At 40.6% G+C, this 144,179-nt stretch overlaps 2 protein-coding genes across 3 annotated transcripts; both read left to right on the plus strand.

The window, feature by feature from the left end:
- Window positions 1-13,810: 13,810 nt before the first annotated feature.
- Window positions 13,811-72,534, plus strand: ACSL3 (acyl-CoA synthetase long chain family member 3). The gene is made up of 16 exons (XM_032480342.1): window positions 13,811-14,090; window positions 31,565-31,622; window positions 48,009-48,425; window positions 53,640-53,817; window positions 54,527-54,636; window positions 55,472-55,610; window positions 57,438-57,588; window positions 58,514-58,637; window positions 58,882-58,953; window positions 60,186-60,325; window positions 60,558-60,730; window positions 62,341-62,415; window positions 63,264-63,455; window positions 64,799-64,913; window positions 66,298-66,455; window positions 70,420-72,534. Exons 3-16 carry the CDS (start codon window positions 48,048-48,050, stop codon window positions 70,575-70,577), a joined length of 2,163 nt encoding a protein of 720 aa, XP_032336233.1. The 5' UTR covers window positions 13,811-14,090; window positions 31,565-31,622; window positions 48,009-48,047; the 3' UTR covers window positions 70,578-72,534.
- A 62,104-nt stretch (window positions 72,535-134,638) lies between these two features.
- KCNE4 (potassium voltage-gated channel subfamily E regulatory subunit 4) lies at window positions 134,639-138,284 on the plus strand. Of its 2 annotated transcripts, none has more exons than XM_006186899.3 (2): window positions 134,639-135,177; window positions 135,747-138,284. In XM_006186899.3, exons 1-2 carry the CDS (start codon window positions 135,035-135,037, stop codon window positions 136,273-136,275), a joined length of 672 nt encoding a protein of 223 aa, XP_006186961.1. In that variant the 5' UTR covers window positions 134,639-135,034; the 3' UTR covers window positions 136,276-138,284. The 2 variants fall into 2 exon arrangements, with proteins under 2 accessions (XP_006186961.1, XP_014416484.1); XM_014560998.2 differs by having other exon boundaries at window positions 134,659-135,166; window positions 135,731-138,284.
- Window positions 138,285-144,179: the final 5,895 nt, after the last annotated feature.

Genomic DNA, 144,179 nt, shown 5'->3' on the forward strand with positions numbered 1-144,179 from the left:
GATCCTTTTTAATAGGGGCTGCAGCTACCATCCCAAATATTATTCCCATTGCTCTAACATGGACCCAACAGCAACCTGTTTGGGTGGAGCAATGGCCCCTTCCTAAAGAAAAACTACGAGCATTACAAAAATTGCTTTCAAAACAACTAAAGTTGGGTCATTTAAAACATTCTACTAGTCATTAAAACACACCCATTTTTGTAATCAAAAAAAAAAAAAAAATGGAGGTCATTGCAAGATTTGCGTGCTATAAATGCTGTAATGCAACCTATGAGACCCTTACAAAAGGGGCTACCCAATCCTTCACTTATTCTTGACTCTTGGCCCTTACTTGTTATTAACATAAAGGATTATTTTTTCTCATTACCTTTGCACAAAGCTAATAAAAAAAAATTTGCCTTTACTGTTCCTACCTATAACAATCAGGAGATTCCTAAACATTATCAATGGAAATTCCTTCCTCAGGGTATGAAAAATAGTCCCACTATATGTCAGCAATTAGTAAGAAAAATTTTAGAAACTATACGTCAACAATTTCCTCAGGCATATATTTTTCATTATATGGTTGACAGTTTACTGGCTATAAAAAATGAACCTAATCTACTGTTTCAAAAAACTCTTACAATTTTACAAACTAAGGGCCTTTTTGTTGCTCAAGATAAAGTACAAAAAATGCAACTTTGGGAATTTCTTGGGATAACTATTAACACACAAACTATCAGGCCACACAATATGAAATTAAATATCAAGACTTGTATGACATTAGTTCAATCACAACAACTGCTAGAACATATTAACTGGATCAGACCTTTTTTAGAAATACCTACAGTCCAATTACATCATTTATTTCAATTGTTGGAAGGAGATAGGAAAACCTGCCTCATTATGTACATTAACCCCTAAAGCTATCAAAAAATTTGAAAAGGTTATTGAAACTTTAAATTGTCAATTTTTACACCAGTTGCAACCTAAATTACCTATTATTCTTATTGTTTTAAATACACCTCAGACACCTACAGGGGTGCTTGCACAGAAAAGAGACACTTTATTCTTATTAGAGTGGGTTTATTTGTCTCACTCATTAACCTGGGCCTTAACCACTACTTTTCATGCCTATGCTGATATCATAAACAAAGCTCGACATCGCTGTTTACAATTAATGGGACAAAATCCTCAAAATATAAATTTACCATGTACTACCAGCTAATTCCAAAAATAATTTATGAGGAATAAAGATATCCAGGCCTCTTTAAAAAATTATCTAAAAAAAATTACATTTAAAAAATATTCACATCCCCTGTTACAATTTTGTACACAAGTGCCTCTAAAATTAATAACTATTATTTCTAAAAAACTCTTATTGCAGGCAGTTACATTGTTTACTAATGGTTCTGAAAAAACGTCCAAGGCTGCCATTACATGGTTTAATGGGAAACAGTGGTGTTCAAAATTTACTACAGGACATAAAAGTACTCAGATAGCTGAGATTGCTGCACTAGAGCTAGCCCTATTAGAGAAACCTAATAAACCTTTGAATATAATTACTGATTCTCAATATGCGGCAAATGCATTGCCGTTATTAACCACTGCTATATTGCCTCAAATATCCTCAAAAATATGTTTGCAACATTTTTTAAATATTAAAAACTTGCTACACAATAGACAATATCCCTGTTTTATTGCTTGTATGCGATCTCATACTAATTTACCAGGACCATTGTCAAAAAGCAACAATTATGTTAATAAAATAGTATCTAATTACGTTCAAACCCAACCTGCTATTAGTAAATTTATAAAGGCTAAACAACTTCATGCCTTATACCACTGCAATGTCCAGGCCTTAAGAGCTATTTATGATATAGCTAAAGACAAGCAAAAAAAAAAAAAAAAAAAAAAAATCATACAGGCATACTCACAATGTAATCAATTTACAATTGCTAAACCAAATTATAATTTAGAGGGTATTAATCCAAGAGGTAATGAGAGTAATCAAACTTGGCAAACAGACCCCACCTTGTTTCCCTCCTTCGGGCGTTTGATATATATCATGGTTTCTGTGGACACTTTAATTTTATATATACCAGGTTGCATACTACATGCAATGCCCACAACGTCATTCAACATTGGCTATCTGCTTTTAGTGTTTTAGGTAAACCCCGCAAGATTAAAACTAACAATAGTCCTGAGTTTTCTGCAAAAATTATTTCACAGTTTTGTCAAAATTCGGGAAATTGACCATACTACTGGCATTCCTTATAATTCCACTGGTCAAGCTATTGTTAAACAATGTCATCAAACACTAAAATCTTATTTACATAAATTAAAAGGGGGGGACTAATTATAGAATACAAGAAAGCCATAATATATTACACCATGCACTTTTTACACTTAATTTTTTAAATCGAGGACTAAATAGATTTACACCAGATGAAAAGTTTATAAGCCCACCTTTAGATGTAAAAGGAGTTAATGTATAAGTAAGAAAACCATTTGCTGATATTTGGGAAGGGCCTTTTGATATAAAATGTTGGGGGAGGGGGTCTTTATGTATTGATACAGGTGCTAGATTAAAGTGGGTGCCCCAGAAGAGTGTTAAGAAGTTCATTGAAAAGGGCAGCTGAAGATCGGTAAAGTATGGTTCTATATCTTTATACTTACTTCTTTCTTCTTTGCATGTTTGCATGCTAAGCTTAATCTATCTTATCGGGCTTATGTTCTAAACCCTCCTTTATTCACACCTTTAACTTGGTGGCATGCAGATCCCCCTCTTGCCTCTAATGATTCTGCTTGGACAGGTGGCACATGGTTACCTCCCGTGGCAATGCAAGAATATCTGTGCAGCAAATAAACATTGACACTATATTCTCAAAATCCACCTTTATGTGTTGTATATAATAAGTCACATACTGATTATATTAATCTACAGAAGCAATTGTACTCATATTGTCAACCTATAAAGGGAAAGCAAGAGCTAATGTAACTTTTATTACAGCTGTATCAACTACTACTTATGAAATTATGAATGTATCACAAGTACCACCTGCCCCCATGTGTAAACCGAAAATTGATTGGAGATGTAAGTCTTATTCTGTTCAATGGTCACCCTGCAGAATACAGTGTCCTCGTAATAGCTCCCTGTTCAATAAAACTTTCTTGGATTGGGGGCCCCATGGACATTTGTTAAGTAATAACATGTCTCTTCAGTTTGGACAAAATTATTCAGCACCAATTACTTGGCATGAACATGGACTTTCCAGACTCATTTTACAACTGTCTGATGGCAACAATATTTTTAGTCCTATGCATAAGACCATTCGGAGTTTCGGACTGCCTTTTATTGACAAAATGCTTTATCATGAAGGCTATGTTAATGGGTCAGGCAATTATTCTATGTCATTAATTACCAATGTTTCTGATTCTGTAATGATTTGCACTACACATTCTTATGTTTTAGTTTGGGATCCCTTCCCTCCTAATATTACTATTGACCATGTTTATATCACCAATTTATTTCCTCCTTCCTGGTATTCAGATTGTTTGACTCATAAAAATATTAGTGACTATAATGTACCTTATGTTATGCTACTAAAACGACAAGCTCATGTATGGCTACCAGTTACCCTAAACAGAACTTGGTCTAATGAGCAAAGTTTATATGTGCTATCAGAGTTTTTCAAAAAAAGTTAGGCCAAAAGATATATAGCTACACACAATGCTTTTATCGTATTGGCTATACTCATAATTGCCATGGCTGCAGCTGCTACAACAGCTCTAGTATCCTCTATTAATACTGCCCATACAGTTGAGAACGTTTTAACTAATGTAACTCAAGAGCTAGGAACACAGGTTGACATAGATCGTGGAATCATGGCTAGACTACAGGCTCTTGAGGCTGCCATAGAATGGATTGGAGAGCAACAAGAAATATTATCAAAAGGATTAAAATTAAAATGTGACTGACAATTCTCTATGCAATGTGTAACTCCTATTCAATATAATGAAACAGAGACACCTATGGTATAAGATTAGACAACATTTACAAGGAGCATTTAATGATTTTTTGGGAAAACATATTAACTCTTTATAAGATCAGTTGGAGACTCAATTACATAATATTCATGATGCTTTTGCACAAAATGTATTTGAACAAATTAAAAATGGATTGCATTGGCTTAATCCCTGAAAATTGGTTTAATGGGCTTAATTTACGCATTTTTATTAACGTTGGCATGCTTATATTGATCTGTATTGCCTTGTTATATCTTTTAAAATGAATATGTAAGTTACATAAGCAACAGGAAGCTCAACAACAAACTCTTGTTATGATGGGATTGCATGCTTCTGCACAACAGGATTGTTTCCTTGCTTCAAATGATAAAAAGGGGGGATATGTAGGCCCCTGTCTGAAGGCTCTAGAGAATAAGCCATGGGCTGAACTGATAAACAAGCTATGAGAAATGTCACATATCCAGGCTGGAGAAGAAATGGCCTACTTAATGTATGCAGTATGGACAGCTGGATAGCCAGTGATGGATAAGATCCTCAGAGGGGGACAACCTAAGACAGGCTCAGCTGGCTGGATGAGAGATGGCCTACTTAATGAAGTTTCGTGATGAACTTTCAAGCAATCTGTCCTTGATCATGTAACATCCTGTGTTTACAGCAGGAGCCTGGGAACCTGGAGCCTGGGAATCTAAATAGCTTAAGATTATTAACATTGTTATAACTTAGATGATATATGAGGCATCGTGCATGTCCTATATAAACCCTTTTCTAAGACTTAATAAACAGAGAACTGCTTCGCTTCTCTCCGCATGGTGTTCGTGTGTACATGATATCACGCCATCAGCATCAGCAAGAATAGACTAGCAAAATGCAAATAAACAATCTTCACAAGTGGTTTTTTAAAATTGCATGTTATGGCATGGTCTTACTTCGTTAAAATTTTATAGACTAAAAACTGTCTTTACTAAGAAAAATACAAATGATAAAGATTTTCAAGATCTGAAGGAGCAATGGAGAAAAACTAAAATGACTTCTCTGTCTTGACTTTGACCATAATTCTCAATTTTGTCCATCTGATGCTTCTACCTTTAAGAGTGTGGAAAGAAGAAAAGAAAGGGAGGGGAAATGGAGGGGAGAGAGAGACGAAGGTGGAGAGGGGGGATATTTCAGATTACTTTGTACCTTCTCAAAAGTAGGACAGTCAAATTAAGAAATACTGGTCCTGGAGTGGATGTGACTGTTTTGCACACCAGCTGGCTCTCCCCCAACTGAGGCACATTTACTTAAATTTCTTTCCCATTCTAAGCCTATGAACTCCCTACCATTGATGCCCCAACTCTCAGCTCTGGAGATGGACCCTGACTAATGTGGGCAGAATATCTTATCTCCCAAACCATAAGGGCTATTTTTGAGGTTGTGATGGCAGATGAATCCAATCATGGCCAACAACATGCAATGAGATGTTCCCAGGATTTCTGAAAAAGATAGCCATTCTTTCTTGGGCTTGATTTGGTGATTTGAGGAAGAGTAGTTTAGGGCTGGGGAAGCCATGGATGGTGAAGTCAACCCACGAAGGAAAACAGCTCCAGAAGCCAACACAACCTGTAGAGTTTCCATTACAGGACTGAATAAATGCCTTTGTTTATACAAATTAGCTTGAGTTGGGTTTTTGTTCCATTGAAAATGAAAATGACCTTAATTGGTATTCTTGGAAGCGCATGAATGTCATTCTTCTTCATGTCTCTTTCCCCACTGGGCCCAGCATGATGCTTTTGCATACAGTTAAGTGCTCACTAATGAATGAATATGGATATAGTGGAAGCCTCTCTGGGTTGGAAGTTGAGGTCTGATCATCTAATCTTGGTTCTTGTGATAAAGGATGTGTGACTATGCACAAACCATTCACCTGTTTGGACCCTCTCATTTCAGATATGAACGGACTGGACCGGTTCACAGCAGCCCTCTGTATCTGCAGATTTCACTTCCATGGATACAGCCAACTGCAGATAACTTGGTATCCAAGGGGCGACTGTTTTCATTGTGCTATGCCATTTTATATAAAGGACTTGAGCATCCTAGGATTTTGGTGTCCATGGGGGCTGGTAGAACCAATCCCCCTCGTATACTGAGTGACAACTATCTTCTAGGCTGATATTATGCCACTTCCCTGTAATGTGGCATTACTGATAGTTTACATACTGTATCAGTTTTGATTGGAAAGAGGACCTATTCTGTTTGGTCAGTACTTTTGCTGTGCTGTTTAAATATTTTAAATCTCCTCTCAAATTTGTTACTTTGACAAACATTTATTGAGTGCTTGCTACCCATCAGGCACTGTGTTAGGCACTAAGATACAGTGGAAAGCGAAACCACATAGTCTGTCATTTTCAGGCATCTTACAGTCCAGTGCTGTGCTGAGCAATACAGCAGCCACTAACCATATATGTCTATCGAGCACTTGAAAAGGTGATTAGTCCAAACTGTAAGCACAAAGTCAACACCAGGCTTAAAAGAGTACCCCCAAAAGTATATCATTAATAATTTTTATATTGATTACAAGTTGAAATGATAGTTGGGCTATATTGAGTTACATAAAATTTACTATTAAAATTCATGTAGCTTGTTTTCTCCGTATTTTTTAATGTGGCTACAAGAAAATTTTAAATTACATATATGTTGCCTATTACATCTTCAGCAGACGGTACAAGTCTAGAGCAAGAGACTTGTGATTCTCAAATTTTAATGTGTCTGGGCATCCTCTAAAACATCCTGTTAAAATACAGAGCAGTTCAAGTAGGTCTGGGGTGGGGCCTGAGATTCTGCATTTCTCACATGCTCCCCGGTGATGCTGATGCTGCTCTTCTGAGGAGCACACTTTGGCTAGAAGAGATTAGAAGACCTATGAAATGGTAAATTAAATGTGGATTGAAATACATGATTGAGGAAAAAAATATACAGGAATGAACTCATTGCAGAAAGAATGACTATTAAGATAAACTAGACATCATGGAAACAACAGCTGAAATAAATGAAGTGGGAGGACAGTCAGTCAAGCTTTTAAAAAACAGTTTGATGCCTTGTGGGAGATTCAGATGTCCTGTAAACACCATCACTGGTACATGTAACCCTCTGAGCTTACGCATGTGTATACAGTAGTCACTAGCTGAATTCAGCAAATGTTTATTGAGCTGACTTGGCACAGGTATTGCATCTATCAGTATGTTGGATATATCTTAGGGAATAAAAAGATGAAGATGTGTTTCTTCTTCTCAAACAGCTCATCATGGAGTAAGAGGAAGAGAGAAACATAACTGACTTAATACAGCACGAGAAGCGCTAAGTTCCTGGAGTGCAACCTGGTGTTTCTGTTACCTTTCACCTTTCTACTAGTAACACACTCCAATTTCCCTGTGGGACATCTACACCCACCTCCTAACAGTGCTTCTGAGGTGTAGATTGCTTAACTCCACCCTAGGATGCCAGAGTGGAACAAATGAGTCAGATCTGGAGGGACAGAGCATACTGCTGTGGACACACAAATTGGGCAAGGAGGGACATATAATACCTCAAGAGGAAATGAGATTTCTGGGAAAAGACTGAATTTCCAGGGTGGTAGAAGTCTGCCAGGGCCTCCCACCACCTCACTGCCATGGGGGTAGGGGGCTCAGCATGAAGAAAACACTGACACCAAGGAAGCATACCTGAGGAATGGACAGAGTTAAGACGAATTTTTCTGATCCTCCTAAGGCAGATATGCTCCCTTTAATTTAAATAAGTTAAATAAATTCCATTTGCTTAAGCAAGTTTAATTTGCATTTTCTATTCCTGGTAACCCAGAGGCCTAACTGATAACCCAGTAGCGTGAGGAAGCACAGAGAACGGGACAAGTAATTTTGCTTGGGAGTGTCACAGAGCGCTTGACATTTGCGTTAAATGCTTCAAAATGACCAAGCAAGATCTAAAGGACATTTGGATGATTGGACTGTGTTCCTTGTTGTAATATTTATGAATTCTGCAGAGTGGGCAGGATTTGTAAAAATGCCAGGACAAGTCCACGTGATACAAGAATGAGTTTGAATATGTTCCTAGTCTCTGGGAGAGGCTCTCTAGAGTTGGAAGATGATTTTCCTGCCAAAAATATCAGCCAGTTCCTCATAAGGGCTTAAATGTCACCTCTCAGAGTTGTTTTCCCTGACCTCTCTATCCAAAGTTGTCTTTGTTCCTCCTTTCTCTCAGTTATCCTGTTTAAATGTCCAAAGAGCACTTTTGACTCTGTAACTAACTTGTTTACTGTTTTATTTATTTATTATAATGATTTTATCTTAGAGTATAGGGTCCCTGAAGGTCAGAATGATTTCTGTCTCAATGAGTGCTATATTTGCAGCATCTAGCACAATACCTGTCATCTGCTGGCACTTAAATATTGTTGAATTAATGTTCAATTAATTAGACATTGAATCCAGGTTTGGCTTCCAAATATTTTATAAGAATGTAGAGAAATTTTTTAAAATTTAATTTTATTTTTGAGGAGGAGGTAATTAGATTTATTTATTTATTTAAATAGAGGCACTGAGGATTGAACCCAGGACCTGATGCATGCTAGGCAGGCACTCTACCACTGAGCTATACCCTCCCCCTACCTTTTTTTTTTTTTTTTTTTAAGTTTATAGGATGTAGAGAAATTACAGTAGGTCCAGAGAAAAGAAAAAAAAAAAAAAGGATGAAAAGAATGAGAAGTAAGTTCAGTAAGGAACTCTAAAAGGAATTAAGACACATAGTTCTTGAGAAGGGAAGGCTTAGGGATTTTTTACTTATTTCACAATTGTATGAAGGCTCTTTATCAGAAAAATGTAGAACAGTTGCTCTCTATTGCCACACACTCTTTCTCTAAACTGCCTTTTACATTCTTCTTTTCTTCCTTCTTGATGCCTGGAATGTGGATGTGATGGCTGGAGCTCTAGCAGTTATTTTATGACATGGAATATGGAAGTCACATATGAAGAAGCTACACACTGAGAATGGCAGAACAGGAAAAAGCATCTTGTGTCCCTGATGACTTTATGGTATTGCTATACTAGCCCTGGACTACTTAGTTCCATACTTGTTTTATGTGGAATAAAAATCTTTGTATGTTTTAGCCACTATTAATTTGCATTCTCAGTTATAGAAAGACAAACTTAATTCTGATACTCTATATTATCTCTTTTTAATCAAATATATTGAGTCTCTATTCTAGAATGTCTTTAAAAAATAATAAAAACCCAACTATTCTGGAGAGTTTAATATAATGCCTCAATGCAGAGTTCTTTTCAGATATAAGATGGAAAGGAGAGTCATGTGAATGGATAAATTACAGATGTTTAATAAAAATAACGTAAAAGGCTGAATATTCGGAGATTCATACATAGAACAGCAAACAAGCTCAACAATGGATTTGAAGAGACTTTTAGACATACAAGAATGTGTAGCTAATAAACATACACTGCTTTAACTGGAAATTTTCATTAATCAAAATGAACCAGGAATGAAAAAGTATATGTGGTTACTTTAAAAAGCTAATTAATTTTAGGCTATTTTACTGGCATTCTGGTAGGTAAGGTCTGGGAAGGGACTCTTTCGATATATTTTACAACTGTCAGGCCCTTGTTAAAGTTTAAATATTTTGTTTTGTTCTCAATGATGAAGAAGGGAGAAGAACAATACAAATCACTGAATAAATAGAAGATAGGTCATTTGGAAAAAAGCTTAAAGAAAAAAAGATAGCCTAGCCTGGAAAAGAAAGAGAGGAATTTAAAGTATTTCATGAATATGAAGGGTTATTAAAAGGAAGATGGTAGGTTCTTAATCACTAAAGTGGAACAAAATTAAATTACTTTAAATTGAAGAATGAACACATTGCTTGAGTGTTTATGGAATCCAGTGTCATTAAAGACACTGAGTTGAGAATCTCAATTCCTAGAGATCTTTATAAAGGCTACTACTGTGATGTCTCAGCCCATGATCAACCATGTGCATCCCTTCTGAAGCTGGTGCCTGTGTTGAAAAGGACTTCCTAGAAAGGACTTCCCAGGACGCAGGATTTGGGTACACAGGATCTCTTAGAATTCTCCTGATTCTTTCCTTGAAATTCAGTAATTGGAAAATGTCTTGAAATATATTCTAGTTTATTTTTTCTTTAACAAAAGGTTAAATGGCAGACACTGTTGATTGTGTATCTTAGTGGTGGTGCCCTGAACATACCCCCTTGGCATCCACATGTCCAGTGAATGCTGATGGCACCTGTGAATCTCCACCTCAGGGCTTTCTTTCTACCAGAGTATAAGGCAGTAATTTGTCCCTACTGGGGCTGATACTTAACCTGGGTATAGGTCTGCCAATCCTGCCTACTGAGTCTTGCCAGCACCACAACCTGAGGGCTCAAAGACTATCTCATTTGCCATCATGGAATCCTGCATAACACTGATCTGCAAACAAGAGATCCACTTTCTGGCAGAGTAGCAGCAATGGGCATGTGACTATAGGATCCATGGGGACTACCATATACATGCTGCCTGATAGACTCCTTCAAGGTCTCTTAAAGGCCCAGCTAAGGAGTCAGCTTGAGGATGATGCTCATTTGGGGTGGGGCCCTGCCTTTCAAAATGGGGCATATACTTTGAACCAAAGGTCAAATGATGCTGTGTCTCCAGTTGCTAGAACTCCGTCTGCTAGCCCTAGTGGATGATCTATGATTAAGCTAAACTTATCAGGGAAATTTCATTTGCTAGTGATTGGTTTAGGGAAAGTGGGCTGAATACATCTTGGGAAGATGTAGTTCCCCAGTAAACACACATTGACATGTATAGGAGAAGCCAACTTTTCCCTACTGGCTTTGGATGTAGTATTGTGTAAAAATAATGCTTGGAGCAGTTGCAGCCATTTTGTAACCATGAAGAGAGAGAACATGAACACTGAGAATGGTAGAGTGAAGAGATAGAAGGAGCTAGGTCCTGATGACACCAGTGAGCCCTTTGAAGAAACCTTGGAATTGCCTTCCTCTGGACACTTTAAGTGAGATAACAGATGGTTTTATTGTTTAAGCCATTTTAATCAGAGACAGGTAATTTCTGGTGATAACCATGGCGAACAATGCTGATGAGGCCTCTCCACATTTATTCCTTCCTGTGACTGCTTCTGTGGTGACAATGCCCACCTTCCACTAGAGAGGCCCCAAATGGCAACATTTCCTGGCCCCTCTTGCAGTTGGCTATGATCATGTGACACAATTCTGGTCGGTGAGACTTGAGGAACAGCCAGTGGTTAGCCTTCTGAGAAAGGGTTTCTTCCTTAATAAGAAGCGGTATTTAGGAAACATGCCCCTATTCTTTGGCCAGATGCTGCTGTGTCCTCATGTGACACTTGAAGCTCTGGCTGCCATCTATGACTATGACGGTCTAAGGATGAAGTCCATGTGCTGAAACTGACAGAGCAAAAGATGTAAACGCTCAGGTCCTCAATGACGTGGCAGAGTCACTGGACCCATCTTCGACTTGCCTTGCCTCTGGAGTTATCTCTAAGTGAGGAAAATAAATGTCATAGTTTAAGTTGGTTTTTGTTGGATGTTCTGTTCCTTGAAGCCAGAGCCACCTTAACTCAAACATATAGTACAGTGTGCCACTTCAAGTACTGCCCCCACCCCCAATCCACCAGAAATGAAAGAACAAAAAAGTTTTTGTTAAACTTTCAAACATCAGCTGGTCCTGGTTTTACGTTATAAGGATCGTGGAAAATGCGAGCACCATGTAGTTTGTTATACAGTCAGAGACTCTGTGACCCTTCACATGAGACAGATCATTAGGCATTCATGAAAATTACAAAGACATCTCCTCTCAAAACCCTTGTAATTCGGAGAAATAACAAAACTATAAAAGGAACTGCTGGATGTTCTCATTCAGTTGGCCACTACAGTTTCTGCAATGAATTTTTCTAAAAAAAAGGAAAATGCAAACAAATTCCACAATTCTCTCAAAAGGTCTAAATAAAAATATAAATATACTGAAACCCTGTGTAAAAGAAAAGCAACTGTGCACTTATTATTTTATTAAAAAGATGAAACATCTTAGAAACTGGAAGTATTACATTTCTGTTTACCTTGAGCAAACAAGATGAGAATTTAGCATTTTAATTCCAAGGGATATTTTCTTCTAAGATACATATCATTCTCTCTCTCTCTCTCTCTCTCTCTCTCTCTCTCTCTCTCTCACACACATACACACACACACACACACACACACACGCAGTGTAGAAAGAAATAATGAAGAAATGTGTTAAGATGTTGCTGGAATTCTACTAGTCTGCTTATTAATGGAAAAAAAGGTTCCTCCTCTAGAAATTACATATTTTGCTAGAGGATTTTCCTGGTCCTGGAACTACCACTTCTAAGGTACCACTTCCCTCTGCATGCAGAGTGGTGGAGGTATTTTCAGAAGAGAAATCCTGCATTCCGTTTATCTTCAGGGCGTGTCCTTTTGACAGCATTTCAGCGGATTAGCGAGCAAACTATCCCTCTCGTAGAACAGGTTACGGGAGTCAGTTATCCTTTCCTTTAGGTAGTTTACTCACCTGGGGCCCAAGTTTAGGCGGCTTCGCTAATTTTGAGATTCTCTCGGGAAGTGAGCTTGAGCCTGAGGCTGGCTCATGAACGTCACCTTTCACCTACTTAAAGACAACGTTTGCATCCTTGCAAGATCCATTCAAGTAGCTATTTCTAGCTCCTTCACTACTTCAAAACAAAACAAAATCCTCCAAATGTTGTATTTCCTGTGGTATCAAATCTGACTTAATGATACAACTTTGTTCACAGATCAACTAAATAATATGTCGGATTTAAGAAAAATAAAAAGCTCAACTTCACTACTGCTCGGGTAATGAAAGCCATCTTTCAGTGTATTGTAGTTGTGGTTTTAGTCACTTGTGTTTTGCTTTGTTTGCTTGTGGGAAGGCAGCCTACCTGATTCCATGTCTTCTTTCCTTCTGTTGTATCTAAAGTGAGGTATTACGGCAAACTCTTTAAAATACAGAAACACTTTTAGCTTCACAAGAACGTCCAAAAACAGTAATTTTAGGGGTAAACTTTATCCTTTGAAAACAAGTATCAATCTTGTATGAATAGTGAGTGCACTGAGTGGAGATGGGTTATTTATTGGGTTCGGTGAAGCCAGAACAAGAGAACTAATAAACATGCTTCGAATTTTTGAACCCCTCTATCTTCAACATTCCCCAAAATGATTTAAAAAAATTTTGACAAATTTGTGCAAGAACAAAACAACTAATCAGGTTAAGAATTAAAATAATACACATATTTTTCCTAATCTATATGAAGATTTATATATTACAGCAATAACTGCATTTGCAGTTTTTTTTTTTTTTTCCGGAGGGGACGCTGGTCTTAGCCCGCTCGCCTCGGCCCCCCTGCGCCCCCAGCCCCCAGCACCGGCACTCCTGCAGACGCTGCCGGACCCGCCCCTCCAACGCCCACGTCGCGGCCGCACTGCCCGGCTCCCCTCCCCCAGCCGCCGCGGTTCCCCCCCAGCTCCCCCCGCCGTCGGGTCCCCGCCCCGCGCTGGCTGCGGCTGGGTCCCGTCCGCCGCGGCTTCAAGAATGACCCGTAGTAACCCCACCCCGCCCCCGGCCGCCCGCTCCGCGCCGCCCCGCGCTCCGGGCCGGAATTCGATAGGCCCAGCCCCGCACGCGCCACCGTCCGCGGGCCAATGGGAGGCGGCCTCTCTGCATATGCAACGAGCGCCGGCTTGGGGTGCGCATCCCGGGCGGTTCGGCTCAACAGACGCTGGTGTGCCGGCGCCTCAGAGCGACGCTGCGGTAGTCCTCGCGGCCGGGGCTGGGACGAGGCGGCGGCGGCGGCGGCGGCGGCGGCGGCTGCAGACCGGGCAGGAGACGGCCGCCCCCTCGCAGTGCGACCGCGGCGGGCTGCGTCCGGGTCCCCAGGAGGCGGCCCGGGCGTGAATGCTCTGGGGGCACAGCCAGGCCTGCGTGGGCCCAAGGCCGGAGGAACCGGGCCCCCGGGGCCCCGGCGTCCCGGCGTCGCGGTAAGTGCGGCGCCCGCTGTGGGAGCGGCGGGGCCGGGTTGGCGGCGTGGCCTTCGCGTGCGGCCGGGCTGGGCCCGAGGACGCTCGGGCCTGGGGAAGGGAAGCGGCTGGCCTGGAGGCCCTGGGTCTCCGGCGTGGCCGCCCAGCCCGGCACCGGCGCGTACACGCAGGCGGTGCGGGCTCCCGGGCCGGCCCGGCCCGCGGCGTGGGGAAAAGCAGCCCGGCTGGGTGGGAGGCGCCGCCGTGGGACTCGGGAAGCGGGTGTGGTGGGGCCGAAGGGTCCTCGCGAGCGGGGGGAACCGCAGACCGCACAACCGCGGCGTCCGGGGGAGGAAGGATGCGCGGGGTCTCTCCGGGCGCGTTGGGGGAGGTGGTTGGCTACTCTCACTAGCTCGGCTCTGACGCGGTCCCCGGGAGGAAACAGCCCTGCGATTTCGGAAAACCACACTGGAGGGCCGGACGGGGGTGTGTTGATGCGGGGTGTGAGGTGGGTGCGTCTTGGTGTTCGTTCTGGCCACGGTCGGTGGTGGTGGGGCTGGGAAGAATACTGCTGTTCTGGGGTTGGGAGTTGAAGGCTTACTTTTCCCCAGGTGCATTTAAATTAGACACCAGGGGTGGAATGTGTAATACCGAGGGAGTGCTTCTTACCAGCAGTCCGCTGGGGTAGGGATGGTAAGACCCGTTTCACAGATGAGGAACCCGAGGCCCAGAGACACAGAACTAGTTTGTCCAGGCTGGATTTAGAAAGTATGCTCTAAGCTAATGTGTGTATGACCCTTCAAAAATAGATGGGGGGCAGAACAGCATCTTTAAAATTATGTGGCGGCTGGAGAGAGAATAGGCCTCGTGAAAGTGATTATAAAGCTGAATAAAATGACAAACAGCCGATGAGCCTTTACAACATTCCAGGCATGGTGCTAAGAACTTCACGTATAGTATCTCTACACTGTTAACAGCCCTCCTGGGTGGTGGTTATTCCCATTTTACAGCTGGAGAAACTGCAGTTTGGACGCAGTCCGCTTGCCTCCAGATCCCAGCAAGCACGAGGAGAAGCTGGGATTCTGGCCTGCCTATCTAAAAATCCAGAGCTCCCACATCTAACCACTCTTTATATTATACTGCCTCTCCTTGGTGACTGGCTGAATAGTTGTCGGTCTGATGAGACCTTCTTTCAGGATCACCTCAACCTTTTTTGCTTCCTTGCATTAGTTCCGAGAGTTGAAGGATGCCGCTGAGTTGCTCCTTAAAGTACTAGAGGGTTATTACAGGGGAAGAGGTGTTGTGACATGGGAGTCTGTTGCACACAATTTATTCGTTTCTTTTGTGTTCTGGCATTTTCCTGCGCAATTCTCACCCTTAAGGATGAGTAGGGCTTCTTTAGTCACTCTGGCATTTTCTCCTTAGACCCCTGGTTTCTCTCTCCCTCTAAAAAGAGTTGATTCTGTAGGATGGCAGTGTTGGGTGTAGATCAGAGATCCATCCACTGGATGTTAAGGGTCACGGTGACAAGGCACCTAGTGTCTCTGACTCTTGGTTACTGGGTTTTTAAGACATTTGCACTGGATGATTTAAGCTGAAATATTCTGTGAGTCATGTCCTCCTTGAAAGAAAGGAAGGAAAAAAGGATGGACAAATTATAAGGGGAAAATCAATCCCTGTCTGGTTTGAGGGGGTCAGGTATTAAAGCTTCAGGATTTTTCTCATTGCTTATGTGATGTGCTCCTCTGCTGTCTGGTTCTGCTTAAAAGACTAGTTCATTCCTCATTCAATTAATGACTCACTTATAGCCTTTAACTCTTATTCTATGCCATGCATCATGTAAGATGCTCGGAATAGGACAGTGAACAGAATTGATGTGATCCTTGCCCTCATGGAGGAAACAGACATAAAGCAAATCATCACACAAATAGTATATAATTACAAATTACTGTATGTTCAGTGAAGGAAAGATAGTGTGTGAATGATTATACTGAGGGTTGTGTTTTAGATGAAAATCTGATCTAGGAAGTTTTTTCTTTTTCTTTTAATGGCGGGTGACCAACAGTGCTTATTGACTCAGATACTAATTTTTTTTAAGCTTCTTATTTTGAGATGATTTTAGATTCACAGCAAAGTTGCAAATGTAGAACATTCCTGCATACCAGTTCTCCTGCTGTAATATTAACATGTCACATAACCTTGGTTCATTTGTCAAAATAAGAAATTAATATTGATACTATACTACTAACGAAACTACAGAGTTTATTCAGATATCACCAATTTTTCCACTAATGCCCCTTTTTCTGTTCTAGGGTTGAATCCATGATACAAGGTGGCATTTTGTTTTCATGTTATTTTAGGTCTCCCTAATATTAAATACTTACCTTAAAATTTACCTTTTATGATTTTACTTTTAATAATTATTTGTAATAGTAAATGGTACAGAACACTAAGAAAATAAATATGTGAATATGTAAAATAAACGACATCATTTTCCAGTGATTCCAATTTTGTTTAAATTAAGATTGCCTAGTGTCAGTATGGTAGAAAGAAAATTTTATCAGATTTAAGTTTCAAGATCTGGCAAGTAAACATTTTCCCTGGCATCTCTTGACCTTTTAGATTCCCTTTATTTAATTTTACTTATTTATTTCTTTTTTTTGGACAGACTATATTCCATTATAGGTTATTACAAGATATTGAATGTAGTTCCCTGTGCTATACAGTAAATCCTTGTTGCTTATCTATTTTATATATAGTTTGTTAATCCCATACTTCAAATTTATCCCCCCTTTCCCTTTGGTAACCATAAATTTGTTTTCTTTGTGAGTTTGTGTCCGTTTTGTATGTAGACCCATTTGTATTATTTTTTAGATTCCACATACAAATTTTACCAAGTAATACTTGTCTTTCTTTCTCTGACTTCCCTTAGTATGACATTCTCTAGGCCTATCCATGTTGCTGCAAATGGCAATACTGCATTCTTTTTTATGACTGTGTAATATCTCACTGTGTAAGTGTATATATATATTTTATGTATTGTGTGTTTGTGTGTGTGTGTGTGTGTATACCACATCTTAAACCAGTCATCTGTTGATGGGTACTTGGGTTGTTTCCATGTCTTGGCTGTTGTAAATAGTGCTGCTGTGAACATTGGGGTGCATGTATCTTTTCAAATTAGTTTTCTGGTTATGTGCCCAGGAGTGGAATTGCTGGATCATATGGCAACTCTATTTTTAGTTTTTAAAGAAGCTCCGTACTGTTTTCCATAGTGGCTGCACCAGTTTACATTCCCACCAACAGTGTAGGAGAGTTCCCTTTTCTGCACACCTCTTTAGCATTTATTATTTGTGGACTTTTTAATAGCCATTCTGACAGGTGTGAGGTGATACTTCATTGTGGTTTTGATTTGCATTCCTCTCATAATGAATGATGTTGAGCATCTCTTTGTGTGCCTGTTGGCCATCTGTCTTCTTTGGAGAAATGTCTAGGTCTTCTGCCCATTTTTTGATTGGGTTGTTTGTTTTTTTCATATTGAGTTTTATGAGCTGTTTGTATGTTTTGAATATTAACCCCTTGTCGGTTGCATCATTTGCAAATATTTTCTCTCCTAGGTTGTCTTTTCGTTTTGTTGATGGTTTCCTTTGCTATGCAAAAGCTTTTAAGGTTGATTAGATCCCGTTTATTTTTACTTTTATTTCATTTGCATTGGAAAATTGGTCTAAGAAAATATTGCTATGATTTAGGTCAAAGACTGTTTTGCCTATGTTCACTTCTAGGAGTTTTATGGTGTCCTGTCTTATCTTTAAACCATTTTGAGTTTATTTTTGTGTACAGTGTGAGAGAATGTTCAGATTTCATTGTTTTACACGTAGCTGTCCAGCTTTTCCAACACCACTTGGTGTAGAGACTGTCTTTTTTCCTAGGGAGTGTTTTGAATTGATAAGGTGAGGTAATGCTAGATGACATCTTACATTCAGAGGCTGTAACTAAATGTACATAAAGCAAGAGTTTGAGAACTCTTGAGCAACAATATTCTTTTCATTGCAATGTCTGTTCCTACCAAGAATGTCACTCCAGCTCGTTGCAATGTATGAAATTGAGAGAGGGAATTTTTCCAAGCAGGCATGAAATTGAGAGAGGGAATTTTTCCAAGCAGTCATTTTGCCTGCCTTCAGGGTACTTAAAACTTAAATATACCTGTAGCACTTAAACTATCCCCTTTCACATGATCAGTTGGGAAGCAAGAGTCTTTATATTAGATTGGAACTTGAGGATGGGATCTGGATGTTTTGAGGAAAGCCACGCTAAGAAAAAGGTGACAAATTTTTCTAACTTTAGATAATTAACAGTGTAAGTATTAAAATTGTCCAGCATAGTTTACATTTTATAGAGCGATTTAACTTAAAATTCTCAACTTCTTAGGAGACAAATGGTGACATGGTTTGGGAAATAAAAGCTGTTAAATGTGTGAATATTTCAGTTGAACATATATTAAGCCAATACGGATAATTCATTGCAGTACACTTACTGAATGCAAAGCACGCGGCTAGGTGTACCATGTGGAATAAGTAAACAGATGAACTTGGTAAAGTCCTTGCTTTCAAGGAGATTTCAACTTAATGAATACTAATGCTCAGATTTAATTTTTTTTTCCTTTTCAAAGTACTGTCATGTAAGCTCACTTAATCCTTTTAAGAGCCTTATATCATTAGCAGAAATATTGAGAAAATGAGATTTAAATTGCCAGACACGGTGATTTGTTAGTATATGGGTTGAGAAGAGGAGATGTTGAGTGATTACTAGTCTCTACTGTTTTGGAGCCATTCGTGTAGAGATGGTGGCTGAAACCATGAGCGTGGGTGAGACTGCTTGTGAGGAGGCTGGACTGAGAGCAGGAGGCCAGGGATGGAGCTGGGTAGAGGAGACTGAGCTTGCAAAGGAGACCAGAGGAGCAGCCAGGGGAGTGAGAGGACAGCCAGAAGCAGGTCCCCCTGCTGCCAAGGGGGAGCAGTCAGTGCTGAAATGCTCCTCCGAGAGGAAAATTGAGTATCATCCGTTGGATTTAGCAACTCAGAGGTCAACGAGTGACCTTGGCAGGAGATACTGATGTGGTATAGGTAGGGTGGGGAGCAGAAGCAAGTGGAAGGTGGGGAAAATGGAAACAGAAAGAATAGGAAACTTTGCAAGAGTTTTGATTTCAGCATGATTAAATGCTGATGGGAAGGTGTCTGTTGAGAGGGAGAAGTTGAATATAGATGAGAAAGGTGTAATTTGTGCAAAGTTCCTGAGAATATGGGAGAGCATGGGATCCAAAGAAAGTAAGTCCTGTGCCTTAGCTAGGAGGAAGGACAGCTCATCTATAGTAATAGAAGACGGACTAATCAACACCTGACAGGAGTCAGTACCTTAGTATGGAGCCCTGAGCAGTTTCCCCCAAATTGCCAAGAACTGTTAAATTCCTAAAAGTCAGCCCAATTTTAGCTCACTCATGACTTAGCTTTTTAGATAGCCTCACTACAAAGCATTGTGTGAAATTGATCTAACATGTGACTTACTCTTGATTTTTATCCACCTTAATATGGTATATACTTTCATCTGACTTTTAATTATATATTTCTTTGCTGGAAAGGAGACATTATAAACATTAAATCTTGTGATTTCTCCCCTTCATGCTATTTCTTAGTTTCATAAGAAAGTTTTCAGACTGCTTTTGTTTTCCTGACATTTTAAGTGCCTTAATCCTTTTAATATAAAATTTTAACTTCTGTTTTTACTGGAATATCTTTACTTTTAATCTTTCCTATTTTGAGGAGGGTGAATGCTTAGTGGGATTAACTGATACGCTATTTTTTATTTGGCGCTAAAGGTACCTAAATAACCAACCTGTTAGATAAACTGCCTCAAACTATAATTTCCCACTTGTTCATGAAGGTATTTGTTATGAGGCTATATAGGGGCATTGATTTATTCATGTATTTCTTTAGTGTATATCTTGCAAGACATTGGGAATTTGAAGATAATTAAGAGATAGTCCATGCTCTCAAAGAGCTCAGGGTTCACAAAAGGTAGTATATGAACATTATATGGTGTAAGGGAAGAAGGTATAAGAGCAGATATATTACAGTATGGTATAGTTCTTAAATCAGAGCAGAGCAGAAGAAGGGGAGATTTTACAGTGGTGGTGGTAGCCCAGTTTTCCAAGATGAATTGGGCTTTTGTCAGGTGAACAAAAGAGCCAGGGAATGGAATGTTTTACCTTGAATTTGTACCAGGTATGTGTGTACACAAAAATGTATACATTGGAGATGTTGTAACAATACCAAAGAATATTGTTAGAAAATTAAAAAGCTTATCTTGCTATCCTGATACTGATTGCTCAAGAAGAGGTGAAAAGCTGCCCATTTATCTGTTATGGTCAGCTTTTCTATCTCCTATTTAATTTGGAAAGTAATCACATTTAAATAATATTTTTCTGATACAAAGCCTGGTTTTTCTTTTTCTAAACTGATGATCTTGGGTAATAGCCAAAACCTTTACAGTACTTCCTCTGGCCAGGTACTGTTTTGATTTTCTTCTTAATTTTATGAAATAGTTTTTTTTTTTAAAATCATTCTTATTTCACAGATGAGGAAATTAAATGACTTGCCTAAGTGTGTGCTGAATCTCATCCCAGGCAGTTTTCTTAGCCCAGGTGCTGCATCTCCTCCCTAGGGTGACAGTTTGGCTTGAAGTTCATATATACCTCTGAAGGCATGATTGATTATATATGGAAAGAAGCTGTAATGAAATTTAGGGACATTGTTTATATCTATTTTTCTTTTTGTACTTGAACATAAATACTTCAGGATATATTCTTCTTAACATTCTTTCACTAACAGTGCCCTTTTAGAATTTTTTGAATCAGGAATATAAAGCAATTTAGGATGCTATAATCCACTAATTCCATTTGCTTCCTTTTCTTTCTTTAAAACAAAAGTAGACCTGCTTTCTGTATGTCTGAGAAATATTTCATAATATTTGATCCAGTTAAAGAAATTCACTTCCTTCTCCCAGATCCTCCAGTTAACCACTGATCAGAATTTGGTGTTTATTATTCATATGCATTGCTCTATAGTCTTACTACACATGTGTGTATTCCCAGACAATGCATAGTATTGTTTTATGTTTTAAGTTTATTTTTAAACTTGATATAGATTGTATTTTATTTATTCTTGTGCATCATACTTGTTTTCAGTCCATATCACTTAATCAGTGTAGTTCCATCAGTTGAGTTTCATCAATGTAGGTACATGTCATTTTAGCTCATTAATTTTAATTAGCCTTGCTTTACTTTCATTTTTATTTCTTTTTTTGTTCTTAGTAGATAATTTTACAGATGTATCTAATGTTATCTCATTTTTAATCCCATAAATGTCTATAGGGACAATTCACATGTGTCCTTCCTTTTGGAAAATTTTTATAAATCTACTTTTGACTTAGCCAGTTCTGTATTTTAGTGCTTATTTAAGAACTTTCTTCTAAAATGCACCTATTCCATTGTAATTTTGGTGGGTAGAAACGTGGACTTGGAGTTAAGACTGCTTGGATTTGAACCCTGGCTCTACTTACTGGTTGTATAGTCTTGGGCAGCTTATTTAACCTCTGTGCCTCAGTTTCTTCTATAAAAAAGAGGTATAAGAAAACCTGTAGATAGTTGTTGGGATTTGTAAGAGATAAGTGCTTGTCACACAGTCAGCATTCAAATAATAACTATTCTAATTCTGTTTATTTTCAGAGTATACAGTATTTTCTAAGTCTATCCACTCTTTATTATCGCTTTATCTTTTGAAGCAGCATTATCATCTTCACATAGACAAATATACTTTAAGGACATGTCTAAGATATTAAAACCTCTTGGTAATGGAAATTGGGAAGAGATATAAATAGTAAACTGTAAATTGAGGGACATTAAGTAGGTTTTGTTATATTTTAACATCAATAATTTAGGATTTATCTTGAGCTTTCATTTTTTGGAGATATGTATAAAGGTAGATTGACATGGTGTATTTCTCATTCAGAAAACTTAACAAGAATCTCCATATTCATTTTAAACACTTTTTGTAATATGACCTTGATAACAATTGAGGTAGCATTTCTAAATACATTGTCTTGTGTCATCAACTTTGTGTTGAGTGGAGAAGGAATCATTGCCATATATGTGTGTAAAACTTGGTATGTAAATTTGAACTAGTTACTTAATCTTTTTAAGCCTTCCATTTCAATTTCCGTGACATAAAGATGTTAATTCTTACCTCATGGGGTTTTCATGAGGATTGAGGGAGACAGCTGTTTGTAGTTTAGGGTATGCAGTTGACCCCATTGCTTCCTTACTTATCTGCTTATCTCTGTCTTCTCTTACTTTTTTCAACCCTGTTTTCTTTCTTCTCTGTTCCTCCTTTTTTCCTCTTCTCTCTTTTCTCTATCCTCTCATTGATATACAAAAATCTGCACATATTTAATGTACACAATTTGAGTTTGGACATGCATACACCTGTGCAGCCATCATCACAATTAAGGTAATAGACATACTCATTTATCTCCAGAAATTTCTGTGTGCCTCTGTTTTTTGTTTTGTTTTTTTATCTCTGTCCTTCAGAAGTAGTTTTTTGGTAAGCGGTAACAAGGTATTTTGAATCCATCATGTGAGCAAACCCATCATCATACAAATAAAAGCATATGTCACTTAAAAGGGACTTGGAAATGCTAATTCCTTCAGGACGAGAGTGTTCAAGCTGTATGAAGATACATCCAGGATGTGGTTAATATTGAATGAGTAGTACAGAGGATGGAGACATCGTATTTGGCCAAGGCAGCCAGGGAAAGGTCAGCTGAACACCTGAGACAGAGGTTGCATTTGAAGAAAGAGCTGAGTTTGAGGAAGAGGTTCTCAAATGGGTGATGTCCAGGGCAGTTGGGGAAGAGCAGGACTGACAGATAAAATTGAGGCATCAACTGTTCTGGGGGACTAGAGAAGCTGGGATAATAAATCATACCCCTGGGGGTGGGCAGCAGAAATCTCCCAGAGACTTAGAGGACAAAGACCTTGCCTAAACTCCTTTGATTCCTTCAACTGAGGATGTGCAGTTGACTATTGAACAACATAGGTTTGAACTATGTGGGTCCACTTACTTATAAGTGGATTTTTTTCACTCAACATGTACTATAGCACCACACAGGCCAGGGTTGGTTGAATCCCTGGACGTGGAACCTTGGGTTTGGAGGACCGACTGTAAAGTTATATGGGGATTTTTGACTGTGTGGAGAGTTGGTGCCCCTAAATCCGGAGTTGTGCAATAGTTAACTTTAATTGTTGAATGAATGTAAGGTAGTAGGAAGAGGGAGGGAGACTGAGTGGCCAGCAGGTGAACCATGTGGGCTCTGAGTTGTTACAGGAAGATCATTTGTGGTCTGGCCCGAGTTATTTCTATGCCTGCTGCTTGGCTGTCCATGTGGCACTGCCCACATTGTCCCTGGCACTGTGGCATTGTTCATACCATTTAGGCTTTGTGGAGCTCAGTTTCTTGTCTGTAAACCTTTCTTGCTCAGCACTGTTATGAACTGCTTCTCCATCAGTGCTCTTTTTCTTTTACCTCCCTTTCCATCTCTTCCTTTTACTTGGCTCAGGATTTGTGCTATTTCTGCCATATTTCTTTGTTAGGCTTCTTTGAAACTTTATCAGTTAGCTTTGTGCTTTTCCCCATGTGTGTTTATTTATGTGTTTACTATTTGCAATTGGCTGGGGTATTTGCATGGGTTTTATTAGATACTAACTACACTGACTGCTGCATAGATCTTAACCTTTTGAATGTTAGGTTCTAAGTTGGTTTTGTAGGCATAAAGCAGTTCATTTTTCTGCATCAGTGTTTCGGGATTATAAAACATTCAGTATCAGTTTGGCCAGAATTATGAAAAGTTCCTACTTCAACCACAGAAGTTTCTTATTTTTACTTATTTTACTTTCATAAGGATTGTAACAGTCCTCATTTTGGACCTTGATGTTGGCTTTTTTCTCTCTCTCTCTCTCTCTCTCTCTCTCTCTCTCTGTAACCCTAAAACAACCAGAAGTTTTTCTCTTCCCTTTGGAAACAGACTTCATCTCTGGACTTGATACTGCCTGTTTTGGGGGGGAAGTATGGAATAGCTGAGTTCTTTTCAAAATAAGGCAAGGAGTTTATTTTAGTTCCATAGGAAATCAGAATGAATGAATTTTGGAACTATACTTGACATTTTAATGTAAAGAGAATTGACTTTAATTGAAATTATACCACATGGATGATGTTACATGGAATAAGTATTTTTTATATATTCACAGTTAATGCTTCCCTAAGTCATCAGTCACTTTTGTACTGTAATTTTCCATATTGCTCCTGTATTAGAGTCTAAGAATTCATATTCATCATTTACCCTGAAAGTAGTACTGACCTCTAGACTGATGCCTGTTTAGACTTCTCTGCATGGTGCCTGCTCTCCTTAGAAACTCAGAATGTTCAGTTTGTGTGTCACTTTCTAAGACATAAGAAGAATACCTGTTTTCTCCAACAGTGTCTTGAGGTTGGAGGGTTATGAGAGGTAGTGGCTGCTTGGGAGTGATGTGTGAGGTCAGAGGAAGCTCATGGGACCCCAGGTATAAGGAACAAGATTGATGTGCTAGAGAGGAGTGATGGAGGGCTTGTGCTTTGTGACCATATTGTTAGTTGAATTCCCACATCTGGTTCTACCTCATTCCAGTTTTGTGACCACAGCAAATTACTTAGTCTTCAAGCTTAAGTTTCTTTAAGAATGGTTTTTGTCTTGCAGCATGCTCCAGGGTGTGCACGCAACCTGTTTCTGGGGTGCTGGAGGAAAATGTTAGAAATTTTTAAAAATTTCATATTTTGTGCATGATTTGTAATGTTGATAGTATGCTAGAACAGTAGACCATATGTACAGTGTTAAAGGTACACGTGTTTGAAATGCCAGCACTTTTACCAAAGAGGCTTGTGATCTTTAAAGTTTAGGGATGGTGAAGTAGTAGATAACCAGGCCCATGCTTGGAAGCTTATTAGTTTGGGGGCAGTTTATAGATGAATTGGGGATAGGGTAGAAGAGCTTGGGTTATTTGGCTCTGGGAAATGAATTGAAGGGCATTAGATTTAGGGAGCATGTCTGCAAGTTCATTTGAAAAATGATAGACACAGTATAACTGGCATGTGTAATGATTTGAGTTACTTTGTGAAAATCTTAAACTACATTCTTACACTATCTTATGTGTTAGAAGATTATATGGTAGAAATTGGATGGAACTTAACCCAGAAAAGTGAGTCAATGTTAGGGAGTTGCTTTTGATGCATGGATGGTTTACCCACAGGTAACTTAGAGCTGACGAATGTAGGTCTAAGTTAATGTTTGTTTATATTGTATGGTGCCAGAAGACAGGCATGTTAACTATAGTTTAACTATAATTACATTTCTGTGTTTCTTGTAATTAATTTCAAATTGCTTTATGAAATAAATGTATTTGCTATCTTTTCTTTTTAGATAAGTCTCAAATGTAATGTATTTCTTTTGGGCTCCTTAAGGGAGAGTAGCTGTTTAATGTAGAAAGAAAGTGTCTATGAGAACAGGGATATTTGTGTTTTAGTCACTAATACACACCCAGTGCCCAAAATATAGAAGATACTCATATATAGTTGATAGAATCAATCTTTGCATCCCTGTCACCTAGCACAACAATGGACATGAGATACTCAGTAAGTGTTTATTAAATTGAGTTGAAAGATTTGAACGTAATTCCAGAAAAAAATTTGAAAGGCTAGAAACCTGACATCAGAATGGCCAGTGTACACTTATTAGTGGGAGCTCAGGAATTCAGAAAGAGTAGACTTAGTGTTGATATGCATTTGAAAAGTTAGCTGCTTGAGTAATATGTACAGACATAATTTAACAATTATTGGATAAAGAAGGCAAGAAAGTGTGATGGATTGTCTCAGGCCAGGTCAACTGCTTGTTGTACTTTAATATCATAACCGCTTGTAGCCTTTGACATTCCTAACAGTGTCTTCATTGACTCTTATGTCTGCCTTTGGCTTCTAGGACACTTCTCTTGGTTTCTTTACCCTTCTAGCTGGCTTTTATAACATCTGTCTGTAATGCTTTTATATTGTAACTGAATATACTATTTTTGAGGGATTTCATGGTTTTGCCTCTAATATGGATAGAGTCAGTGATGACTCTAAAATCTGCATCTTCAGCTCTGTCTGGAGCCCCAGCCCTGTAATTCTGACAGTATTGTGAATATCTTTTCTGGTCATTCCTATAAACTTGGTATCCAACCCTATACTCGTGGACTCTCCTGTGTATCTGCTTTTCCTCCTGTATCCCTTATACCTATTACAAGTCACCCAACATTCTAGAAATGTTGACATTAATCTTCAAAGGTAAATCTTCGCATCTTCCCACATCCTATTGGTTTTACCTCAGAAAAGTTTCTACAGTTGGTCCTGCTGCCTCTGTATCTATTGCCCTAAACCCTGGACCTCTTCATCCTTCACTTGGGCTCTTGTAATAACTATATACCTGGAATCTTTTCTGGCTTGTTTTTGATGTTGACCCAGGTAATCATTCTGAAAAAACAAATTTGGTCAAGTGCCCTACTTAAAAGCCTATCTCATTCTATCTTAAGCATGTTTCCATATTCCATTTTTATTTCTAACTTTTCCTACGTTTCTTGTGTTCCAACTATCTCAAGCTTCCTGTGACCCTCAGTCTGAGTGCCTTCATGTCTGCTAGGCAGGATTGGAAGGAGGAATTGGAGCACAGAGGGAGTGAGTTAGCCCTTGTCTGTGGGACCAAGGAGTCATAAAATCTTTAACTGGATCTTGAAGGATAAGTTTACTTCAGCAGTCCTTCTAGCTTCTTTTAATTCTCTCCAGTTCTTTTAGTTAAATGCCAGTTCCAGGTTCTAGAGACAATATTACTGAACCAGTACATCCATGCTTTGGTCACAGGCCTCCCTGATCACAGGCTGCTGGATCCTTGTGGTCGCCTGTGTTTGCCATGGTCTGCTGGGGTAGAGATGGGACTGAAGTGACATAATGTAGTTCAGACAGAACCAACAGAGTCATAGGCCAGGCAGTACGGGCTGTGTGGGCTGTCGTAGCACCGGAGATGGTTTTGTAATTAGAAAAAAGACTTAGGAACAAATCCTTTTGGTGACATGAGAGCTGTGGAAGAGAGATATTGCTAGGCTGATTGTTTGCTTCAGGGATGTATTCCTCATCTTTCAGCCATTGGCTCAATTCTGGTTTTTCTTTGATGCTGTTTAATTTATTGAATAATCTATCCTTCACTCATTGATCTGAAATGCCACTTTCATCAGATATAAATGTCCCATGATTATTTCAGGTTTTTAAATTCTGTTCAAGAATAGTTAGTGTTAATTTTGGCATTTACTGTGCAGATACGCACTGTGTATTCTTGTTCTCAAATTTATTAGCTAATCTTAAAATTGCTTTCTTCTGGATGAGCTTTAGAATTAATATATCAAATAATCATGCAAAACTGACAAGTAACAAAATTGTATTAGAATTTTGATTGGGATTGCATTTAGTTTACACACACACACACAGACATATATGTATATGTTTTCCCCTTTCATTTTCTAACTGGTTATTACTAGTATATGGGATAACTATTGATTTTTATTATTTATCTAATACCCAGATATCTTAGTGAATTTTCTCTCTGGTTGGATGGTTTTCAGATGATTCTTTCGGGTTTTCTTGTCACACAGCTAATTATACGCAAATAGTGATTATTTTGTCCCTCCTTTTCCAGTATTCATACTCCTCATTTCTTTTTCTCATCATTGCATTTGCTGGACTACAATGCTGTCCATAAGAGGCACAGTTAGAGCCACGAATGTGAACCGTGTCTGTAATTTAAATTTCTAGTAGGCATATCAAATAAAGTAAAAAGAAACAGGTAACTTTAATATGTTTTACTTAATCCAGTATATCCAATATATTCAACATGTAATCAGTATAAACAGTGTTAATGGATTGTTTTACATTTTTTTTCCCCATACTGTCTTTGCAATCCCATGAATATTTTACATTTAGAGCACATCTCAGTTTGGACAAGGCACACTTCAGGTGTTCAGTAGCTAGAAAGTCTTTTGAATTTTTAATGTCAGGTATTGTTATTAATTTCCAAAAGCTTTTCCTTATTTTTAGTTCTTCTATATACCATCCTGTTGTTTAATCAACAGGATAGTCTCTCTTATCCCTTTGAGAATATTAATTACATATACATATTTAAAGTGTTTCCTCTGTTTTCTGCATTGTCTGTTTCCATTTTGTTCCCTTTCGTCTCTCCCCCTTCTTTTGTTTTCATCTCTGTTTTTCATTGTGATATTTTTTTACTCAAATATCTGATGATTTAGAATTTTATCTTCTGTCTGGATTTTGGTTCTGTTATATCTTCCTGTTCCTAATTTATTTTTTCATCAATAAATTCTCAACATTGGCACTAGATTTAACATTAAGAAATAGATCTGATTATGCCATATTCCTGCATAAAAATCCAAATGGCTCATCAGAGATTTGGATAATGTCTAAATCACTTAGCACAGCACGTGGGGCTATGGCAGTGAGGCAGTATTTGTTTCCCAGAGCTGCTGTCACACCACAGATTTGGTGACTCAAAGCAACAGGAATTTATTCTCTTACAGTTATTAGAGGCTAGACGTTTGAATCAGCATTCTTGGGCTGAAATTAAAGTGTTCCCAGGGCTGGGTTCCTTCCAGAGGCTCTAGAGAAGAATCTTTTCTTACCTCTTTAGCTTCTGTGACTGCTGCATTTGGTGGCACCACACCAGTCCTTCAGGCCAACATCCTCAAATCTCTCTCCCTACTTCTCCCTCACTTTGCCTTCACTGTGTGTCAGACTGTGTGCTGCCTCTCTTTTACAAGGACGCTGGTGATGGCATTTAGAGCCCACTGGTTAATTCAGGACTGTCTCCCCGTTGCAGAAGCCTTAATTTAATAACACCTGCAAAGAACCCTGTCTCAAATAAGGTAACATTTACCGGTTCCAGGGATTAAGACCTGATATCTTGGAGGTTGTTTATCAGTCTACAACAAGTATTTAGAGTTTTCTTAAATTGCCCTTTTCTTGAATACCTCTTCTGTTGCAAATACTATAACTGCCTGCAGTTGCTTCTCTTCTTGTCTACTTGACCAAAAATGTACGGACCAGTAAATATTTGTTGAGGAGTTTCAACATTTATTGAGTATTAAATACTAGGACCTGCTATGAGAGACTATTTAATTAGGAAAACGAAAGGTATAGTAAGTGTGCACCTGCACCAAAACCTCTCCAGCGCAAATTTCTCAGAAGGGATTTGCTAAGTCATAGGGATTTACATTTTTAGGTTTAGCTGCCGGGTTGATACCAAAGTAGCTGCACTTCCCCCAGTAATGTCAAAAGCTGTCTTATTTTCTATATCCTTGCCAATACGTGTGATTTTTTTTGTTTGTTGTTATTAAAAAAATCTGATGGGGGCAAATGATACTGTTTTAATTTGCATTTCCATGATTACTAGTGAGGTTGACCATTTTTTTCCATAGTTAATAGACATTTGGATTTTTTCTGTGAATATACATAGTCCATTTTTTCTATTGAGTTCTCTTTTATTTATAGAAATTCTACAAATACTATGGATATGAATTGTTCATATAGGTTGTTGCTATCCTTATTTACATATGAGGAAACTGGCACAAGAAATAAGTAAATTGAAAAGATCCCCCCCCCCCCACCTAATGGACAGATGGATAGGTGAATGAATAAGTGAGTGAACACGTCTAGATTCATAGCTGATTAAAAAATAGAGCAGGGATTTTGGACCCACCTGTATCTGGTTTTAAAGCCTCTTCTTTAGAGTATATTTGGCTGCCTTGCAGAGAATGAGGAAGTTAATAATGAGGCAGTGGTGTGCTGAATTTTGACTCAGAATACTTAAATACTAGCTCTGTTTACTAGCTCTGTGAACTTGGGCTGTTGTTAATAAATATTTTTTTTAATGACTATAATGACGGCTAAGCTATCTGCAAGTGATTAAGAAAAGCATTGAGACGGTAAGTAGAAGTATTGTATATACAGTGACATACTGTTTATAAATCTTAGTAATTCTTCTTGGCCATCATAATAATGATTGAAAAACTTAATATACTTTATAAAAGTTTTGGATATACCTTTTTAACAAAATAAGCTTTATTTTTTAAGTGTGTTTTCTAGTTCACAGCAAAATTAAACAGAAGGTAGAGAGATTTCTCATATACCCCCTGTCCTATGCACAGCCTCCCCGATTATCAACATCCCACACCAGAGTGGTACATTTGTTACAACTGATGAACTCATGTTGATGCATCATTATCATTGAGTCCTTAGTGTACATTAGAGGTCATTCTTGGTGTTTACAGTCCATGGATTTTGACAAATATGTAATGTCATATTTGTATTCTACCATTATAGTATCATACAGAGTAGTTCTACTGCTCTAAAAATTCTCTCTGCTCTGCATGTTCATCCCTCCTTACTCCTTAACCCTTGGCAACTTTCTGCTGTCTTGGTAGTCTCAATACTTTCTCAATAGCTTTGCCTTTTCTAGAATGTCGTATAGGTGGAAGCATGTAGTATGTAACCTTTCAGATTGACTTCTTTCACTTAGTAGTCTGCATTTGAGTTTCCTCATTTCTTTTTTGTTCTTTTACTTTTTTTTAAAATTGAAATATAGTCAATTTACAATGGTGTGTCAATTTCTGGTGTACAGCATAACAGTTCAGTTATACATACACATACATATATTTGTTTTCATATTCTTTTTCATTATAGGTCACTATCCTCCTTTCTCTTTAGTGCTCCATAATATTCCATTGTCCGGACGTAGCAGTTAACATTCACTTGCTGAAGGACATCTTGGTTACTTCCAAGTGTTGTCAGTTACGGGTAAAGCTGCTATGAACAGTTGCATGTAGTTTTTCTCTCTAAACATAAATATTCAACTCATTTGAGTGAATATCAAGGATATTGATTGCTTGATTGCTGGATCATATGGTAAGAGTGTGTTTAGTTTTGTAAGAAGCTGCCAAAGTGTCTTCCAAAGTGCTGTACCAGTTTGCATTCCCACCAGCTGAATGCGAGTTCCTGTTGCTCTGCATTCTTGTCAGCATTTGGTGATTTTGGATTTTGACTGTACTAATAGGTGTGTGGTGGTATATAATATGCTTTTTTGTTGAAAGCTTACATGATGAGATGTCATTTGCTAGTATGATAGACGATGTTTCCAGAAAAACTCAACAGAATATTTCCTATAAGGTTTGGAGGTAGAAATGTCTCCAGGAAAAGGTTGATATTTGGCTGTGATTAACCAGATCATGAATAGTAATGCTTGTCTTCATGTGTTTGTTTTGACAGGTATTGAAACAAAGGCACATACCTTGAAGGCACTAGCACCTCCTACCATTGTCAACTGGTAAAATGTTTAATTTTTTTAACTACAAAATTTCTCTTTATTAGGCATACAGTGTATTAAGTTAAAACCAAGTGTTGGTAAACAGTCAAAGAAAAAACTTTCTCTTTCCATTTTGTGAGTGTAGAATTATGAAGGGTATGAGGAGATAGCTTTTAAACTAATTCTGACTCCATATAAGCCCATTGGAATATTAAACATTTGGATGGTAGCAGAAAGTGTTAGTCGTGCAGTAGAGACAAAGTATTCAGAATACTTTCGTCCGTATGTGAAGGTGCCCTAGGTTAGACGCTTGGAAGGAGATGGGGACAGCAGCAGGTTTGCTACTCTGTTGGCTGAACATGAAAAGGTTTCTTAGAGTCAGGCTAAATACTTCTCATAGTTATTGAAGGTGGATTCTTTTTTTTTACACCTTCTATTTTTTAAAACATCTAATTTTTGAAAATTTATGGGAAAGCTGCAGAGGCCAGAAAACTGGGCACACAGGAGAATGGAGGGGAGGAGAGGGAGGACAACTCTTTATCTTAGTAGCTTTGATTTTGAAACCTGTTTAGAAAAAGCTTTATTAGTGGTAAAATAGTTGAGAATTAATGGAAAGAAGAAAATACTTTATGTAAATAATTTAAAAAGGAAAGGAATAAGATCATATGAATAAAATGTAAAAAGAAAGACTGAGTATTGACTAAAGAAAGTAATTGCATGTTTAAACCTTCTTAACTATTTAACATTTAGATAGTACAAATAATTAAGTTGATTTAATGGTGATACTGTCATTCATCCAGTTATATGTAGTTCCACAGTGTAGTTATAACTTCCTGATTATATATGTTATTTGCTTTTTCTTAAGTTTGTTTTTAACTGATATGCCAGAATATAGATAAGAGGGGCTCTTTGGATGAGGAGGTAAATGGTGGAAAAGGAAACGTCTAAGGAATCTTACTGGACAATTTATAAATCCTTGAACGTGAAATAACAGACATAGAGTTAGGTTGGCTAGTCTTCAGTATTGCAGAATTATTCTAGGCTATTGTAGCTTTTACTCATAAATAGAATAAGCATCTTAAAATTATCTTAGATTAAACTATCTTGAAATCTTAGACACCTGAATCTCTTTATATTCTCAAAGGCTAAACTTACCAGAAGAGCTTTCTTTAATCACACGTTCATATTTTGCTCATTATAAGCACATTTACTTTTGCTGACATGTTTCATATATTTGAAACTTATATTTAGCCTCTGGCCTTAGAATTTTCTTTAATTTTATTTTTAATTTTATCCTAGGGAAGGAAATAGGTAAATTCAAAGGTGAAATTTTTAATCCAGCTAAATCAACCTTCACTTAAAAATTAGGTCATCTCTTGACTCTCTTAGGTATAGTTTATGAATACTAAATATATTACTTAGCTGGATTGAATTGGAATTATAAAGACCCTCAGGTACCAACTAGACAGGCTGATGTCATTATATAATTTAATAGTTCATATTTCCTGAAATGTTTATGTAGTTGGCTCTCATTTACTTTTTGTATGAGATAATTGGAATAAATAAGGAATGTTTTTCTGCCCTACCATTTGGGTAATGTAATGGTGACTGAACATGCCATTCTCCCCATTCCCCTTCAATGAATCAACCTTGAGCAAAATTCTAATATAAAAAGCTGTACTTCTGTACAGAGAATGTCTTTATCATTTCTTTTGGATATAATAATAGAAAGAGGAGGGTGTATAGCTTGGGAACGTAAGGAGAAAGCACAGTAGGAATAAACTTTCGCATAGATGAGGAGGTTGAGGCAGAATGTTTCAGAACCCTGAACCTGGGGTGGGTATGTGTGTGGTTGTCTGGGTAGGAAGTGGTTGGCGGTAGACCGCACTACAGTGATGTAGATGAATGACTGCAGAGCCACCTCCGAGTACTCCCCTGTGTGTTGCTGGGTCCTGGCATGAGGTTATTAAGGATAGACCTAAACCCTTGAGAGTTGGGGAAGCTCGTTGAGGATCATCTTTAGATGTATGGATGCTGTGTAAATTGAATTGGTTAAACAGAGTTGGTCCTCAGTTCCACATGTATATTCCACATGTATTGTCTACTTTTGGGACTTGAGTGGGATCTAGAGTGTGGGATTCAATAGTTCTGTGTCATAAAGTCTAAGGATATTTAAATCTGCATGGAGTACTAGACATAAGGAAAAGATATTAGTATGTATATATTTTCTTAAACAAATTTGTAATCATCTGGCTGAAGCTCATGGAGAGAAATTCCCAAAACTGACTGGCTATCTAGGGATAGATGGAGTAGTACCAATTCCAAATACAAGATATGTTAAACATCATTGTTCTTTTTGCTTGCTGTTATTTTATAAAGGACTTGATGGATGGATTTCAGCCTCTTAATCTTTGAAGTCTTTATTAAACATGGATCGGTAATAATAGCAGCTGAGATCTGAGTGTTTATTATAAGGCAAATGTTACATCCTCTACATGTATTAACTGTTTATGTGATACAGATATTATTGTCCACATATTGCAGATGGTGAAACTGAGGCTTAGAAAGGTAATTTACCTAAGGTGACATTTAGTAAGTAGTAGAGCTAAGTGTCAAACGCAGTCTGGCTCTGTATTCTAAGCTCTCAATAAGAGTACAGTTGAATTGGCTTCAGTGTCTTCAGAATCAGAGGGGTGTAAGAAATAATCAAGATAAAAGAAAGATATTGATATTGATATCCTTAGTTTTGTATAAACAAAATTTAAAGCACTACTAAAACATACATTGTTATTTTATAATTTATGTTGAGTGCTTTCACCTACTCGTTTGTTCCTTAAGGGAATTTCCGGAGGCATTTGTTTTGTGAGGATTTGTTATCCTCCTGGTTTTACAGTGAACCTGAAGCTTGGTGAGGTTAGTTGACTTGCCCCATGTTACACAGGGAGTAAGTTGGGGACCAGCATCAAATCCAGAGCACAGCTGTAGTTCTAAAAGGAGCAAGCCTGTTGAACAGTTTTTATATGCAATCAAACTAGTGTTGCAAGTAATAGGACCTTCAATAGGTCATGTGAAGTATGTAGATAAAACAAATACCTGTCTGTTTTGAAACTCCAATGAAACAGAACTTTGTACCCAAACCAGCTATACTAATAACTAGCATTTATTATACCTTTACATTTTCTAGAGTCCCTTATATCTACTGCATTTCACCTTATCTACACTTGAAATTTTGTGCATATGGGGATATATAAGGTACAGAAAAGTTACTTTATAAAAAAAGATCAAACTTAACTGGAGCCCAGGCTACAGTTGATTTGCTTAACTTCTTGAAATGATTAATTGTAGAGTGACTAGATCGTTCTGGTTTGCCTGGAACTTTCCTAGTTTTAATACTGAAAGTTCTGTGTCCAGGAAATCCTGAAGTCCCAGATCATTCTAATTAATTATCCCACTTTGTGGTAAGTTGGGGATGGAAGTAGGATTGCCGTATAAAATACGGGGAACATAGTAAAGCTGAATTTCAGATAAACATTGAATAATGTTTTACTGTTATGTCCCATATATTGAATGACCATATGTATGCTGAAATTTACTTGTCGTTCATCTGAAATTCAGCTTTAACTGGGTGTAGTGTAGTTTTGTTTGTTAAATCTGGCAACCCTAAGGAAGAATGAAGGGACATTTCAATGGGTAAAAGTCCACTTCCTGCTTTTTTGTGTGGACCTTAGGCTTTATACATTTATCTGCTTAAGGAAGCATCGTCATCTGGCAGTTTCCTTTTCTGGGGTACTTGACTTGTTCTTTTAGCCAAGTGAACAGAGGTGTGAGAGGTTAGGATGATTGTATGAAACCAGATTTTGCCAATGCATTACAACTGGTGTGTGTGTGTGTGTGTGTGTGAGTGTGTGTGAGAGAGCGAGAGCGAGAGCGTGAGCGTGAGCGTGTGTTGGTTTGAGCAATTCTCCTTTACTTTTTCAGGAAACTTAACCTAAATCTGAGCCCTTCTCCTCTTTGTTGGATCAGTCTGTCAAACACTGCAGTCTCACAGACCACCCACATTGTCTAATGTGTTAAAAAGTATTTCTGTTGTTGTTAAGGTAGTACATTCACATGATTCAAAATGAAAAGAAGTAAAGGCTTTCCCCACCCCTTTCTTGCACCTGTTCCTTTTCCCCAGCATGGAGACTCTGATCTAATTGGAAAATGTTGGAATTTTTTAAATGGACTTTTAGAAGTCTTCTTGTTGAGTGTTTTCATCTTTTTTTTTTTTTTTTTTTGAAGCAGGGAACCTCTTTCCTACTCCTCCCCTAACTCCCAAAAGGTGGAGGGAAACACCTTACATAGAAGACAGAAATGGGTTGCTCAGGTCATTTAAATTTCCAGTGTTTAATGGTTGTCAGTACTTCTAAATCAGTTTGGGAGTCCTTGTCATCAGTAGAATATAGTCTTGAAATAATTCTAGTTGGATTTCCTCAACATCAATGGTGAACAAATTAGGCTTTAGTGACTTGGAACAAGGTCTCATAGTAATGAGCTGAGACTGGTGTAGGTGTGTATGTGTGTATTCTTGTGCATGGATGTATTTAAAATCCCTGTTTTATGTTGAGCAGAAAAAAGTGTAAATTCCCTTGTCTAATTTCTCTGTTTCATACTTGAATTTATGGTAGTATCCAGCATTTTTTTTTGAAAGAGCATCTGGCTTGGATTTTATTTAGAAAAGGAAAATGGAATAAAAGTAGTAGATTAAAAATAAAAATATCTCAATCAGGTTAGGGAAGTTAGGTTACTATATTTGTGGTTCAAGGAGAATACCCAAAGGTCCTCTGTTATTTCAACTATTATAATAAAAGGACTGAAAATTTAAAATTTACAGTGGATAACTGAGGATTATGTAAAGTTGTCTTTGTTCAGTTGCTTTTTAATTTTTCAAAATATTTCCAAAGGTTTAATTTTTTATTTAATATTTTTATTGAGGCATAGTTGATTTATAATATTGTTAGTTTCAGACGTACAGCAAAGTGATTCAGTTATATGTATATATTTTCAGATTGTTTTCCATTATAGGTTATTATAAGATATTGAATGTAGTTCTCTGTGCTATACAATAGATCCTTGTTGCTCATCTATTTTGTGTATAGTAGTTTGTATCTGTTAATTCCATACTCCTAATTTATCCCTCTCACCCCTTTAGGTAATCGTAAGTTTGGTTTCTATATCTGTGAATCTGTTTCTGTTTTGTATATAGATCCATTTGTATCATTTGTTAGAGTCTACATATAAGTAATATATAATATTTGTCAATCTCTCTGATTTACTTCACTTAGTATGATATTTTTTAGGTCCATCCATGGTGCTGCAAATGGAAATATTTCATTCTTTTTTATGGCTGAGTAATATACCCGCGAGCGTGCGCACACGTGTGTATGCGTGCGCGCGTGTGTGAGACACACACACAGATACATCTTCTTAAACCTGTTCTTCTTAAATCTCCTAATGGGCACTTGGTTTGTTTCCATTTCTTGAGTATTATAAGTAATACTGCTGTGAACATTGGGGCGCATGTATCTTTTTCATTTAGAGTTTTGATCTTCTCTAGATACATTCTCAGGAGTGGGATTGCTGGATCGTATGGCAGCTCTATCTTTAGTCTTTTAAGGAACTTCCATGCTGTTTTCCATAATGGCTATACCAATTTACATTGCCACCAACAGTGTAGGAGGGTTCCCTTTTCTTCACACCATCTCTAGCATTTATAGTTTGTAGATATTTTGATGATGGCCATTCTGACAGGTGTGAGGTGACACCTTATTGTGGTTTTGATTTGGATTTCTCTAATAATTAACGATATTGAGCATCTTTTCATGTGCCTGTTGGCCATCTGCAGGTCGTCTTTGGAGAAATATCTGTTTAGGTCTTTTGCCCATTTTTTGATTGGGTTGTTTGTTTTCTTGTTATTGAATTGTATGAGCTGTCTGTATTTTGGAAATTAATAGCTTGTCAGTGGCATTGGTCGCAAATATCTTCTCTCATTCCTTAGGTTCTCTTTTCATTTTCTTTATGGTTTCCATTCTGTGCAGAGAAGCTTGTAAGTTTGATTAGGTTCCATTTGTTTATTTTTACTTTTATTTCATTTGCCTTGGGAGACAGATTTAAGAAAATACTGCCACAGTTCATATTAAAGAATGTTTTGCCTATATTCTCTTCTAAGAATTTTTTGGTGTCGTGTTTTTAGCTTTTTAAACCATTTTGAGTTTATTTTTGTGTATGGTGTGAGGGAGCGTTCTAACTTCCCTTCTGTGATTTACATGTGGCTGTCCAGTTTTTTCAACACCACTTGCTGAAAAGACTGTCTTTTCTCCATTGTATTTTCTTACCTCCTCTTTCATAGATTAATTGACCATAGGTGTGTGTGTTTATTTCTGGGCTCTCCATTCTGTTTCACTGATCTATGTGTGTGTTTTTGTGCCACTACCACACTGTTTTGATTACCGTAGCTTTGCAGTATTGCCTGAAGTCTGAAAGGGTTATGCCTCCAGCTTTATTTTTTTTCTTTAAGATTGCTTTGACAAGTCTGGGTTTTTTGTAGTTCCATATAAATTTTAGTATTATTTGTTCTAGTCGTGAATATTTTGATAGGAATTGCATTAAATCTGTTGGTTGCTTTGGGTAGTATGGTCATTTTAACAATATTTATTCTTCTAATCCAGTAGCATTGGATATCTTTCCATTTCCTTGAATCATCTTTGAGTTCCTTTAACAGTGTTTTATAGTTTTCAGCATATAGATCTTTTGCCTCCTTGGTTAAGTTTATTCTTAGGTAATTTATTTATTTATTTATTTTGATGCAATTTTAAATGGGATTTAAAAAAAACTGCTTTTCAATTTTTAATTTAAATATATTTATGGTGAAGACTTGAATTTTTTCTCCCCTTTCCCCTTTCTTTTCTTCCCTTTCTTCCTCTCTGTCTTCCAATATATGCCTTTAGGGCCAAAATTTTATTTTCTGAGGTTAGAATGGATATAAGCTCCATAGTTTCTTAAAAAGAAAAAGACTAAACTATGACTTCTTTGTCAGATTTCCTAGTTGTGAATGAACGTTCATTTAATCCAGATGACTCAATCTTTTAATAATGACTTTCTGATCCAGAATTTCTTGACCTTTTTAACTTGTTGTATTAAGGAAGTACTTACATGGATTAATGAGCTCGAGTTTTAGTCGCAGTCTATGATTTCATTCATAGAACAGTAATAGCTGTGGGGTCAGAGTTCAGATTTTTAAAGTTGCTAAAGATTGTGTTACTATTTGGAGTTTTAGAAAGGAAAAACTATTTTTCTTTCAATAAGGAAAGAATGATAACCAGTGCAGTGCTGAGTCAGCATAATAAGTTAGCTTGTATGTTGATAGTTATAAGAATTAAAAAAAACTTTCCTACAGTTGGGTCTGGGTTTGGTTTGTTTGTTTGGTTTTGTTTTTGGCAGCAGGGAATATAGTCAGTGAATATTTCAAAGCCATTCTTCTGAATCAGATAATGTATTTTTCATATCTTTATTAGGGATTTAGCATTGGGAAGCAAAAAGCAAACATGTTCATCAGAGCCAGGAGCCCACCTCTAAAGAAACTTTCCTGATAGCAAATCATATTTGCTGGTTGTGTTTTCCATTACAACTCATTAGAGACTAGTTCTGGGAAGGAAATTTTTCTTTCCGCCCTTGACCTCAGTTATTTATTTCAGAATAAGTAATTTGGATAATTTATCAGGGACTTTTGGTTTCTGTAGAGTGTATATGATTGTGACCTTTGTGGAAAGTAGACTCTAAGGTAATGAAGGACTTTATCTATTTTTTTTTCTTTTAAAAACTAGACCAGTATTAAAAAAAAAAAACTAGTACAATATTAGAGCTTAGGAAGTATGGAGGAATTAAAGCATGTAGGTGGGTTTTGGAGTTAAACACGTTAGTTAAAATCATCTGTTAGCTGTGTCTTTGGGCATGATCTGCTAGCTACTATGGATTCCTTGATATCTATTGCTGTGCAATCCACTTACTTATACCTCATTAGAGATAAAATGTTAAGCTGTATTTTTTTTTTCCAGATATGAATAGTTATATAGTATTGATGCATGTCTTGGTGTTGTAGAATCCAGTCTAGCAAACAGAAGGGAGCTCCAAAGAGCTGTACAAAGCAAGAGATTTTTATAGATCGCAATTATCAGGGACAAGGGCATTATACTGGGCATTTGCTGATTGGTTAAAGCTGGATTGCTTTCCTTATATGGAGCAAAGTGGTGGTATTGGAGCCAGATCAGGTGACTTGTGCTGAGCAGCCATTGCTGGTTGGGTGACCTAGGCCTGCCTTGTCTGGAACTGCAGAGCATAGAAATTTAGCTAAGTTTTGCTTTGCTGATTTTGGGCTTAGCATCAGAGACTCCATTTTGGGATTAATCTGGTTACTTTAACACAGCCTTTTGCCCCTGAAACAATACTTCCATGTCTTCTAAACTTTGCCTTCAGACTGTACTACTTACCATTCCTTTTTATTATTGTCACCTGTCCCCTTATTCCTTAAATACTGGAACATCAGGCTTCCTATGACTCTACCACTACCCTATCATGATTCTTCGTGGTTTCAGTATTTTTCCAACACCACAGCCTTTCGGTTCCTTGACCTCCTGCCCTTAAATGATCTCATACTCCGGTTTTTAAAAAAAATTGGTAAAATACATGCAACAGTTTACTATTTTAATCATCTTTAAGTGTGTAGTTCGTTAGCATTAAATATATTCACATTTTTGTGTAACCATCACTATCAGCCATCTCCAGAACTTTCCCATCATTCCAAACTCTGTACCCATTAAATACAACTTTCCATTCCCCATCCCCTAGGCCCCTGGCAGCCACCATTATACTTTCTGTCTTCATGAATTTGCCTATTTTAGATATCTCATGTAAGTGGAATCAAATATTTTGTGTCTGCCTTACTTCATTTAGTGAAATGTCTTCAAGGTTCATATATGTAGTGTGTATCAGAACTCCATTCCTTTTTCAAGGCTGAATAACATTCCATTGTGTGGCTATCACATTTTGTTTATACATTCACCTGTCAATGGATATTTGGATTGTTTCTGTCTTTTGGCTGTTTTGAATAATGCTGCTGTGGACTCTGGTATAGAAATATCTGTTTGAGTCCATGCTTTCAATTCTTTTGGAAATTACACAGAAGTGGAGTTGCTGGATCATATTGTAATTCTGCGTTTAATTTTTTGAGGCGCCACCAGTGTGTTTTCAGTAGCAGCTGTGCCATTTTACATTCCCACCAGCAATGAATAAGGGTTCCAGTTTCTTAACCTCCATCTCCTCACCAATGCTTGCTATTTTCTGGTTTTCTAGGTGTTTTTGTTTTTGTTTGTTTGTTTTGTTTTTGGATAATGACCATCCTAATGGGTGTGAAGTCTTATCTCATTGATGCTTCTGTTTACATTTATCTTTGTCCTTATCTATGTTGACTTTACGGTGATGTGTGTAAAGCTGGTCAGTCCTTCTTGACTCCACCTTGTTGGTTTTCCTCTGTCAACACTGAACCTCCTCATGCTCTGTTTGCTGGTCCCACACATCTCTGAATCCTCTAAATGCTGACGGACCCCAGGATCTGCCATTTGCACCTCTTCTCATTCCCTAGACCATCTCATCCAGTCTCATGGCTGAAATACCATGAATATGCTGAGAACTCCCAAAGTTACCTATTATAAAATGAAATGATTCTTTTTCTAAATCTTCTCCTCCTATGGTCTCCCCTTTCTCAATAAAGGACACCTCAATATTTTTCAGTGTCTCAAGCCAAAAACCTTAGAGTCACACCTTTTTCTCTCTCCCTGTACCTTCAAAATAGAGTCAGAATTGGGTCATTTCTCCCTGCCTTCATCATCCTCATTCTGGTCTAAGCCGGTGTCATCTCACATCTGGTCCCTGGTGAGGCTCCTGCAGCAGTCATAGTCGTCCTTTTTGTGGTAGGTCATATGGTTTCATTCGTGTCGGTATGGTTCTCTCAGTGGTCTGCCAGGCCTTTCAGGATCTGGCCCCATTTTCGCTGTCCTCTCTGACCCCATCTCCTGTCACTGTCCCCCTCCCTCCCTGGGCTCAGCTAGAGTACTCTTCTCCCAGATATCCACGTGACTGTCTGCTGATCACATTTGAGATGCCTTCCTTACTGCTTTATAAAGCGACAGCCTTCTCCTACCCCAAATTCATTCCCTTTAACCTGCTTTATTTGTCTCAGTAGCTCCTGTTACCTCTTGATATTTAGTTGTTTGTGCATGGTCTGCTTGCCTCCTATGTTTTGTTCATGAGTGTGATTCCATTTTCTGGAAGAGTTCTGGGCATGGAGTCTGTATTCAATATATGTTTGGCAAATGAATGATTTAATCATTGTGTGCACTTGCTTTTCTGTAGATTGGAGTTTTGAATGTGGGATTGCAAAGAATGTGTGTGTGTGTGTGTGTGTGTGTTTTATATACTGCCAGATTACTTCATTGCAGTCTGGATATTGTAGTCTTTTACATATTTGTAAAACTATTGGATGAAAATTAGTATGGCTGCATTTTGATCTTGGTTACAAATTAAGGAGAACATATTGTCTGTATGTATTAGCCATCTGCATTGCCTCTTTTGGCTTCTCTATACATATTCTTTGCCCAGTTTTCCTTTGTGTTGCTTGCATTTTTTTTTTTTAATTTATAAGCCTTCTCTGAATATTTTGTCATTTTTTTCCTCCCTAAATCTTGTTTTCCTTTTGGTTTTTAAAATTTTGTTTCCTCATAGAGAAATTTTAAATCTTTAAAACTTACATGGAATTACTCTGTAAGAATTAATAAGAAAAATTTGAAAACTATGACTAGTGAGGGTCTTACCAGATATTTAAAGCAGTAGTTCTCAGACATTAGTGCATATTGAAATCACGATTGCTGTTTAAAACTGAGTCTGCCACTAGTTTTCAGTTTATAGGTGTTGGGAAGGTAAGGAAAAGAGAGATATGTCTGAGGAGTCTTCATTTTAAATATTCTCTAAGGTAATCTGATACGATTGGACCATGGCTCACAGTTGAAGAAAGATTACTGTAAATCTGCTGTCTTCAGTGTAGTGTGGTATTAGCAAAGCAGTAGACAGATGGATCCAAGAAATAGAATAGGGTCTGGAAATGGGTGCAAGTGTGAATAAGAACTTACTGAAGATGACATTTTGGTTAATTGAGAAAGGATGGTTTATTTAGTAAATGATTCAGACAGTTCATCTGAAAGAAAAAGTTAGCGTTCTCCTTCACACAATGGAGAAAAATAAACTCTTTGTTGATTAAAGGTCCAAATATAAAGATTCTACCAATACTAGGAAAAATATAGGATACCATTAGTTTAACCCTGGGATGGAGATTGGAAACCTAGAGGCTGTGAAGGAAAAGATGAACAGCTTTAGTAGTTCAGATTTACTTTCTGAAAACGATACTCATTCTAAGATGTGGCAACGTAATTAAGTACCTATGACTGGTTTCCTAGTGTGGATGAAGAACGTAACCTGTCATATCAGTAAACAAAGAATATTGTGGCCATCAAGCCATCAGCCACTTGCAGCCTTGGAGCGTGCACCCTGAGGGGATTCAGGATAGAGAAAAACAGGATACTGGCCCTAGGTAGTTAAGATGCTTATCAAAGAAATGATTACAATGAGCCCAGACTCTTGCATCTTCCTGTACATAGAAAAGCACTAAATTCATTAACTAGAGATGTCTGTTCTTTGTGATCAACTACTGGTTTGTTTTTGTAAAACTCCTAGATATCCTGGCTTTTCCCCCTACCTCTTTGGAACAGTCCCTCAGAGCTTTCTGAGACTCTGTCTCCTGGGCTTAAGCCCTCAGTTTGTGCAATGAAAACGTAACTCTCACCTTATCAGTTTTGTATTTTTTTTTCAGTTGACACTAGTCTAATTTTCTATAGCCACTTCAGCAAATTGGGTGCAGTTGGCCAAAGTTTTGTTACTTTACCTAGTTTTCCTAAAACATTTTAGGAAAGTTAAGTGTCTTAATTGCATGTGGCTGGTACATCTAGCCTGCGTTTGATACCACTTGACTCCCCCACCTTGTCTTTCATGACGTTGCCCTCTCCAGTTCTCCTACTTAATCGGACTTTTCAGTGGGATTTTCCTCCTCTCAGTCTTGGCATTGGTTTCCCTCCAGAGTTTTCTGTTCTTGGACTTGATCTTGGAGATTTCATCTGTGTGCTGTCCTTGAACGGCCCTGACCCTTCTCAACTTTCACAGTTTGTGTATTTGGATGACTCACAGGCATCTTAAACCCATTATTTTCAGTACTTGTGCTCATCTCCTTTCCACCAGTCATCCAACCACTGACCACCTTCGCGGCTTGCATTTCTGACTCAGTTGAAGGCACCGAAACTATTTTCCCTCCTTTCACTGCCGCTGCTCTAATTTGTGACCTTATTCTGTTCATGATTTAGATACAGTACACCCCTCACTATATTAAGCAGAAAGATTTCAGTTGTTGGGAAGGCTGGAGGAACAGCTGCTCCCCTTGCCACCCTCCGGGTGATCCGGGAGCCGGGAATCCTAGCTGCTGACTCCGTGTAAATTTACTTTATGTAAATTTCCTTCCCTCCAGTTCTTGCTGCCTTCAGGTTATCCTCTGCATACAGTTATTCTCTAAAACTTTGTGTTTATGTACCTTGGAATGCAAACTAAGTTCTTTTCTCAGCACCAAAGGCCACAAGAATTTGACCTTTAAAATTTTGGGCCTTTAACACCTGCCCTCATCTCCTCATCTCTATCCTGCTCTGTTGGGCGGCTGAGCGGCTGCTGCTTTTGGTGCTTGTTCAAGCTATGTGATATCTGTCATCTATTCAAAACCTCCATTCCTCTGCCCTCCCTACCCCTGGCCTTTTAAGACCGTAATAAATTGAGGTTTGGTCCGAGAAGACTACTCAGAAAAAGGCAGAACTAGCCTCTACCCTTCACTCTTCCTGAAACGCTGTTTATACTTAGTGATTAGTGCTTACTAAAAGTTTTATGGTTTTAGCTCTTAGATTTAGGCCTATGATCCATTTGGAGTTGTTTTTTTTTTTTTTTTGTATTATTATAAAGGTCCATCTTCATCATTTTATGTTTAGATATCTAGTTGTTCCAGCACCGTTTGTCGAAAAGACTGTTCTTTCCCTATTGAATTATTTGCCGTTTGTTGAAAATCAGTTGTGCATAAAATAAAGGTTTATTTGTGGACTCTCAATTTTATTCCATTGATCTGTATGTTTGTCCTTTTGCTAGTACCACAATGTCTTGATTACTATTGCTCTTATTAAGTTTTGAAATTGAGATGTATGAACCCTCCAATTTTGTTCTTTTTCAAGATTTTTGTTGTTTTTCAAAATGTTTGGCTATTCTGGCTACTTTGAATTTCCATGTGAATTTTAGGATCAGCTTATGAAGTTCTGTATAAAAGTCAGCAAAGGTTTTGATAAGGATTATGTTGAATCTGTACATCAATTTAGGGAATGTTGCCATTTTAACAATATTAAGTTTTACAGTCATAAACAGGACATTTTCTGTTTATTTTGGTCCTTAATATCTTTAAATAGTGTTTTGTGGTTTTCATAGTACAGATTTTGCACTTCCTGTTATATCTAATCCAAAGTATTTTTGAAAGTATTGTAAATATAACTGTTTTCTTATCTTCATCTTCTGATTCTTCATTGCTAGTATACAGAAATACAATTGATCTTTGTATATTCATCTTATATCCTGCAACCTTTTCTGAACTCTTTGTTCTACTAGTTTTTCAGTGGATTCCTTAGGGTTTTCTATATTATAATCATTTCATCTGTGGATAAATGTAGTTTTTAAAAAATAAATCACAGTATTTTGAAACTCAGAATAAAAGCATGAACATTAAACTTCAGAGCACGGAGTGGGATTTCAGAATACTTAGCGAGGCGTCATCGTTTTCCTGGGTTACGGAGGTGCATCTGTTCTTTGCAGCTCTGATGTCCTGCAAGCAGTAGGACCGGTGACTTTGTTGTGCCATTTTTCTGTACAGAAACCTATGGCTCCCCATGCCTTTCTGGCAGAAATCTAGATTCTCTGGACTCATTCTCTAGGGTGCTATACAGTATATTGTCTGTCACAGAAAGGAGATTGGAACGATCAGCAGAGCACAGAAATCAAGTTGAGAGTCCTGGCTTCTCACCAAGTATGTGGGGGCAAATTTGGAGGTGGCCCTTACCTTGTAAAGTTGCAGGTTTTTTTAAACATGGTTTCCTTCAGTTCTCTGAACACATTGGTGGTAGCTGCTTTGATAGCGTTTGTCTGCTAAGTCTGACATTTGGGTCTTCTCGAGGATTTCTGTTGCTCCCTCCCCCCCATATATGGATAATGCTTTACTGTTTATTTGCATGCCTTATAATATTTTGTGAATTGGACATTTTAGGTATTTTATAGTAATTTTGAATGCTAGCTTCCCTCCCCCGCCTTCCACACCTTCTTGTGTTGTTTCTTTTCATTTAGTGTCTCAGCTGGCCTGTTTTGGTGAAGCTTGTATTTTCTGCAGTGTGCATCCTCTGATGGTGCTCTTCTGAGAGCACAGCCTTGGGAGCATGCAGTCACGTTGCACTACTCTCTTCAGCAGTGGCAGCACGGTTTTGGTAGGGCTCTCTAACAGCCTGTTTGTCTGATCCCCTGGTCTTTCTGGCGTCACACCCAGCAAGTATTCTCCTCTGATGGCTGGCCAGTTGCTTTACTGTTCTGAACAAAGCTCTGGGCCGTAAGTTGCCCCATAGTGTGCTTCAGGTAAATTAGATGGCCTTTGTAGGGGTTGTGTTTGAGGCCAGTCTTGGAGCTGCCCTGAAGCTAGGAGGGAAAGAGACACCTGATGCCTTTGAATTTCTCATCTGCTTTTTGGCTTGTCTCTGTCATGGAACTACCAGCCTCATCTTAGGCTGCTCCTCACCAGGCTCCATTGTTTTCCGCAGTGACGTTAGGCTTGAGCTTCGCTCTTCTGTGCTCCGAGGTCAGTCCTCTTAGGGATTGCTAAGAGGTTCTCTGTTCTTACAGCCTGCTGCTTTGGCCTGTGGGGAACCTCTGCTCTGTGAGCGGGGTCTTGGGCGGTGGCTGTAGCCCCTGGTCTGTGTCGGGAGCTTCTCTCCTGCATCTGCCTTGTGAACCACAGTCCCTGTGTTCTTTGCCGGCTGCATCTGCAGTAGAGCTTCTGCCCTATGGGTGAGGTCTGGGTGAAAGAAAGGATTCCTTAGATCTCTTGGCCACACTTCCCTGGCATAGAATTTCTACAGTATGGAGATGGGAAATGCTACAAAACATAATCCTGATTTGGAGCTGGGTGGAGTAATCAGTTAGTAGTTTGCTTCAGTTTTGTTTTCTTCACGAATATTATGGCCTGCCTACTGTACAAAGGCTGGTTCGTCTGCCTCGTGCTTCTTCCCCACTCTCCCTCTTCCTTGAAGGCTCAGCTCAGATGTCACTGGCCAGAGAGGCTTTCTCGGACCACCCGCATACCGAGCGCCTCTCCAGGCTCGCCCGGTTGCTTGGTATTTCCCTTACTGAGTTCATTTTTCCTTGTAGGATTTATCACCACCTGGCATGCATATGTGTGTATATTTGTCTACCTCTTCCAAGGAAGGTAAAAGTTCCACAGGAGAAGAGACTTAGACTGTTCACTGTTGTTTACTGTTATAATCCCTGTACTTAGGACACTATCTGACACATAGTAGATTCTCAATAAATCTGAACACAGCATATGAAATGACCAAAGTTTACTGCCTTCCTGCTTCACAATTTAATCTGCTTAAATTGAAAAATATCTAGAATCACCATGGCAAGTGAATTTCATGTTGTTTGCCAACTCCAACTACTTGTTGCTGCCTAGAGTGAGAGAATGAGGCTCACTGGGAAAGAAGGCAGTGATGATTTAGCAGTGAGTGGCTGTGACGGCCAGGAGAGAGGAGAACGTGGCGTATGTGCGAAGTGTTTGCCTCTCTAACTGAATGAGGCACTGAAGAACTGGAAATGGGTGCATTGTTGGTCTCCATTCTGTTGTAGGTCTCCTGGCTGGCTTCCTCCTCACCACCGGGAAGTATTTGTGGATACTTGGGGTTAGGCTGGGAAAGCCACCTGTTTACAGAATGATGTGGAAACTTTTCTGTGGAAATTCCATTTCTAATAGATATGGCACAAATGAGTGTCCTCCAAATTCCAGGAGTAGATGGGACCTGGCTGGTGGTCAATATACCAGCTGCTGCTTGTTGGGGAAAAAATCGTCTCTTTTTCTAATATGAAGACTTTTTCTTTAAAGTTGTTTAAGAATGATTTTTGACTAATAAACTTTCTTTCTCTTCTTTCTAGATTCTTACGGAAATCTGTTAATTCTACTTTTTGAGCACTATGAATAACCACGTATCTTCAAAACCATCTACCATGAAGCTAAAGCACACCATCAACCCCATTCTTTTATATTTCATACATTTTATAATATCACTTTATACTATTTTAACATACATTCCATATTATTTTTTGTATGAGTTAAGACGAGAAAAATCAAACCAAATTAAAGCGAAGCCCATAAATTCAAAACCTGGGTCTGCATACAGATCTGTTAAGAGCTTGGATGGTTTGGCTTCAGTATTATACCCTGGATGCGATACACTAGATAAAGTTTTTATGCATGCAAAAAACAAATTTAAGGACAAAAGACTCTTGGGAACACGTGAAATTTTAAATGAGGAAGATGAAGTGCAACCAAATGGAAAAGTTTTTAAAAAGGTAACGTGACCTTTTATTGCCTTTGAATTCTTTCTGAATAAAGTGTATGCTTAGGAATGGTGGCACGGGACAAGCTATTGGAATTTGCTGGTGTGGCGGGAGAAACAGGGCAGAAGGGACTAGATTGTGCTCTAATCTCCTTCTGTACCTCCGGCATGGATTTGTTCCAGACTCTCATAAAGACGTTGAGATCACCCAGTGGCGAGGGCCACTTCTGAGCCTGCATGTCTACCAGGGCTTGGAATAGAATGTCTAGGGCAGTTTGGGTTTGCAAGTATATTCCCTGCTAGTTCCAGAAGCACCTGTGTGTGCTTGAGACTGCTCTGGGTTTTGGGATGCGACCTGCTGTTTCTGATTATAATGTAGGTTCCATTGGATGTTCAGTGTCTTGGTACTTGGTGTGGCAGTGCGTGGTTTTTAAAAACTTCCTTCTCACAAATACAAGAAGAACTTGCCATTATTGATGTGAAACAGAGGTTAAGACATCTTTAGAGGCAGTGTAGGTAGTGGTTAAGAGCCTGGACTCCAGATCCAGACTGGATTTGAAACTCGGCTTTGCCACTCAGTAGCTGTGTGACTTTGGAAAAGCTGTTGAACCAAATTTGCCTCAGTTTCTTTATCTGTAACATGGAGATAATGATCATTGCCGACATTGATTAGCATTTCTTATGAGCCAGGCTGTTCTAAGGACTTTACATGTATTATCTTATTTAAGACTTACAGTAGCCTTATGGATTAATGTTATGGGGATATCCCTCCCTTACAGAAGACAACGCTAAGGCACAGATGGGTTAGGTAACTTTTTCAAGGGCATTACAGCTAGCAGCTTCATCTGGGACCGGAACCTAGACCGTCCAGCTCCATACTTCTTAAACTGATCCTAGCTCAGAGAATTATTGAGAGGATTAATTGAGAGAGAGAGAGAGTGAGTGTGTGTGAAACAATGGTGGCATCCACTGTAAATGCTTTAATGACAGTAATTTACATGAGTGTAAATGCTTTTATTATCATCATCTTGGGAATTGAACAAGCACAGTTGTCTGAGTGAATATGAAGGTTTGTATCACGCAGTCGTGCAGCTCTGTAAAGGGTGATAGGTATAGAAATGGCATGAAGATGCTGCTTATGAACTTGGGTATTTGTGTGTATATATATTTCATTGAAATATAGTCCGTTTACAGTGTGTCAGTTTCTGGTATAAAGCATAATGCTTCAGTCATACATGAACATACATATATTCATTTTCATATTATTTTCACCATAAGTTACTACAGTATGTTGAGTATAGTTCCCTGTTCTTGAAGCTCCGTTAGGTGAAAATGGAAGATAAAATGTGTTTTAGAGGCAGTGAGATTGCCTGCATTTAGCTGATAATTTGGTTAGGTTATAGGTTTAATTCCTGTGTAGGCAAAGTGGTTTTTCTCTTGTCCTCTTTTCCCAACTGCATCCTGGCTCCAGCTGCTTTTTTTCCGTCAGTCCTGAAGGAACTCTCCGATCTCGGAGGAGAGTGCAGATGCGCACAGCCTTGGAGTGAGACACTCAGGCTTCCTCCTGTTCTTGGGGGGTGGGGTTTGGGGAGGGGGTGGGACTCATGTTTAATGGAATGGTCCATTAATCTTGCCACTTACGATACAAATTCCAGTCATCTTTTAGAGATAAATGAGATGACAAGCAAGTTAATGTCAGTAACTCCTAGAAATTAAAAAACACTATTTTAACTCTAGACAGTAGGATCTCTGTGTGTTCCTAACGTTCAAATAGAGTGATGTTTTATCTTATTTTGCTTGGAACAGTCTTGACTTACACCTGTTCTGACATGAATAGTGCCCCCTTCAACCTCAAGAGTGATTTGGAAAAATTCTCTGGTCACTCTACTCTTAAGACATGTTCCTTGTTTTCTTTTGCTAACTTAGTTTTGCCTCATTTAAATGAATTTTTTTTTTTTTTTTTTTTTTTTTGCTAAATCAGCTTAAGATCTAGCTGGGGTTGGTTAGTAGTGTTTCGCTTCATTGGAGTCATGTAGTTAAGCATGTTTGATTACTCCTCTCCTGCCTGTAGATTATAGTTTGCAAAACTATCATAATGATGCCTGGTTTTGTCATATTTAGTTGCTACTTTTGGCAAACCATCCTTGATTTCCATTCCCTTGCCCCCAGTTTATAGATGACCCACAGTGCTCACCACATAGCCACACTGGCCATTTGTTTTCCTGACTCTCTGTCAGCACAGTTGAACACACTTATGTCTCGTGAGCCACAGGTAAGTATACTTAAGAGGTAGCAGCAAAGTATGTATGCGATTGAATAGTGATTAGCACAAAAGAAGCCATGGAGTTAGATGATCCGGTGGATATGGACTTTTTAAAAAAGCAATCTTTTCAAAAATGAGGCTGCTGGAGGAGAGGTCAAAGGCTCCAAGGCCCAGAGTGAATTGAAGTTGTTCAGTTACATGAGTCCATTCCACACATTTAGCAAGTAATTGCTGGGTGCCTACTACGTGCTAGGTACTGTCCTGAGCACTAGGAGACAATAATGAACAAGACACACAGGTTATTTTTCTCAGGATCTTATATTTGTATGGGAGGGGGAGAGGCAATAAAAAGTTAACAGACTTAATAACTACTGTGAAGAAATAAAACTGGTTGGAGTTCAGGGATAGCCCCTCTGAGTAAGTTATGGCCAAGTGGAAGCCTGAAGGACACGGGGAAGCCATCGTTGCAAACATCTGGGTAATGAACCATCTCTGTAGTGGAACGGGATTGTGCAGTGGAGTGGCTCCAAAATAGGAATGAGCCAGCAGGGTGAAGCACTTAGGGTGTCATGTTCAGGACAGCATTCAGACCCTGAGGCAGTGCCTCGTTAAACTTTGTGCCCTAAGCACCTGTCTTGCCTCATCCAGGTTGCTGCCCTGGCCCAGCCTGTTTAAAGGACAAAGTTATATTTACAGGAAGTGAGAAAGGACAGAGAGTTCGAGATGGGCACAGAGACCCTGGCAACATGTAGGGTCCTTAGGGCTTTGTAGGCCAGTGTAAGTTGCTTTGAATCCATTCCTACTGGAAAAGGAAAACACTTGCAGAGGAGTAAGCTGATTTATGTTTTTAAAAAACTCACTACTGTAGGGAAAAGGGACTGTAGGGGAGTTAGAACGGGAGTTGGCCAGTTAGTGTTCATTATTTCCCAAACTAATGGACTAGGATGACAGGGTAGAGGTGAAATGAAATGGCTGCTTTTGAGGAATATCTGTTAGACATCTTAGTTGAATAGTCAAGTAAAAGAAGAGTAGGTTGGCTATCCAAGTAGGGGTGGTCAAACTAGAAATGGAAATTTGGGAAGCTCTTCGAAGCAGAATCCTAAGGAGTTGGGCTTTTTTCATGGACACTTCAACCACTGTAATACCCTGAGGGACTACAAAGGGTATGCGTACAGGTAGATGTAGGTTATTAAACTTGTTGCTAGGAAGATAAGGAAGTTCTGTTTAATTTCCAATTTCTCAGTGAGTGTGCGGTAGTGTCATCACCTGGAAGTGGAGAAGGGAGGGCCAGGGTGGAGGGTATCTGAGTAGAGAGGAGGTTTCACATAGCCATTTCAGAAGGTGAGGAAATGAATATACCAGGAAAGTGTCATAGGACTGCTGGGTGGTGAGAACTGTGATTCTGGATTTAATAAGGTTCAACAGTATAGGCAGGGAACAAATAAACGAGTTTAACTGCAGGTTGAACTAACTGTAGGGACAAAGTTAGCATTAGAAACCTATTCCAGCACAAGCCAGATAAAATTATGGTGTAGGTAGTGTCTCTTAAATGTAATCTTCATGGTAAAGATCACTACTAGAAGATTCAGTGGTTTAAAGAATTAAATGAAATCCAGATTTTGGTTACATTTGACTTAAAGTCATGGCTCGGTAAGTTCTTTGCCACATGGTGGCAACCATCATATGGGTTTACATATTTGGATTTTACATCTAATGCTTTTTCAGGATACATATATTCTCTGAAACTTACACAACTCGTAATTTAGATTCTAGAATCTAGGAAATAGCTCATGTTTATCTTTGGAGTGTGAAATTCTTAGTAACTGTAACCCAGTTCCTATAGTTTTGGCCAAATTCTCTTCCATCTTCTCACCCCCCACAGAGCTCCTTTTGAAGTCATTGGAGCTCCCCGTGCTGAGCATTTCATGGTGGTGCAGAGCATGATGAGAGTTTGGGACCACCAAAGTTAAATAAGTATTTTAAATTCAGTTGCCTTATCTGTCAAAGAATTTATTTCTCAAGTCCAATTCAGAATGGGACACTAGAGGGCAGTATTTATCTGTTTTTCCATTTTTATTTTCATTCAGCCTCTTTCTAGAACTCTTCTGAATGTTATGTGAATGTTTGAAAATGAGTGTGGTTGGACAGTTATAAGGTGCGTAAGACATATGTTAATGACACAGCGACGTTTGGGAACTGTGTATATTTTTGCAGTGAGAGCAACTTTTTATCTTATCTATATATAATTGGGGGTTTATGGTCTGATCTAAATTGGAGAAAATTCCTAAAGAGCCTTAAAAGGGAGTTGTTAATACTGTAAGACTTGACGTTACCTGTGCTTCTGGCAAGCTGTGCCAGGAGCTTTCAGCAGAGGGGCTTTGCTGAGTGGTCGGATCCCTACCTGGCTGTGTGAAGGGAGACTTGTTTACTTTGCTTATCCAGAGTTAGATGCAGCAATTCAAATTAAGTAGCCACAAACAGATGTTAACTTGGGCCTGACCAGTTTCTGTGTGTTATCAGGTTGTCCTATCTGATGTTAAAATCCAGGATTCGTAAGTAGAGGGAAAGTACAAATTTTGCCGTCAGTAGCACTTGACACTAGGCTCAGTTATAAACTAACATCTAAATTGTTTAAGTGGATGAAGTCTGTAAGTGAATTATTAGTCTATATGCCTTCAGCCAGAAAATTGACCTTTAAGATCACATCAAACTCTGAACATTTTTAAAAGAAAAACAACCCCCCCCAAATTAGAGTTTAAGATTTAGAAAAAGTTCTGAGTTGTCATAGAAGATAACACAAAATAGCTAATTTTCAAAATAAATTTTTCTCTTGAAACTCACTTTCTGGCTTTTTGTTAGAACAAAGTAGTTTATATACAAACAACATTTTGGTTTGTCAAAATTGAGAGCATGTCCCGGCTTCTTTCTCGACATTAATATTTTGGTTGTGTTTTATTTTATTAGGTTATTCTTGGAAACTATAATTGGCTGTCCTATGAAGATGTCTTCATTAGAGCCTTTAATTTTGGAAATGGCTTACAAATGTTGGGTCAGAAACCAAAGACCACCATTGCCATCTTTTGTGAAACCAGGGCCGAATGGATGATCGTGGCACAGGCCTGCTTCATGTATAATTTCCAGCGTATGTAGACTTTCCTATCTTCTCAGTGGACTTAATGTTGTTGTGGGAGAGATGATACTAACTTTTTATTATAAATGTTTACTCTCAAGAGATTAATATTCTGATGTTAATTTTTACCTTGTATCCAATCAGTGGATAACTGTTACAACTTAGAATTATTAGAACTTAGACTCCTTCTCCTCATTATTATATTATTTAATTTCAACATTTCTAAGATTATTTTTCTTTAGATTTTTCTACTTTAGAATAAGCAGTACTGCCACTTGTTCATGCTAGTTTTTTAACATATAATATTTTAAATGTGACATTCAATGTGATACCTTGTTGGTGTATTTTCCATATTTTAGTATCAAGTAGTTAACTAAGACTTCAACATTTTAGAAGTCAGATGTAATTCCTTGCAATGTGACAGTCTCAGTAGTATTCATAGGTGAAACAAAATAAAACAAAAATTAAAAAAAATTTAAAATGCTACATTTTAAAAATATTTGAGGGAAATTACATAAGGGTGAGTTAGGCATATGTTGATTAATATATTAAAGTAATTTATAAAAACACAGCACAGTTAGATCACAAACTATGGATCTAACAATTTACGGTTTACTTTGCTCTCTAATAATTCACGGCTGCAGTCAAGAGGCTTTATTTAATTTCATTTAGTACTTCCATGAAGTGTTCAAATACATGACCTGGCCTTCTTTCCCTGTAGTTGTTACGCTGTATGCTACTCTGGGAGGTCCAGCGATTGTTCATGGATTAAATGAAACAGAAGTGACCAACATCATTACTAGTAAGGAACTCTTGCAAACAAAGTTGAAGGTGAGGAATAGTTTTTCAATAACTGTCTCATACTTTAAAATTTTCAGTGTCGTGGACTCATTATTTATACTTAGTTCTTGTATAATCTTTAAAATCTTTAATATCTTTGTAAATTTCTGGGAATATAATACTTTATTCTTCTTTAGAAAAGAAAAAGTGGATTTTATATGTATTTATAAGTAGCATGGAAAGTTATAAACTTAATTGTTAATATGTCCATGTTTAAAGTGAAGGGATTACAACTTCTAGTCTATTTTAAATAAATTTGTAATTTTTAGGGGTTATTTTTAAACTAGTAATTATTTCTGAAGTATTAGGTCATTATGAGTTTCAGAATTATTCAAAGGAAAAAAAACTTTATGAAACTACTGGAGAAAGGGATTTCTTTAATCTCTAGACAGCTCCCTGTGAAAACAATATCTGATTTTTTTTTTTTTTAATACAAGCTCATAAGAGAATTCCCTTCCTCTCTTCCCATTTCTTTATTTGCTTTTTAGAAGCATGAAGGACATTGGGCTACCATGCAGTTCAGGCAGTGTATGTTTACATGACCATTTTGTAAGGAACTAACTTTGTTGATAAGGATTTTACCAAAGGAGAATTGGTATACACAGTACATCTAATGTTATAAAGCGGTAGTTTAAATTTCAGATCAGTAGATTCTCCATCTGAAAAAAGGGATCTTCATTCTCACCCTTGTGTTTTTGAGGCAAGGAATTACTTTAGTAATTTGCTGACTGTGGTAAACTGCTTGTGGGACTTGTGTCCCAGACTATGTGCCAGGCCGTTTAGTGAAGAAGAGTGAGGACAGTGATGACTGCTTGTGTTTTTCCAGGACATAGTTTCTTTGGTCCCGCGCCTGCGGCACATTATCACCGTGGACGGCAAGCCGCCCACCTGGTCTGAGTTCCCCAAGGGTGTCATCGTGCACACCATGGCTGCAGTGCAGGCTCTGGGAGCCAAGGCCGGCGTGGGTATGTCCTTGTGTACCTCCTGCAATGACCGTATTCTCCACAAGTGTCACAAATATTTGATTCTGAAGTTGGATAAAGTGACAAACCAGTTTTCTAGGCTATCACTTAGGGAAGTAAAGTTACTAAAAAGGAAAAATACAAGCAATTTATTAACGGTCTAAAAGTAGTATTTATTTGCAATTAATTTAAAATACTTTTTACATTATACAGTTTTCCTGTTCTCCATTTTCTGATAGTTTTAGATGGTTTAAAGTTAGTCTTACAAGTAATGCCATAAACTTGGCCTTTGTGAATTGTCTGAGAGTGGTAACAGATGGCTAGAGTGGCTAAACCTGGATCCCTCCTCTCACTCTCTGCTCCACCCCTGCTGTTTCCAGAGGGGACATTTTTCTGTCCTCTGACTAGCACGCCCAAGTGTGGTGACTGGAAATTCCTGCTCTCAGATAAGTGTCACAAAGTGTTAGAGAATGTACTGGTGTTTAGGGATATCACAAAAACTGTTAGAATGCTGGGACTGTACTTCCTTCACAATTGGAGCCTTGGTGATTAGTTAGATGTAAGCATTCAGTTAGCTGGGAATGGGAGTTTAGCTGAGATTAATTTGGGGGCATATTGAATTTAGGTGCTAGTGCGACATTCGAATGTAGATATGTAGTGGGGAGTGGCATATACAAGTCTAGTATGCTGCAGTTGAGTTTGGAGTTAAAAGATCTAGAAGCTAGAAACAGATTTTAATTCAAGCTGTGAGTAGGTGAGGTCACCGTCTGAGAATGGTGCCTCCAGAGGCCTGAGACTTGGTCAGAAAGGAAGGAAGAAAACACGTAGTGTGTGGTTCATGGAGCTGAGTGAAAGGAGCCTCTCGGTGAGGTGGGAGTCTCTAGCAGGACCAGGTGCACTGAAGGAGTCCAGTGACACAGGGACTGCAACACACCATTGGACTTAGCAGATGTCACATTAGAGAAAGCAGTTAGAAATGGTGGCAGTGGAGAATGGTGCCAGGGGATGAAGGAGTGAATGGCAGATTAGGAAGCAAGAACTGGAATGAAAACAGTTGTCAAGAAATAAATCTTGACAGGTAAGAGAGAAAGAGTTTACTTGGGAACATGTTTAAAATATTTTCTCCTGTTTAAGAAGGCTACATTCAGGGTAGTTCCAGGATTAATTCAGGCAGATGAGCAGTGCTATCCATGACCCACTTCTCTTTGTCTTTCTACTGTGTCACCTCTGTAGGATGTTGGCTGCTATGTTTAGACTTGTGCAAATGGGGGACATTGTCTTTTTTTTAATCCAGTATTCTGAGTGTAGCCAAGTGTGAAGCAGCTAACATCTTTTAGCAAATGTCTAGGTCCCCTAGTGTAACCACCCTTATTTCTTAGTTGAGTTACTGGAATAGCGTTTTGTCTCCTGACCTCTTTTCTTCGCTTTCTTAGGTTAGGTAGCAGCAGCCAAAGTGATCCTTGTCACAGTTGATGACAAGTCCCTGCTCAAAACAACATAGCTTCCCACCCAGAGTGAAATGCAGTCTCTGAGGCTCTGCACATCGTGGTTCTGGCAGCTCCGTCACCTTCATTTCCTGTCACTTCTCCTGTCATCTTCTTACCTTGTCTTGCTTCATTTTTCTTTATAGCTCTTATAATGTTACGGATTTATGTCTGTCTGTCCCAGTAAAATATGTCTCTTAATGTATAGGGACTTGATCTGTTTTGTTGACCTTTGTATGAATACAATTAATAGTTGTTGAATTGAGTTAACGAATGATTATGCAAAAAGTTGATGATACAGCTAAATTTCTCTGAAGTGTGTGTGTTTTTTTTCCTTCCAATACAGAAGACAAACCTCATAGCAAACCAATGCCCTTAGATATTGCAGTAATCATGTATACAAGTGGATCCACGGGACTTCCAAAGGGGGTCATGATCTCCCACAGTAACATTATTGCTGGTATAATTGGGATGGCGGAAAGGATTCCAGAACTGGGGTATGTCATAGTGTAAATGTGGGGTCGTCCAGTGTTTATATTGGTCGTCACATTCACATTTGTGTCATTTAAGTAGTATTTGGTTAAATTAGTCCTTCAGAATCTGTGTGTACAGTAGGCATTTCCTTCAAAAAAGGATATTAAAAATTACAAGACAATTACAGTTGTGAAATTTAAATTACAGTTTATGGATATCATTGTTACTTCAAAAGTGCAAATTTTAAATGACTTAAAATGTTTTAATCAGCTGGTGTTATTGCCACTATAGTCATTTTTTATACCTTAATGTTATGATTCAAGTGAACAAATAATTTGCCCAGTAAGTATTTATTGGGCTTCTTTATTCAGTCTGTGGTTTTCCTTTTTAAGAGACATTCCAGCAGTAACTGGGGGAGTGTGGGTATACAGGAGTGGGAAAGAAGCCGATGGAGGATACCAGATGGGAGTTTTAGGAATGGTAAAGAGAGCATTCCCAGAGACGGAATCAGTATTCTGATGACTGATCTGGTGCAGTGGTTAGATATTTTTGTTGCCCTTATGCGCAGAAATTATATACATGTTACTGTGGAACTGAATTTGGGGATGGAGAGAGAAATTTATGTATAACTTTCAGAAAAAATTCAGAGCAACTGGTTTCTTCTGGGTTTGTCTCAGTTGCCCTTCATGCTATGGGAGTGGGAGCAGTTCTTAAAATATATGCACATGCATACATGTACATTTTATTACGTAAGGTATAATTAACTCTCAGAACAAGAATCTCTTCTGTAAAATACACCCCCCCACACACACACACGCACCCCCCCCCCCCCCCCAGGGAGCCCAGATTGAGAGTCCTTCGTGTGCCTTTTAGAGCCTGCTCCCTCTACAGTCACTTTCAGCAGAAACAGCACCTGACCATTACTTTCTGTATCTCCCTTTCTTTTAGGGAGAAAGATATCTACATCGGATATTTGCCTCTGGCCCATGTTTTAGAATTAAGTGCTGAGCTTATCTGTCTTTCTCATGGATGCTGCATTGGCTACTCTTCACCACAGACTTTAGCAGATCAGGTAAAGTAGTGCCTGTAACTTGGGTTACTAAAAAATGATAATTATCTTTAACAAATTTTTCAATCAGTATGACAATATATTGTAAGGATGACAGTTAATCATTCTAAAGGCACTTGCCTTTTAAGTGCCATTTAGAATATAAATGAATTACAATGATGAATTTATAATGTGCTTTTTTGATTTGAGTTCTATTGAATTTTTAAAATAAGGATCACTTTATATAGATCACTTTTTCTCTCTATAGTCTTCAAAAATAAAAAAAGGAAGCAAAGGGGATACATCCATGTTGAAACCAACACTGATGGCAGCTGTCCCGGTAAGAATTGACCATTAATCAACATTGAGTGCTAGAAAGCACTTATACAACATAAATGCTAGTGGAAAAGGTATTGTTGACAAGGTAGTTTATGTAGGATTTTTTCCTTGTTGATTATCTGTATTGCTTTGAGCTCTGCAGGATTTATTGTTTCGTTTTAGCTTCTTTTTTATTAAAATCTCAACTTAGTTTTAGCTTCTATGTGATATTATCAGCTCTTTTCCTTTAGCTTCTTGCTCAGATCATTTTTGTGATTATCTGTTTGCTTTTAATAGAAACCTGAAGCCCAGCAGGAGGTTGGAGGGAAGGTTTGAGATCCTTTCCTCCTAAGCAAACCAGATAATTACTGCCCAAGTTCTTAGGGAAAGTCTGGCCAGACACCAAAAAAAAAGTGACAGAGATGTTGCTGCAACTTTGAATTACTCAAGAAGCACCATACATCTTAGTAATGCCAGACATAGGGATGGTCTTGGAAATAAGATCAGTAGAAATGGGACAGCAACAATTTCCTGTCTCTTTAATGTAAATTTTACGTGGCTTTCTGATTTTGCTTGAAAGTGTTAGGAATTGTTATTAGATACCTAAGTGTTCACATCCAAGCAAAATTACATAGTTACTCTGAAGTCAAATATACGACCAGTAGTTTCAGTAGGCAGGTCATTTCCTTAGTAGTATCATCTTTGTGTTTCAGGTCGTTAAAATATACGTCATAGTAACAGGCCTTGGAAGTAAAATGTAGTGCAGACAAGGAACATTTTCCTGGGTGCAGCATTAAAAATCAAACAAGCGACTAAAATAACCTCATGGTCTTTTTATGAGCAAAGAATGTGGTACTTTCTGTCCTTACAAAATTATGAAAATTTTAAAGTCACTTCATATAGTTGTTCATTTATTGAGTATAGGTTTTCAGTTCAGAATAAATAAGGTTAAAGCAGTATAAAGAGTCAGTAACGGCATATTATTGCCCTAATGTTCTTACATTCTCCCTCTTTTTCCATTGCTCATGAGCACCTATGGAAAATTACTTTTACTGAAATCTCATTTTTAAATTAATTGTGGCTTTACTTTATTTTATTTAATTTTTTTTTGTGGTTCCATTTTGAAAGTTTATTCTTGATAGAGAGTATCTTTTAAAATGCTTCTATTGATGGAAATAGTAATCTGATGGTAAGATTTTAAGTAAGGCAACTCATAGCATTATTGACTGTATTAACTCATTTTTATACATCTAGGAAATCATGGATCGGATCTACAAAAATATCATGAATAAAGTGAACGAAATGAGTAGTTTTCAACGCAATCTGTTTATTCTGGCCTATAATTACAAAATGGAACAGATTTCAAAGGGGTATAGTACTCCGCTGTGTGACAGGTGAGTACAGAAGGGCTCTCCCTCTCCTTGGTAATTTGATTGTGTTGTTCACATTAATAGCGCAATTAATTGAGATGTTATAAGAAAAAAATTATTTTAAAAAGTCAAAAGGATTGCACTAAAAACTATTAATAGTGTGCTTTTATTTTCTGTTTATCGAAATTGGGAGACTAGTCTAAATAATTCAGTTTTAAAATTCTATGATTATTTGATTGATTTTTTTTTTTTTAAGTTTTGTTTTCCGGAAAGTTCGAAGCTTACTAGGTGGAAATATTCGGCTTCTGCTGTGTGGAGGTGCTCCACTTTCTGCAACCACACAGCGATTCATGAACATCTGTTTCTGCTGTCCTGTTGGTCAGGGATATGGGCTCACTGAATCTGCTGGGGCTGGAACAATCACAGAAGGTTAGTGCTGTCCACAAAGTGGTGTGTCCAACAGAGGCTAGGGTGCAACTCCGGGCATTTTTTGGTATGGATTGTTCTTTGCAAATATATAGGAGACGAGTGATATATCAGGTTTTAGAATGTAATAGGTACATCTAATTCTCAATAATTCCTCCAGAGGAATTATTAAACTTATGATAATGTATTAAAAACTACTTAGCATTCTAGAGGTTTCAGTAACAAGCACTGGCTGTACTGTATGCATTTATTCTTCTTATCTTATTTCTTATGAAGTTTCTTTTTATGTAGAAAGATTAATGTGTTTTGTCTAGTTGTTTAGGTATGTTTAGTAAGGCTCAAATTCAGAAATTTTATTGAGGAGGAGGGTCTCTGTTAAATGTAGAGAAAATTTAGATTTAGGTCTAGAGAATGTAATTTCCAGAGTTTTTTGTGGTGATGTGGTTGAGGGGATGACCCATTACCCAAGTAGTTCCCAGATTGAATCCCCTAGTGCCTCATGTGCCCTTTTATGGAAGAAAGTTACTCTGTTTTCCAGTATTAGAAAAATCTATGCTTCTAATTTGTATTTTCTCGATGCCCGTAGATACTAACCTCTTAACTTTGCAGTTTCCCCGGCTTACCTTGAGTGATTTTGTGTACTGTCCTTATGCCAGGTTTATCCTGCATTACTTCTGTATTTTCCTGTTTTCCGTTATGTTCTTTAATATTTTGTATATTCTTGGAAGCTACTCGTAAGTCTTGTTTGGCAGGAAATAAACAAACAATCTTAAATACATGCATATATGGTTCCTGAGGAGCCTTAACTTCTTCCTATTTTAAGGATTCCATTGGATGTGTGATTGATTAGTTATAGTTTATGTTATAAATAGTCTGTAAAATATTAAATATCAACCTTTTCTTTCTGATATTTGAATGATCTTTGAAGAGGAAACATAATGCAGTAGTAATTCTTAATAGTGGTAGGTTCCTTTCCCAGAGCTTGGAAGTTAACAGTCTTAGTCTCCAGCCTGGTGTCTGAAGTCTGACTGTATGAATTCAAATAGGGTGTGATAGCATAAGTGGATGGGAGGGACGTGTCAGAGGTCTCACTTCGAAATAGTGATCCACGGGAGAAGGATGGAGAGGTTACTGCACTGCAGAGCTGTTAAGTCGAATAAGAAGGTAGGACAGGTGTAAATCATTGTGCTGCATTGTGTTGGAAGAGAATAGAAACTCATGAACCAGGCATCTCCTTAAGTGAGTGAAGTGGGCCTTGTTATAAGAAAATGTGATGGGTAAGGACTCTGGGGAAACTGGAGCAGGCCTGCCCCATCTGTTGGGGGTAACAGTTGTTCTGTGCTGGAAAAATGTGGGCCCGTTGTTCTGGAGATTCATGCCTATGTATAAAAATGTCTTGAGTTTTATACATCCACAGCCAACTCAGATTTTAAAAAAAATACCCAAACCCCTCAGTTCACCGATGTGTGACTTCCGCTTTTCAGAATTCCCTAGGGATACCTAAGCTTTGGGATAAATCATCATTTTTATTTATTTATTTATTTTGTAATCTAGTAAAATGAGGCAGTTTATTAACTACTGTAATCAAATGCTATTTTTCATTTGCATCTTAGTGTGGGACTACAACACTGGCAGAGTGGGAGCACCAATAGTTTGCTGTGAAATCAAATTAAAGAACTGGGAGGAAGGTAATATGTTTTAACCACAATATTAATTTGTTTAATATTAAACTTTAAAATTAGAATTATGCTTTACTTCATTCCTTATTTTGGAATATAAAATCACCCACAAGTGCTCGCTTTTGTCCTTTATAATAGAAATATTTTATCTAGAGCTATATGAATGATTTATTTTGCTTGTTTCAAAGATGATTTTGAAGAATTATAATTGTTTTAATTTTGCTTACTTTATTACATAAAATGCAAGTAAGAATTATGGGAAAAACTTGAGAAATGTGCTAAATGAATAATGCCCATAAATTGCAAATCATCATAACTTTATTTTGTAGAAGCAAAATCATGAAATTTATTCTGTGAAACTTGAAGATGTTTACACCTTTTTTTTTTCTTTCTTTTTTTGAGGGCTTCAACCCAAAATTATCAGAAGGAAATTTTCAGTATTATTCCATAAAAATGTGTTGTTCATGCCACTTAAATACTGATTGCTTTTTTAAAATTTTGTTTATCAGTTAATTGGTTTGATATTTAAGAATCCTTAAAGGAATTAACCTGTGTAGTATATGTATATAATTATTTTATACAATAGATGTTGGATTTTTGAATTTAATATTTTTCTTTGAATAGTAGTTTGAAAGCATAAGTGCTTACGGTTAAGCAGCTGGAAATTTGCAACTAGTTTTAGTTGTAAATTTATGTTGATGAGTTTTGTTCATAGTGTCTGGCTTATTTCCTTTGGGAAACTCTAATTGGGTCAAAGTTGGATGTCCCTGTTTAGAAAGTAATAATTTCAAATTTTCACATGACGCATATAGGGATAAAAGAGTTAAATTAACTCTAAATTATTCTGTGTTTATTAGGTGGATACTTCAATACCGATAAACCACATCCAAGGGGTGAAGTTCTTATTGGTGGTCAAAATGTGACTATGGGATACTACAAAAATGAAGCAAAAACAAAAGCTGATTTTTTTGAAGATGAAAATGGACAGAGGTGGCTCTGTACTGGAGACATTGGAGAGTTTGACCCTGATGGTTGTTTAAAGATTATTGGTGAGCCAACTAACAGTTGTTTTTAAAGTGGATGTTTCTGAAATAGCTTTACAAAAGAAGCTGTTTAATAATGTAAGAATTTATTTTTATGTAATAGTGGGATGGTTTCTGTTGCATCATCCCCAGAATATAAAAATGTACAATAGGGACCATGCAGAATTTATAAGGCCTGACATATTCCGAGGTCTTCAGGTCTGTTCAACAGCAGTGATATTTTCAATTACTATTAGATAATCCTTAAAGAGTTCAGTTCTAAATAGGGAGTATTCGTTTCTGTGAATACTTTGGTATCTAGAGGTTCTTGGACAGGGCTCTCTCCTGTCGGAGCCGTGTTCTTCCCTTGCGTGTGAGAACTGAGGAGGGCCTGGCAGCTCAGTTCGGGGATCTGCGGAGTGAAAATACTTTACTCTGCTTCTCTTCTTCGGCTCTGTTTCTCAGTTAATGGCGTGTCTGTCCCGGTCATGCTGTCTGGGCGCCGGCAGGAGATGAGAGTCTCTGCAGTCAGCCCCCATGTCTAACCCATATCCCACTGCTTTACCTCCGGAAATATGCCTCAAGGTCATTCTCTCCTCTGCCTGTCCCTCTTTCTGTGATCACAGGTCAGGCCTGCACCTTCTGTCACCCTACTGCAAGAAATTCCTTTCTGTTAACCCTCGCTGAATGCACCCTCTCACTGCCACCGTGTGATTTTTAACCCCCATCTCACTGGGCTGCTTTCCTGCTGAAAACCTTTTGGTGGTTCCAGTGGCTCGGTTCAGGGGGCCTCTGTTAGGTGGCCCTGTTCACCTCTCTGCCTCCATCTCCATTGCTTCCTCCTCCTTGATGCTGCACAAATTCAGGCTGGGACGTCTCTGTTTTTTGCCAGTGTTGTTCGACTTGGCTACTGCTCAGCCTTCCCTCAAGACTCAGCTGAGGCCCCTCTTGTGGGAATTCTTTCAAAATCAGCAGGTTGGAGAGTCTTATCACTTAGCACTGCTGTATTGTGTTGAAGTAATGATTTTTTGTCTTGGTTCTCTCTAGATAGAATGTGTGCTTTCAGATGGCATTGAGTATATTCTTGATCTTTCTGGTATGAATGTATACCAGGAACACAGTCTGTTCAGCAGAACATACCTGAAGCCCTGATGATGGGTGCCCTTAATTAGAAGCTTATTTTTTTAAGAATATATTTGGTAGTACAAAAATTAGGGTCTAATTTTATTACGTATTTTTAATTTTAGCATAACTTATAATGAACTTAATTGATAGCAAATTACTTAGGGAATGGCCAACATTTGTATGTAGTAAAGATGTATTAATATTATCCTCTAATGTGCCCCCTCTCCCGGCCTTGTTTTTTACAGATCGTAAAAAGGACCTTGTAAAACTACAGGCAGGAGAGTATGTTGCTCTTGGGAAAGTAGAGGCAGCTTTGAAAAACCTCTCACTAATAGATAACATTTGTGCATATGCAAACAGGTAAGAAAGTAGAATTCATGCTACTTTTACTTAAAACATTTGGTGTGCTGTTGGCATTTCCTGTCTATTATAAGGGCCTTCTTTGTAATATTATACCAAGAACTCTTCCTTCTTATCCATTGTCTCGGGGAACAGCCTCTTAGTACAGCCGTTAGCTGCTTCTTTCCTTGTGGTGCTTTAGTCTCCTGGTTTACCTCTGTCCCTGTTTCCTGTTTCACATCTCACTGCAGTGTTCTGTGTGCTAGGGAGATGAAGAAAATAAAATCCTCCTTCCTGCTGCCTTGGTACCCCCTAGTTACCTATCCCTCTGCGCAGGGAAGTTTCCCACAGTCAGTCCAGTGGACAGGGGAATAAAGAAAGAAGTGGGGTCAGCAAGCAGTGCTCTGCTGCCTTCTGACTACCCTCTTCTAAACTGGAGCCTGCTCGGGACCCTAACCAGGCCTATGGGCTTCCATCCCCTGTGCCCCAGGCTGTGTTAAGCTGTGGCATAACATACAGCATCTCTAGCCCATGATGATACGGAGGCAGCTGGGAAGGAGAGTTTAAAGTTAAAGTCCCAGAAGTTCACTCTTGGAATTTCGGCTTGGCACTCTGATTGCATTTTCCTTAAAGGTATTCCATGTGGCAGTTACTCTCCGGGGCTAACAGTTAGATACGTTTTGTGGCCAGCCTACTTACTGTGAGAAGATGCTTATGACCTAACACTTACTATGAAAAAATAAAACCTCATGTTAGAAGAACCTATTTAGAAATTGACTTTGAGGTATAGCCCACGCTAAAGATTTATTACGTTAATTTATAAATGATTCTGCCCTTTATTAGTCATGAAGTATTTTCTTTAGTGATGCTACAGTTCTGGGTTTTCTTGTGTGATATTAACCAGAACCATCTCCTCCTGATGCTGCTGCCATTTCTTCAGGTTGCTTCCCCCAGGGGGCATACTCAGAGTTCCTCTGTCAGCACCAATTCTTAAGAGAACAAAAGAAAAAAATATATTCACATTGTTTTGATTTGTTGCCAATTTTTTAAGAAACAGTTTCTTATTTACATTAGCTTTTATTTTTGTTTAATCTATTGATGTGAATTACTGATTTTTAAAAGGTGAATCTTTTAATATTTCTAGTTTTCTTTTAAAAACATTATTCATAATAGTTATGCATAATTGAAACTTAGCATGAAACAGATTAAGGTTTATTTAGCAATGAATTCTGCCAGAGCATTGGAACGTGTTATAAATCATACAGTAAAAGTGGCTGTTGCACGAAATATGTGTGTCAGCACCTCAGTAGACAGTTGATTCCTAAAACGTCAGTGTGGTCAGTAACCACCATTAACGTGGTATGCCATTTAGCTCCTTAGCTAAGTTATGTTTTATACATTTCAGTTACCATTCTTACGTCATTGGATTTGTTGTGCCAAATCAAAAGGAACTAACAGAACTAGCACAAAAGAAAGGACTTAAAGGGACTTGGGAGGAGCTGTGTAACAGTCGTGAAATGGAAAATGAGGTACTTAAAGTGCTTTCTGAAGCTGCTACTTCAGGTGAGTAAGTGTTCAACTGATTCCAAGAACTGAGCTGGCAAGAGAGTACTTAAATTTATTTATCCTGTTACATTACAAAGGCTTAGGTTACATTTCCTGCTCAGAAACCCATCATATTTTCCTACCATTAGTAGGGAGAAGATCATATTTATCAGTCCCCCATTCAAGCCCCTGTAGGGACACACAAATCATGCACTCCCACCACGGATGTACATGTATCAGGATGTTCTTGGCGGCTTCTGTTTTCTCCACTCACCTTGGCCGTTCCCAGGGCCCTGCTCGGCTTCCTGGACACCCCAGCCCACAGTGAGCCGTCTGAGGCTCTTCTGCAGCTGTTTGTGTGCTGCTGGTCGATTGTGCTCACAGATCCTCTGCACCCTTGTGTGTGTGTTGGGGGGGGGTGGGGTGAGCACAGGTTGACTAGTTTAATGTTGGCGGTTTCAAAAAAAACAGCTCTACCTTCTGAGTCGTCAGCAAAAAGTATAGTACAAGTGTGCATTTTTATTCTTAGAAATGTTATTCAAGATTATGAAAAATGTTAATTGCATTTAATCAGATGAAATCATTCTGACCCTTTATTTCAACAGTAATTATGTTTTGTTGTATGTCAGCTTGAAGATAGTTTCCAACTTTTTTAGGTAATTTAAAAACTTTGGGCTGATGCTAAATTGAATTAATTAATGGATATTATATTACAAACCCACATACTTTCTGAGTAAGGTGGAACACTGAAACAATAATTAAACATTTAAAATTTATATACTTTTTTAGTTTATTTTAAAATTTTATGTATATTTTAACAGCTTTGAGATATCAAATGCCAAACAACTCATTTTATGTATAATTAAATAGTTTTTAGTGTGTTCACAGAATTATACAACTATAATCGCAGTCAGTTTTAGAATTTGTTATCACCCCAAAAGGAAATACTGTGTGTGCATTAGCAGTCACTCCCCATCACACCTCAAACCTCCTAGTCTTTGGGAACCAGTAAGCTACTTTATATAGATTTGCCTATTCTGAAGATTTTGTTTAAGTAGAACCATGTAATACATGGGTTTTTGTGACCGGTTTCTTTCACTTAGTATGTAATGTTCATCTGTGTTAATCCTTGTTTCCTTGCAGCGTGTATCAACACTTCATTCCCTTTCAGTGCCAAGTAACACGTTGTCTGTTCATCAATTGAGGGGCCCCTGGGTTGTTTCCACTTTCGGCTATTAGTGAATAATGCTGCTGTGGACATTTGTGTGCAAGCTTTTGTGTGGACATACTTACTTCTTGTGGGTAGATGCCTCGGAGTAGAATTGCTGGGCCTGTGCTACCTTTGTGTTGAACCTTTTGAGTAACTACCAGGCTATTTTCCAGACTACTTTTTAGATGGTGGCATTTTACATTCCCACGAATGTTGTACGAGGGTTCCAGTTTCCCCACATCCTCGCCAATACTTGTGACTGTTCATCCTTTTGATTCTAGTCATCCTGGTGGGCATGGAGTGATGTCTCACTGTAGCTTTGATTTGTGTCTCCCTGGTGGCTAGTGATGCCAAACATATTTTCATGTACTTATTGGCCATTGTGTATTTTCTCTGGAGAAATGGCTGTTCAGATTCTTTGCCCATTTTTTAAAGTGAGATTGTCTTTTTGTTATTGAGTTGTATGAGTTCTTTATATATTCTAGATACAAGTCCATAATCAGATAATGTGATTTGTAAATATTTTCTTCATGGTATCCTGTGAAGCACATCAGTTTTAATTTTTATAAGATACAGTTTCTTCTCTTTTTCTTTCATTGTTTGTGCTTTTAGTGTCACCATTGCCTAATCCAGGTCACAAAGAAAGCCCAATGTTTTCTTCTAAGAGTTTTATATCTTACATTTAGGTCCTTAATCCATTTTGACTTAATTTTTATAAATGATGTGAAGAAGAGATCCAACTTCATTTTTAAGCAAAATTTATATTAGGTTTACACAGAGAAACAGAATCAGTAGGTTATATATACACACACACACACACACATACACATACACACATATATATATATATTTAGTAGGTTAAATATATTGAGAAACTTACTATAAGGAATTGGTTTTTATGATCATTAGGGGCTGGCTAGACAGAGTTGGAAACCTGTAGGGCAGACTGTTGAAAGGTGGCCTGGAAATCTAGGCACAAGCCGAAGGTCCTGTCCACAGGCAGGATTGTGTCTTATTTGGGGATAAGCTCTGCTCTCAAGGCCTTTCAGCTGACTTAATCAAATCTGCAAAACACTTGTTTAGTTGAATAACTGGGAACTCTAGAGTTGCCCAGATGACACATAAAACTGACCATCACACTCCATCCATTGTCCACTTGGCACCCATACACATTTTCTTGAACCATAGTTAATTTCCGAGTAAAGACATTAGCAAAGTCAGACTATCACCTAATATTATACAACTGTCCTGTGTACAAATGAAAATACAGTATTTTCCCCACAAGAGGATGCAACCTCCGTGAGTGATTTTTACTCTTCTCCTTTGGTGTCCTGTATGTAACTTAAATAGTATGATAAAAAGTTAACTCATTAATACACATTACGGTAAGAGAATAAGAGGTAAGAAAACAAGTATTTGCTTAACATATACAAACATATTCACAACCAAATAAGGAAGAAAAACTCATAGTTATTACAGCCTCCGTTTCTCCAGCTGATCATGTGGTTGTAGCTGTGTTTATTTTTCTAAAACCTGGTCTAGACAATATCACCACACACCTAACATAATTTTGAGTCAAGTTATAGGGTGCAGTGCTGAGCACTTAAAAGCTGAACGTGGTCATCAGTTCTCGCTTGTGAGTCTGCCCCACATCTCAGTAGGTCAGACTCCTGTCCTTTAAGTCCTTGGTCCCTGCCTTGCTGCCATTTCTCAAAGTGGTTTTTCCTCTTGGAAACCACTCCTGAAATATTTTTAATCTTTGAAGAGTATAAAACCTTGTTTGTTATCTCTGTTCATTTTTATGGGCTTGAGTTATTACATCACTTTTGTTCCTTTAATTTAGTACTTTTAAAGTATATACATTATTATGGTGAGGTTTTTACTTGTTTCCCTATTGTCTGCCACTTGGAAGCAGAAACTATTCATTTTTATATTTTTAAAGAATGTTTAGCAAAGCATTTACACAGTAATTTTTTCCAGTAAATATGTGTTAAGTGAGTGCTGGAAAAATGAAGCAAGGAGATGTTTACTTTCTTTACTAAGAAGATGTTCCTTCAGACTGCGTCTCTCCCCCACCCCTTCATCCCTCCACTGCTGAGAATCTACTGGGTATCAGATCTGTGTTAGGAACACGTAGTGAGCAGACATTCTGCCCTCTTACCTTACAGTGAATATCCTGGTTCAGTGACAAGTTTCTCTTTCAACATTATTGTTTTTTAGTTTCTAAAGTGATTTTTTAAATAATAATTTCAAAGAAAACGAACAGGCATAAAATAAAAAGTGACAGTTCCTTTTCCCTAATCCTGGATCCTAGCCCCTTGAAGGACCTGGTTTAGTTTGGTATGCATCCTTGGCCTCCATATCTAGTTGCATATAGGTTTATCTAGTATTTTAAAAAGATCGTCTTTTTAAACCTAACAGTGTATTATTGCAAATATTATTAGATATATATAGCAAATGGATCTCATTTTAAATGACTGAATTGTACATTTATGCCTATATCATAATTTATCCAACTCATTCTGTTGATGGACATGTAGATTTTTTAAACAGTTTTTGCTATTATAATTCTCATACATATCTATTTTTTTTTTACTTCTACTATTATTTCTGAGGGATAGATAGCTTAGAAGTGTGATTTATGAGCTGTTGGTTGGTTTAATGGGTAATCAAAGACTGAGGAAGTTAAATTATTTGCTAAGAATTTTAACTGTATGTTTTTCATGCCTTTGTGGTTGCTTTTTTTTTTTCTTTCTTTCTTCGCCATCACAGCAAGTCTGGAAAAGTTTGAAATTCCAGTAAAAATTCGTTTGAGCCCTGAGCCATGGACCCCTGAAACTGGTCTGGTGACAGATGCCTTCAAGCTGAAGCGCAAAGAGCTTAAAACACATTACCAGGCGGACATTGAGCGAATGTATGGAAGAAAATAGTCATTCTCTTTCAGCATCGGGTTGCTGCAGGGAGCTCAGATCAAATAGGAAAATACTTGAAATGCATGTCTCAGACTGTGAGGCGGACTCCATTCCTCATATTAAACCTAAACTGTTAACTTCTCATGACATTGCCATTTTTAACTGACAGGATTAGTAAAATTTTAAGACAGCAAACTTGTGTCTGTCTCTTCTTTCTTCCCCTCCTCCACTGTCCTTTACCACCTAGGACTGCACTTGTCAGCATGAGGACTTTTCTGAATCATATTGGGGAACAGTGATTTTAAAACCTCAAGTTTTTCAACATGATTTATATGTTCTGTACAATGTTCAGTTTGTAACTTTTTAAAGTTTGGATGTATAGAGAGATACATAGGAAATATAAGAATTGGTTATTTGGGGGGCTTTTTTACTTACAGTATTTAAAAATGCAAGGGTATGGATGTGAAATTATGTAAATTTCATTCAAATGCTTATGAATCAAATCATTGTTTGAACAAAAGATTTGTTGCTGTGTAATTATTGTCTTGTATGCATTTGAGAGAAATAAATATACCCATACTTATGTTTTAAGAAATTGAGACCTTGTGAACGTATGCCTGACAGTGTCTTCTTTATATATTTATTTTTTCTTAGAAAAAGGAATGAAGTTAGGTTGGTTCTGCATGAAACAAAATAGCAATAGCGGGTTATGGTTTCATAGTAATGGAGGAAACACAGCAAGGGAACAGAAGTGGGTAGTTGGTATCTGGTGGCTCCTCATTGAAATACCCAGAGTCTCCTAGTTAGCTGTGGGCATTAGCAAAATGCCTAAGCTTTTAGAATTGGAAACAATTCTTAAAGGTAGGGTAGAAATAGAAGAAAAAAAAATCAGCATGAAAAGTTATTCTTCATTTCACTGACTGTATATGTACATTGAGTTGTCTGTATGTCACATTAATCATGAAAAATTATTCTATCCCACTCCTACTTTTAAAGTCTAGCTGTTTAATCATGTATCTCATTTCAAAATTAGTACTTTTTCTTGGATACGTTGCACTGGTTGAGTGTGTGTGTGTGTGTGTGAGACACTGTCAGTGTCTGTTGATAGCTTATTAAAAAAAGCACCTTACCCTTTCTGCCATAACCTTTCCACACTAAAAAGTGAAATAATCTAGAATGCTTCTGATAATAGCATTCTTACTGCAATACATGAGAATTTATAACGAGGTGAGTTAAGATTTAATTTTGCAGGTTTTTAATGCCAGTGTGGAAATTGTGATCCTAAAAACATTGCATTATACATAGTCTTTTCATATGTATTGCTTGTCTGTTGTTTATTATTAAGAGTAATATTGCACCAGTTAAGATGTGTTCAGATTAGGACATAAAAAAGTCATATGTACCATGTTTTTCATGTCATATTAGTTATTTTCTTGATTCTCAATTACTTTTAGGCACCAAAAGGCAAAACAAACAAAAAAATATATATGAAAATATATGAACGTAGATCTATTTAGGATAGTGGGAGTATGGAGGACCTGGGACCCTATAGTTTTTGGTCATATTATGAACACATCATATTTGGAGACATTGCAATATGGTGTTTTTTGTTTTAAACTTCTGTTATATTCTTGTATACATTTGCATTGTGTTTTGAATGCTCTTCTTGCCGTAGTTTAAATTTTCACAAAGTCTGGAAGAACTGCCAAGAAGAAGTAAAAATAGGAAAAATTAAAATAGAATTTCCCTAAAAGTATTGTGATCTAAATTAAAGGTAGCTTGGGTGAGAGATTTTGTTTCTGATGCTTGACCTTTAGAATATTATTTGCTTTCAAATGATGTTTTGAAAAGTATTTAGGAAAAAATGGTTCAATGCTTCAAAGGAGAGATATCAATGTAATTGTGACTTGAAATAGAGGCAGATGAATATATATCTTATCACTGATTCACAATAAAAGTTGTTTCTTTTCAGAAATATCTAATAAGGATGGTTTAATCTGTATATAGTCCCATTTTTCCCATTTTTCAGTCCTAAAATAGCAGATGCCAGATGTCAGAGGCCACAGCAGAATGTGAAATAAGTAGAATCCCCTTTTCGAACGCCTTTCTAATCCAAACCATCTTTAGTGACTTGAAATATAGTATCTTTTAATATCCTTTCAAAAAGAAAGAGTTGGTTGATTTGGGGGGAAAAGAAAAGGCCATCCAACAACTACAATGTTATTATGAGAAAAATACTGGTTTAAATAGAAGATACTTGGGGAAGGGAATTTTCAGGAATTTCAAAATAAATTGCTAACTCTAATACATGTGAAAATAGACTAGTTTCTAAGAATGTTTTTTCTAAGAACTGTTTTCTGAAAGTAAGCTGTATGAAGAATTCTTGAATCTCTCCTGTAACAGTAAGTCTAGTAGTTTTTATCAGGTAGATGGTGGCCACCTCCCGTCTTCCCCTCTTCCCATATGCCCACCTCCCCTGCTGGCATTTCTTAGTTTAAGTTAATTAATATGTTTTTTTTACTGACAACAGAGCAAAACTAAAACTGTTACCTGTTTTCTAAATACTGCTTGTGTTTTTAAGTAATGAGTTTGACATCCATGTTCTCTAAAGCTTGCAGTTTTTCCAGCAATGTTTAAAAATAGATGAACCTGGAATAACTTTGCTTCCAAAATACATAAGATCTTATAGTTTTTAAACAGTTATTCCCTGTGGTACAAATTGAGAACGTAATAAATCTGTGTGCGTGTTCTTTTGTAAGACAATTAAGTACATCTGTGATGTTTTAGGGGAGATCCACTTTTAAACAGTGTACATACTGGCCCACACTGAGATGTCACGCACCCTTCCTACACTTAAAACTGCGTATTCACTGTGGGTTCATTTTCAGTGGTCTTGGTTATTGCTGCTTCTGCCTGAAGGAGTGTACATCAGAAAGCAGCAGCAGAGTTACACGGTATGAACTATTTATTTGTAACCTGACATTAAGTTTGAAAAATAAAGATATGTAAAAAGTTTCTGATATTAAAACTCAGTATTTTGTTTTTCTAAAGAAAGCAAGCTCTCTCCATAGTGAGGTCAGACTTCATTGACGTTATTGAAATACTTGTTGGAAAAGGAGTTAGGGGAATTGTCTTTCTTGGCCTAGCAATCCACTTGAACGGAGACTTTATCCCAGAAATTCTGTTCCTGATCTGCTCTGTTTTGTAGCATTCTCTCAAACTCACCTGCCCGGAGCCCCCCTGAGTCCTCCTTCCCTCTCTCTCCTCTGGGTTCTGACAGCGCAGGTGCCGTGCTGTTTGCTGTGTCAGTGCTGATAAAAGGTTTTCTGCACTTAAAACATTCACCTAGCATGAAGTCTTGACTAGAGATTATTAAGGCATTAAAATTTGTGGGGTAAAAGCAATATAGTGTCAAAATGTCTAGGTTTTGTGCCAGCGTTATGTCCTAGGGTTATGGCGGGGGGCGATCTGCCAGGCCCTGCCGTCAGCTGCCAGTCAGTGTTGTTTCTTTTTTGCTCACCCGAACTTTTATAAAAGTAGGTCTTTGTAGTGGTCTTGAAAACTGTAACAACATTTGGCAGCTTCAGTGTGGTTTTTTGTTTCGTATCAGTTTAGAAAGATGATTGTGCCTCATTTCTGTCACTAATTTTGCTCAGATTGTAAACACAGGTAGCTTAATGTTAGCACCATACCAGACATACCTGTGATTTTAGGATGAGGTGGGCAGGTCTGTTGTCACGGGAAGGTTCTGACATAACTGTATAAAAACCAGGCCGTATACCTATCTAGCCCGACGGAAGCCAAACGCGTTGTCTTCGGTTTGCCCCCTACCCACCGCAACCCCCACTTCTCAGGCTGCTTTCTAACCAGTCCACGTGCAGGCTCGTAGGCCACAAGGCCACGTCTGTTGGAAATCACCTCTAGCCCCAGTGCCTTAACGGGACTGAGTAGACCTTCATGAACGTTTTTGAGTGGATTAAAATGTTAAAATTACAGCAATGGGTATGTGTGTCCACATTTAATGTTACGTGCATCTTTCTAGTCAGTTCAGACTTTTAAAAACCCTTTTCAGCAAACCCTTCACCATCAGGGTCCTTTTTTACTGATACATTTGAACACTGTTCACTTTGGTGGGATTCATTCAGAAGCAGCTTCTCCCATGTGGTGATGCCTTCTTAGTTTAATCCTTGGTTCTTTGTGAAGAAAGGTTATTCTGCTGTGTGAGCTTTATGTTATCCAGTAACACAGGGTCTCACACTGAAGCCTCTTCTGCACAGGTTACCTGTATAGAATAGGGTTTCTCTCTAGTAAGAGTTTTTTCATGCGAAGGTCTTTCCGCATTTGGTAGACATTCTCTTGGAAATGTGTCCTTGTGCTCAGAGAGGGATGAGCTACAGGTTTCTCAACAATGCCTTCACAGGGTTTCTCCATAGAACCCTCGTGCAAGTTCTTTCATGTTTTGCCAAGGGCAAGCTGCCAGTGAAGGCTTCCCCACGACGACCACACTTGTGGGTTTTCTCCAGAATTCATTCTTTGATGTTGACTGAAGGGTATATTATAGCTAAAGATTTCCCCATCTTCTTCACATTCGTAAAGGTTTTGTTTTTCCATTTGTACAAACTCTCCACATAGAATAAGGGAGGGGGCAGTCCCTAGAGACTATCAGTATTTTACAGTCATAGGATTTCATAACTGTGGCTTCAGACCGCTTAACTATCTGAAAAAAACTGACAAAATTACTGAGGACCCTAGAAAACTGGATTTTGTGGCTTATATCTGTTGATATTTTAAACCATCACAAGTTTTTTCTCTAAAGAGTTTGTGCTTTACCATAAAATGTGTTGAATTTAAAAATCATTCACTTCAGTTTTCCTTGACGACCGTTGTCTTTTTTAAGATAAAAACTTAAAAGTGAGAGGCAAGGGAAGGGGTTTGTAGAGAGGAGGGTGTGTGTGTGTCCCCACCCCTGACTCCCAGCTCCCCTCTGGGGGAAAAGTGTAGCTATTGCAAGAAAAGAGCAGTGAATTACTTGTTCTGTGATGTTGCAAAGTCCCATATTCTTCATCAAAATAAGAATGGGAAAAAGAAAAACTTGCCTCTGTCTTGTCCAAGTAATGTGCTGCCCCCACTTTCAAGATTTTATTCATAAAAGCCTGTAGCTCCAACACCCTTCCTAGCCGCTCCGTCAGCTGCTTGGCCCTTTTCTGGACCCTGCCATCCCCGAGAAGCACTCCATGTCCATTTCGGTGGGAGAACAGAACGATGCTGAAGATAAAGGCCTGAATGAGATCAGAGAATGGCTCTGATGGGAGGGGCTCAGGCTGGGTTGGACAGGAAGGAGAGGGGCTGATATATAAAATAGCCCAGCAATGTGTACCCGAAAGGCCTGGTGTGGGTGCTGAGAGCTGGGCCTCATGGCCCTTTAGCCACCCAGCCCACTGCGGGCATCCTGCCCACTCTGGGTACATCCCAGGGGAGCCCAGGGCGCACTCCCTTCCTGGGCTACGTGCTTGGCCTGCCCTGCAAAAGAGCCCTCTGCTCAGCAGCAGCGCTGACAACGCCATCACTTACTTACCTCTCTGGGTCTGAGTGATTTCTGCTTCAAGAGGAGAGCGGCAAGACCTCGTGGAATAGAGAAAAGTTTCCGCAAATGTGGGAAAGACTGCCGTTCTACAGCCACCGTCACAAGCAGCCGCCAGAGCCCGTTTTAAACCTGTTCTGTTGATCAATAGCTCGTCTTATTTTGGAAAGCAGGATGCAGCAGAGGCTGAAAATATTCCTGGTTTTTTTTGCCCTTTAATTCCACTTTTAGGAACCTCAGAAAATACCGGAGATGTAAGTTGAGCGTTCCTGCACAAAGAACTTCATTGTGAAGTTTACAGTAAGATCTAAACAGCTAGATCTAGCACGCATTTGACTGGTTATATGAGCAAGAGAAGTACTGATATAACTTCTTATACCATGAAGATTACTTCATTATGAACTATTTGAGGGGAAGAAAAGTGAGGATAAAAGTTCAGCAGGAACTTCAGGTCATAAAAGGATGTTTATATGTGTGTAGGGTGTGTGTGTGTGTGTGCTGTGTGTATATTGCATAGAGAAGAGCCTGGAAGGAAATGTGTTACCATGATGGTGGTTTTGGAAATGTGGCTGACTTATTTTTCTCATCTTGCTTTCCTTTATTAAAACTTTTTTTTTACAATTTGGCTCTCATAAAAATCCAAGCTTATGGGAATCAATAGTTTAAACCTTTTTTATTTTTCTTATCCTGGCAAAATTAATAATTTTTAAGACAAAAAAGCCTTGAAATTGTCTCATGTTTTGGTAAAGAAATAACCCAGAAACCCTTCTATTTTCTAATCTCATTGTATTTATACTAGTTTCCAAGGTCTGTCATAAAATAGTACCACAAATTGGGTGCTTAAAACAACAGGAATCTATTCTCACATTTCTGGAGGTTAGAAGTCCGAAATCAAGGTATCCATCAGGCCTGGCTCCCTCTGCCACCTGGAAGAGAATCCTTCCCTGCCTCCTCTTTGCTTCTGGAGGTTCGCGTGATCCTCCGTGTTCCCTGGAACACAGATGCATCTCCCTAGGCCTCCATCTTCACGTGGCATTCTCCCTGTGTCTTCACATCATCTTCCCTTTGCCAGTATCTCTGTGTCCAAATTTCCCCTTTTTGTAAGGAGTTGGTCATGCTGGATTGATGTCCTCCCTAACGACCTCGTCTTGACCTGACCATCTGCAATGGCTGTCTCCAAATGAGGTCCCGTCCTGAGGTTCTAGGAGCCAGGACTTCAACATGACTTTTTTTTTTTTTTTTTTTTTTTTTGAGCGGGATGTCAGGGGAACACAATTCAGCCCATAACTGTATTTGTATATTTTTTGAAGGCTCTCTTCAATTACATTCTTGCTTATCAGCCTTGTTCTGTTTGTTTTATCTTTATAATGTGATATTTTGCATATCTGACCCTGTTTTCCATTCTTCCATTAAAAAATGTTTCCCTCTGGTAATTCCTTCCCTGTTCTGAATGTCTTTATTTTCATGCACTTAATCTAATTTTTTCCCTTTATTTCCTGCTTCATTACTCTGTTTGAATGTTCCTCGAGCCGGCTGCTGTGGAACTTTTGTGCTCCAAGCAGGTCTTTTCTGAACCTTTCATGTATGTCGCGTAGATTTGTTCTGTCTTCCCCTCCCCCAACGTATAACTTTATCAGTATCAGGTCAGGTGGTGTATGGCTTTTCAGATCATCATCCATTGAAGTTAGTAAATAATTTGCTAATCTTTAAAAACAGCTCCCACAAGAGAAGGAAAATCAGAGAGTTACTTTCTTTCTATCTTTTTCCCAAAAGCTGCTCAGTTCTCCTTCACCTTTTGCTTTTGTCTTTGGCTGATTTTTTTGATTCTGGTTCTTGGCACTGGTGTGTCCCTGTCATTTTTGTTCTCTGTCCCAAGGCCAGCAGCCACCGCTGTGGGACAATTATATCAAACGTCCTTTAAAGGCCAGGCCTGTGGCCCCATCCCTACTGTGATACACTTTTTAAAAAAAAGTTTCATTTGAAAGTAACTCCAGACATAAACATTGCAAAAATATCCTAATAGGTTTTAATGAATTGCTGATTGGACATAATAGATGAATTTATACTCATTATAAAATTTCTAGCAATTCAGAAATATAGAATGAAAATGAAAATCCTCATCAACACATGAACACATAATTCAGCTATGGGCTGAGTTATATTCATCCCCAATTCATGGGCTGAAGCCCTTAACCCCAGTGCCTCAGAATGTGACTGTATTTGGAGACAGGGCCTTTAATGAGGTAATTAAATTAAAATGAGGCCTTTAGAGTGGGCCCTAATCCAACGTGGTTGGTGTCCTTATAAGGAGAGGTTGGGACACAGACACACACAGAGGGAAGAACACAGGAGCCAAGCCAAGGAGAGGGACCTCAGAAAAAACAGCCCTGCCGACACCTTGGTCTCAGACTTCCAGCCTCTGGAGTTGTGAGGAAAATAGATTCTTCTGGTTAAACACTTCCATCTGTAGTATTTCTTTTAGCAGCCCTAGCAAATGAGTACAGATCATAATTGGACCCTGGTGTCTGTTCTGGAACTTGCATTTTTCATTGAGACTGTACATGGAGCATCTTCCTAGGTCAGTTTGCATAAGTTGACCTCATTAATTAAGAAATTGATCTTTTTAACCACCTCATAGTATTCCATACCATGGATGTATTATAATGTATTTAGTCATTCTTTGTTGCTGGGTACTTAGATTATTCCAATTTTTACTGCTAGGATCAATGTGACAACAAACAGCCCTTACTAGCATTTCTGTGCATAAGTGCAAACCCACTATAGGATAGCTCCCTAATACAGGACCTGCTAGATCAAACCTTGGAGTTTTTGCAAGTTATCCAACTGGTATTTTGTTCTGAATGTATATATCGTAACTCCTTGGGCAAATTTAAAATCCAGATGATGTGGGTACTTTAGTGATTCTTCGTATTCCGCCAAGTTTAGTGTAATATGTCTTTCTTCTAATATTCTAAGGTGTTAAGTGTTTGCTACAGTTTTATTTTCATCAATTAGCCTTTAATCCAGGTTAAAATGCAGGGAACAAGGGCAAAGATGGTGAGCAACAGGACCCTGGCAGGCCCATCGCTATGAGCCGCTATAGACACCATCCGATTAAGTTTTTTTTGGTCATGTATTTTCCCCTTTTCTCCTTCCCTCTTTCCCTTCCTCCTTTCCTCATTTTCCCCCTGATTATAAATTATAATTTCATATGCCTTTTGAGTCACCGGTGGAATTGTTTTGTTCTGCTGTTTCCCAGGAATTCACTAATAAGTAAAAAAAAAAAAAAAAAAAAAAAAAAAAAAAAACCCTCAATCCAGGACCATTAATCAAACAAACAGAGGCTCACGCAGGTATTTGCTGTAGAACTTGAGGCAGCCCTGCCGCTGGGGAGCTTGCCTTTTCTCCTCCGCAGCTTTGACGGGAAGCAGCAGGGGCCGTGTGGGGATAACTGATGCTGCTGACGGCGACCGTCTTCCACCCATTCTCCTCCCGTGAATCATCGCCCCGTGACGCTGTCCACCACGCACGCTGATGTTCACCAGCCGCACGCAGCTTCCCGTCTTCCCAAAGTGGCATAAACACGGGGCCTTTCTCGCCTGGGTCTCCAGACTCAGAGGACTCTGGTGCAGCGGGAAAGGCTATTTGTACAGGTGGAGGGGCTGATGGATGCAGACTCACCGCAGCAAGACACCCGTGTCCACCGGTCCTCTCCACGCCCTTGATGTTGAAACTGGTTATGGGTACGGAAATTTGCTAAGTATTTGATGTGCGTTAATTCCCAGGACACTGCCACAAAAATGGGTGTCCTTGTTCGTCTTGCTTTACAGAGGAGGGAGCTGAGGCTTCTAGCACTGAAATGAATAAGTGGTACAGCTGCGTAGGCACCCAGTCTGAAGCACACTACAGACTAGTTTGCTGAACTCCAGTCTCCTTGACCCCAGACTCTATTGGTTAATGCTGCTGGGTCTTTCCAAGCTACCCTGCTGGTCCTGAATGTTACCACCACGTAGTCCAGTCTGTCATCAACACGTACCTTGAACGTGAAAACAGCCTCCTCACTGGTCTTTCTGTGTTCAGTTTTTACACTCCTAATTTTTCCCACACTGCTACCAGGCTGATCTTTCCAAAACCTAAATCTAATCATACTTAAAAAAAAAATCGTATTGAGATGTAATTCACATACCACACACTTTACTCATTTCAAGTATAAAATTCATGCTTTTTAATATATTCACAGAGTAGTACAAACATCACCAGAATCTAATTTTAAGAATATTTCCATCACCCCAAAAAGAAACCCCGTACCCATTAGCAGTGACCTCCCATTATTGAACATTCCCAGCCCAGGGCAACCACTGATCTATTTTATGTTTCTATTCTGGACATTTTCTATAAATATAATCATATAGTATGTGGTCTTTTGGGACTGGGTTCTTTTACTGAGTGTAATATTTTCCAGATTTACCCATGTTGTAGCATGCATCAGTAATTCATTTCCTTTTGGGGGCTGAATAGTATTTTATTGCGTGAATATGCCAGATTTTGTTTACGTGCTCATCACTTGATGACTCTTTAGGTTACTCCCACTTTTGGGCTCTTATGAATAATGTTGCTTTGAACACCTATGTGTAAGTCTTTGTGTGGACATACGTTTTCTTTTCTCTTGGGTCTACACCTAGGAGTGGGTTGCATGGTTAATCATACCTCTTTTACAGACTTCCCAATGACATTCCATGGCTCTTAGGGTGATGAATTTAGTCCCTTTTTGCTTGGTGCCCCAGTTCTCACAGAATGACCCACCTGCCTTGCCAGTCTTTCTATGTTCTAGGACTTGGCCAAGTGGGCTTTTCTTGGTCCCTTGTCTTCACTAAGTTGTAGTCTGGAAAGCTCTTTGGACTCCCATCCATTCCTCTTTTACTTAGTTAACTCATCCTTCAAATCCCAACACAGGTGTCACTTCCTCGGGAAAGTCTTTTCTGAGCTCCCAGTTAGATCCAACTTCCCTTTTTCACACTGGAATTGCACCATATATTCCTCCTTTATAGCATTTGTCACCCTCACAATTTTATATCTTGTTTATAATTTTTAGCCTAATGCCTTTCTCTCCTAATGACTCCATGACCTGGGCCATACTTATTTTTTGGTCTCACTTTTGTATCTCCAGCATCAGGACCCAGGACATAGTAGCTGCTCAATATTTGTTGAGTGAATTATCGCATAATTGGAAATGTCATCATCTCCAACTTCATGATTAAATATCAAGTAGTATCCAGTTGGACTAAGTTCTGATTTTACGTCATGGAAATAAAATAAATCAGTCAAATAGTTGTTACGGATGTTCTGGCTAAAACATGATGTAAGTGTTAATAATAAAATGGCACAATCTCATCAAAAACCACACCAGCAGTCAAATGGAATTTCACTGGTGGGAGGTGACTTCTCAGCACCAGATGAACTCAGGAGGCTTTTGGCAAATGAATTCCCCAGGGGTGAGAATATTGTTTCCCACGGAGCAAGGAACCCCAGAATCCACCACTGAACTAAATCACAAAGTGTGAAAAGATGTGTATTTCTCAGGGTCAGAGGCATAGTTTGGTTTTGAGATACGTACCTCCATGGAATTCCTGTCTGATGCCTGTATCCATCTCATTTTAGGTCAGAATGTAAACAGAGCTCTTCTTCCCTTTCCCCAAACTCTGAAACAAGAAATATAAAAAAGAAACACCTCCCTGCACCCCATCTTCCAGTGTGTTTCAGGGAATAAAGAGGAGCTAAACATGGTTGCATTGAGATCAGAGGTCTAGCTGCCTCCTGAACTCTGAAGTTTCTTTTTTTTACAGTTTTCTTAACTCTGGGATGGAAGACCTCTTCATGGCAGGTAGGTTCTGGAGCAATAAAGCCCAGCCCTCGGAGGAGCCCCCCAGGGAAGGGTGATACGGAGAGATGACTCCAGATCTCTCGCAGATCAGAACATTTCTAGGATCACTCGGAGCAGGGTTGCGTCTGGTCTCGGGTGGCCTCAGTGGGTTGGATGTGGCCTCAAGGCACATCACATCCCACCCCACATAGGGATCTGACTGCTCATCTCCACCCATTTCTTCTCCTCCTCCTGTTCAGGGCTGCTCTTTTCCTCTTTCCCCCTGGTCTCAGCATGGAAGCAGAATTGAGATGAGGATTTGTGTAGGTGTGGCTGATGAAGGACGTGCTCCCAGGTCCTCAGGAAATAGCAGCAGGAGAAGCAGGAGAAGCAGGAGAGAAAGCCAAGTGTGCGTGTTTCTAGGCTTCTTCCACAGAAGAAGCTTCCATGGAGCCTACAAAAGACCCTGGACTGGGAGTTCCCCCACAGAGATGGAGCCACGGTAGGTGAGCCAGGTTATTAGATCTCCGCCCCATCTGTCTTGGACAAGAGCTGGTGAGGCCGCACTGCCTAGAGAGTCTCAACTTATGCCATCTGCACCCAGGTGCAAACCCATCCAGAAGCCAAGCTCTGGGCTCTGAAGAAGAACCCCAGGTGCTGGCTGTCAGAAGCAAAAGCACAAGAAACGGAGTGGGAGACACAAAATTTGTAAAAAGGGAGCCAAGGGGACCTGGGTGGGGCACAGACAATGTCCACCTCCGCCTTCTAGGGCATGTATCATAGTTAATGGACAGGCATGGCAGTGTGTTCCCCCAGCCCCACTGGCACACGCTTCCTCACTCTTCCCTCCCTAGGGTCACCACCAGGTGTGGCCCCAGCTCTTCATGCAGGAACCATCGGTCCTTCATCGGTCTCTTTCCTTCCAGACAGGCCGACTGTGGCCAGCCTAGTCTCCCTAAAAGATGATTTTCACCAAGTCATTCCCTTTTCAAAAACTTTCAATGGCTTCTTATTGCCTTAATGATACAATTTAAATTTCTTTGCTTAATATTTGAGGTATTTCAGAATTTATCTTCCACTTACCTTCCTGGTCACAGAGCCCTCTTTTTCCTTGTGAGACTTTTCCTCCCCAGTTAAATGAGTGATGGACATGGGGCCTCATAACATAGTGGGTGAATTCTGCTCTAGCACCAAGCAGCTGTGTGATACAGTTGTCCTACAGTATCTTCGGAGATTGATTCCAAGACCACCTCAGATACCAAAATCCACAGATGTTCAAATGCCTTGTATAAAATGGCATGATATTTGCGTCTAACCTACATGCATCCTCCTGTATACTTTAAATCATCTCTAGATTACTCGTGGTACCTAATACAATGTAAGTGCTGTGTAAATAGTTGCTGGCACATGGCAGACTCAAGTTTTGCTTTTTGGAAATTTCTGGAATTTTTAAAAATATTTTCCATCGGTCATTGGTTGAGTTTGTGGATGTGGAACCCATGGATACAGAGGGCTGACTGTGCATCACTTCTCTCTCCCAGGCAAAGTGTCCTGAGGGCTGTGAGCTGGTTGTGATGGTTCCTCTGGCTACAGCATAAAGGGTCTTAGACTAGTATCTGGAAATGCTGGGGAAATGGTAGTTGAACCCGAATCTAGGCAGTTTCCATGGGCACAAAGCATGTTCTTTCCTGGTCTGCATTCTTGCTTACTGGGCTTTGTACCTGACGATCTCTGCTTCTCCCCATTGGTCAGAATCCTGCACATCCTTCCAGGCTGAGTTGAAACTCCCCTCCTTGGTGACATCTTTTCTTACTCCCTGAACCCTTAGTGATCAGTCCCACTATCTCATCATCCTGTATGACTTCTTTGATAATTTCTTCTTCTCCCATGTTCTCTGTTTCTCTTTTTCTAGAAGTCCTGTTAGTCTAATATTGGATCCATAGCTTGGTCTTCTAGGTCTGTTATTTTTCTGTCATCTTTTTATCTCTTGTGTTTTGGACCTGATTTCTGGAAAGTCATCTGGGTTTTATTTTCCAACTCCTGTAATGAATTTTTCTGTTTATAGTCATTTGAAGTTTTCAATAGCTCTTATTTTGGTCTATGATTTTCGTCTTTATTTAACCTCCTACTTTTGTTTTATGGGTGCAATTACTAATTAAATTTTTCTTTTTTGGAGTTCTTGTCTTAACCCATTTTTCTTTAAATTGGCTGGAGTCATTAAAAAAAAAAGGTCTCTATCCTGAATGGCAGATCATCCTTGTGTTCAATCAAATTAAAGAGTGAGGCAATAAAAATGTCCTGTATGTGGGTAGAACCTGTCAACTGCAGGCTTTGGCCAATTGAGGACATCCTAAATGCCAGAATGCAGAGATGTTTCCAGTCGGGCCATTTGATTTGTTTTGAGAACTCTCTGAGGATTAGACTCGGGAACCTGGTGGGTGGGGATGCTGTCTGGCTTCCAGCTGCTTCTTGTACACACCTTCATTTGACTACTTTCGTCGTTCCTGCTGTTTCTGAGTTCTGAACCTCATCAGGGTTTGACAGGATAGGCAAGCTTTCTTCTGGAACATACTCCTTTCCACATGGACTCCAGCCTGTGATTTCCTCTTATCTTCGTTTTAACATGCCTTTAATCCATTCTCTCTTGTCCAGACATTTGTTGAATTTTCATTAACCATCCTCTCTTTTATTTTCTTTACTATTGTTGGGTTTATGTCCACTTAAATTTTCTGGCTACCATTTTAATGAACTCAGGAGGGGGAAGGAGTTAAACCTGTTCAACCTTCCATCTAGAACTTTGTATGACTTATTTAATTGACTATTCAAATCAAGATAATTTTCTGCTTATGAGACTGGATTTTTAACAATGAACAACTGATTGTTGAGGATCATGTTTATGATCTATTTCATGGAGGTTAGTCCAGTATCTTCTATGCAGGTGCTCAATTAATGTTTCACAATCAAGTCAGCTTTAAGATGTAAGCTTCACCACTTTTCTTCCTGTTTCACCTTTTTATTGGTCCTCACAAGTGCGATTTCTCCCAAAATGGACTCACACATCTGGAGAACCATCTGGGTCTCCATTTTATGGACTTTACTATTTTCTGTCTTGACTACGCATTTCTGCAGGATTTGAAAAAGATGAGAAAATACAGTGAGTGCCCCACGTGGAAAGATTCACATTCTGTAACTTGTCTTCAAAAGTGGTAAGTCCTCTTGGCTTACTCTCCTCCCAGGGAAAAGCATTTAATTATTATTATTAATTGTTATTATGGGCACTTTATTATCCTGTCACTCTTGCTTTTTTTGGTTGGCTAGGGAGAGTAGGCTATTTCTTCTAGTGAATTCCAGAGTTCTCCAAGTTGGCAGGCACATTTCCCTCCTTCCCGATGGCTCTGAACATGTGGGTGTGCACACTTGCATGTCCCCACCCCCGCCCCCACATGCTCTAGTACACGCTGGTCATTTTTCCCCTGAAGAGAAAACCAAATTGGTGCTTTCATCTCATCCAAATAAAAATCATCACGCGGAGCAGCGTGACATGGTTCTTAAATCCCACAGGTCACATTTTTGGCAAATAGCTGTGTCCTGTAACTGTCATTCCCATGATGTCCAGCTTACTCATCATCAAACACATGACATTTTCTTGGTCTTGGAATGTTCCATTTCAATTAAAATTGGAGGGAAAAAGTCATTATTTTACGTTGTACATAGAAAAAAAAATGCACCGTGGAGAATTTTCTCTCGCCCTGCTGGGGGCTCCCAGGGGAGATGGCTGGTCCCGCCCAGGAGGAAAGCTGGAAGAGTTTTTCTACTTTATACTGTGTTCTTGGAAACATCCATTGTGGTGATTTTCCTTTTTGTGCTTCAGGAATTAATGGAACCAGCCCAATTAATTCACCACGTCATTCAATACGATTTTGCACGGAATGAAATTTAACAAATCCATAATCCAGCACATTTGGAGTTAGACAATAGAGTACAAAGAACATTGACTTTGGGGGCTGAGAAAGACAGACATGGCTTTGAATAGTAACTCAGCACCATTTTCTTTCTATCGTCTATCTTTCTATTTATTATTGTGATAAAATGTTTAATATAAAATTTACCGTTTTAACCATTTTTAAATCTACAACTCACACATTCACAATGTTGTGCAACTATTACCATTATCCACTGACAGAAATTTTTCATCATCCCAAGTTGAAACTGTACCCATTAACACGAATTCCCCTTTATTCCTCCCTCTAGTTCCTAGTAACCTCTTTTCAACTTTTTTGTCCCTATGAATTGAATTCGCCTATTCTAGGTACCTTATTTAAATAGAATCATAAAACATTTGTCCTTCTGTGTCTTATTTCACCTAGCACAATACTTTCAAGTTTCATCCATGTTGTCGCATGGGTCAGATTTCATTTTTTTAAGAGTGGATCCATTGGCTGTAAGTCCACATTTCGTTTATTCATTCATCTGTTTATGGATATTTGGGTTGTTGCCACCTTTTGTTTATGATGAATAATGCTGCTTTGAACACTGGTGTACAAATGTCTTGAGTTCCTGCTTTCACTTTCTTGGGGTGAAGCCCCAGAAGTAGAGTTGCAGGACCACAGGGTAATTCTATACGCAACTTTCTGAGGAATCATCAAGCTGTTTCCCACAGCATCAGCATCATTTTACAGCTGAGGAAAACGAGGCTTGGAGGGGTTACGTTACTGTCCCAAGGTCACATAGCTGCCTCTAAAGAGTTATTACATTTAGATAAATGAATGTGTAATATGTCTAGATAGAGCATTCCACAAACAGGCTCTCAATAAACGTTTGTTCTCGTCTCTTCTCCTTCCAGTTTATTTTTACTTAAGATGTTACACTCTTTCATTTTCTTTGTAGATCTCACAAAAACAAACAACCCTCCTCCCGTCTTGGCTACAATGATTCAAGAGACTTCTCATACTTCAGAAGTGCAGGCTCCTGTCAGAAAACTCATACTAATTACAAACCATCCATCTGTGTCTACAGTCTTGCCCCAGGCAGACTTTGATGGCTGTAGTTAATTTGTAGTTTGGGGGTTCTTGAGTGTGGTAGAATTGCTTTATAAATTATTTCAGTGTCAAATTTTTATAAATAAAGATTGATCTGCCCTCTTTCTCCTCCCCAATCCCAAATACCCAGGCTGGAAGTGGTGGGATCACTGTGTGTGCAGGCAGGCTGAACAGGAAGCAGAGGGTATGTGATGCGCTGGGAGTTATGTGGACCTTTCTTTGTCACAGCTCCTGCCCCTGGGTGTCCACCTTTAGACTTCGCCTTCTGGATGACAAGGTGGCCTTTCTTCTCTGTCCTCACTCTTGAACACCTGCCTGTAGGTTGGCTATCAAACATTTAAATTGGTGTGACTGAAAATCAAGCTGTCACTTCTCCCAGGAGTATTTATACTTAAAGCCTGAGTCCTGATGGTGGAATCAGAGGCACATTACAGAACACTCAACAGGCTGGTGAGGGTTGAGTTTTGAGAACTGAAGGTCGAATGCCCTACCCCCGATGACACAGAAATCATGCCTTGTAGGATAGCCACTTTGGATATGAAGCACCGATGTTTCCTGCAATATTTCCTGACTTAGGGGCTGGAATTGGGTGAAGCTACTAAGTGAGCAACAGTTTGAGAGAAGTCCAAACCCCAAGCACCCTCAGCTTTCTCCTTTTTGAGCCAAGAAGAAATTTATTTTTTTTTCTGAAAAAGAGAATCACCAAGCTGAAACATTCTCAGCCATGGAGAGTTTGGGACATCAGATTGGTGAGGAGAGGAGGAAATGTATTGGTTTTGGGGTGGGGAGGAGACCCGTAAGCAACAGCATTTGACACGCACACACGCTGGTACACAAGAATTCTTTCGGGAGGTGTCATCCCCAGGTTGCCCACAAGATGGCGCAGAAGCTCCGCTCTCAGCCTGTCCTCCGAGGAGTGATTTGCACCGTCAGCCAGACTCCTGGTAGACTGATAAACTTGTTAGGGAGGCATGATGAAGCCTTCACCGTGGAGAAGGCACCTTTTGATATTTTAAGCATTCAGACTGAGTATTCAATTAGAAACGGATTGAGTTCCTAATAAGCTAAATGAAATTACGAAAATGTACACAAGCTCCTTGTGCAGTGCGGAAATGCCAGGGAGACGCAAAAGGGGACTGCGGACAAGATGCTGGGTGGGTGAGGCAAGGCATCTTCCGTTCCCAGAGAATCTGGAAGTCTAACTGGGGATTCATTCTTTCATCACACTGGGCTTTACTGTGGGCAGCGCTGCTCTGGGTGCTGTGCAGACAGCAACGAAAAACATTCCCAGCCTTCAGAGAGCTTTGCATCCTGTTGGGACGATTAGACAAGGAACTAGATAAGCAAAATATGGTGATGTACGCCGTGGGAAGAGTATTAACACCGACAAGTGGAGGTGGAGGGCTGCAATTTTAAATCATGTGGACTCTCTGCGAAAAGACCTGAAAAATTGGTGGGGGAGCCATAGGGATTTTAGGGGAAGCTCATTCTAGGCAGAGGGCACAGCAAAGGCAAAGGTCCTGAGGTGGGAATGTGTCTGGCAGGCCAGTGTGGCTGCAGAGTGGAGGAGGCAGAGTGGTAGGATATGAGTCAGAGAGATACTACTGGGGGTAGATTAGGGGATTTTGAAGCAGATGGATCATGTAAATCTTGTAAGAAATTATAAGAACTTGAGCTTTTGCTTTGGTCTTGATAGGAGCCATTGAGGATTCGGAATATAGAAGTGACGTGATCTGACTCCGGCTCCTGCACTAAGGAGGGGACAGAGGTAGGAGCAGGGAGACCAGTTAGCTGACCACCCTGATGGCGATGTTCTAGGTCGAGAGATGATGGTGGTGCGAGTGATGACAGATACTGGATGTATTTTGAGTCAATAGGATATGACAGTAGATTGAATGAGTGTTTGAGAGAAAGAGAGGGGTTAAGAATGACTGTAAGATTATTTCCCTTACAGATGGAATGGGCATTTGGAAGTGCCATAAACCGAGGTTGGCTGGAGGAGCAGGTTTTGAGGAAGAAGCTCAGGAGCTCACTTTTGGGGGTGTCGCGTCTGAGATGCACTGGAGACGTCCAGGTGGAGATGTTTACCATCTATGAACCTGGAATTCAGAGGTGGGGGCTGGACTGAGATTTAAATTCAGGGGAGGAATCTGGCTGGGCCTGCAGACATTGAAAGGCATAAACTGGAGAGACAATGGGTAGAGGGAGGAAGTCCAAGGACCGAGCGTCACCATGCCAGCTGCCACAGCTGGGCCAGCACACAGATCACCCTCTAGCAGGAAGGGTCTCTCAGCCTCAGCGCTGCCGATGTTTGGGGCTGAAAATCCTTTGCTGCGGGGCTGTCCTGTGCGTTGTAGGATATTTAGCAGCTTCCCTGGCCTCTCCCCACTGCATGCCAGTAGCAGCCCCCAACCCAGCTGTGATAATCAAAAGTGTGTCCAAACATTGCCTCAAGTGTCCCAGGGTTCACGTCACCCCTGGCTGAGAGCCATCCCTCCGACCCAAGGTCTGAAGAGCCCATGTGCAGGGAAAGGAAGATCTCCTGCAACTGAGGGGAGAGGAAGCTTCTGGGGAAGCTGACAGCTTTGAATTTGACTCTAAAGTTTGGCTAAAATATTGACAGAGAGAAACTGGAGCAAAGTGGGCGAGGGCATCTCAGCCAGGGGACAATTCCTAATGCCTGAGAAGCATCTCTGTGTGGAGACCAACATCTCCTTTTTTCTTTTCTTTTTTTTTCAGCCTACCCATTTATTTAATTATTTTTGCATATATATGTATATTTTATTGGAATATAGTCAGTTTACAATGTTGTGTCAGTTTCTGGTGTATAGCATAATGCTTCAGTCATATAGGAACATACATATATCCATTTTCATATTCTTTTTAACCATAAATTACTACAAGATTTGGAATATAGTTCCCTGCACTGTACAGCATGAACTTGCTATTTATCTATTCTAAATATATCAGTTAGTATCTGCAAATCTCTGACTCCCAGTATATCCCCTCCCACCCTCCTCTCCCACTGGTAACGTAACCACAAGTTTGCTTTCTATGTCTGAGATGGTTTTCATGACGTCTTTCGTCCTCACAAAGGAAGACTGGAGGTTAAAAGATTCTTTTTCTCTGAAATATGATTTAGGGAGGTTTAGACATGCAATACATGTTATACTATTTAAAAACCATGGTTAAAAAAGAAAAGCTACGCTCCCACCTTCCTCACCTCTGCTTCCTCCCCAACCCTGGCTTCTCTCCAAAATGATAAAAGAGAAATTTGTCTTTCCCCCAGTTTCCAAACACAAGGTCAGATTGTTTTTGCCCCATTGGAAAACATGATTAATTTATTGCTTTGCTTAAATCTGACTCAAAATCTCTCCCTCCCTGCAACACACACACACACACACACACACACTGAGCTGCAACAAAAGCACACACACTCTCTCTCTCTTTTTAAAAGCAGAAACTCCACAGGCACAGTAGGACTTTTACTGAGCACCTATCGGGGTGATGATTTTCCCATGCTTTCTTTTCTGGACATTTAGCCACTGTGTTTCAAGGACAAACTCATGTTGCATTTACAAGAGTCTCAACAGGAAAAGTCTTCAGCATGAGAAGAGGTAAACTGGATTCTACTTTGAAAGCAGAGAGATGCAGATACAGCTCAAAGTAACAACCAGTTTAAGTGGAAAGTGGCAGGATTTTGGATGGAGAGATTTTTTTTTTTTTTTTTTTTTTGGCAGAGAAGCAGGAAAACCCCTGGATAAGCAGAAGGGATTTGTTCTTGGCGTCACATCATCTTCTTGGAACCTGCTGGACAACTTCCCAATGGCAAGTTACAAAGACGACCATTAATGAGGAGATGAGGTTCAGGTGCAGACTCTGCAAAACTGTGCACAGAAATGGCCTATTCTAGGGGTTCCCAAAGTTGGTCACCCATCACAATCATCAAGGACACTTAAAACGTTGGGGCCCCACGCCTGGAATTCTGGGTCCATCGAAGGGATAAGCTCACGCCATTTGCAATTTGTAAATGTTCCCCAGGTGATTCTGACCAGTCCTGGACTCCACATTGGCATTTGGAAATTATTTGCCCAATTTGAATAGAAATGAGGGAGTTACAGGTCTTAGACAAGGAAGAGGTTCTGTAACTTTGTGACCCTGACTTCTCATTTTTTTTTTAAAGGCAACAAATTGGTATCTAAATGAAGATGATAAGATCAGAGCAGATATATAACTGAAAAAAATGAGTTTTCAAGTTTTTGTTTTAAGGAGACTGCCATTGAACATGTGACAAACTTTTTCATTCTTTTTTAAAAAGTCCTTCCAGTCTGTCTTGGCCGTACACACTGCCATGTCTCACTCTTGGTCCTTTGGCCTGTGACGCCCTGGCAAGTGACGCTGGTGGCTGGGCCAGGCCCAGGCACTGAGACTCCACTTGCCGAAGTGGTTTATTCATGCTGATGTGCACTCGTCAGTCAGCTGAAGTGATGGGACTTCATGCCGTCTCTCTTTTGAGGTCTATCCGCCTCAAAACGTGTCCATCTCTCATGTTGTCCTCTTTAGCGTATCCTTGGCCAGCTTGGCTGTTTAAGTCCATTCATCAGGGATGGGAAAAGCCAAGAGTTTCCTAGTGAATGGCCACTGCCACTCCATCCCTTTTTCATTAATAATTATGCAAACTTTGTAAGGTTCACTCATCTTGCAGGGTATTACTTCACTGCCTTGTGTCTGCCATCCCTGTTTTTGTGCCCGCATCTCAGCACCAATCCAAGAGGTCTTCTCAGCTAGCCCTGGAAAGGACATGACTGCCGGAAGACCACTCTTCAGAGATCTTGCTTTACTCTGGAGCCACAGATGCACAGTGATGTGAAACATATAAGGAGTGTCTCCTCTGTAGGGTGTTAAAGGCTCCCTGCAAGGTCCTAACTAGCCTTGGTCACAGGGTTGTCTTCTAAGCTTAAAGGTAGAAATCTGTACATACAACCAGCTCATCTGTGGTCTTCCACCATCAGCAGGGATCTCTCCTTTTTCTCTGGATGGGGTAATGACTGCAAACCCACTCATTATCTGTGAAGAAAGATGGTTCACTGATAAGGCATTTTCAGAGGTTAATAAACATAGTGGTAATATTAGTTTCTGTTATCACTTATCAGCAGCTAGACCCTCCACTAAGCCTTTTGTAGCTAAGCAGGACCCTGTGGGGCCGTCCCGGGACAGACCCCTCCCCCATGTCCTCTGCTGGAGCTCCTCTCTGAAGCACCAGATAATAGTATCTCATGCATATTTCCTGAGTTTTTCAAATGCTGAAAACCACCACCAACTGGAAGAAATTAGCTACTTGATATTCGTGAGCACATGGCCCCCAGACCTTCTGGCGCCCAGGGATTGATCGTGTTGACAGCTCTGTTCCCTCAACATCAATCAATCAGAAAATTGTGCCTGAGCTGATCACGTACCCTGTGACCCTCTCCTCCCTCACCTGGCCCTTAAATATGCTTCGCTGAAACCCTTTGTGGAGTTTGGGGTTTTCCTGGCCAAGAGCCACCCTGTTCTCCTTGCTCGGCTCTGCAGTAAACCAACCTTTCTCTGCTCGAAACTCTGACGTTTTTCCTTTGTTTGGCCTCACTGAGGCTCAGGCATACAAACTTGCGGTTCGGAAACACTTTTACATGCCTAATCTCATTCCATTCTCACGGCAATTGTGAGGGAGATATTAGCAATATTGCCATTTTTCATATAAATAAGACTGAGGCTCAGAAGGGTTAAGAAACTTGCAAGAGGCTGGTGAGGGGCAGAGCTAGGCATCCAGCCAGGTGTGCTTGACTCTTGACTTCATGGTCTTAAAACATCTTTGCTACCCTGCGCTGTGAGGGCTTTTGACACGATCTCTGCACGGTAAAGGCACATGGTCCTGAGGCAGGCTGGCTAACATGGGTTCCTGCGCATCTTACCAAGAAGTTGTCTGCAGGTGAAGACTGCTCGTCTCACCACGACTGCTGTGGGGGTGGGGGGTGGAGGGGAACACAAGAGGGCAAAGTTCTTTGTTTCTCTTGCTTTACTGCATTGTCTGTACGCTCACAGAAAGGATCGACCAGTCCAGCTGCTCACTGTTTAATTATCCCAGAAAATCAAGTTAAAGATTAAACCCTGAAAACACCAATGTCGTTAGTCATCAGCATCTAGAGCTTTGGCTCATAAGGTAACATCAAGTCCCCAATATGTCACTGATTTTTAAATTATCAGATAAAGAAGAGGAGACCAGCTCCATGACCCTGCGTTGTCCTAATTGCCAATCGGATTGCTCTCAGAGGGCACGCTCTGTGCATTTGGAAACCACGCACTGCCACCGGCTACTTCATGATCACCCAGGAAACTGCCAAATATCTTTAAAGGATGTTACTTTCCTGTAAGTGTTATTTCCACTAATGAGACCGGAGGGCAAGGCGACCTTGTCTTTCTCCTTCAGAACTTGGTCTCCATCCTTCGCTGTCTGCTATTTATGTTGCCACAAGGGCTGTCTTCTCCTGGTCTCTGTTTCACAGAAACGTCTTCTTGAATTTAAACAATTTATTTTCAGTTCTCTCAGAGAAGCAGCAATGCCTCAGGCTCAGGAAGGTGCGTTTCAGCATCACTGGATGCCTGCAGTGTGGGCTCCCCCGGGGGCCTGTTCTCAGAGTAGAGGTGAACTCAGATCACCGGCACACCTGCTGCATCCTCGTTCGTGATGCCGCTGGACACCACATCTCACAACCCCCGGGAAGGTCAAAGTTTTACTGCTTGTCTGCATCTTAGTGCTTCCCAGGGAACAATGCCTACCCCATTATGTCTCTGGGTCTTTGTAATTAGCTTTCCTCCCTTGGACATTGAATTGTCCAATAAGCCACTGAAGATTTTAGGTCTTAAATTGAGAAGAAGATGATCCCATTCTGTCACAGTGCGGGAGCTAGAATTCAGGAGCAAATGCTAGGTTTTAAATAGAACAGTGTGATGTCTTCTTAGTGATGTGATCTGAGACGTTCGGAGGGTTGTTTGTGCAGTGGCAGCTGAACCTGTACCTGCCTAGCAGCCTGTCTCCTCCCAGCTCCGGCTGTGAGAGGAGGGGACCACCGTCCTGCCAGTGGGCAGCCTGACCCGACAGAGCAGCTCTCCAGCCACCGAGGACGTGTGTGTCCTGGCTGGACGCCGCGGCGGCTCCTCCCTGACTGGGAAGCTGGACCTCAGGACACTTGGTTATCACCGGGGAGGATCTGACATGGCTTCTGCAACGTTCAGAGGCTCTGGGACAACCTCCAACCCAGTCCTAGCCCCTCTGCCTGACTCAGACCTGAAGAGTGTGTGGTGCTCACTCTCTCTCCTCCTCTAAGACCCCCCCATCACCTTCCTCCCCTGTGCCTAGGGGTGTGGCCAAGTGGCCTAGGACCCTTTCCCCCCTGTTTTTAACAGCCTTGTTGATACATAAAAATTTGCACAGATTAAATGTATGCAATTGGCTGAGTTTGGACATACACATACAAAAGTATAAAGCTCACTTTATAAAGGTAAATATAAAGTCAGATACTGAATATGGTACTAGTGCATTAATTTTTTTAGTTGAGGTGTAGTCAGTTTACAATGTTGTGTCAGTTTCTGGTGTGCAGCATAATGTTTCAGCCCCACGTACACATACATATATTCATTTTCATATTCTTTTTCATTACAGGTTACTGTAAGATACTGAATAGAGTTCCCTGCACTACACAGTAGGACCTTGTTGTTTACCTATGTTGTATTTAGTAGTTAGTATCAGCAAACCTCCAACTCCCAATTTATCCCTTTCTACCCTCTTTCCCCCTGGTAACCATAAGTGTGTTTTTCATTAGTGTAATAGTTGTATGTTAATCGCTCTCAGTGTAAACGTTAAAACGTAAAAGAATTAAGGGTATCTATAACTTCACAAAGCGGTTAATGGAGAGACAATATAAGAGGATGTAAATGATGGTATCGATTTCCCTCGCCCCTTGTTATCAGGTCTGCCAAGCCTGTGTTCACAGAGTGAGATACTCTCTCGCTGGAGGAAAAGAACCTTCTCTCAGTTCCGTCCGTGGAACTGGTCTGCTTTCATCTTTGACTAAATAGATTACAAATGCAAGTTGCCTGAAGAGAGATTCAGAAGTGGTGGGGTGGGGTTGAGGGGGGCGATGAAGAAACAGAACAAACCAAAGAAAACAAGACAAGACAACACCAGACTAATCCACTATCGTTTCTTTAATGTAGCATGTTTCTATTTCTGGTCTTACAGCTCAAACATTAATTTAAGGGATTTTAAAAAAAGATTTAAAATAAATCTCTCTCTTGTAAGATTAAAGAGAATTTCCCATATAAAATAAAATTAAAAACTCAGATTAAAGAAAACAGCCTTGCCGGCCAGCTCTTTCCCGTTGGCTGCACCATCGACATCTTTGAACCCTAGGATCTCAGATGGAAAGACTTCTGAAAACTGTCATCTTTTCAAGCCCTGTTTCTGCAGGGAGGATGAGGACTGTGGGGAATCCAGAGGCCACCTGTTTGGCCCATGGGATGGCACATCAGCCTCTTCTGCTGGGTGTAATCACTTTGATTTTCGCATCTGATCTGGTGGAACTGAGGCCAGCCTGTGTCTCACACAAACAGCTCCCATTTGCAACAGACCAACGTTGTTTCCATCTCTTCCTGCTCTTGCTTTTCCTTCTAATCCTCAAAGGTAGACTGGCCTGTTTGGAAACCTGACAAGTGTGTTCTGAAGTCCAGGAGAGCCTAGGCGTCTTGAAGTCACGACAAGATGGTCCTCCAGGGAAATCAGGCTGTAGTTGTACTGAAATGAAGGTTTTCAGAGTTGGAAGCTTTGTTTATCTACGAGGGCTCCAATTTAAAAACTGTGACAGTCAGTAGACATCTTCTGATCTCAAGAAGCACATATTGTAAATTCTGGGTCACTCACCTTCCCACGGCGTCCTCAGTTTTCCCAGAACATTTGTTGCTCTTAGCAAGCCTTCATGAAAACCACTTCCTCTGGATGTCTGCCCCCTGTCTCCTGCTTGTGGCAGTCTTCCCAGCTGCCCCTTCATAGTGCTCCCCCATCAGTCGCTGTCCCCACTGCTGCCTCTCCCTCTACCTGGTCCCTTAAGAACGTGACCTTGCCCAATCTCCTCTTAAAGGGGAAGAGCAGAAGTGGAGAAATACTCAACTTAGTCATGCTTTCTTGTGGGACTCTCAGCAGCTCTGAGTGCTTCCTTCAAGAAGCACATCAGCTTTGATTGTCCCTCTCTCAGCAAAGTGCTTTAAAAAGCAGCCTTTTCACAGAGTCCCGTCCACCATGCATCATGCTCCCATGCCTGGGAGCACTTTCCATGTGGCCAGGGGAAGCCCCTCCCCACACTGCTCTGAATTCCTCTTTGAAGCTAATCTGTGCCTCTGACTCTCTGCAACCTTGAACTTTCATCATTATCTTCTTTGGCCGAACATCTGCAGCTCAGTTATCTGAATATGGATGTACATGAAGGTTCTGCTCATTACCATGATGTCCACCTTTGTCCCACACAGAAGCAGTGGTGTTGGCATTGAGAATGGGAGCGTGAGCTCTGAGGTCAACATGCCTGGAGGGAACCACAGATCACAAGCTGCATGACCTTGAGCAAGTTAATTAATGGCTCTGTGCCTCAGCTTCCATCTCTGCAAAACAGAGGCCAGTAATAGAACCTACTGACAGATCATCAAAAAGATCATTTGAGATTGTACCTGTATTTTTTTTTATTGAAGTATAGTCAGTTTACAGTGTTGTGTTAGCGTCTGGTGTACAGCCTAGTGATTCAGTTACATATATATATACGTATTCTTTTTCAAATTCTTTTTCATTATAGGCTATTATAAGGTGTTGAATATAGTTCCCTGTGCTGTACAGTATAAACTTGTTGTTTATCTTTTTTTTAAACAAGGGATAATATTCTTTTTTTAATTGAAGTATAAACTGTTTACAATGTTGTGTCAATTTCTGGTGTTCAGCATAATAGTTTAGTCATACATATACATACATAAATTTGTTTTCATATTCTTTTTCATCAAAGGTTATTATTACAAGATATTGAATATAGTTCCCCATGCTATACAGAAGAAATTTGCTTTTTTAATCATTTTATATATAGTAGCTAACATTTGTAAATCTCAAACTCCCAAATTTATCCCTTCCCACCCCGTTTCCTTCAGTAACCGTAAGATTGTTTACTATGTCTGTGAGTCTGCTTCTGTTTTGTAGATGAGTTCGTTAGTGTCCTCTTGTCTCTTTTTTCAGATTCTACATATGAGTGGTATTTTTTATATATATATATATATATATACATACACATTTTCTTTCTCTTTCTGGCTTACTTTGCTCAGAATGACGATCTCCAGGTTGGGGACCATGTTTTGAGTAGCGAGCACCTATGCAAGAATCCAGTCTGCAGGAGGGAGCTTACTCTGGACGAATATTAGGTGGAGAAGAACCCAGGGGATCAGCTGCTCTGGTTTGACACGATGTTTCAGGCTCCTGCACTTTCACACTCCAGGAAAGCAGAGAGGGAAGCCTGCCAAAAAGGTCTGGCGGTGGTCATTAAATACTTCCTGTGGCCAAGGTCATCTCATCTTCATCTCAGTCTCTCTCTTTCTCTTTTTTAAACTTAAACAAAGGAGGCATAGTAAACATTTAAAAAGGAACTCAAATATGCCTTTTGAAAGTAAAGGCAGTCACAGTAATTGCAGGTAAAATATATTTCTGAAAAATGATTTGGGTACACACTTCAAAAAAAAAGTCACAGATTTTCCCCAGCATTTCTAAGTTTTAAGAGAAATGATATAAAGTTCTTTTGACTCTGGGGGCTAACTTTCTTTGCTCTTCCCCATTCTGTGTATTTAGGAACCACGCATTTATACCTATATCCTAATTTGGCTGATATTATAACTTTCTAGGGATTACAGTTCTTCACTGATACTGTAAGAGAGGTTTGAGGGATGTGGACAGAGTGAGGGTGTGGGGAAGGAGACCCTTCTTGGTGGGCAAAAGCAAGCCACAACCAGAGCGAGGTCAAGGCTTTCTTATTTTGTAGTATCATCAGCTTCGTGGTTTTCCAGAACATACTGGCAGTTCTGCTGTTTCTTGTCCTGCGTCTCCTCACAGTTCTTTGAGTTTGAATTTGACCAATCAGGATGCCTCAGAGCATTCACCTTTGTATTCTCAGTTAAAGCTGCCATGGGGAAAAGAAATTCTGGCGGCATAAGTGATTTGCAGAAGAGTTAAGCTCATCATTTGTTGATGACACTTTCCCTGTGGGGAAGTTTTGTGGTCCATGGGTCTCTGGTGCACGACTGACTTGGAAGGGAGATTCTACCTGAGAGGGTGGCTAGGAAAATTTTCATGGGACCTCGTCTGTCTGGGTGCAAGACAGCTCTTCCTTCAGACTTTCTCTGTGTGGACCCATTCTCCTGCTGGATGGGGTAGGCGGATGTGAAATTTGCTGTTGGCTGGACAGCCTGTTCTCATGGTGATGATGGTGACAGTGTGTCTTCTGGGTGTTGGAGGAAATAGCAGGAAAAGAACTAATCCTCCTTGAGAGGAGCCCCACCGTCCTCAATCCTGCAAACCACGTGAGGACTAATGCAAGGTCCTTGGGAACTTGCAGCTCGTTTTGTGGCAATTTATGTGATCACCAGCAGAGTTTAGGCCAGGAAGACATATGGATTCTTGTTTATAATCTTGAGGATATGGGCCCACTTTATTTATGTTACAATGTCAACAACTCCCTGCCTTTATGAGGAGAGTGATCACTTGGTCCGCCTTCGTGAATGCAAGTTACACACTTTTAATTTCACTTTATTTTAAATTAATTTTACTTTAATATTTCTGTCTACTGGGAGAAACTCATGGCTCCCACTAAGCTGATAAACTCTTTCTTTAATATGTATGTGCCTTTCCCCTTCTATGTCTAAATCTTTGAATGGGGTGGGATTTTAAGAAAGTTTATACACTTTAGAATCTTGTTAACCATTTATATTCTTAAGATTGTGCAACACCTAAAGATGTCTAAATTTATATTCAATTGGATTTTGGGTAGTTTGTATGACTTTGTCTGACTTTAGAGCGGAACTCATTGGATCATTCTAATATTATTCTGGCTTGAGTTAAAATCTGATTTTTAATTGACATATTTACATTAACTATTTCCGTCCTTTGTTGATACATTTAATGAATCAATTCTGTAAACATGACTGGATAACAAGACAACAGAAATGCATTAGAGTGTTTCATTGTCTTTTAGAATCTTTTATGTTAACTTGTTCCCACTTCTCCAGAACAAGTATTTTTCTAAATACTTTGTTTCTCAGACCCCCTTGAGAATTTGATAAGCTATTGACACTCTCCAGAAAAATACTCATGTATGTGTCATTTTGTCCTGATTCTTAATCACTGGTCATTACTGGATTATATTAACTTTCTAATCTGTACTTCACTGTTTGTTGCATTACTGTCTTCCTGTGATTATAGTTTCTCATTAATTTGTCTATTCAATCAGTTTTTCTTTCTTTCAGTGTAATATCTCAATACTGTCACACAGCTTTGAGCACAGTGCTATGGACATGTGGAGTACTGAAGAACTATTTTGGGGTCAGAGAAGGTTGCAAAGAGGCAAGGATGACATCGGAGCTAAAAATTGAGATGAGCTAAGTCTCCCAGGCAGAGTGGATGGAGGAAAAGACTCCTGGTCAGATGGAACAGCATGTCCAATGGCAAGAGGTGTGAAAAATTTGGTGTAAGTTTGATGAGAAGGGGCAGGTAGCAGAGGAGCCTGGAGGTGTTGCTGGAGTGGTAAAGACATAAGTAAATATCAACAAGAATGCACGTAAGGAAGCCTCTAGCTCTGTATTTAAGTTCCAGCAACATAAAATCAGTAGATCTTTCTGTTCTTTTGTTTCGATGTTCAGCAGAGCTTTGGGTGTCCTAGATGAAGGCAAGAATGGCCTCCAATTATGGTATTCTTATCTCTGAAGAAGCGACCTCAAACTTTTTGGAGGAATAATTGGTGTTCAGTCTAAATTCAAGGGAGTTTGGAGCTTGAGCTCACATTCTGCGTGGGTTGTCAGTGGTCATTATCAGCATTGTCACCATCAGCAATGACAACCCATCACCACCACCCACTGTGTTGGGAGAGCTTAATTCAGGCTCAGGGCAAGATAACTTTTTATAAAGATGAGCAAAGAAAACACGCAACCCTTGCCTTGGAATGCAGATACTATCGTGACTGATACCACATCACAATGTTAGGCAGGAAGAAATGTTACCCTGTGAACTGGGTGACAAAAATGATGAAGCCCTCTCCTCCAAAGCCATGCCACTGCCTCACTTCAGACTCTCACCGCCTCCGGCTTGGACTCCTCAGGACCTCCTCACTCGTTTCCCTGCCTTCGGTCTTGTCCTGGCTTCATTATCTCCAGCGCCATAACCAGAGGGATGTTTAAATATGCAAATTTGATCAGGATGCTTTGTAACTTAAACACTTCCGTTTTCCCCATTTCCGTGAGACAATGTCCAAACCTCTAAATGCAGAACATTAAGACCTTGTCGCCCTGGCTCCTACCTACTTGTGTAATCTCATCTCTGATTTTGTTGTTGAATGCAGTTTCCCCAATACACAAGGTTTTTTTTTTTTTTTATCCTCTCATGTGTTAAGATGATTTTCCTTTAGTCTCATAAGCTCTTTCCTTTTTCTGACTGCATAGAGAATTACTCTTCATCCTTTAAGCTCAAATGTCACCTCTCCTAAGACGCTTTCCTCGATATCTCTGGGGACAATTAAGAGTTTATTCCACTGTGTTCCCACAATGCACTGCTTCTATCTGTATGAAAACCTCAAGGCACAGAAACAGTTACCCTAACACTGGAATTCCTAGGATAGCAGCATTTTCACTCTGTTCACCTTGATATCTCCGACACAGGGCTGGGGACAGAGTTTGATAGCTATTGAATGAGTGAAAACATATAATTTTCTTTAAGGTAATCTCTCAGGATAAACGCCAAAGGTTTACTTTTGTTATGAGAAAGTTACACTTTCTTTCCCCTCCTGAGGGTTCATTTCCCATTTACTTCGGTGAGAATGAGATGGAGGGCAAAGAACAGAGCTGTGAAGAACAGAGCTGTGAAGAACAGAGAGAGGAAGGAAATTAGGAGAGATTAATGCGCAGAGAGTGATAATGGAGACAGGAAGTGAAAACGAGGCTCTCTCTTCTGTGTGCTAGCGTATCAGGTTCAGGACCAGAGAGAACAATCCTGATGGGTTTTCAGAAAGTGATCTGGGGCTCCCAGTCTGGCTGTGGGGCAGGGCCATGTCCGTCTGCCCCTGCTTCTGAGGGAAGAGAGGAGAACGCGTGAGGTCTCCCTGTACAAAGTTCAGATGGAACTTGGGCACCCAGCTGTCTCTCCATTCAGTTTATTTTCCTTTTCATGCTCTCTCCCAGTGCTCAGGAACCTTCTCTTTCAGCCTGTTCAGCTGAAGATCACAGGAAAACATAACCTTGTCAACCCTGAGGGGCCTTGGGGATCCATTCAGACATCCATTATTAAAATCTGAAAGCTAGATTTTAATTGTCTCCCACTGACAACTCATTTTTCCAGAGAACTAAGCATCTAATGCCTTGGTTGTGCTCAGTAGCCATATGGAAATACGCTGGCTCTTCTAGGGGAAGGACTAGGTGGCCATCCACATGGGTGAATGGGCAGGAGAGCTGTTGCCCTGCTTAAATTGGAGAAGCAGGTTTAGGTGAGGAATCATTAGTGTTGAGTCTTTTTACCGTCTACGTGAAGACAGCCTGGAAAAGGTAGTCTTGGAACATGCTTCAGCCTAAAGAAGGGAAGGCCATGGTGGAGTCACGAGCACGTGGAACCTGGCTGCCCACGTCACTGAAAACGACCTTCCCAGGAGGCTGTGCTACTAGGCTAGCTCTGAAAGTGGACGCCGCCTCACTCAGTAGAGCCTGCTTGGAAAGGGTCTAATGGCTTACAGTGCTTCCTCTCCTCTGCTCTGGAATGTGCAGACCAACTGCCCTCCTTTTAGGGCAGTAGCTCCAAAGGGCCAGAGGTGAGGGAAGGGGTACGTCTCTCACCTGAGATCGGAATACAGGCAAAGTCTACATTCTCTTTAACTAATGTCCAAAGTAGACGTGATCAGTGGAAGGAGAACACTCATGTCAGGAAGGGTAGCTGGTGGGAAGAAATGTCCCTGAGAGGAGGTACCGGAGGGGGGTGACAAGCAGGCCAACAGGGAATGATGATGGTGGTAGGACACCTAGGCTTGCATTTTAGGGATGAACAGATAGCAGTTCTGTTCCAGGCTGCCAGCTCATAGCTGCCTGCTTTTCTCCTTCCGGTGGTGCCTTAAGACTCCTTTCCCCAGAGTGTTGATCTTGGTGCAATTTTCCCCAGAAGCCCTTTCCAAGGCGTGGTTCAGGTTCCTACCCACAAAGGGAAGATAAGAATTGAATATACAAATATCCAAATACATAGCTTATCCAGGGGAATGCTTGACTCAAAATCTCTAATTGGGAGAACATTTTGACCAGACCATATTTGACCATGTTTGTCTCTTATGGTCTAATGAGGCACAGATAGACAAAGATCAGATTTTCCTCTGGGCTTTAGTACAGTCATCCTTCGGCATCCACGGGGGATTGGCTCCAGGATTCCTGTGGACACCAAAATCTGTGGTTGCTTAAGTCCCTTGTATAAAATGGCATAGTATTTGCATATAACCTCTGTACATCCTCCCGTATACTTTAAATCATCTCTAGGTTACTTATAATACCTAATGCAATGCTATGCTATGTAGATAGTTGTAAATACCATGTTGCCAGCTGTACAGCAAATTCAAGTTTTGCTTTTTGGAATTTCCTGACATTTTTTTCCCTGAATAATTTTTTGGGGGCGTAATCAGGTTTTTTACTTAGTTATTAGTTAGTTAGTTATTTCAGTGGAGGTACTGGGGATTGAACCCAGGACCTTGTGCATGTTAAGCATGCGCTCCACCACTGAGCTATATATACACCCCCCTCCCCTGAATATTTGTGATCTCTGATTGGTTGAATCTGCGAATACAGAACCATGCGAATACAGAGGACTGTGCTTCTGAAGCTGGAATTCAGTGGAAACACACACAAACAAATCTGACGTGCACAGACCAGCTTTGTCTACGATCAGGGTTGGTTGTGGAGGTAAAGTAGGCAACATCTCATTCATTCATTTGCTCATTCTCTCACTCATGTCGTGTATTTTGAGCACTTTTTGAGCCAGCTCCCCTGCTAGGAACTAGCATATAGCAGGGAGTAAGTCAGATGGCCTTTGCCCTTCTAAGGCTCGTAACTAGTATAACCTCAGGCAACACATTGACATCTCTATTACCTCCGCAATACAAAATCTCGATTGACTTTTTCCCCCTTCTGTTCTCTGTCACAGGAGTCCCGGGGTCCTAGAAAGTCTGCCATCCCAGAGCAGATGCTTGGGGGGGCGCAGTCAGGGAAGTACCCCTTGGCACTGGCTCATGTCTGCCGGGCGGCTGGGTAAGCTGGGAGATTCCATTTCCACAACCATATCATGAAAAAGCCGGTACCCACCCTCGCCACGAGGGCCATCCTGCGGACTTCCAGCATCGCAGCTACTCCAGGATCAGTTAGCTCTTCCAGGCAGGGCTTTAGCCATTTAGAGTCTCGTGTTTTTCTGTCCAATGTCCATGGACGTGCTGGGAGGACCACCTAGTCAGAGGTGGCCTGCTCTGCCTCGGGGTGGAATCCTGGCTTCTCTCTGCCTTCTTGTTTACAGAGCTCTCACTGCTCAGTCTCAGAGGAGAGGCGCACACCAGGAGGCTCCGCTGGCTGCTCTCAGTCTGCTCTGCAGAGGGTTCTGGTAATTTTCCTCTGTAAGAAAAAGGGCTGGTTGCCAGTCTTAGCCTGCGATCCCTCTGCTGTCCCCTCCAGTGTCAGCTGATGAAATAAGGGCTTTTGATTTCATCTTCCGCTATTTTCCCTGACACATCGCCACTAGGGAAATGAGGCCAGAAGCTTTACCAGGTTATCCCAGGCAGCCGAGAAATAGTCACAGAAACAAAAAAATTAGGCTCACTAAATCCTAAGGCTCAAGTCACAATGAAATACTAATGCTTATGATTTCATTATGCCTGTGTAGATTTGTGGGGATGTTGATATATGTGCATTTTTCTCCCCCAAAGTTTGTATCAGATGGGAGAGAACAATATCCCCTTTGCACTGTTTTTGTTTTTCTGGATGAAAAGCAAAGACACCATTCAGCTCTTGGCCAAAGAGTTTCTTTCCCATACATTTCTGGGGAAGGGTTTTGTGGAGAGTCTGGACATTCCATTTTTTTTTTTTATTCCTATGTTCCAATTACTGTGGGGTTCCTTCCTTTTGGAAAATGTCATGGATTTACAGTGTCAACTCTGCACGTTTCTTTTTTTTTTTTAAGTTTTTTTTGTGGGGGGGGGATGGGGGTAATGAGGTTTATTTATTTTTAGAGGCGGTACTGGGGATTGAACCCAGGACCTCATGCATGCTAAGCATGCGCTCTACCATTCAAGCTATACCCTCCCCACCTCTGTACATGTTGATTGAGGCAATATACCTCAACCTTCCAGTCTATTTCCCTACAGAAAATGGGTGTGTGTGTATTTCTTTTTAACAATACAATCTAGTTTTACATAGGGAGAGCATTATTTCTCCTATCATTAAGACTTTAAATCCTCCTTTCCTTGCTAAATAATAAATTTAACATTGTTTCTCTAAAGAGATTTGACTCCTGCCTACCTCCCTTACACAGGCCTCTAAGGAGCTGAGAATGGCTCTGTGTGAGCCGTCTGGAACAAGCAAGCACCAGCCTTAAAACAGATTTTTTCTGATTCCCAACTCTCTCCTTCGATGGAAGGGGACATGGGGCTCAGTAAATTCTGCCAAGAATCTTTAAATTGTGGCCACATCTGCATGTATAAACAGTTTAAACAAATACATCCATGTGTTTCTTCTGGTTTAGCTTTGTAAAAGGTTACACTTACTAAAATACACACCTGGACTGATTCCCTCCATAACTGTTTTGAAATGAAACCAGCCATGTAAGGGAGGAGACCAGTTTGGTCGGTTGCTCTCATATAAGGCAGGACCACTCACGTTCATACGCTTTTCCCTCTTGGGCAGTGGGTGGAGCAGGTACACTACACAGTGATTCAGTTGGTCAATTTTTGTGCCATTGCGTTTCTAAACTGCACCGAAAGCAAAGGTTGAAAAATTGCTTTTCAGGGTTATTGAGAGATCATTCTTTTGGGATTTAGAAGGGAAAAATCTCTGAGAAAACCCTGCCTCACAGGGGCCGTTCCACTTGGTTATTAGCTTCACCGGAGGAACATCGCACCCCACTCCCCTCTAATAATCACCGAGGTGCCATGCGGGATCAGTTAGCTGAGTGATACACCATTGTTTTCCTACCTTCCAGGTAACTATGGCAACGGGCACTGTGCTGACAAGCTCTGTGCCTACCATGATTAGAGGTTCGACAGTCTTGTCAACTACAATTAATTGGGATTCTTTTCCCCCCTCTGGATTTGTAAGGACAGTTGACGTCAGCATTTCCAGGGTGCAAATAAAGAGATTTTCGATGTGGGAAAAAAAAATAGCTTTCATTTTTAAAATCAAGTCATTTACTCAAAAAGGCAGCTCAGGGAGGGAAATGCAAATGGGGAAGCATCAGTTCTGGTCTGCCTTTCTCGTTCCAGAGAGGAGCTGGTCAATGTTTCTGCATGTGAAATTTGAGCCAATGATTTTAGACATATCCATGTGTGAAACAGCTGATTTTTTTTCTTACAATATTTAGAGAGAAAGCATCCCAGAGAACTTTTAAAATAACGATACACTATTTTGGCTAGCCCTCAAGATAGCTTTTTTCTGTCTTTCTAAAGAGTTGTTTGCAGTTTTATTTCTCCAAGGTTTGTGGTGAAAAGTAGTGTGATTATTTTGACTTTGAAACTCTACTTAATAGCATTTTGATGTGTCCATAATTCTTAAGCAAGGGACTAAGGCTTCAAAAGAACTCTGCATTCTGGGTATATTTAGTTCTATGGTAGGGTGAGGACAAAAGCTAGCCTTGGTGTCTGCTGTGAAAAGTTAAAAGGCCCCCAGAAGGAAATTTCAGCAGATTCCAGGATAATAGGCATTTATTGACCATCCATATGTGACTTGAATAATCCTAGGTACTTTCTGTCTTCCCTGGACAAGAAGTGGATGGGTGATCCAAGCTACCCTGGTAAGAAGCTTTCTTCCTAGATTGTGGATACCACGTGGAGTAATCCAGAGAATTTGGTTAAACTGATGAATTCTGATAGCAGTGCCTTGAACAGACTGTTTTTGGTTGCTGTTACCTTGCCATCCAGATTCCAGACTTTTCTGAAATTTTGACCACTCTACTTTTCCTTCATTTTTGTGAGTTAGTTGTTCCATAGCTGTCAATATTTTTTCTTTCTTTTCTTAATGTAGCCAGAATCAATTTCTGTTGCTTACAACCAACAAACCCTGATGGATTTAGGCCGTTTCCAGATTCCTAGCCCCTACTAGTTTGTTTTTTTTTTTGAATGTGCTGGTTGGTCAGTAGTTGATTTCAGAATTCTTTTGAATGTTTAGTTTAGAGAATGGAATCCCCTACACTTTCCTTACAAGCAGAACACGTGGTTTCACTACTTGAGTCATAGATCGAGATGTCTGGAAATGGAATGTTCCTCTTTATAATTCAGTGTCACATTTTGCTACATGTGACTCCCTAATAAGTTCCATTCAGAAGGCTGCTGTGAAGATCTGACAATAACACCACTCATCCTGTAGACTCTTAAGAACAAAGACGTGGTCTGATTTAAAGAAAAACAAAGGTTCATTTTTTAAACAATTTTAGTGTAGTCAGTTTACAATGTTGTGTCAATTTCTGGTGTACAGCACAGTGCTTCAGTCACACATATACACATATATTCCTTTTCATATTCTTTTTCATTATAGGTTACTACGAGATATTGAATATAGTTCCCTGTGCTACACAGTAGGACCTTGTTGTTTATCTATTTTGTATATAGTAGTTTGTATCTGCTGATCCCAAACACCCAACTTATCCCTCCCCCTTTTCCTCCCTGATAACCATCAGTTTGTTTTCTGTCTGTGAGTCTGTTTCTGTTTTGTAAATAAGTTCATTTGCACTTCTTTTTTTAGATTCCACGTATAAGTGATATCATATGGTATTAAAAAATGCAGATTCTTAATTTTATAGCTGTAGCCATTGGCTGTCTTGTGTTTCTTTTTCACTCGCTTCATCTACTATTTTTCTCCCAATTAAAGTGAATATTTCTCCTTCTCTTCCCAGCTCCTTTCATTGGGATAAAGTATTGCCGTGGTGCCGCCCTCCATCTTTCTTTCTTATCCTCCGTTAAATTTTCTGTTAGCTTCACCTCTTGCTACTCACTTGGAGCACGCCAACGTTTGCTTCTGACGAGTGCTGATTGAACTATACTCCTCATTTTTTCTCATGAATCCTGGGGAGAGCAGCATTTTCTCCCCAGGGGAAAATGAAAACATGACAGAAGACAGAAGTAGCTATTATGTAAACAAGAGAGGAATTACAGAACAGATCAGTGGCCTTTGTGCAAAAGGAAAGCGGAAGCGAGAAGAGCAGTTCAAGCCCAGGGTTGGCCACGTGGGTTAGTCTTTTTCAACGATAGGACAGCACGGCATGAGAAAAAAGGAGGGCTTGTTTCAAGAGGAAGAGCTCGATGTGGGATGGCTGAGCAAGTCGTTGGTCTTACAGTCCTCCATGGACTCAGAGCAAATGGGGAAAAAAAGGCCTAAAGAACCTAACAGTGGTGCAAATTCAAGAGAATCTGCCTGAGAATGAATATGATTCTCAACTGTCTTATTCTCTGTCATTGGCTGATAATGAGAATAAGTGCACTTAGCAGATAGAAAATAAGCGTCAGCTTGGGGACAAAATCTGTCCTGACTTCAAGGCAAGCACCATATCCTTGGGTGCTTTGAAAATCACCTATCATGTCTCACTGCCCTCTGCTCTTACCATCCGTCGTGGACCTTATTCGAGCTCTCGTTATTCCTGGCATCGTTTTCTAATGGTCTTCCTTCTCTGTTCTTTTCCCTTTTCAACCTCTCCTCTCTGCTCCCAGGATAAGCCAGACCTGACCACGTCTACTCTCTGTTTAAAGACCTTTGCTGATGCTCCTTCGTCCACAGGATGGAGTTGGACTCTTAACAATGGCAAACAAGACCCTACCCATGTGGGCCTCCACATGCCTTCCCAGCCTGGTCTCGCTTCCCTCCTCTTCCACGCTAATCCACTTGCCTCTCCACAAACACACGGAGCTCTTTAAGGCCTCTGTGACTTTGCTCAGGCTTCTTCCATTTCTGTCTTCTCCTCCATCTTCCTCCAGAGAAGTCTCTTAAAGACCAATATTAAATGTCAAAATCTCTGCCCAGCAGAATCTATGCCCTTTTCCTCTCTGCACAATTTTCTTCCTATATACTCCTATAAGCACATACATTGTATCAGTGCAGTTCAATGGAAATATAGTATGAACCAAGATATATAATTAAAAATTTCCAGTAGTCACAGTAAAAAAGTAAAAAAAAAAACAAGATAATTTTAATAGTATATTTTACTTAACCCAATATATCCAAAAATATCATTTCAACATGTAATCAATGTAAAAATTGTTAATAAGATATAATAAATTATTTGAAATATGGTGTGTTTTATATACTTAGAGCACACCTCAGTTTAGACTAAATACATTGCAAGTGCCCAACAGTGATATTTGATTAGGGCTGCCATATTGGGCAGCCAGCATTATGTTACAGGTCGTTGTACAATTGTCTTTCCTCTGGTTCAGTGATATGTTTCTTGAGGGCTACACCTTATTTATCCTTTGATGTCTGCTATAAAATCCCATGTGGGGAACATGGTAGCTGAGTGAATGTGTGCTGAATGGAAGAATAATTTTTAGGCCTTGGAAATCTATGAATGTTGGGCCCGCGCATGAACCATTATATTTCCTTTTATGTCAAATTCCCTTGGCAGTCTCAGGGCAGGCTATAAAATAATGTTCAACAATTCCTATAAATCCATTGCCAAATGGTCAATGGGATGGCGCATAATAGAAATGACCTGGAAGGAAGATTAGTTACACTGTTCAAATTTCCTTTGGCTGTTGTAAAATTATCCCAATAGTTTGAATACATTGTGACTACGATGATTGGATTGTAATTGCACACGTTTTGGGTATTTTTCTCATGACATTGACCTCGATGAATCAGCCATGCACACTAATCTAATTAATCACGGGCAGCATCCCTGAATGTGTCAGAGAAGATGGAAGTGGAAGGGAAAAAGGGATTAGTTAAATCCCATGTTATTTGAGTGCTGTCATCTCTGAACTCCTACAGCATTTATAACCCCTCCTGGGTATAAGGTCACAAGGAAAACATGTGGGATCTCTGAAAGCCATGGTTACACACCATTGGCAAAGAGCCTGTTCTTTAATCTTACACCATTACAACCTTCTCAGAATCACAGAGACAGAGCCTGTGATGGGGACTCTTGGGATTTTAGGATGAGATTACAGAATACAAAGTACTGTAACATGCATTTAGTGTATTATAAACAATATCTCTTCTTTCCAGAATACAGTCCTTGAGAATCACTCAGTGACTCAAAATACAAATAGTTGTGACTGAAGAGATTATCCCAAACACACGGTTTTGAATGCCTTTGCTAAAATAAAACCCTGTTTCTGTTCCCTAGAAGATAACATTCAAATGAAACTCTTGTCACGTCTGCCACCGTATTTGCCATTCCAGATCATTTTGACTTTGCAGTGTTTTTACATGCTTTAATCTGTCACATCATCCATTCCTTCGTTCAAACAATGGGTCAAACTATTATCGCCATCACTTGCACTGTGATTCACATTGGCCATGGAAACTATTCTAGCTAATATTTTGGAATGTTCTGTTACCTTTCAACATACAGATATAGCTATAAATAATTTCTCCCATGCTATAAATGAATCAATATCTGTAATCAAAGGAAAAAGCATTAGGAAGAGGCAACAACATTAAGACTCTGTTCCCTCCTCTCTTCTCTCTGTGGAAGAAATTCCTGAATATTGGGAGCAGGAACAGATGGGGTCTTGGTGAACAACACATAGTCAAATGGGATAGTCTTGTCTCCAGTTGTGCAAAAATATAATTACTCTGGCATGTCTCAAAAGCCCCAACAGAATCAACTCCTTCAAGTGCTGGTGAAGGGAACAGCCAAACAAGGGATAATAATGTCTATTTTGGGGCCATTTTAAATCTAATTATTAAAGCAATAATTGTATTCAACATTTTAAAATTGAAAAGTTCCAGTTCAGCTCAATTATTTGAAGCGTGTATGTTTTAGTATGTCTTTTCCTCCTAGACTGAGACATTGTTAATGTGAGTGGAATTTGGGTCTTGTCCAAAGATAAATTGAAATCTAAAGTGATGGAGGATGAGTGCTTTATGGGACTGTCCCTCACGCTCCATCTGCAACTGGAAACCTCTCGAGGTTTGTTGAAGAAATGCTTCACATCCCATCATGTGCCTGCCTCATTTTTGTCCTTCTCCCAGACATCTCATCCATGTAGTGCTGAGTGGAGGTGGCGAGCAGGGCTCTGGTGTCAGACAGATCTGGGCTGGATCCAAGGCTTCCCTGCCTGCTGACTCTGGGATTCTGGGCACAATACTGCTCGTTTAACAATGACGTCTTTGCTTTATATTGTTCTTTATCTTTTTTCAATTGTGTATACACATACCACCTCAGATTCAAATTACCGCTCAAGCTTTGAGACATTTCTAGAAGATCTGATCAATGGCACATTTAGGTTTGTTTTTTTTTCAAGGGTGTAAAAAGGGGACAGATTCTACTCCCCTATCGCATGCTACCGACCTTGGACTATTAGACCAACTGACAGACTTGTCCGTGTAGCTAATTTGGAACACCATAAAACCAAACCAATCTTTGTTTGGGATGATCTTTGACTTGGGTAATTTCCAGAATGTCATATAGCCCTGCAGTCAAGCTCAAGTACTGAACACGAAAATAAGAGATTGCCCCCAATTTCAGAAAAGCAAATCACAAAATCAAATCTTACTAAGTAAATAAAGTAGGGGATGGTGATTTTTCTCTGACAAGAGAAATATTTAGATTATGAATTTATCCTTGGGTTCCTTTAAATCAAACATTCTCAAGGGAACCTGTTCTGCCCTGTAGGGGGCATTTTTCTTGTCACAGTAAGTGAAGTGGTGCTACGAGCATTTAGCAGGGAAAAGCTGGTGGTGCCTCTCTGTCTCACAGTCCTGCACTAATGAATCATCTGAGCCTTCGCAATTGTCCAGTGCCCCAAGGGACATTCAGACAGGTGGAAAGCCTGTTTTGATTGAGCTGAGCCTAGAATCTTGCCCTATTTTATATGTAGGATTACATACTCATACATTTGTATTTTATATATAAACATAATGTGGATTTTGTTGGGAAGACATAGTTTTTATAATATACAATAACTTTTATGGGAATGCAACTACTTTGAAAACTGAAGGGAGATTAAACTCATTTTGCTCTGTTGAGAACCATACCAAAGGGTTAGTTTCTCTTATGAACTGATTGTGTTCCCCCCAAAATCACGTTGAAGCCCTAACCCCTAGTACCTCAGAATGTGACTGTATTTAGAGATAGGGCCTGAAAATAGGTAATTAGGTTAAAATGGGGGTCGATAGGGTGGGCCCTAGTCCAATAGGACTGATGCCCTTCTAAGAAGACGAGATTAGGACACAGATCCGCAGAGGGAAGACACAGGGAAGATGGTGATATATAAGCCAAGACAAGAAACCTCAAAATAAACCAAACCTACCAACACCTTAACCTTGGACTTCCAGCCTCCAGAATTGTGAGAAAATACATTCCTGTTGTGTGAGCTCCCCAGTCTATGGTGTCTTATTAAGGCAGCCCTAGCAAACTAACACAGGTGCTCTATTTTTAGAAAATCACACTAATGATGCTATCACCAGTCTGAGCACTTACTTAATGCCACTCTGATTATTATATTATAAATTACCTTTCTGTATGTTACCTTTAATTGTAAAGGTACTTGGGCTAATATACTGATGTTTTTGGGTATTATATGTATAGGCAAATTATATTGCCTATGAATTTTAATTCAGAACATAAAGAAGACATTTAAAAATATTTATCACAAACAGCCAGCATTGGGTTTGCTGAGGTGGAGAAGCGAGCATCACTAGAGATACGTGTCAGGTAGATTTTTTATATTCTGTGCTGAGTAGGAACACCCCATCATCTAAAGCAGTGGCTCTTAAACTTGAGGTTTTTTTTTCTCTTAAAGCATTTATTTTTAAAATAAGGTATGTACATTTTTTTTTTTTATTAAGTAGAGGTACTGGGGATTGAACCCAGGGCCTCGTGCATGCTAAGCATGCACTCTACCACTGAGCTATACCCTCCCCCTCAGCAAACTTGGGTTTATGGTAAGAAATCCATACCTGGGTTTCACTCTGAGTGCTTCTACTTTATTTGGTGTGTGGCCTGGGTAGCCAGAGTTGCAAAAGCTCCCAGGTAATTCTAATGTGTAAGCAGGGTTGAAAACCATTGTGATGGGTTTAAAACATGCAAGTTCTTTGACATGCATTCCATCAACATATCTAATTTGCCTTAGATATGAATTTCTAACTGGAGAACTTTCCTGCACAACTTTCAAGGCTGGATCGTAAAAGGAGGTACAGCGTCTACCCAGCTCTGTCTCTCTCTGGGTCTCCATCTGGTCCCCTCTCTCCCCATGTCTCTACAGCCCTGAGCAACCACACAAGAAGAATGTGCACCGCTGAGGCCACGATGGGGGAGCGATCGTATGGAGGGGCCACCTAGAGGTAGACAGGGATGTCCAAGGAGCACCAGCTACTCACCCCGAGCTGTTCGGTCCCTCCCCGCCCAGGCACCAGTTGTGTGAATGACAAGTCTTCAAGATGACCTCTGACTGCATCCCTGGAGGGACCTCGAGAGGAGGAGGGCCGCCTAGTGGAGCCCAGTCAACCCTGCACCGAGAGTGATAATAATGTGACGGTTACTGGATTAAGCCACTCTTTGAGGTGGTTTGTCATGTAGCAACAGAAAACGGGTACATGCCTTATTGGTATTTGCAAAGCCCTTCCTTTGAGCGGGTTAATTTAAAGTCAAGAGTTGTTCTGTGCCCTCACTTTGCTCCGGGTCATGCTAGGATGGCATACCTGCTCTCTTCACTCGGGTGAGACCACAGGAGTCTGCTGGACTCCCGGCTCCCCTGAGCGTTCTGTTTATCAGGCCTCCTTTGCTTCTAACTCGTAAATGGGAGGAGAGGTAATTGTCAGTCCAATACAGACAAATTCTGACCAAGGCCAGGGTGAGGGACTACCCTGTGGCTTCACTTTTGTTCAACAGGAGGAGGGAAGCCTGTGTTTGCTTTGCCGCCTGATTTGCTCGTATCCTACTCTGTGTTTCTTGACAAAATTTTTTCTCCCACACATTTCTGGTACATTTGGATGGATGTCAGCAAGTCCAAGTCTAGGCAGATACAATTCATCTCCTCAGGTGATCTCGCTGCAAGCTGCCCAGCCCTGACACGAGCAAAGGAGCAGACCGGCCCTCACTGTCCCCAATAGAGCTGGAGTGACAGAGGAGTGCAGACCTCGTTCACAACGAGGCCCTGATGAATCCAGAATCTGGGCAATGCGCCAAACGTCATAAATGCTTTACGTACCCTGTTCTTGAAGAGCCAACCCAGAAGACAGAATGAACAAATAATGTAATAGAGGATGCAGCTTGTCTTTTTCAAAAGCACTTTCCTGTGCTGCCTTCCATTGTTTCCTTTCCAAATGGTAGCCCTCTGCAACGGTCTGTCCCTAAAACCCTTGGTTTAGCTAAAACCAAGGTGAGCAGGAGGTCAGGTGGCCATGGGCGTTTGGGGGCGGTGATTTTCTAAAAAATGTTGAGTTCTTATGTTTGAATTCTTGGAAATCTAGGATTTACATTCATTTACATCATTTTTAGGGTGTCTGGGGCCTTACACAAGCCCTCCCCAAATGGTATTTTCTCACGGAAGCTACTCTTCCGGAGAACCCAGGTTAGAGAAGACCTTGGGTTGCCCGGGCTGAGAGACTGACTGCCTGGCTATGAGGTTGCCCGTCTTCTGAAGAGGCATTTTAGGGTAGTGGAGGGAGATGATCATCTCTGCAAGGGATTGAAATGATTTTCTCCGGACTGAGTGTGAAGTAGGTTATCTGGAGAATCACAACTTTCTTTATAGGTGAAGGAGACTAATGATTTGTGGAAGATGGGAGCTGCAGGGGAGGGTAGGAATATTTACCTGGGGCTTTCGGAGAGGAAAGGAATAGGGCTCTGATAACATTTGCCTGAGATGCACAGTTACTGAAATCTCTCAGAGTATCCAGGTATGGCTCTGAGAAATACCCAGGGACAGGGAAAGGCACTGAGACAAATCATCTTGGAGGCAGAAAGAGACATGACCAAATCAGGTGGTAGAATGGTTGCTGTGTGAAAGCAAGAAAGCTCTGGAAAGCATCTGATGAATTTCAGGACTTAATCTGGGAGGTGAGGGATAGAGCTCAGGATTGAATTCCCTGCTCTTGTCTATACATGGGAGCTAAAACCTTATCCGCACCACCCTCCCCGCCCCAGAGAACCAGGACACCAACACCTTTGCATTTATATAGTACTTGCAACCTACAAGTTGATTTTGAATCAACGTTTCCCCTTCAGGCTCACAAAATTTTATTGATGCTGCGGAGCAGGTATCATGTATTGCTCCCATTTTACAGACCGGGAAACTGATCAAGATCACCCAGGGAGGAAGCAGTTGTCTGCTATGAATGGCTGACACTTACTGAGGGTCTCCTACGTGCCAGGCACTGCTGCAAGCTCTTGACTTGTACTGGTAATACTTCCCCTGATTTACATGAGGGGAAATGAAAGCACTGAGAGGTCAGTGTCACACAGGAGTGCCCGCCCCTATTTGAAGCCCTTGTAGGGAAATAAGAGGTCCCACCCCTTAATTGAGAGGCGGTGCCTGCTGGCTGCCCTTGAGAATCCTGCATCAGCATTTGTTATTTACATATAAATGTGACCCCTGTGTGATGCCGGGAACAAGGTGCCCTAGGCTACCGAGGGAAAACTGGGGTGAGATGCAGTCAGTGTCCAATTGCAGCTGACGGCGCCATTTCTCAAATATTTATAACAAGAATTTGAATAAGGAGGGAATGAATTAGGCTCAAAGCCTGGGAATAATTTCTCCTGCTTCCAGTTTCATAATGTGCTACGTGAACAGCCGGGTAATTTCACAGAACGAGAGGATCTTGATTACATTTAGTTTCAGTCCCTTTCCCCCGATGGAACACGCTGGGATCAGCATGACAAAAGGAGGTTATAATGAGCATTTTCAAAGTTTCTAGACCAAAGAGTGAGGGCTTTAAGATATGTGCCCTGGGATAGAATGACAGAATGGAAAGAGGGGACATCAGTTCTGGGGTTCAGCCCACTGACCGCTGGGATGTCAGTGTGGCATAAGGGTGACACAAGGGCTCTGAGCCAAACGCCAGGGTTCAAATGATGGCATTTTACTTAACCTCCTAAATCTGCAAAATGGGGATAATGGCGTCATACGCTGGAGGACCTGGAGGGGATTAAAGGCATGAATGCAGGCAAAGCCCCAGTGCCTGACCCATGGAGAGCTGCTTTGGGGTTTTCGTTTATGTCAGGGTTTCTCCTTGCTCAGCTGCCCTCTTTTTCTACTCTTCTGCAAATCCACGTCCCACTGGTCACCCTGAGGCCTTCCTGAGCCCACAGCGTCTCTGAGGGATTCTTTGTCTCATCACTTTCAACAGGGGCTCATACCAGCTTCCGTCTTAAATTCTGTCTCCAACGTGGAGCCTTTCTTTCTAGGCTTTCTCTTAATACACCTTCATGGCTTCTAGTAACAATAATGGTGGCTTACATTGTCTAGCATTTTACTGTTTACAAGGATGTCTCATTGTTAATAAAAATTGTTGGAGGTGAGAAGAAACAAGAGAGGAACTTGGGTGGCAAGGAAGAGACTCCTTCTGCCAGCTGAGCATCAGGTTGATGAAGCTGAGTCCGGGCATCAGAGCCTGGGGACAGCGCCTGCTGGGGGGAAGCTGGTGTGTGATGGGTGGAGGACACAGTTCAGCTGTCCCAGAGGGCTCCGCTCTGCTCCAGCGGGAGTTCTTCCAGAGGCCTGAACTAACTGACTCAGGGGGTTTAGTAAGAGACCAGAGAACCCTTCCAGCAGGCGGTTAGTATTTTATTAGAACGTTGCCTACCACTACCCCTCTAGAACATTACAGCCATGTCATGGGAGGATATGGGAGGTTACGTGGTCTGGTCCAACATCCCCATTTAAAGACCGAAGAGTTGAATTGAACACAAAACTACTTGCCGTTAACTAATGTGCTCTTTCCACTGTACCAGTAGCACATGCAGAAGAATTTTCTGAAATGGTTGGCAAAAACGCAAAGTCATGTTTCATTCACGAATCTACATTTTCACTAAGCACCCTTAGTAATTCCAGTACAGGTGGTCCATCACACTCACACTCAGAAGCCCCTATCTCAAGTTGCCTTGCAGACGTGGCTATTTAAACCTCTAAAGTTTTCTCCAGTTTATAAAGTGCCGGGACATACATTTTCTCATTTGAGAAATGAGGCCATTGATGCAGAATCTAGACGATCTCCAGGAGCCCTTCTGTCTCCAAGAACTGGTGTTTCTTTGCTCGCACGACCAGCGTGAGAGCTCTCCAGGGCTTGAGTGAATCAGTCACTGGAGGAAGGTAAGGGAGGGGCTGGGCAGCTGAGTGTGTCGACACCACATGGGGAGAGCTCCCAATTCAAGGACCTGCTGACCACCTTTGTATGAGACTTCTGTTCACCAGGACGCTGGGTATTTACTGCAGCAATGGCTGCATGAATTGACCTCAGAATGAGAAATTCTATGGAAATTCTCCCAGTTTAGGTGGGAAATTCACAGACAGAGATTGCATGAACACATGTAGAAGAAGCAACGAGAGAGCAGCGGCTCATTGTCCAGGAAAGAGCTCAGGGCTGGGAGCCTAGGGATGGTTTCCAATCTTGGCCCAGCTGCTAAATTGTTGACTGGATATAAGCAAGTCGCTGGTCCTCAGTTTCTTTGTCGAAAGGGAATTGAATCAGATGGATCTTTTCAACTCAAGGGGTGGGGTGTTCTGGGACCCGTCAGCCCTGCTTCGATGACAGCAGCTGGGAATTTGCCTACTCTGTTTGTTTGGGTTCTGTGTAAACTCTCTCTAGAAATATGGACTCCAGTGCTGAAAAATGTTTGAAAAGTGCTGGGCTTTGCGTCAAAGCAGGCCAAAGCTTCAAGTCTCTGAAGCTGGTGTCTCTGGAGCCCCTGGGGCAAAGTTTTGGGGATTCAAGTGAGTTCAGATAAGCACAGCATAAACATTTAATTCATTGGTCCGACTTCTCTGCAACCAAGAACCCCAAATTCAGGTGAGCAGGATGGGGGTTGGATCTGGTTAGGGCCAATATTTAATTTAAATAAACACAGCTGAGCAAACAGAGGGCTTTAAGCTGGGGCTGTATTTACGTAGCCATTTCCTCAGTGGGTTATGTGCCAAATGAATTCAATGGCTTTTTGACTTTTTTCCTTCTGATCTTAATAGCGATCTGTTTGACTAAGTTGATGAAACCAATTGAAAAGTCCAGACATGAAAAACTGGGAACCTTTTTAAAAAGGGCATTCTTAGCTAAGCTTTTCATTATTTACGAGGGGTAAAACAGAGGGCTTAAGGGATTTTTTTAGAAATTCAGAACAGAATGATTTGTGTATCTTAATTTTCTCTACATCCTTTACTCCTCTTAAGCAAAGGTAGGAATCATTTTGGGGCTGTTACGCTGACGCATTCTGCGTGCTCTGTCTTGACTGACCTCAGCAGAGTCATCCAAGTGGTTCTTGTGGGGTTTTCCTGGGGCTGACCTGAGTTGAATCTGGCTGTTTCTCAGATGAAGGCATTGATGTCACAGCCTTGGGAACTGCAATCTCATCATTTACTTAAGAAGCAGAACATGCAGACAGGGCCTCCATGTAATTTACCGGCTTGGGATATATTTTTATGTTTTTGAGATGCTTCTCATTTGATCCATGTGTTAGTAATAATGCCAGTTACTATAAAGCTAAACTCGCAAACTTCAGGTGGCTTAATACAGTACAAGTCATTGCTCACTCATGTAGAGTCCACAGTGGATTTAGGCATCCTGCCTCCCAAGCAGTGGTCCAGCCCCCTTCCACCTTAGGGGTAAGGCACACTGGCTTCTTACCCATCGCAGCTGAGATGTGACATTTATCCCTTTTGTTCATGCTCCACTGATGAGAACTGACCCTACTGGGTGTGAAAGAGACTGTGATATGGTCCTGCGTTGGCAGCCATTTCCCAAAAAACTCTATACAGTGGAAGAAAAGTTCAAGTCTTTAGTGGACAGCTAGTTATCTTTGCCATAACTAGCAACAAGAAACTAAGGATGCTGGATAGCCATCAACTAAGCATGCAATTTTGATGACTTAAGTCGCAAATAGTCAAGTTGATGGCATGATTGAACTTAATCAAAGCAAAAGAAGAAAAATGCCTAAGGAAATGATACAGTCTGAGCCTTGTAGAAATGTCCCATCCATCCAGCCTGGTACTGCTGAGGGCAAAAAATTTGTCTTTGTGAGCACAGCAGAAGAATTTGCACAAGCAAAGGTCAGCTTCTTCCATGTAGGTCCACGAAAACATTCCCTTTATCTGCGCCTCAGAGATTTTCTGCAGAATGAAATTGCTGGATTAGATCGTCTCTAATATCTATAGTCTGTCGATAGAAGTTTCATTTCTTCTGTTATGGAAATGATTGAAATGAACATATCTGTCTTTGGTGTGATTATGAATTGTTCTTCAGGGAAGATGTAGATAAAAGTGTTCTAAAAATTAGTTGGAGGAAGTGGGGAGCTAAATGTTTGTTTTTTTTAATGAGTCTTGGCCATGTTTCCAAATATTTAATGTAAAATATGTATCATTTAACCACAACTTTAATATTAAGAGCAAACACAAAGCAGATGGTTAAATGGCATGTATTTTAAGGTTTTAATCTCCAACAACCTACATATGCAATTTTCAAATAAGCCTATTAAGTCTCCACAAATACGAATTTTGAGAATGATTATTTGAACTTCAGTCTCAGATCAAATTTTTCTAGGAATGTATTTTATCTCCAGTGACTTTGTGTCATTGTTGGTTTTTAAAAAGACAAATAGTTGCAAAGGTACTAGGATGGTGAGATTTCCTACTGAATCACTACCCATAACGGGTCTGATCCTAAGCCTTTGGGACTATGAGGTTAATCATTCAGTCTGGTACCAGGAAAGCAGCTTTTTCCTCCAAAAAGTCCACCCCAGGCTGCTTCATTACTGTTTACAGGACTTTGGGTTTGTAAGTGTAGACAAGCATCAATGTTTGGTGCTGAAGTGTCAACTGATATGAGTTAAAGCAGGAGAAAAGATTTGTAATGCACAGCTGTTGACAATTACAGTGCTCTCTGCAGTTGTCCGTGTGTGTGTGAAGAGAGGGTGACTTCCATGGGACAGTGAGGAAGAGGGCCAGACCTCACTCAGCTGTGAGCAGAAATCAGGATGACAGTGGATGGATCTGGGGGGACAGTTTTTCCTGTCTGCTCTGAGAGCAGCTTGTTTTATTCATGCTATTTATTTTTATTTACTTAAAAAAATTTCTCAAGCTCCTTTCTCTGGATTTCTAAAGGAAGGACCAGAACCTTTGAGTACTCCCTGGCCCCTTTATTTCAAGTGGCATCAGGAGCTGGAAATCAGCATAGTGCTGGGGGCAGATTCACCTGGCCTGGATTAGGGGATCTGCTGCCCCCATAGCTTTGTGAGCATAGGTTCTCTGTGCCTCAGTTATCTCATCTGTAAGATGGGCCATGGTGAAGATTAAAGACGATAGTTCATGAAAACGCTTGGCATGTAATAATGATCCTATTCAGCTTTATCTATCTTCTCTCTCTCTCATCATCTATCTATCATTTATTTGTCAAAATGATCTGTTATCTATTATCTATCTATCTAGTGATCTACCTTACTTACCTATTTATCCTCCTTTCTCTGTCTCTTATATATGCACATGTGCATATACATACATGTAATATGTAAGATATGTACCATGTATAGACCAATAGATAGAAAGAAAGAGGAAAGATGCAACAGAAAAAAAGAGGCAATGGGAAAGGTGTTCCAGTTCTTTTGGGGGCACACTTGACTTAGTTTTTTTTTTTTTGGCTATGAAACATTTCAAGCCTACAAAAAGACACGCTAATTTAGGAGATAAATATGTATTCATCATCTAGCTTAAGAAGCAGAACCATACAATGTCACCTGAAGTCAGCTTCATCCTCTTTTTAAGTCTACCTTCCTTTCTTTCCTCTCTCCATTCGCCTCCCCAGAAGTAACCATCAACTTGGTTGGGTGATCACCACTCCTGTGCAAGTTTTTATACTTGTACTATTATGTCCTTATCCACCACCAACTGACAGTGTTGTTTACATGCTTTTAAACTTTAGGTAAATGATACATCATATGTATCTTTCTGCAATTTGCTTTCAATGTCTAATATTAGGTATCTGAGATTTGTGTGTTGATATGTGTATCTCTAGTGTATTCATTTTAACTGCTGTGGAGAATTCCATGTGTTTTCCTGTTTTTCTGGTAGACTTTCCTTCTCCAGCCTCTTCCTGTCCTGTTTTACACCATCTGTTCTTCTCTTAAATTTCTCCCCTCATGTCCCATTCAATGAGAACAGTGTTGGCACAAGAGACCAGGAAAAGTCATCTTTGGCTTATTACTGACCTGTGAGAACACTCTTTGTTCTGATCTCCATGACAGATACACAGGATTTTAATGTGGCTTAAAAACACATTATTAACCTGTCAGGCATGAAAACATTCTCCTAAATAACACTTGCAAAAGATACACTCACCCCTAGAGTAAGGGTCTGGAATGTCTATTGTGCACGTTGTATTGCAGTAAAAAACAACGATTGAGCAGCCTTCTCAAAATGCCCTTCTCCGCTGGGACAAACCCGTGTAAGTGTTCTCCTGTCTCACTTTCTCTTTTTTCCTTGAAGGAAAGAATGTAGATAGAAGTCACTCAAGTGGTGTTTTCTTTATGATCTTAAAATGTATTACATTTTATACATATTAAAATACACAGTATATGTGTATGCTATAAATTAAAATAACACAATTAACATTCTTGAAGCTATCTATCAACCTAAGAACTCGAACATCACAACTTGCATCACTTAGAGGCTTCACTGGAGTTGATGACATCATTGAAAGCATTTCTTAGCTCTAGTCTTGAGCATACGTGAAGATGGAAGTATCAGGGAGCAGGTGAAGGAGGAGTCATTCTGCTTTTGCCTGAAATTGTAATTGCAGGGGACTGGATGTGAGCCCAGTTAGTGATGTTGGAAATTTAGGCCTCTGAAGATACATTTGTAACTGTTTAATTCACTTCCTCTTTTGGGGCCTCAATTTTCTCTTATGCAAATGGGAAGGGCTAGATTAGATGAACTCCAGGTCCCTTCCATCTGTTAAATACAAAATATGCTTCTGTTGGGTCTCCCTGGCTCCACTAAGGTAGCACTGGGCTGCCGGAAAACTCCACTCAGCAGCAGAGCATCACCTGACTGCTGTGTCGAGTTACAGAACGGTCCTTCCTTGGGTGCTCTTTGAGGGGGTGACAGAAATCCACTGTTTACTTTGAGCATTGCAAGGACTTGTGTCTTTCTTCTTTGAGAATGAATCGTGGAACTGGGGAGCTGGACCTCATCCAAACCTCAAACTAATCCAAGTCATTCATTGTCTTTGAACTCAGTTTTTCCTTTTTTTCCTTCTTCCTAGTGTCTCGTTACTGAATCAAGATTTTGGCCCCTTTCAGACTGTGAGTAAGTTTAAGAAGAGGAAGACAGCTTTGGTGGGGGTGGGCAAGGAATAAATGCTGACTTCAAATATTTGTTGGCTATCATGCTGAAGACAAAGGAAGACATTCTGAGTCGCAAGGGGGAAAGCAATAACTAATGGTCAGAGGCTACAGGAATGATATAAGTACTTTCTAACAACCAGCTCTTTATCTGGAAAGGTGTCAAATACTGAGCAATTGATTAGGTCGATAAATACATAGCATAATTATAGTTGGGTCCTGGGCTGGATTCTGTGGAGGAAACAAACATGAATAAGAGGTCATCCCCACAGTTTGGAGCTTAAGCCTGGTAGACACATTCCGCTTCGCAAAATAGAGACCCATCTGCAGAGCAGTAAGTAAGCCATAAGCAAAGTGCTTTGGAGAGCAGAGAGGGGAGGTGTTCCTCAGGCTAATAGAAGAGGAGACATGCTGTAGGGGTGGTACAAGGTCCTGGCACTTGAATTAGGCCTTAAAAGTAGAGAGAAAGTAAAGATGTGGGAGTGGGCAGGAGGGGAGACAGTGCTCTTGGGTGAAGAGTTCGGGGAGCAGGGAAATGGCAGTTCAGAGGCATGCTACTATTTAAGAATTTTCTGCACAACATGGCAGGCTGCATCCGTACACTGCTGGCCACTTGCACTGGAAGGGAGCTCACCATTTCTCTTCCAAATGAGCTTATCCTTCCAACTTCTCTCTTCACCCAGCCTAGCAAACTTTAATGTTTCCTTTGACCATCTTCCAATCAGGTCCACATCTGTGGGTGTGCCCTAGGGTGCCCCAGTTTAGCTTCGAGGTCAGTTGATGGATGACTCCTCCCCCCTCTGCACAACATCGAGCTCTAGTGGTGGTGGGTGGTGTTTTGTGGAAGCCTCACTGACTGGATGAGTAATTTGGAAAAAAGTTCTTAAAGTGCAGGTGGCAATTACCCTTCTCACTAGCTGGCCTGTAGGATGCCAGTGAGGGCTGGAACATGGCAGAGTGGGGCTCTACCTCAAGCAAAGGGCAGCCTGTGTCTGAGCTGTTATGGCGTGAAGTCACCCCCAGCACCCCTCAGGTCTTCCAGTCAGCCCTCACATGGCAGGATGCTCTTCACTGCTCTTCACAGGGGCTTGGTCCTCCTAACATGGTGGCCATAGCCTTAGTGCAGGAGAGGGTGACTGGGAGCCCAGGCATCCAGACCCTGGTCCCTTAGTTTCCTAAGGTCTCTGTTTCCCAAGGTCTGCCCCTCCTCTCTAAGCCTAAACACGGCAGGATGCATCAGTCCTCTCCCATCTTTGGAGTGCTTACCCTCCATGCCCTAAAGGTGATGCTCTCATACCACACATTTGCCCAATTTAGGGGGCAGAATGGAACAGACAGTGGGTAGGATGTGAGCATCACTGCCCTGACGATTTCAGAGGAAATAAAAAACAAAGCACAATTTGATCTGCCTGTGGCATGTCCCCACAATAGCACTCACATCCAGCTCCTCCTTTCTCTTCTCACGATGCCGTTTCAATCCCTTCCCCAGGAATAGAACAATAGCCTCCCAGCCTTTTTCTCTTTTCTATTCCTTGCTGGTCTGGGCCACACTCCCTGCCTGTGACTGAATATCAGAGGCATCCCAGCCCTTGCCAGCTCCAGCACGACCTGGGAACCAATCCCCACCAGGTTTTCTAGCTGCCCGTGCTCTAAGGGCATGCGGATCCCTGGTTGGTAAGGAGGTAAGGAAGTGTTCCTTTTTCACTCTTGAGATTGCTTGGCTGACCAGGAGCCGTGGCTTGCTGCCACTGCCCAGAATCAGGACAGAGTACCCCACCACATGTCCCTAGCTCCGGGAAATAGATCAGAAGCCCAAATTCAAAGTCTGGTTTCTACCGAATGCCTATTGCTTCATGCACCATAAAGTTGAAGATTATAAGTTGAACCATTATAAGTTGGGGACCGTCTGTACTGAGAAAAGGGAGGTGCAGTGGGAGTCTCCAGTCCTTACTGGGGTGGGGTGGGGTTCACAGTGTTCCCAGGAATGGAGCTCAGTCTTTGTTATATTTGCCTCCAGGCGCTGACTCCTTTTATGGCTGGTCAGGGGCACGTGAAGACATAAACTGGGGGATCACCGTGCACCCTGCTTTGTAGCAGCACTGTCAGGACTACTAGCTACATGAACCCTGGAAAGCTGCTTAACCCCCCTCTGCTCCTTTCTTCATTTGTCAAGGACAGAATAATAGCACTTCCCCCAGCAGTGCTTATAAGACTGAGGTAATAATAACAGAAGAATCACAGTGTCAATAACACCAATATTTACTGAGCAGTTACTGTGTGCCGGGAACTGTACTAGCTTCCTTCATGTATTAACGCTCCATCTTTATGACAATCCTATGCAGTAGATACTATTATTACAGCTCTACTTCTTAGAGATGGAAATTGAGGCAGTTCTCAACAGAGAAGCTGAGGAACTTGATCAGGAAAGGTGACAGAGCTAGTTACTGGGAGAGCTGAGATTTGAACCCAGACAGCCTGGCTGTCAGAGCCTAAGCTCTAACCACGATGCCACACTGCGTGCACAAGGCTAGGCAGAAGCGATGTCAGTGGAAATGGCAGAGTAAGGGCCTCTGAAAATGCTCTCCTCCGTAAAAGCTACAAGAAAACTGACAAAAATGGTCAGAATCAACTTTTTCAGAACTCTGGAAACGAACCAAAGGCTTGCAGCGATCTGGGAAGTGTATATTCAAGAAAAATGGCTGACTCTCAGGTAAGAACAGCAAGAGTTATGGTGCTTTAAGTTATCTTATGTGTATCTTCTTCTTCAGCTGTGCAGTAGCCTTAAAAATTAGCAGCCTGAAAATGAAATCACACTGAAATCCAGTAGTCTGGCAGCCACCAGAGGGAGCAGAGTGGGATGGGAGCTCCTTCAAAGCTTCATTTCTAGAGAATGGTCATTATTTTACCATTCTGGTTATTCCCTGGGAGACCCTATTTGCAAGGCTACTTTAGTTTCTTGACTCAGAGCTTGTCTAGTGAAAAAAGCCTTTTACCCAGAAGCACTTGTTAAAACAATTAGAGGCAATTGATTAACTTTGTGACTGCCTGAGTCAGTGGATAATGGTTGGGGCAAACAGTACACTTACCAAAAACAAAACAAAACAAAACAAAAAAACAACCAGAAATAAAAACTTAAAAGGAATAAACTGAGGAATGAGATGTTCACAGGGGCTTTGAAAAGCTCTGACATATTCCTGGGAATCTAGAAAGTCACACGTGTGCATGGGAGGAGGCGCAGGCTCAGGAAAGACTCTGGCTGACTCTGAGGCACTGTGCATGTGGGAAGTGAAGGCTAAGGCAGAGCTGTAAATTGCCCATCTCAGGGTTGAATACACATCCCAATATGGTCAAGAACAGGGAAATTTTTGGTTCTAGGAATTTAAGTAAATCTCTGTTCAGACATTAGCTAACCACTAAACTAACTGAGTAGAGACGTCAGTGGCCACACATGACAAAGAATACAGATAGTGCAGAATTAATCCAGAGAATTTAGTGAACAAAGAAACATTTAGAAAGGAAAGGAAATAAAGGTCATCCAGATGGAAAAGGAGGAAGTGAAGATATCTCTGTCTGTGGATGATGTGATCAGATACATAGAAATATTTAAGAAATTCACTAAAAACCTTGTTAGAATTAATAAATAAATTCAACATGATTGCAGGATATAAAAATAATATATAAGGTTAATTGTATTTCTATACACTAGCAATGAACAATCTGAACATAAAATGAAAAAAGCAATTCCATTTACCATAGCAGCAAAAAGAGTCAAATACTTTGTAATAAATTAACCAAATGGAGTACAAAGCTTGTGCACAGAAAACAACAAAACTTTGTTGTAAGAAATAAAAAATCTAAGTAAATGGAAAGTCATCCTGTGTTCATGCATTGGAAGATTTGATATTATTAAGATAGCAGTACTCCCCCCAAATGACCTACAGATTCAGTATAATAACTGTCAAAATACCGACTGTCTTTTTTTTTTTTTTTTTTTTTCAGAAATAGACAAGCTGATCCCCTAAAATTCATATGAAATCACAATGGATCCAGAATAGCTGAAACAGTCTTAATAGAGAGAAACAAAGTTGGAAGACTAACACTTCCTGATTTCAAATCTTACTACAAAGGTACATAATTCAAAACAATGTGGTACTGGCATAAGGCTAGACATACAGCTCAATAGAATGGAAAGCCCCAAATAAAACCCATACATCTGTGGTCAGTTGAGCTTCCACAAGGGTATCAAGCCCATTCAGTGGGGAAAGGAATAGTTTTTTTTTACCAAATGACGTCAGGACAACTGGATATTTACACACAAAAAATGAATTTGAACCTCTACCTCACACCATATACAAAAGTTAAATAAAAAAAATGGATCAATGAACTAAATGCAAGAGCTAAAGCTATACAGTTTTGGAAGGAAATATAGGTCTTTGTGACCTTGGATGAGACAGCAGTTTCTTAGATATGATACCAAAAGTATTGGCAACAAAAGGAAAAATAGATTAATGGACTTCATTAAAATTAAAAACGTTTGTACATCAAAGGCACTAACAAGAATATGAAAAGGCAATTCATAGAATGTGAGAAAATATTTGCAAATCATACATCTGATAAAGGTTTATTATCCAGAATATATAAACAATTCTTACAACACAACAATATAAAGATGAATCCAATTAAAAAATGGGCAAAAGACTTTGACAGACATTTTTTTCAAAGAAGATACATAAATGGCCAATAAGCATATAAAAAGATGCTAAATGTCTCTAGCTATTAGGGAAGTGCACATTAAAGCCACAATACTACTTCACAGTCACTAGAATTGTTATAATCAAATGCAGAAAAATTAGTGTTGACCAGAATGTAGAGCAACTGAAACCCTCAAAAATTGTTGGTAGGAATGTAAAATTGTGTAGTCCTCTGTGGAAAAGAGTTTGGTGGTTCTTCAAAAAGTTAAACATAGAGTTCCTATATGATCCAGTCATTCCACTCTTAGGTATATATCCAAAAGAACAAAAAACATACGTTCAAACAAAAACCTATATGCAAATGTTTACAGCAGCATTATCCACAATAGATATAAAGAAGAAACAACCCAAATACTCATCCAATGATGAATGGATAGACAAAATGTGGTCTATCCATACAATGGAATATTATTCAGCCTTAAAAAAGAATGAAGTATTGACGTATGTTACAACAGGGATGAAACTTGAAGGCTAAGTGAAAAAAGCCAGTTGCAAAGAGTCACATATTGTGTGATTCTATTTCTATGAAATGTTCTGAATAGGCAAATTCATAGAGACAGAAAGAGTGCTAGTAGATTTGGGGAGTGGGAACGGTGTAACTGGCATTGAGGATGGGCTTTGTGTTTGGAATGATGAAAACGTTCTGGAATTAGATAGTGATGGTTGCACAACGTTATGAATAAGTTAAACCCCACAGAACTGTACACTTTAAAATGGTGAATTTTATGGGGTGGAAATGATATCTCAATTAAAAAAGAATGTTAGGCACATTGCCCTGCCCTGGTCAGGACTAACAGTAATAGCTAAGTTATGACGTGCCTAGTAGGTGCCAGACAATGTGCAAAGTCCTTATCCATGACCTTATTTAGTCCTTACAACAACTGTAATCAAGGCACGGATGGGTTCAATAAATTGTCGAGGGCCACACAGCTGGAGAGTGGCAGAAATGGGACTCAAGTGCAGGCATCTGATTCTGGAATCTGTGTTTTTCAATAATTCACTGCTCTGCCTTGCTGCTAAGGTGATTATCATTTTTCTCCTCGTGCCTAGGTGGCTCGGATAATCTAATCAACCTTTTCTTAGCCGGACGAAATAGGTAGAATTTGCCCTCATACTCCTAAGGAAACACCTACCTCTTTTACACGAGAAATAAAAGCAAAGGCATAGAGCACAGTTTCAGATGAGCTTTGGATAGTTTTTTCTTATCGGGGAAAAAAAAAAAAAAAAAGAGTTCCTTTCCCAGGAGACTTGCCTTCAGAGCCTGGCCTTCTGGGGTTGGGCCTCTCCTAGTGTCCTCGCCGGGCTGAACCCGACTGCTCTCACGCTAGGCGATCGCCTGAGGCCCGAGCGCCACGGCGGTCCAGCGCTCTGAGATCTCAGCCCCGTGTCTGCGCTGCTGGCAGTTGGAGTGTGACTCACTGTAGACAAATGTTTGGTCCTGTTCAAAGAGGCAGCCAGCAGTATTCAGCCAAGAAGCTGGGACCTGACAAAGCCCCGATGCCAGCCACTGCTGTGCAACACTAATTTTTATTTTGACTTATTTCTTTGCAATCAATCATTTTGTTGTTGTTGTTTTGACCCTTGCATTTCAGGAAATAGCTATTGGTCTAGGTTGCAGGACATATAGATCTATTTGACTAAATGAATTAACAAATGAATAAATGAACAGATGCAGGCCAGATGAATATATCATTAATACAGGTTATGCACAGTGGAGCCTCGGGCCAGGACCATGACATGGGCTTGGCTGAAATTTCTGGGAATTTTGGAGTGAGACATCTAGCCATGGATCTGCTGAACTTATCATGTGACTTCCTCACTCCCCAGGACTCCCCTGGCTGGATGGGACTGCATTCTCCTCTCCTCAAGCTCACTCTCCAGCATGAGTAATCTTTCGCTTCCTGCTCCAGTGCAGGAGTGAAGTATTTCTTGACTTAGAAGGAATGCTTGCCTCTCAGTGTGGCCCTGGCTCTCAGACTCAACCGTCCAGGATCCAGATCTTCCTTCTCCTTGGTCACGTGTGGGAAGTGACCCACAATTGCTACCGTGCATAAAGAGCTGGTTTGGTATCTTTAGGTCCCAGCTGTGGCCGGAGAGGCAATCATCCCTGCCTGGCGTCACTGGATGAGCTCTCCTTGACAAGCTGCCCATTCTCCTTGTCCTCTGGGTGGACCCTGACTGCTTGTACAGATACAGGCATGACCGAATACAGACTCTTCATGGGCTGGTGGCCATGGGCTGTCCTGTGCTTTAGATTCCAGCTCTGTCACTTAGTTTTAATTTTTTAAAACCTTACTGAGGAATAATTGACACATATAATTGTATAATTCACACATCCATCACCTCACATAGTTAACATAGCCAACTTTTGTGTGTGTGCACAGTGAAAATGCTTCAGGTCTACCCTCAACCCCTTATAAGTATACACTACTGTGCTATTAGCTACAGTTCATCTCTCAGTTTTTATTGGCTTCTGTGTTATCATCTGATAACCTGGTACTTGGAAGGTGTTAAGAAAATCTTTTAAGGGCTTCAAAACTTGCTCTTTGAAAGATTGTCAGCTTTGCCTGTCTCCGCTGGAATCCTGAAGCCCTGCATTAAGCACCCTTTTTTTCACGGGGCTCCAAAGCCAGCTCTGACCCCTTTATTAGCTGGGGTCAGAGGAAGTGACCACAACCACTGAGTAGTGTGCATCCCAGGAATGGAGTACGTGTCTGGCAAGATTTCAGTAGAAGGCAGAATGGTCCCTCCCTGCTCTGCTCTGTCCTGCTGTGTGAGTGGGAAGATTTACTTACCTTTTCAGGTCCCACTTTCCATATTTATAAAATTTTGCTAGGTCATTGCCCTACTGGGCTCTTATGAACATTAAATAAGAAAGTCTGTCAGGAGAACTTAGCACATTCTTTCTGTTACTCATTCAACAAGTATTTCTTGAAGGTTTCCTGTGGGCCAAGTACCCTTCTAGGTGCTGGGAATAAAATAGTGAACAATCAACTTATGATTCTTCAACTTAAATTTAGGACTGATAATGCCATGGATCTCCCCAAATGTTGTCTTTCGGCACATTTCTAATGTTGTTTAATATTTAAGATAAATGAACTCTTGCTAGTTCTAGGCACAGATCTAAGCATTTTGCACATGTAATCTTACGATAAACAAGCCAGACTTGCAGGGTGTCATCATGAATCAAACCTTTATGTTGAGTCCCACTACGTCTTCAGATGCATTCTCTAGGGCCAGTTCCTCCCCTGCCTGTGATGGAAATCTCTGGGAAGATCCCACACTTTTCTGGTCACTCTGAGGTAATAAAAATCCCCTGGCTGCTCCAGTCTCCCCAGACAGCCTCAGTTCAGTAATTAAGATGTTCATTGCCACATCATGGTCAAAATTCCTCAAGTTCACTTAGAGTTAAAGCTCCTTATGCCACATTCCATCCTCCTTCCATGTTACCCCTGACCCCTTGGGCCTTGGGCAGACTGGGAGCCATTGGTGGGCAGGGCTATGACCTCTGACGCCATTCCAGGCACTTCCTTTGAACGTGGGGAGTGCATCTCCTTCCTCAGCCTCTTGGCCGTCATCTTGGGCGGGAACTAGCCTGTATCCCAGGTCTGTGTTCCCCACCCACGTGGCAAACATCTGGCCTATCAGATGCACTGTCATACTTTTCTCCTGACAAACTCTAGGAGCATGGATTTCCTAACTCAGGCACCTCTCTCCAGAGCCAGGGCCAAACACAGTCCCCTTCTGCTTTTTCCAGGTGTGGGTATGAGCCCAGTCCTTTGTGTCCAGCAGGTTGTAGGCTGTAGGAGACACTTAGACCCACTCTCTGTCTGTCTGTCCATCTCTCTCTTTCCTTTCATCCTATTACAGTTCCAATGAGTAGCACAATAACTCAATAACTAGAAGAGACGACTACGGCATAATGGTTAGATGCAAAGAATCTGGGTTCAGAATCTCAGCTCTGGGTTCCAGTGCCATCTCTGCCACGTACAAGCTGTGTGGTATTGGGCAGGCTACTGCAGCCACTCTGCTGCCTCCGTTTCCTTATCTGTATAATGGGGATGCTCATAAGGCTTACCTCTCAGAAGCTTTAGGAAGATTAAATAAGATAAAATTTGCCAAGTGCTTAAAGCAGTTCCTGAGACACTTCAGGCATTATGCAAGTACTTGTTAAGTAAACGTCAGGTCAAAAACGTTTGAATAATAAATAACAAAGTCAAGTTAATGACAGGTTTACCATACACTATTTAATTTTAGAGGTTCTGAGTTCTTCCATCCTAAAATCTTTTCTGGGTGATGTCCAAGCAGTTCCTGCCTACAGATACATCCCCCGGAGACATAGCTAGTATTTTAAGAGGGTCTGGAGGTCTTCTTAAACATTATAAGACACCCAGTCTTGTTTTATTCCAAGTGCTAGACATGCTAGAAAGTAAGTTTCTAGGGAGGGTGACTCAGGGCATTAGTAGGAATGACCACAGCAAGAGTTCCCAGACACAACTTTTCAGAAGGGGTTTCTGGGAAAAGCAAAATCACGGTGGGCAACGGAGGGTTTCATTAGGAAATATTTCACCAGCCCTGCAGCCTGGTTACCCCACATCTTGTCCTGCTTTTTTCCTTACTGTCTACTCAGGACACGGATATCCTCATGGATTATGGGACATTTTTGAGCATCTTGAGACAATTAATTATCCTACTTTTGACATGCCTGAGGGGGCTAAAACTGAACACAGAGAAATTATGCAACTTAGCCAGTCACGTAGCATGGATGAGGCTGAGCTGGGTCAAATCTCTGGGCTCCAGATTTACGTTTAATCTGATGAGATTCACTGCCGTGCTGTTATCCCAGCACGGAGTTTGTTTAGTCACAGAAGCTGCTAACATGATTTCAGAGATGTGTGGTCAAGGACCCTTGGGTCATCTGGTGAAAATGACGTTACCAGGAATTTAAAAAACTCAAAGCTCTGGAGAAAGTTGTGTGTCAGGATCAAGTAGGGGAAAAAAAAAATCAAAACAAGACCAGAAATCAGTTGTAGACATAAGCAAAATGGTAACTGTTTTACTACGGGAAATAAGGTTATATGATAAAAGTATTACTACCTCACCAATAACTTCCAGAATATACTAAGGTTGGTGTAGCCTCCAATACTTAAAATAGCATGAATGTGGAAGAAACATTTTATAATTGTATGGTTGCATCTATGTTCCAGTATCTGGCCATCTAGGAATTCACCTTACAAAAAAAATTTTTATGAAGACTCAAAATAAGTTGAAACAATATCCATTTTTGCTTTTTCACTCTATCTCAGTTCCTTTTCTGGTTCCCATTGAGTGAGACAAAGGGTAGGGGAAAGAGAATGGGTTCTGGAATTGTACAGACCTGGGGTCAAACCCTGACTCTACTATGAATGAGATGGTTTCGAGCAATTCGTTTAGTCTTTCCAACCTTCAGTTTCCTTATATATGGAATGGTTCTGGTGATACCACACAGGACGGAAGGAAGCCTCTCCCAGTGCCTGGTACATAACAGACACTCAGGTATGGCCTGCAGCGTATCTTAGTCTCATTAAAAATGCCAGTTCAGAATGGATTTATCAAAGGAGTATGACATTGAATCAAGGATAGACAGATAGATCCAAAGAACAGATTAACGAGCTCAGAAACAGACCAATTGTAAACTGATTTTTGACAAAGATTCCAAAATAATTCAATGGGAAGAGGATAGTCTTTGCAACCAATGGTGCTGGAACAATTGGACATCCATATGCAAAAAGGAAAATGAACTTTGATCTACACTTTGTATTATATTAACTTGAAAAATTAACTTGAAATGGATCATAGACCTAAATGTAAGAGCTAAAGCTATAAAATTTCAAAGAGAAAAATAAGAGAAAATCTTTATGACCTTGGGTTAGACAAAATTTTTTTAGGACACAGAAAACACAAACTCTAAAAAATTTTGATAGGTTGGGCTTAAGAAATATTTGCTCTTCAGAAGACACTATTAAAAAATAGAAATGCAAGCCACAGACTAGGAGGACATACTTGTAAATGGGTTTGTTTCTTTAACATTGCTGTCTCTGGATACTGTGGTAGAAATTAGATGTAACCCATAACTCTCGTGTGTTTCCATTCGTGCACTCTATCAGGGAGAGAATGCTATTTATGCCATTACTCACTGCCATAGTTCTCAGCATATTGATATGAATGAGGGCTGGAGAGAAGATCGGGCTTTGTGTTATGAGTTTGCAAGCACTACATCTTAAATTCCATTCTTGGTGGGAGAGACAAGAGCAACGATGAAAAATACAGAGACAGGCACATGCCCATCAGGGAGCAACCTGGAGCCCTTGGTAGCAACAGGGCACCTTCAGCAATGACAGCAGAAAGCACAGACTACCAGACGTGGTGGTAAGTACTTTACATGCATCATTTCACTTAACTGTGGGAGAAACACAGGCATGGAGTCAGCACGGGGTCCCAGCGGAAGCAGGGACACTGAGAAGTCACCCAGCGGAGTTTCATTTGGGTTGTTCCCTCCCTTACACCTGTGATGAATTTTATCCTTCCTATGTCCTCGAATTGTTTTATCCTTTGGACATCATTCCAGAGTCATCCATGTCTTGGGACTGTCAGCCTGGTTTTGAAGATTTATCTTGTTTGAAAGTTCAGCCTCTGTTTGGCTTCCTGGCACCAGGCTTCACATTTTTTTGCTCCTTAAATCTGGTAACCCTTTTCCCCACCTCCTTTCTGCTCCCTCAAAACTTCCAGTTTGCGTTGTCTGTTCATCCCTGGGTGATTACTAATCCCATCCATCCATCCCTAGGTACATAATCAACAATACTGGGATCGGCCATCAACAGACATCGATCTCACAGGTCTGTCTTGTTCTCGTGTCCCCAGCAAACCACTGCAGGCATAGCTGAGGAAGAAAGCCTTCAGGATTCACAGGCCACAGACAACTGGAGGCAGAGCATCACTCCTAGTTTACTTCAACTTAGGATGAGATCCTCAAAGAATAAGCAACCCAGGGAGCAGATGGACCAACATCAAAGTCTTCAATTCTTTTTTTCGATTTTGAGCCCCATGACCATTTCTAACACAGGGTCTACTAGGTTTTTTTCAAAGTGTGAACTGTGCTCAGTTGCTCACCAGAATTCCTGCTCCTCCCCCAACCTGCTCCTCCCTTGACAGTGAAGAGATGTGTGAAAGGTCTCTGTGTGATGCTACGGAGGAGCAGTTTCGTGCCAGAGAACTGGAGTAAAATTTGCCCACGTGAAGTTTCTTGCACTGCAACCGGTTTCTACTTCACACAGACGATTGAAAAGCATCTGGAAGATACATTTTTTTATTGTAAAAATATAGATTTATAAGCGTTATAAGATTATGATGCAGAAGACAGGCAAATCTCTCTGTGTCTTTAAAGGGCTCATCCACACTCTCCAGCCTTAAGTCTTAGAATGATGACGCCGACAGAAACTCAAAGGCTCACACCGTTCATATAATTCTGCATATGGAAGCCCCTCTCTGCCGCATGCAGCAATTTTACAGATCAGGAATCCGAGGTGCAGAAAGATTCAGTGAGGATTTATTACATTTGCATAGTCAATGGAAGAGCTGAAACTTAAGCCCTAGTTCCTTGACAGTAAATCCTGCACTGGCTTCCAACTGTCTTTTATCTGGATTATGGTATCTGACTATCAGTCTCTGAAAGCCTGTAGAGACATCCAGATTATTCCTCAAGAGGGAGATGGAGCATGAACTAATTTTCAGTAAGACTGGACTTCAGGGGAACGGTTCCAACTGGGCACATTCTTTCCTCCTTTTTCATGGCCACCTGAAAACTTTGGCTTGGTGCTGACGGGTGAGAAGCAGTTCCCGCTTCCCAGTCTTTTTCTTTTCACAGCTGCAAAGTTCAGTGAGTTGAACTGCAGTGCTGTGAGTTCACTGTTCACTCTGCCACGACCAACCTCTGTTGTAAATTTTCCTCCCAGAACACGTGACGATGCATTTCTTGACTATATATCCCAAGTGCAGCAGCCGAGCTGTCAGAGCGCTGAGCCCCACACGGAGGAAGAAGGCTCCCGGGCTTGGCGATTTAGGAATTCAGGACTCGGGACAAATTTGCCAGCACTTGGTAAGTGAGCAGTGCTACTTTTCTTCAGACACATTTGAAAGAAGGATATTTCTAGCAATGTGTAGATGCGATTTTCTTTTCTTTTCCTTTTTTCCCCTCCCTAAGGCAATGTTAGTTTGAATTAAAAATAAGTTTACATTTGAGAAGCAAAATGTAACCTTTCTTTTTTTTTTCTGCTCGATCAGTTAAAAAAAGTTTCCTAGTGATTAAAATGATAGTCAGTTTCTCTATGTGCCTTTGTCCTATATTGATTTTTTTCCCTTTTCTTTTTAAAATTACAAAAGCTTTTTATATGCTGACTTTATGAAATGAAAATATAATGGGCATGGACACACGACCAAATAAAAGCCCTCCTCACTCCCCTCCCTCCTTCCCTTGCCCGCTCCCCGCTGCACTCCGGCCCCTCATGGCTAACCCCCCTTAGCTGTTTGGTGCAACCTCTTACGACTGTATTTCCACGCGGTTATAAGCTTCTGGGATGTTGCAATTCGGAGAACTTGGTGCTCGCCTTCCTCCCGGTACGGTGGCCCCCGGAAGAGTTCTAACCTGCACGTTTCTCCCCAGATCCCGTCTGTGTGAGCAGAGCTTCAATGCTGAGAATGGAACCTCTGAACAGCACGCACGCCAGCACGGCAACCCCCAGCGGTCCCCTCGAGTCCCATGTGCCCGGCAGCGCCAGCCGCCACGCCAACGGCAACGAGTACTTCTACGTTCTGGTCGTCATGTCCTTTTACGGCATTTTCTTGATTGGAATCATGCTGGGCTACATGAAATCCAAAAGGCAGGAGAAGAAATCCAGCCTCCTGCTGCTGTACAAGGACGAGGAGAGGCTCTGGGGGGAGGCCATGAAGCCGCTGCCCGTGGTGTCGGGCCTGAGGTCGGTGCAGGTGCCCGCGATGCTCAACGTGCTGCAGGAGAGCGTGGCGCCAGCCCTGTCCTGCACGCTCTGCTCCATGGAAGGAGACAGCGTGAGCTCCGAGTCCTCCTCGCCCGACGTGCACCTCACCATCCAGGAGGAGGGCGCGGACGACGAGCTGGAGGAGGCTTCGGAGACCCCCCTCAACGAAAGCAGCGAGGGGTCCTCGGAGAACCTGCATCAGAATTCCTAGCACCCCTCTGACCTCTGGAGGTGGCGCCATCAGCCAGCACCCTTAGAGAGAGGAAGGACACTTTCCGTGTCTGGTTTCACTTTTGCAGTGCAGCTGCCACTTTCCAGAGACCCTCGACAAGCCCCTGAATGGGGGACGGTGGGGGACACGGCTAAACGGGAGCAGCAGCCCGAGTCCATGAGGTGTGGACTGTGGTGTGGACCTGGCACCGAAAAAGCCCCGAAGACGTGCAGTGTGTACCTTTCCTTGGGGGAGCCTGGGGGTCGGGGTTCCTGTTCAGAATCCGGCAGGTCGATGTGCCGGTGGTTGTTTTCTCACTGGATGCCCTGGGTAGCTCCCGAAGCGGCTGCCCACTCCCGGGGCTGCCAAGTGCGGAGGGCATGCCGAGGGACTAGTTTCGATTTGCTAATTTGCCTAGAGCTTTGTTCTTCTAGATCTGATTGGCTGTAAGTACCTCTAACGTGAACCTGTGGCATTAGCTCACCGCGGGTTACAGAGCTTCTCTTACACGTCTTTTGGGTTAGAGGGGGAATATTTGATGGAGGACTTCTGATGGGAGAAAGCTGGAGATCTGAACCTGGTCTATTTGCATACTGTAAGGAAAAAAAATGCAACTTTAAAACCTGTTAGCATTGGCTGGGATTCTAAGACGCAATCTGCTATTTTGACCCTTTGTCTAACCTGTGACCTTGAACTCTGATCTGGGAGCATCCAGCATCACATGCTGGCATGCTTTTTGTGTGTGTGTGTGTGCTTGGAAGGGTTTCCCTAAGAATCTAACCTGCACTTCGAATGGCCGTGCAGGGAATCTTCCCGATCTTTCCCGAAGGGGCGGTGGTGGGGTTGAACAAAGCCAAACCCTTGGTCCTGCTGCTGCTTTTTTTCCCAGCCTAGTTTTCTCAGCTGGGAGAGGACATAATGTGGGCCTTGACGACATGGCATTTCGTCACATAGCTGAGACTTAGAAGGGCATGCTCCGGTGAGACTGCGCAGAGCCGGGGTCCAAGTTCTGTGTTTCTTGAACCCGAGTCCCAGCTCTGCTTCGCTCGTGTGGTCCTGAGCATGCCATCCAAAGGCTTACTGCTTTCCTGAGACTCCTGATGATCTGGATCCCCAAGGGGCTGGGAGGATGTCTGTAGATTCTAAGACTCTGTGATAAATCCTGCATGGCCTGGTGTGAGGAAGCTTGGACAGAATATTTCCCCCTTGGCCGGCAAGTCTGAAGAAGGATCTGCTTACTTAAAGGAGCAGTTGGAGGCTCAGAACACATGTAATGGGGAAATCCAAGGCGAATCCCCTGCCCACCCCTGCTGTCATTTTCCCAGCAGTGAACCAAAGAGGCAGATACCACATTTCATGCTGCAAAGTTCTCTGGGTGGTAGACTATTAACCCGCCAGTTAAGGGAAAAAGACATGTAAGAGAAATAGCTCAGGAATGCTTGCTAATGTCTCCATGTATTCCTGTGGTCAGTCGCTTTGTAGCAGACTCTTTAGGCCCCTGAAGACAAGGAGGAAGAAAAACACACCAAAAGGTCAAATTTAATTCTAGTAAAAACATAAATTTTTTTTTTTTTTTTAAAACACGCTCTCCCTAGATTGGAGACAGCAATAACTACTGTTCCCATGGAAGGGTTAACAGTGTAGGAGCTGGTTTATCAGTTCGCCTTAGAGGAAATTTATGTTTGGGGGAAAAAGGGCCCTCGGTTCACTTTAAAATTCAGAGTGTGGATTTACTCCAAAGGGGGCTGTTTAGGGTGAAAGAAGCCAAGTTAAGTTTGGCCCCTTGCCTGGAATCACTTGAATTCTGAAACTTTGCTGCGATGGACATGTGCGCTGTCACATTTTCCATTGCTTAATCCTGAAGCTTGGTGCAAGTCGATCTGCGCCTATTAAAAAGTGATGTATATACTTCCTTCTTATTCTATTAAGTTGTATAAAATGGTCTGTATTTAACAGTTTGTAATTTTCACAATATTTTTAATTTAAATAAACAAACACATTTGCCCTACGAAGTTACGAGTTCTTTCTTTGATTCTTCAGTATAATTCCTGATTTCTAAGACATCCCAGACACATTTTCCAAGCCGTCTCTGAACCGGGCCATCTTCCAAGTCAGACTCGTACGAGGGCACATCTTATTTCTGCCTGAATCGTGGAGTGAGCAGGGCTGGGCTTTTCCTTTCTTTGCTATGATTTGCAATGAATAAAAACAAACTGCTGATCGGTCTTAACATCCACTTCTCTTTTTAAATTTAGTGGCCATGGGTCTTTGAACTTGAATATGCAGTGATATAGCAATTATTGCAAAGATGTTGCTCCAAATTTGGCTGCAAGGAAACATTTGATTTGCATGTTGGCTAGGCAGATAATAACCACACGTGGCCGCAGCTGCACAGACTAATGGACAGGGAGCTTCTGTATATCCATGTTGTATACACACTCATAGACACTTATACATAGTGGGGAGGGAGATTTCTGTCTATACAAACTCATGAACATATCCAAGCACACAGGCCACGAGTTGAGGGTGGCCCTCCCTGTGGGACTGTCCCCATCACCCCCACGTGAAGACTGACTGTCTAGGCTCCTCCCCTTGGTCTTGCTGTAGCTCTGGCCCACAGACTGAGCACAGCCAGTCTGTCTCCTTTTGGATTTTATTTACACGGGCAGAAGCACTAAAGAAAAATTACCCACACCGATGACCCACTTTGAATTAAGCAGACGGTAGAGAGTGACCTTTTCTGTTTCTCTGTTTCCTGTGAGTTTGGCTTTTCTGTCTGAAGTAAATATTTGATTAGGTTCACAAATAATTGTCTCCCTGAAGGGTTTATCTGGCAGAGGTACACGAGGGCTTGGATTCTTCCCAAAGCAGATCCAGGGTCTCACTCTACCGGTTGGCACTTTGACAATGTCAGACGAGGTGATTATTTTAGAAGACAAGGAAAATCTTCAATTTATCCCAGATTAATGTCATTCTTGGTGAGGAAATAGTCAAGGAAAAAACTTTTACCATGGGCGGAAGAAGAGGGAATTCTAAACTCTAATTGTCCTAAAAATATGCAGAGTACACTATGTCGTTTTAATGGAATATTTATTTTCTTAAAAAAAACAAAACAAAACAAAAAACTTCTAAGCAGAACCTAAGGCCCAAGGGGTTTAGCCTGTGTGGATTTACTCATGCATGTGAGAAACTGAGAAGGGAATTTGGCCCTGTGCACCTAGGATATTAGAACCATATTTTAAAGCACTTAAATGTTAAGGATGAGGTAAATGGATTGTCCTGCTTGCTCCATGCTGTTCTAATTACACCTTTGTACGTCAAAGTCCGGCAGGGATGCTGCAGAGAAAAAGATTTCTTTCACGGGCAGAATCATGGGATCAAAACTACCGGGAAAGGCTAAAGTTGGGCCAAGGAGTGAGTGCTCTTGGCCTGAGATTCTGGTTGGAAAGGAGACCCCATGGTACATTTGAGAGAAGCAGTTGGAGGGGTTTGTGGTCAGGCATGTACTTTCAGGGCTCAGCTGAAGAAGGGTCATTTATCATCCTGTAAAAAACTGCTCTGATTCCAGACATTGTGGAATGGACAGAACATTGAGCTGACAACACAGCGAATACTCTAGGTTTTGAGCATACATTTGCTTAATTGTCTCACCCAGAAACTAGACACCCAGCTGGAGGAAATCACAGGGAGCATGAGGGGTCATGTGACAGGGGCGGAGTCTAGGGCTGGAGGGAGACATGGCAACTGATTGACCAGGGTGGTGGCTCAGGCAGGGGTGGGACCGCAGGAAGGCGGGGTGGAAATGAGGGTTCAATAGAGGATGCTGCATTGCTCCGGAGCTCTGAGGGAGGTCCTCATCCTCTCTGACCTGCAGGCTCTCTGTTTCAAAGTGAGGAAGATATGGTGGTCTTCCTCTTTGGGGAGCTGCTAACAAAAAGAATGGTGAAACATCCTGAGAAATACTGAGTGCTGCATGAAAATTAAAAGAAACTAAAGGAAAAGCAGCTTCAGGTTTCTACTTTTTAAAATGTGTCCTGGGCATACATATGCAAATGAAGTGACTGAAACCACCTCTTCTGTGCACGGGTTCCTTGGGAGACTACAACATTCAGGGAAAGGACACAATTTGCCAAAGGAGAAGGGTCATAAGAGAGAAAAACCACTGTTCATTTCTGCCTTTCCCCATTTCTGAAATGCTTCCTCCCACACAGGAAGGAACAGTTTGGGATGTGAGCTGTTACCATGGAGATAACCAGCCAAGGTCACTTGTTTGAAGGAGCCCACGGCCCCACAGCACTGAATCATTACGGCGACTTTATAAAGTTGGGATTTGGTCCCTGACTAAGATGAGAAGCTTTGAGCCCACAGCAGCCTCCATTCATGATGTGGAGGAGGGCACACAGGGAGAAAACACACACACACACACACACACACACACACACACACCCCCGCACAACTCTGTCTTTCTTCTCCTTGCAGTCCCTGTGCCCTGTTCAATATGGGGCACAGTTTTGCTCTCTGAGCTGTAGGAATTTACTTTCTTACCTTGCATTTTTTTATGCTAAGAAACATGATCAAAGACTCCTGTACATTCATAGCTATGCCTTTTCCTGTCCTTAATGGTTTATAATCCCCTGTTCCGAGATGGTGAATGAATGTTCTCTCTTGTCTTAGTTCCAACTGCTATAAAGAAGTACCATAGACTGGGTGGCTTAGAGACAGCAGAGACTGATTTCTCACAGTTCTGGAGGTTGGCAGTCCCAGGTCAGGTGCCAGCATACTTGGGCTCTGGCCAGGACCCTTTTCCAGTTTGCAGGTGGCTGACTTCTCATTGCGTCCTCACGTGGCAGAAGGGGAGTGAGCTAGCTGTCTGGCCTCTTCTCCTAGAAGCACTGATCTCATTCAAGAGGGCTCTACCCTTGTGACCTAATGACCTTCAAAGGCTCCATCTCCAAATTCCACCACAGTGGGAATTAGATTTAACATATGAATGTGGGTTGGGAGGACATAAATATTCAGTCCATAACATTTCTTTTCCAACCTCCCTCTGTTTGCCCCTCTCACTTCCTTCCATGACACAAAAGGAAAAACAACAACAACAAAAAAACCCGAGTAACCACAATGCATAATACTTACTAAAAACTAATGTCTGGTGTAGACTTCATCTAGTTTTTACAATCTTGTGCTTTAAGCTTTTCCTCCCTTCTAGGTACTTTACTAGGTACTGGGAAAAATGTAACACCTGCCCAACCCCCAGAGAAGTCATAGTCTCCCTATCGGTGAATTCCAATAAAAATATCTCTGCTTCTGGTTAATTTATAACATTAGTTGAGTATTTCTGGGTGCAGGGTCTTCTGAATGTAAGGATACATAGCTTGTGTCTTTGAACAGTTTGTCGATCCTGTGGTGTCATTTAGTGGACAAATTGTATTGTTCATTTAATATTTGCTTTGCTCTATTATCTTATTTAATCATCCCAAGGAAACTCTGAGCGCTAATGTACATATGAAAGTTGAAGGCTCAAGGAAGTTGCAGGTCAATGTAATGAATGATCAGGATTCCACTGCAGGTCTTTTGATATACACTCTGGTGTTCTTTAAATCACTAGGAAGCACAGAGACTCAGAATCTAGTCCCATCCCAGACATTAGGCAACTCTGTGACATTCATATGTTTCAAAACCTTTCTGGGCGCGTTTCCTCATTAGTAAAATGGAGATAGTAATATCTTCTCTCCTGACCTCAAAACACTGTCAGAACTGCTTATGAAGCAGCTGGAAGAATAAAAATGTCTTATAAGATTACTAATCTCTTTATCTTCAATAGGGGCCGTATGTAGACGTCACTAGCACTCATCAATATTATCAATTCTTCTCCTCTTCTGAAAACATGGAAATTTCCACATCTCAACCTCTTCTCCTGTCCCTCCTCCCCTAACACCAGGAATCAGGCTGGGAGGTGACTCATTCTGGCTGAGGTAAACTGAGTGGAAGTGATGTATGCCACGTGTGAGCTGAGTCAGTGAAAAGCCACGTATGATTCTCTAGTCACCCTCTTCACCTGCATGTTATCAGTGAGACCATGTGTTCCAGATGGTACAAATGTAGGTGAAGCCTGTGTAGCCTGGAAGAGTGAGTTACTACATAGAAGGCAATTGCTCAGGAGAGTTGCTCAAACCTGCAACTGGCTTTACAGAAAGCAATAAGAATCTAAGTTTTGGTAAATATTGAGACTTTTTTTTTTTTTTTTTTTTTTGCTACTGCAGCATAACCTCACCCATCAGATTAATACAGAGTACAAGCGTATTAGAGAGACACAGAATGCTGGAAGATGCCTTCTAGATTATCTAACCCATCCACTCTGTTTAGTGATGGGGAAATTAAGTCTCACAGCAGTTAAGAGACATGTTCAAAGTCATAGAGGGACACAGGAGCAGAGCTAGGGTTACAACGCAGGTCTCCTGGCAGTTGGTGCTAATCCCATGGTGGATATGGCCATGGAGGTCTCTGCGATGGCTTAGTGAAAACAAAAGACCTGGATGGTCTTCTCCCTTCAGCCTCTCACTTTGAGCTTCCCTGAGTAGCACTGACTCACTGGAACTGCCTCTATTTACTGACTCCATGAACCCTGCTGGGAAGTTGCTTCTTTTTTCCTGGTCAAACCCGGGCACTTACTGCCCTTTGTGGAAGGATGGATCAGAGCAGGCAGAAGTAAACACATTCCCCCAAAGCTGTGCAATGTAACATTACTGGAAGCTTTAATAAAAGGGAAGAAGCTATAAATAGGAGGAGGAAAATATTCAAACAGGGTTGGATGTAATTGTCCTGCACACAGCTTAGGATTTTGGCTTTCGGTTTTATTTTATTTTAACTTTTTTGCATGTTTTGGCTTAGCTCCAGTGCCATAGTGGGTCACAAGCTGCCTCCCCTGTGCAGAATCCTCCCAGGACTTATGTCCCTAGGTTCCAGGCAATGATCCTTAAATGTAAACTCTGGAATTTCAGCTCTACATTGGGGTTCCAGATGATGCAGAAACCAATAGACACTTTAGTGACCCTTGTTTGTATATTCTCAGCCTTGATACGGAAGGAACGATTTCTGTCTCATCTTGAGCTTCCTTTTTCACTTAGAACTTCTGCCAAAGACCTGGAAAGCGTGCTTGAATAGAGAGATTCTGTTTCTTCCCCCCCAGTTGTCTCCTTTTTATACTCCATCACACTGTCCTCATGTCTTAATTACCGCAAAAGTTATGCTCTTTCCCGTAGGATTATACACCTTGTGCGAGCCAGAATCATATATTATTATTATTTCTGTAGTTAGTGCCTAGTTTGGGCTGGAATTCCTCAGGCCTTTCTCTCATCATGTTCTTTGCTTTATTTGGTACGTTTTCTCTTTGGGTGATCTCATTCACCTTCAAATCTTCAACTATTATGTAAATAATTATAATCACCACCTATCTAGTGCTCATCAAGTGCCAGGCATTATTCCCATGATACTTAATTCTCATGACAAGTTAAGATACAGGGAATTTTAAGCCCATTCTAAAGATGAGGGAAGTGAGGCATAGAGACATTGAGAACATTGACCAGGTTCACACAGTTAGTTAGCAGCAGAACTAGGATTTGAACCCAGCAATCTGGTGGCAGAGTCGATACAACTCAGCCTGCTCTACGTGTCTATCTGTCTTCAAGTCCCAATCATTCAGCTTTAGCCTAGTCTTCTCTCTTGGTCACCAATGCCTGTGGTTATATTCACCTCATGTCCCATAAGCACTTCAAATTCCTGGCATCAAAACTCAAACTTATTACCTTTCCTCATAAGCCTGTCCCCCAACTTATATTTCACAGGTGTCAGAAACACAGGTAAGACTTCTCTCCTTTACCTTACATCTCAGACCCTCTCTGAAA

This window comes from Camelus ferus, chromosome 5 (assembly GCF_009834535.1).
Source record: "Camelus ferus isolate YT-003-E chromosome 5, BCGSAC_Cfer_1.0, whole genome shotgun sequence".
In the NCBI taxonomy this organism is placed as follows: Eukaryota; Metazoa; Chordata; class Mammalia; order Artiodactyla; family Camelidae; genus Camelus; species Camelus ferus.

Excerpts from the sequence above, each read along its gene's own strand:
- ACSL3 (XM_032480342.1), top strand. The coding sequence starts at position 48,048 with ATGAATAACCACGTATCTTCAAAACCATCTACCATGAAGCTAAAGCAC. Across the intron at positions 57,589-58,513 it reads GAAAGGATTCCAGAACTGGG|GGAGAAAGATATCTACATCG; the intron begins GTATGTCATAGT and ends CCTTTCTTTTAG. Across the intron at positions 62,416-63,263 it reads ATTAAAGAACTGGGAGGAAG|GTGGATACTTCAATACCGAT; the intron begins GTAATATGTTTT and ends TGTGTTTATTAG.
- KCNE4 (XM_006186899.3), top strand. The coding sequence starts at position 135,035 with ATGCATTTCTTGACTATATATCCCAAGTGCAGCAGCCGAGCTGTCAGA. Across the intron at positions 135,178-135,746 it reads CAGCACTTGGTAAGTGAGCA|CAGAGCTTCAATGCTGAGAA; the intron begins GTGCTACTTTTC and ends CGTCTGTGTGAG.